The sequence below is a fragment of the Capricornis sumatraensis genome, chromosome 5 (genome assembly GCF_032405125.1).
Source record: "Capricornis sumatraensis isolate serow.1 chromosome 5, serow.2, whole genome shotgun sequence".
Lineage (NCBI taxonomy): Eukaryota > Metazoa > Chordata > Mammalia > Artiodactyla > Bovidae > Capricornis > Capricornis sumatraensis.
In genome coordinates, this window is record NC_091073.1 from 93,795,488 (window position 1) to 93,939,666 (window position 144,179).

Here is a 144,179-nt window from a genome sequence, read left to right on the forward strand (position 1 = left end):
CTGAGGAGAGCCCAAGGATTTGATGCTGCTAAAGCTCCCTCTTGGGTGATTATAATATGAAGTCAAGGGTAAAACCCACAGACTGGTTTAGATTCTAGTTTAAGGTGCTTCAACTCAAATGCTTTCAAGACCAGGCAGATAAAATAAATGAAGCAAAGGGATACAGACCCTGTACTCTAAATAATTTGTAAAGTAATAGTTCTGAATATTTTACCTGAAAGGGAGATTGCTAAAAATGCAAATTGCTGAGCCTCAGACCTACAGAAACTTTGTTCATTTTATATCAAAGTTACCCTAGGTTTTTTAGAGAAGGAAATGGCAATCCACTCCAGTGTTCTTGCCTGGAGAATCCCGGGGACGGGGGAGCCTGGTGGGCTGCCGTCTATGGGGTCGCACAGAGTTGGACACGACTGAAGCGATTTAGAAGCACCCTAGGTTTTTATTTTTTAAGGCAAATTTCTGGGTGCCAGAAATCAGTTTAAGTGGTAGTATCACCATAAGTGAAAGAGAGTGAAGTTGCTCAGGCATGTCCAACTCTTTGCAATTCCATGGACTAGACTACCAGGCTCCTCTGTCCATGGTATTTTCCAGGTAAGAATACTGGAGTGGATTGCTGTTTCCTTCCCCGAGTATCACCATAGGTGCTAGTGAATTCTAGTATTCTCAGATTTGAGTTTCAAATATTTTGTTGGTTCTAGGAATATTACTAGGCAACAATCACACGCCAGGAACTTCTAGGCACTAGGTAAACAGCAATGAACAAATCAAACGCCTTGCTTCTGAGTTCACGTTTTGTTGGGAAAGGGAAACAGAGTGTGAACTAGCAAAATAGATGTCGGGTGGATAGGTGCGATGGAGAAAAACAAGTCAGGAAAGGGGGATGAAGCCTGATGGGGCAGAGAGGTCTTTACACGATGAGGGAGGGCCTTCCTATAAAGTCTCTATGCCACAGAGCATGTGGTGGGATGAACCCTGGAAACTGGAAGAGTTCAACAATGTCCAGAATAAAGTAACCACATCAAGTTACAAAGTGCAAACCAGGGAACTAGTGTTTGGAGAAGGTTGAGAGGAAACATGAAATAGTAGAAGACATCAGAGAGGTAGTAAGGAAATGGATCACACTGGGTGGGGAAGGCCATGGTAAGCTCACTCTGTGTGACATTAGAAAACACTGGAAAATGATGGCATCCATCTTACATTTTAATCAATCAGTCCAGTTGCTGAACAGAGACTATTCCATGTGGGGAAACTGCAGAAGCAGGAAGACCAGTTGGGGAATACGGCTGCAGTCAAGGGCAGGAGAAGATGGCTGTATGGGCAGTGTGGCAGCAGAGGAAGCACTAAGAAGGGGTCAAATTCTGGATGAATTTTTAAGAGCAATCCACGATGATTTTTCAAATGGATTGGATGTGGGCTGTGAATGAAAGAGGCATCAAGATGACAAGATCTATTGTTTGGGGCAGCTGCCACCACTGCCGCTGATTCTTAATTGCTTCAGTCATGTCAGCCTCTGTGCGACCCTATGGCCAGCAGTCTACCAGGCTCCTCTGTTCATGGGATTCTCTAGGCAAGAGTACTAGAGTGGGTTGCCATGCCCTCCTCCAGGGGATCTTCCCAATCCAAGGATTGAACCTGGGTCTCCTGGATTGCAGGGAGATTCTTTACTGCTGAGCCACTAGGGAAGCCTGTTTGGGCAGCTGTGTGTGTTAGTCGCTCGGTCGTGTTCGACTCTTTGCGACCCCACAGAGTGTGGCCCGCCAGGCTTCTCTGTCTATGGGATTCTCCAGGCAAGAATACTGGAGTGGATTGCCACTCCCTTCTCCAGAGGAACTTCCCAACCCAGGGATCAAATGCTGGTCTCCTGCATTGCAGGCAGGTTCTTTACCGTTTGAGCTACAGGGAAGTCCTGTTTGGGCAGCTAGTGCTCAGTAAATCAGATAAAGATAAAATCCTTTTCCCAACAAATTCCCAGTTGGGCACCAGTGTGGAGCTTCTTTTACTTATGACTAAAGTAAGTTCCTTCCCTGGAACACTGAAGGTGAAATACGGGAGCACATTAACTTGCAAAGAACTGTGATTCATTAAAACCCACATTCTTCTTGACATGAAACACTGAACACGACATCTCTTTCATTTCATTACCTGCGACTAAAAAAGAAAAAGTTAAAAAGCTAATTTTCTCAGTGATATTTATATCAGAAGGGAATTGACTTTTTTCCCCATGTTAATTCATTAATGCATCTAGTAATTCTTGAATATGCATAGCTATTTGAAACACTTTAATCATTAATAGTAAACACAAGTGCCTCATATAAGAACCAAAAGGTAGACAGCCAGTGGAAAATTCCCTTACTCTCTTTCAGTTTCAAAGCTTACTTCCCACCATTCTTGATCAAGTTTTAAAATAAGTACTATTAATCCCCAAATCACTGTTGTTTCATGTGTTTAAAAATCTACCCTGTCTTCAAATTAAGGTTAATAAAAGGTTGTATCTAAAAAAAGATGTAATTCTTATTATTTAATAAGAACTATGTAACCTGTTATATGTTCATGTATTAGTATTGTTCAAAACCTGCAGTAGCCCATAGGTTTGGAATTTTGAATTGTTTTAACACTCTTCTCTTTATTTATTTAGTTCTTGTCTTCTTGCTCTATTTCCGAAGGCTGTGTCCCATGTTTCTGTTTTATTGTAAACCACATCCAACTCTTCTTTGAATAAACACAATATGAATTATAAATGAATGTAAATGTGTGAGCTGACTTTTAAATGCCTACTCTGTATTCTTGATCTAACCTCCATTTAAGCTTTGATCATTGTGCAGAAGTATTTGTTAATGATTCTAAAATTTAAGGGCAAGTTTAACATTCAAGAACCATGGGGAGTAAGCACATAGGACTTCCTAAGTGAAAGCATTAGTGGCTCAGTCGTGTCCAACTCTTTGCAGCCCTATGGACTGCAGCCCACCAGGACTCTCTGTCCATAGAATTTTCCAGGCAAGAATACTGAACTGGATAGCCATTCCCTTCTTCAGGGGATCTTCTCAACCCGGGGATTGAACCTGGGTTTCCCACATTGCAGGCTTTACTGTCTGAGCCACAGGAAAGCCCATAGTACTTCCCACACAACCCCATAAAACCACAACTATGCCTACCTATCACAAGCAGTGTTTTCACCTGACTTCAGCAATTGTGATTTTTAAATGTATTACCTTTCTTATTAACACTTAGAACAACTTGGGACAGAAAATCATTTAAGAGGTAGCTATACTTGGCAGGAGAAATTCTAAAAAGACTTTGCCCTCTAATGGAGACAAAAATCTGCTGAGGGATAGTTTTATGTAAAGACAAATTGGCTTTATCTGGGAATCCATATTGCACAGCAAGGAAAAATCATTCTGAAGGTACAGGAAAACAAAAAATGTATATACCAGGGTTTCAGGTTATATATGAAAAGGTACCTATTTAGAAACTGCAACAATATTTGATAGAATATTTTATTAATAGATAATAAGGCTTTCAGTAAACACATGCTCCACATCTTCAAAGTACTGTGGAATAGATGAAATAAAAGAAAATTTTCACACAAATTGAAAATGTCTTGCTTTGACCGTTATGGGTTAAGGTTGTCAAGTAAATTCCAACACAGTGCCCTGCAAAGTGAACTCAAAGCAGAGAATAAACGTAAGCATACACTGACATGCACACACGAATACCAATGTGACTTTGCGGCCTAGATTTCAAGGGGAACAAGACAGACATTCATCAGGATGTTGCTATGGTCTAAAAATAGTAGAGGAGTCTCTGAACTATCCATGTTTCACCAATCAGCACATCTGAGGGAATGTTCCCTTATACATTGATGCATTATCTTTATCATTGTAATTGATGCCTAATGCTTTTCTACCCATCAAAAGCAGTCTTGAATGGAAGAGACATTAATCTCCTTGTAAGGTGATCATCACTTTGAAATCCTAAGTGGGCTCACGTTTCCTAACAGCTTAAATCACAATACTGAAGGGAACAATAATACAGAGTGCTACTGATTCATTTCCTGACTACCAAAAGATATGATCTCACATACCTGAGCACCCTGGTGAGTTTTGATATTATTTCCAAGTACCAGAGGGTGGAGAAGAAAGATCACTCCGCCTTTCCTAGAGTAGGTGGGAGGCTTTGACATTATCCAGAGACCCCGAAGGGCCAAAAGAGGAAGAATTTTTTTTCATTTCACCTAAAATGATGCTCTAGAACTTGAGTGTGACTCATCATAGCCATCAAAGAGCCTGAATTTCCTAATGAAAAGCGCTACAGGAGGCATTTTCCTTTTTTTACATTAACATAACTTTTTCACAATGAATTCTTTAAAAAAGCATAGAAGAATATATCAAGGCAGCTATGTCTATGGCAGAGTCTTAACCTGTATTAGGAAGTATGGACAGGCTTTCCAAATTCTGATTACTTGAAAAACCCCAGGGGGTAAGAGTGAAATGAGGTCCCAGGGGCTCAGATTTATTTAAAGGGAAAACTCTTTAAAAAAAACTTTTAATGGAAGTTTTTAATAAAATTCCAGAATACTGGAGTGGGTAGCCTTTCCCTTCTCCAGGGGATCATCCCAACTCAGGTATCAAACCCAGGTGTCCCACATTGCAGGCAGATTCTTCACCAGCTGAGCCACAAGGGAAGCCCAAAGGGAAAAGAATACCAGATAAAACAGTCTAAACTGTAATAACTGCCCACTAAAACCTTACTGAATGATTACAGACAAGTTTCTCCTTATATGTGTGTGTGTGTTAGTCACTCAGTTGTGTCTGACTCTGCAACCCCATGGAATGTAGCCCACCAGGCTCTTCTCTCCATGGAATTCTCCAGGCAAGAATACTGGAGTAGGTAGCCATTCCCTTCTCCAGGGAATCTTCCTGACTCAGGGATCAAACCCAGGTCTCTTGCATTGCAGGCAGATTCTTTATCATCCTGAGCCACCAAGGAAGCCCCCTTAATGTGTACTGACAAAAAAAGTCTACAAAGTGACAGAAGCAAGTTGCAGAAATATATTCGTAACATGATGCTATTTTAAAGATGTATATATATACATAGTTGTTCTCAGGAAAAACAGTCTGGAAAATTATATACCAAATTATTGAAAGTGTTTTCCTCTGGGGTGCTAGTTAAACCAGCAATTAATGCAAACTTACATAGCTTATGCCGTTTCGAACTTGTACAAGTACATAGTACTTTTATTTTTTAAAAATGCTGGATAAAAGCAAAGCTCAATGAAACGCATGGTCGAAATTCAAGACACTGAAAATAATCAAATAATGTAGTGTTTTTCCCAGGTACCAGTGAGTTTCCAGAAGGTAAAGAAGAGAGTTGGCTGGATTGAGACTCACAATTAGTGACAAACGCATGCTTTGACTTTGGAAACAAAATGGCAGTAAGCTGGTAAGCAGGCGGGACGAAGATTTTGGTCCAGTCCTGTGAGTGCAAGTAGCTTGGGTGGTGGTTTAGTTGCTAAGTCCAGTCCGACTTGCTTGCGACCCCCTGGACTGTAGCTCTCAAGGGTCCTCTGTCCATGGGATTTCCCAGGCGAGAGCCATTTCCTTCTCCAGGGGATCTTCCTGACTCAGGGATGGAACCTGTGTCTCCTACACTGCTGGAAGATTCTTTATTCCTGAGACACCAGGGTAGCCCCAAACTTGGGGACAGGATTCAAAAATCCAGCAGCCAGTATTGTGTGGCAACTGCTTTCCCAGGTAGTCAGACATGTATTCAGCTCCTTCTAGACTATCAACACCAACATTTCTCTATTTATTTAGAAACAATGCCCAATGTGCAACAACGTGACCAGGGTAAAAAGAAGTGGGGAATGATGCACTCCTTGGCAGGTATAATTCCTTCAAATAAGGCTGTATGAGGGTGGCCACAGAAACAGCCTGTGAGCAGGTACTTTTCTTCGTCACATCTAGATAAGGAAGGATCAACTGCCTCAGATTTTCTAAGACATGCACTCTCTTCCTCATACACAACAGGGCAGGGGGAGTTGATCTAGTAGTGTCTGAAACAATGGAATTTGCGGAGACTAGAAACTGACGAAGAGGCTGAACACAAACTGCGTTCTTAGGTTTATGTAATTTAAAGTCTGGTGTGAAGTTTCTACCACAATTCACAGGGACCACAAAAGGGACAGGGTTTCAACCTGGGCACAATGAACTATTGTCTAGTTGTTGCTCCAGAAATGGAACTCCTCTATAACTTAGGGTTCCCGATTAGGGTAAGGTACATATATCACTGGATAAACACTAGTGGCTGACAAACTCTTTTTGTTCAAGAGTGACAATTTAGAAAACAAAACAAACGATGGCAGTTCTGGGGTTTATCAAAACGAACAAAGATAAAGCATGAAAACTCATAGGAAGAGTTACTTTATTAACAAGACAGCCCAGGCTGACACCTGTGGTACCCACTGCACCTCTGACCCCTACTCCCCTAGACTGAGTGCTTCCAAAAGGAAGAGAAAATGCCTCTCTCACTCTTGTCTCCCTAGCGTACCACCAACACTGAAACATACCTACTCAATTGTATGGTTCTTAACACTTTTTTCCTCTAATGTTTTGAATCAATGTTTTGAATCCAAAACAGCAGCATCAGTCTCCTTCACTGTCTTGAACATGCTGACAATTTGGTGATGGGGGGAGATGGGCATTTAGCCATGGAGATGTATTAATATACTCAGGAGCTCTAATTTAGAGTTATTGTGAACAGAGGAAATCAGATATCCAATCCCTTTTTGTCAATAGTGTGTGAAAAACCTTTTAGTTAGTATAAGAGAACACATCACTGACTCCTCTTTTAACCTATCTCCAATGTTACTTCAGATATTTAAGGGAGAACTCACTTGCAGAAAAATCCCATGCTAGCTTTTGCTCCAGAATCCTGGGGTGGTCATTAGCAGTGCAGCCTCTGAGCAGAGACAGTGTGAATTCAAGCGCTGACTGACAATAACTGTATGCATTTAGGCAAGTCAGCTTGTCAAGTCTCAGTTTTCTTATCAGGAAAATGGGTTGCCTGAAACTAAAATACATGTTAGTCACTCAGTCATGTCTGACTCTTTGTGACCCCATGACTGTAGCCCAACAGGCTCCTCTGTCCATGGCATTCTCCAGGCAAGAATACTGAAGTGAGCAGCCATTCCCTTCTCTGGGAGATCTTCCTGACCCAGGGATCAAACCTGGATCTTCTGCATTGCAGGCAGATTCTTTGCCATCTGAGCCACCAGAGAAGCCCAAAATACAAATTAAGTACTTACTTAGTATGGTACTTGGCGCATGGACAGTCCTAAATATCTGTTATATTGATACATTTGCTTTGACTCTTCACTTCCAATCATGCCTCAGTTCAACATAGGGCAAATAAATAAAAACAGTTGAAATTATATACTTATCTATTCTTTATTAATACTGAACTAGGCAGATCTGTATCTCTCAGTTGTCAGCAAATAACATACACAAATTTTTACATATATACAAGTATTTGTATAAAACTGAATACTCACGATTTTAAATTTAACAAATATCATCAGGTAAAAAGCAGACTATCATACTGAGTTAATTTTTCTCTTAATGTTCAACCTGAAATAGAAGTATATTTTACATAAGATCCTAACAAAAAGGTTAATACAAGTAAACCACGAACACTGCAAATTTGACCACTTGATTAGATTGAGAAGAAATGGAATAACTTCTAGTATCATCTAGAGAAACAAGCAATCAAAGCACATGAGTCTGAAAAAATAGAGTTATCCTCAACGGGTCAATGTCAGCACCTGAGGAAAGCAATTCCACTACTTTCACTTAAAGCGAATCACTCTTTCAAGCACACTGCACCTCACGCAGAAAAGCACTTCTTCAAGGAGTACTTGTTTAAGCAGATCCCTTTGCACAAAAATGAAACAAATCAAGTCCTTGCATTCAGTAAAAGTTGAAGGTTTAAGGTGAGGACATTTCCTAAGCCAACAGGCTTGCTAAAATCATCCACATGGCTGATGTAATGCTGATGTTTTTTCTTCAGAAAAACCAGTTCAACCAGGGATGGTACATGGCAGAGAAATCAGTGGGTGACACATGGAAAAACCAACAGGGGGAGGATTTTTAGGGTGCTCATACTCAGCAGCTCAGTTGGGTCCAACTCTTTGTGACCCCATGGAGTGCAGTCCCCCAAGCTCTTCTGTCCACAGAATTTTGCAGGCAAGAATACTGGAGTGGGTTGCCATTTCCTACTCCAACTGTTAGGGCAAGGTAGCAAAATAGCTTCTCTGAAAGGAGAAGAGTCAAGAGTAAGTGAAAACACAGTCCTTATTTATTTGATGTCTCTCTTTTATACGTCTCACAGATATCATATTGGAGATTCTGAGCAACAGGAACATTTTGAACTTACAAGAGGGCATTAAGATAACACAATGCCTACTGGTCAAAACAAACAAACAAACAAAAAATAACTGGCTAAAATGGAAAATAAACTATAGAATTAGATGTTTCATGTGTTTTATAGCAATCTCATAGAAAATGGTAACGTTTTCTAAAATTACAATATTTCATATGCTCTAAGCTGAATGTCAAAATTAGATAACATCATCTGCAATTGTAGTATCAAAAATCTGATAGCATATCTGCTGCTCCTTTCCACTTGTGACATTATATGACCTGATGAAGAATTCCAGCCATGGATATGCATCTACAAATCAAAAAATGAAGTGATAGTGAATCATTAAAACTAAACAAATAACTCTGAAATATGTATCTAAGCATAACACTTAACTAGTAAAATTAACATATTTAATTTAGCTTGAGAAGTAAATAAATACACTCACCAAATTTAACATCATCTGTTCTTTCAAATACACAGTGGCTTCATGTTACTGTTTTGCAGCAATTCTGACTAATTTGAATTTTTCCCGAATAACATGAAAAAGTCACAATGTAGGGTTTTCAAAATATTTGATATCATAGGTAGTAATCTAAGTCATTCCCAACTTTTTAAAATTTTATTTTTTGGCTGTGCTGGGTCTCTGCTGTACTTGGGCTTTCTTCTCTAGTTACAGAGAGCGGGAGCTACTCTTCTTTGCAGTGCATGGGCTTCTCATTGTGGTGGCTTCTCCTGTTGCAGAGCACAGGCTCTAGAGCACATGGGCTTCAGCAGTTGAGCCACAGGAGCCTCTGAAGTGCAGGCTCCGTAGTTATAAGCACACAGGCTTAGCTGCCTCGTGGCATGTGGAATCTTCCTGAGCCGGGGATTGAACGCTTGTCTCCTGCACTGGAAGGCAGATCCTCAACCACTGGACCACCAGGGAAGTCCCTGGTGGGGACTTTTCTTTCTTTTTTTCTGCTGAGTGCTTACTGATCTACCCCGTTTTGTTTTTCTTGGTTGACTGAGAAGAAAACCAGCTCACCTTTACATCTGTCTAGCTGAAAGCCCTGTCAGGTACTAGGTACTCTGTCCAGGCAATAGGGCAGCCATAGGTGCCATTTCCAAGCTTTGGTCATGACCACAGTGAATCTATATATAGCTTCTAGAACAGTCTGGTAATATTTCTTTAAGTTTGAATTTGAAAGACACTTAATATAATCCTAACTATTGGCAAGGGTCAAGCAAGACAGGCTTCTCCCATACTGTCGGTAGAACCATGAAGAGGGAAAATAGTCTTGAAAAGCCATCTGGTGGTATGTATCAAAAGCCTATCACATCTATGCTTTATGATATGACTGTTTTATTTTCAAATATTTATCCAAAAGAATCCAAACAGCCAATAAAAATGAAAACTGACATCAAATAAAAGTATGTAAGTTAGACTTAGTTATGGATGTACAAAAACTCTCTCTTTGGAATTGTTATAAAATGCAAAGACTGATTAGGGGAAAATAAAACCTGATTTGAGACAAACTATAAAAGTTAAACTGCCAACAGCTAAATTTGCTGCTGGTAAAATCTGTTACTGATGAAAAATTGTTAGAAGAAGTCAAATTGCCTTAAAATGATTTAGATCTGCACATTTAAGGCAAAGAGAAATAATGGCCACAAAAGAAGTAGGTGTAATCAAGGCAATCTGACTTGAAGACTGGCTGATGAATCAAATATTACACAGAAAACAACAAAAGCTAGCAAAATATTTAGCAAACTAAAAACTTATAAAATCTGAAATTAGTTAATATTGAATAAACAATTGATCAGTGAACTGGCTAAGTGAGTTTTTTATAGGAAATGTTTGTCAAAATTTCGTCCCTGTTGGCTTAATTTCAACTGTTTGTATGCACAAGCGGCTTATCAAATGTGTTTGCGATCAAAACTGCCTCCCCCTGATACATTTCAAAATATATAAAAAATCTTTTTTTCATTTCAGGAATTTTGATTCATACCTGTCTTATCCTTGCTACAGTCTTCATCAGTAGGTAGGTCATACAGTCTCATCAATCACTACTTTATAAATTTATTTGGATTCAGATTTTAAAACTTTTTTACCTCTAGAAGTCCAGAGATTAGCCATAAGCTAAGTATTATTTCAAGAGAGAATGAATGGCATTAATAAATATTACTGCCTACCAATTTTTGCTCCAGGAGGACAAAACATATTCATGATCATTTCCATACTGTGCTGAAGATTATCATTGTTTAAGACTTCTGATGCTGGAATCTGGAAGAAATTTTCCTTAAGAAAAACATGAAGAAACAAGGAAATGATCAGAAATTACAATCAATGTAAAAGTATTTGAATATTATCTAATTAAAATCATCTATACTATTTCACCCTATTTATATTGTAGAATTCATAAACTAGAGTGCTAAACTCTAAAATTTAATTCATTACTTTAAAGACAGCTTTGAGGTACATATAAAATCAAGTTAAATTGTCTTGACATATGATAAAAGTAATGAGCAGAGCACAGTTAAGTTTACTATTCTCTTGACAGCACATAGACTAAGCACCTACAATGTCTAAGTGCCAAGTTTAAAACAGCATAATATATACTATATATTTATTTGTTTAACTTTTTCTCCTCTACTATTTGTAAGATCCAGGAGGGAAAGGAGTTTGCTTGCTTCACTCATTGCCACATTCCTATCACAAAGAAAAGCACTTGGCATAGTGCAGGTGCTCATTAAATATTTAATAAATGGATAAACTGCTTAGGCAGAAGAAAAGCTGTCCTCTATCCCAGATTTTTTTCCCAATGTGTATAGTAAAAAATTTAACCTTACTGGCCTTTGCTCTCAGTTTCTGAGAGGTAATCTCTAAAACCTTGGGACATCATGCCTCACAGGCGTGTCTGCATTTGCCTGGGGAACTTGGGTCACTCTAACACTGTGATTCAGGGTGGAGAGTTTGGAGTATGTGGTTTTAACTTGACCATTGGAGGGGCTGAAGACTGAGATAAGTCACATGGGCAGCCAATAATGACTACCTGATGAAGCTCCAATAAAAACTGGATACTACAGCTCCTTTGGGCTTCCCTGGTTGGCAACACCTCATGTGTACTGCTACACATCATTACCAGGAAAGTAACACTGTCCACGACTCCACAGGAAGAGAACAAATGGAAGCTCCATGTTTGAAACTTTCCTGGATTCATTTATGCACCTCTTCCCTTGATGATTTTAACCTATACCCTTTAGCCATAATAAACTGTTAACAGTGAGCATAGCGGCACACAGTAAGTTCTGTGAGTCCTTCTAGTAAAACAGTGGTCGTGGAGACATCTGTACTTTCGATTGGTGTCAGAAGTAAGGGTCTTGGTCTCGGGAACCCCTCAACTTGAAATTGTTAGAAATGAAGGTGGTCTTGTGGATAGCTACCAAGCTTCACATAATACAAAGGATCTTCCCATAAAAGTAATTTCATTCTTTCTAATATGAAATGTTGGAGACTTAAAAAGCCCAGTAAAATGCTAATAGATATTGCCTGAGGGTATGTCCACGCCTCTGCCTTCTGTTCTCGGAGTATAACTTTGGCATGGTATGGAGGAGTCTTTCCTTAAATTCTTCTTTTTCAATTTCTCACTATTCACATATTAAGACTATAGTGTCAAATCAAAAGAGAGTAAATACATATAATTTAAGATTTATGTGCTTGTGTTTTATTTATTCTTCTGAGTTGCCTTAAATGTTCTCAGTAATAAGGTAGGTGTGAATAAATATATTAAAATTCAAAAAAGTACTATTTTAGAAATATCTTCACTACTTCTGTTACTTACAGAATCCATGAGGTAAGCTTCCAATACTCCCGTTCCATCATCAAGAGTAAATGTCATCACAAACACTTGTCGGAGGGGAACAATGCCCAGTGCTGATGGAGGAAAAAAGTTGAAACCATATGAATCTATGTCTTTTTTCTTTGACCACACTGTGCTCCCTCCAGTAAAAGCATGGAGTCTCACAACCACTGGACCACCAAGAAGTCCCACTATGCCTTATAATATAAGTGAAGAAAAAAGTTGTTTTGTGTTATTATATTCCTGTTAATCTTGTTTACTAAAATAATTCAAGAGACCAAAAAAAAAATTTAAAAGGCATTCCTTTTTGTTCCCTAATACTAATATGTTAAGCTCATTTCAGAAGGGTAAGTTTAGAATATCACACTACACCTATATAGAGACAATGACTCAAGAGCAATGGTATCTTTTTTGTTAATTTTATTTTCAAAAGTTTATGTTTTGGCTGCACTGGGTCTTCCTTGCTGCATGAGAGCTTTTCCAGTTGTGAGTGGCAAGCAGGGGGTACTCTCCATTGCACTGCAGGGGCTTCTCACGTGGTGGCTTCTCCTGTTGCGGAGCACAGGCTCTAGAGTGTGGGCTCAGTAACTGGGGCGCAAGGGCTTAGCTGCTCTGCGGCATGTGGGATCTTCCCAGACGAGGGATGGAACCCATGTCCTTGTATTGGCAGGTGGATTCTTAACCAATGGACCATCAGAGAAGTCCCAGTACCTTTTTAAAAAACTAAATGTTGATACAGCATTATCTTTAAAATGAGTCGCTCTTCACAGAAAATATAAAAGTGAATTCAAGAAAGGCAATTCAATGCATGTTAGCTTATGAAAGAGAAAATTTAAGTGCCAGAATGTTCTTACAACAAACAGCATACAGTTCAATGGTTAGGATTTTGTAACCTGTCTCTATCCTTTGGATTTTAAGCACAGAGATCACTTATTTTTTAAAAGATAGCATCTGGTTGAATGATGCCAGAATCTAGAGATTTCATAATTTGGTTAAGGTGAGGAAAAAGGAAGAAATTAAAGTGATACTAAATCATATGAAAATGTATAGGTTAAGATGAATATCTTATTTTGTGTCTATAAATGAAAGACATTCAAAATGCTTATATAATGGAATATTGTCTTCCGTCTGTGGAATTCATATTCAAATATGACTAATAAAGGGGGCAAGTAAAAAAATAAATTAGGGTATAGAGACATGAGGTAAATCGTTAATATAGAGGAACTGATTTTAAAGATTCAAAAGTCCTCAATAGACTGTGGGCTAAAACCAAGAAGCATGAACATAAAACCTACTCTAAGGGACCGATAAGCAAACAAAGAACTACGTTAAGTACAGGATGGCGAGACCAAGCTGGAAGTACACAGCAAGAAACTCATGCAAAAGTTAATCTGGACTTTAACTGGACCACAAACAAAATATGAATTAGTGGTATCATATAGCTAGATTAAAAGAGAAAGAAAACAAAACCAAGAATATAAACCAATATCTACACAGTAAAATCTTCAGGCAAGCAGGAGCACTGTCCAATTTTAGGGAATAAAGGTTTTCTCCATATTCCAAATTGGCCAACATCTGCAGCCCTGTTTCTAGCTTTGAGTACCAAACTTTGAGAAGATCGGTAAAATGGAATGCTTATTGAAGAGGAGAAATAAAGCAATAAGAAACATGGGAAAGTACCAAAGGAAGTGTGGGCACCTGCTTAGAGAAATAAGGACTTAATGAATACTTGACAGATTACCTTCAAATGCACAGTCTACTGATTTTATATGAGGGAACACATGGACTCTAATTCTGTTAATAGCAGACAGAATGTGGCCCATGTTGAAATTGCAGGTAAGCAGGTTTTGCCCCATTGTTAAGTACTGCATCTAAAAAGTAAGAGATTTGTTACCTTACAATGTAGATCCCGTGGACAGAGGAGCCGGGTGGGCTGCTGTCCGTGGGGTCGCTCAGAGTCATACATGACTGAAGTGACTTAGCAATGTAAATGGGTCCCCAGTCGCTGGGGAGTTTTAAGCCAAGGCTGGATGACCACAGTTAATGATATGATATAAAAAGACTCTTATTATTCCAGTAAAGACTTGTATTGGGTAAAAAGTTGTAATAGCTAGCTCTAAAATTCTTTTCAAACCCAAGATACCATAAACTGCAGAGATTTTTCACAAGTTGTATTTATGATTAATACTAAATTACTGAAAATTAAAATGTAGTAAATGAAAAATACTGGCAGATTCTTAAAAGTACATTTTCAGGTTTTTAAAATATTTAAATTTTTATTATGATCACTGTGAATGGTTCTGCTTAAGAAAAACTAAACTTTAGCATAACTTTTGCTCTGATTTTAAAATATCCACAAATACTGAAATATTATGAGTGAGACTATCCTATACAAAGACAGTTACAATTACAGGACACAGAAATTCATCTAACCTTCTGCCACAGAAGAAGGAATCCACGATGTTTTATTAACCAGGGAATTTAGATTTTTTATTGGTCTCAAATTAGAGCAGTGTTTACATCTGAAATCAATAAAAGAAAAAATAATTTATTATAATTATTATAACTCATTTAATTATTATAAATCTTTGCTGTGCAAGCACGCACAATTTAAAAAGTATATTATTAAACAAAACAGCACTGCAATTTCTGTATTTTAATGTGCATATTACAAACAATTATTAAAAAAATAAACTTCTTACAGTAGAAGCAATCCAAAAAGATAGTACAGTCAGAATATGCACTGCTAAGCTGACAATGAGAAAGGTTCCAGGTGCAGGCTGTTAATTAATTTGGCTAATTTCCTTACTTGGTAAAGTGAAAAACTCTAAAGACTCTTTTGATTTATGGCTCTGAGAACAATATGTAATACCCAAGACCTTAAATTTATAAATATAGCCAATAGGAGAAAGTTACTCTAACTAAAGAAGTTAGTACTAGGACATATTTAGAGAATCATAGTTTATGATGCTTAATGCTAGTTAGGGGTTTCCTAGGTGGCAGAGTGGTAAAGAATCTGCCTGTCAAAGAAGGAGATGTGGGTTCAATCCCTGGGCTAGGAAGATCTTCTGGAGGAAATGCTAACCCACTCCAGTATTCTTGCCAGGATAATTCAATGGACAGAGGAGCTTGATGGGCTACAGTCCATGGAGTCACAGAGTTGGACAAGACTGAGCAACTGAGCTTGCATGTACAATACTATATTTATTCTTCATAATATAAATCAATCTAAAATCACATAATACACTTCCATTGTACATTATCTAGTATAGATATTTTGCTTTACTTATATATAAACTTACAGATAAACCCTGATGCTGGGAGGGATTGGGGGCAGGAGAAGGGGACAACAGAGGCTGAGATGGCTGAATGGCATCACCGACTCAATGGACATGAGTTTGAGTGAACTCCAGGAGTTGGTGATGGACAGGGAGGCTTGGCATATTGCGATTCATGGGGTCACAAAGAGTTGGATACGACTGAGTGACTGAACTGAACTGAATTGACTTTTTATTATATATATTAATATTTAGGAGGTGTTGATAAGAAAATAAACTTGGATAAAAATATAAAATTAACATTTAAAAGGTTCATGCAGAATACTTTTCATTTGCATTCTAGGGAGGAACAGAGGGTAACTATATTAAATATTATCTCCTTCCACTCTTCAAATACACCAAAGCGTCTTCTTTAACAGAAAAAGCTAACTGGGTAAGTTACCTTCAAAAATGGCTGTAATACTAAACTTTAGAGATTGATAAAGTAACTATACAAATTAAAAATTAGAGTAACAAGCATAAATTAGAATTCATTACTTCCGAAGTAATGAAAGAGGAAAAAGAGAAAAATAAGAACATTTTTATAAATTAATCCAACAGATGACTGGAGAAAAAAAATAAAGTAATAACAAAAAAGGGTGAGAAGGGAAACAATATTATGGTAAGCGTGGAGAAGGAAACAGCAACCCACTCCAGTATTCTTGCCTGGAGAATCTCATGGACAGAGGAGCCTGGTGGGCTACAGTCTATGGAGTCGCAAGAGTTGGACACAACTTAGCAACTAAACCACCACCACCACCACCAAGTGTAAAACAACATGAAATATAATGCAGAAATAAAATCTAGATGTTTTAGTAATTAACTTATTTTAAAATCATCTACAAAAAAACCAACTAAAATCTATTGGTATTTATTTATGAGACCTACTAAAATATAACAACAAAGAAATATAAAAGCAATGGGATGAGAATAAGATAAACCATGCAATTACCAACCAAAAAAGCTGATACAGTTATAAGAATATGAAAAAAAATAAACATTACAGCAAAAAATCATGATAATAGATGAAGTTATTACATAAGGATATACAGTACACTGAATTCACCAAGAAGATGAAATGCTGAACCTGAATAAACAAACAAAACAGACTCAAAACATATAAAATACACACTGACAGAATAAAAAGTCACAAACCCACAATCACAGAGGACATTAACCATAGCCTCTAAGAAGGTACTATTTAGTTAAAATCACAAAGGAAAGAAGGTTTGGATACAATTAATAAGCTTGCCTAATGGACATAACTAAACACTATTAAACATTAAACACAACTATTAGAAAATACACATTCTTTTAAAAATCTATGTAGTATGTACAAATTATGAACAAACATATTCCTTGATAAAGCAAAAATGGATCATTATGAAATACATCAAGCTATTTGGTTAAAAAGTAATTAACTAAAATATAAATAAGAATGCAGCATATAAAATGAGTGTGTGAAAAATTTTAAATACAGAGTGAAATAATTCATGGGCCAAAGAAATAATAATGGAAATTGTGAAACATTTAGAAATGCCAAGAAAAACAGTATCTATCAAACCTTTGGCTAAAGCTATGGCTACTTTCTCAGGGGAAAATTACAGAATTCAATATAAATATTTAAACGTATACTAAAAATCAGTGAATTAAGTGAGGCAAACATTCAATTTAAAACATTACATGAATGGAGTACTAAGGAAACCTATAGAAAATAAAGTAAAGAAGTAAAGAACAATAATAAACAAAATACAGACCATCAACAAAAACAAAAGCTAGTCGCTTTGGCAAAAAAGGCCAAGGGTTAAAAAGTTGCAAATAATATGAAGTGAATTCAAGAAGAGATAAAAAGAAGACTTGGGCACTATGAATAATTTTTGTCAATAAATTTAAACCTGAAAAACAAATAAAATACTATTCTAGAAAACTTTCATTACTAAAATAGATTTAAGGACAAACAAATTCTTAAAAGATGTGCAACGGCTAAAAAACTGAAGCAGTAGTTTCAGTTTATTAAAAAAGTATCATAATCAGAAATCTAAGTAAAGTTTTATAAAAACTTTAAGGTCTTGTCAAACATTTTGGTAAATATGACTATATTAATATTGGAAAAATCTATAAAATAAAAAGAACCATAGAGTTAAAAAGGTATAGGGAGGACTAGAAGTTTGATGAGATGCATGTAACTGCATACAAAAGCTTACAAAAATTCTTTCTACATCTCTTTGTAGAATTACTACAATCGGCTAAACACACACAGGACTTCCCTGATGGCTCAGACAGTACAGAATCTGCCTGCAATGTGGGAGACATGGGTTCGATCCCTGGATTGGGAAGATCCCCTGGAGGAGGGCATGGCAACCTACTCTAGTATTCTTACCTGGAGAATCCCTATGGACAGAGGTGCCTGGCAGGCTACAGTCCATGGGGGTCACAGAGTCAAACAGATGGCACAAACACACACAAGAACCAAAACAGAGACCAATAATTCAATAGAAAAAACAAGTGAAAAATGTGTATATGGAATTCACAGAAGAGAAAACCTAAACAGCCAATAAACATGAGAAATATTTAAACTCACAAAAACAGCAGATACTACTTGATGCTCATCAGTCTAACAAAATCTTAAGTCGGACTAATACCAAGAGCTAAATGTCAAAGAGAATCCGAGGTAAACAAATTTTTACACATTGCTGATTCAACCATATGGCAATCCACTCCAGTACTCTTGCCTGGAGAATTCCATAGACAGAGGAATCTGGAAGGCTAGTCCACAGAGTCACAAATGGTCAGATACAACTGAAACAACTTAGCATGCACACTGCACGACTGGACCATAATCATTGGAAAAACAATCTGGTATTTTCCAATAAAGCAGAAAATATTCTATAACCCAAGGTTTCACAAAGCAGAACCCTTTGACTGTTTGATCAGGTGGAAACACAGATGTTATCTACACGGCCTCTTTCCAAACCTAGTAAGTAGCTCCTAATGCAATTTGATAACTTCTACTTTCTCACTGGCAACTCATTTATAACTTTGTGGCACAGAAATTCTGGAATTCAATTACTTAACTTTTACTAGGATGCAGCTCTGAACTTTCTCTGTAACAAGCATCTAAATTTTTAGAAAGCAAATGAATATTAGCCTTTAGGGCAGCCTTAAACCTAGCAGAGTACAGACACTCAATATACATGCTATTCAAAGAGACATACCAAAAAAATCTATCACCTATAAACTGGTACTCAATCACTATCCACTGAATACAGTAACAACTGGGATAAAATAATAAACAAATAAATAAAATTAAAAGTTCCCATTATTGAAAACATACCCATAGTGATGTATTTTTCCTTGTATAAGAAATGGAGCTGAAAGGTCAAGGACTTCCAGGTCTTCATGGCCAGATCTTACAGGAATTACACTATGAAACTTGTCTGAGAGTTTGCAGATTTCACTGAGTGTACCTCCTATTAAAAGGGAACAAATAAACCCTTCAAATAGTACAAACATAAAGTAGACAGACTGGGGTATTTACTGTGCAACGTCTTAAAGGCAGTAAAAGACTAACAGGATGGACAGAAAAAGACAACAAATGCCATGAATTTAACACGCTTATAGACTTATTGTTAAAAATAGCAATTTGTAAACTTAGGATCCTATTCATTGATTGAAGAAACCACTGAGAAAAAATGCTGAGATATGAGCAAAATAAAAGGTTTGTGAAATATGAACCATCATCTTTTAAAATTTATACAAATTGCTCTTTAAGCCTGGAACACTTTGGTTCGAATGACCTAAAAAGAATAAATTTGAGAATAAAAAAATGAGGGGATTCCCATTATTAAGTCTGCTATATACTACTAATGTCTAGGCAAATTTAGTCTTGAGTTTGAAATGAATCTTTTCAGTTTTCAGTTCAGTTCAGTCGCTCAGGTCGTGTCTCTTTGGGACGCCATAGACTGCAGTGCGCCAGGCCTCCCTGTCCATCACCAACTCCAGAGTTTACTCAAACTCATGTCCACTGAGTTGGTGATGCCATCCAACCATCTCATCCTCTGTCATCCCCTTCTCCTCCTGCCCTCAATCTGTCCCAGCAACAGGGTCTTTTCAAATGAGTCAGTTCTTCGCATCAGGTGGCCAAAGAATTGGAGTTTCAGCTTCAGCATCAGTCCTTCCAATGAACACTCAGGGATGATCTCCTTTAGGATGGACTGGTTGGATCTCCTTGCAGTCCAAGGGACTCTCAAGAGTCTTCTCCAACACCACAGTTCAAAAGCATCAATTCTTCGGCACTCAGCCTTCTTCACAGTCCAACTCTCACATCCATACATGACTACTGGAAAAGCCATAGCTTTGACTAGATGGATCTTTGCTGGCGAAGTGATGTCTTTGCTTTTTATTATGCTGTCTAGGTTGGTTATAACTTTCCTGCCAAGGAGCAAGCATCTTTTAATTTCATGGCTGTAATCACCATATGCAGTGATTTTGGAGCCCCCAATAGTAAAGTCTGCCACTGTTTCCCCATCTATTTGCCATGAAGTGATGGGACCAGATGCCATGATCTTAGTTTTCTGAATGTTGAGCTTTAAGTCAACTTTTTCACTCTCCTCTTTCACTTTCATCAAGAGGCTCTTTAGTTCTTCTTCACTTTCTGCCATGAGGGCGGTGTCATCTGCATATCTGAGGTTATTGATATTTCTCCCAGCAATCTTGATTCCAGTCTGTGCTTCATCCAGCCCAGCATTTCTCATGATGTACTCTGCATGTAAGTTAAATAAGCAGGGTGACAAGATATAGCCTGGACAGGCTCTTTTCCCTATTTAGAACCAGTCTGTTGTTCCATGTTCAGTTCTAACTGTTGCTTCTTGACCTGCATGGAGATTTCTCAAGAGGCCGGTCAGTTCAGTTCAGTTGCTCAGTCATGTCCAACTCTTTGTAACCCCATGAACCACAGCACACCAGGCCTCCCTATCCATCACCAACAGCTGGAGTCTACCCAAATCCATGTCCACTGAGTCCATCCAATCATCTCATCCTCTATCGTCCCCTTCTCTTCCTGCCCTCAATCTTTCCCAGCATCAGGGTCTTTTCAAATGAGTCAGCTCTTCACATCAGATGGCCAAAGTAATGGAGTTTCAGCTTCAACATCAGTCCTTCCAATGAACACCCAGGACTGATCTCCTTTAGGAGGCACGTCAGGTTGTCTTGTATCCCCATCTCTTTCAGAATTTTCCACAGTTTATTGTGATCCTCACAATCAATGGCTTTGGTATAGTCAATAAAGCTGAAATAGATGTTTTTCTGGAATTCGCTCACTTTTTTGATGATCCAGCGGATGTTGGCAATTTGATCTCTGGTCCCTCTGCCTTTTCTAAAACCAACTTGAACATCTGGAAGTTCACAGTTCTTTTCAGTTTAACATTTAATTTAAATATAAATGTGAACAGTTCAAGTAATTGAAATTCCTATATAGTGTTTCTTCATTTTTCCTATGTAAAATCATCACACTCAAATGTTATGACAGGAAGGGCACTAAAACCATCAGGTTGGCTGAGAAGAAATAGAATGTTCAATGGCATACCATTATTAGAAGGCAGCCTTATCTCTGATTACTCAAACCTACCAGTACCTTTTCTGGTACACTTTTACTTAGACTGATAATTCTTCCTCTCCAGGGAAAGAGAACATGATTTATAAAAATAGTTTTGTGTATTTCCTAAAAATTTGTGTATAATTTATAGTGTTGAAATTCAATTGTGAGGGGGAAGTATTTCTGGCATAGTGGAGTAAGAACATTCAAAAATACACATCTCTATAATAGCAAAAAGAACTTCGGCAAAAATTATCAAATTCAACTTTTTCAGAACTCTAGAATTAAAGTAAAGAAACTGCCTGCAATGTGGGAGACCTGGGTTCGATCCCTGGGTTGGGAAGATCTCCAGGAGTGCATGGCAATCCACTCCAGTATTCTTGCCTGGAGAATTCCAACCACAGAGGAGTCTGGCAGCTATAATCCATGCGGTCACAAAGAGTCAGACACGACTGAGTGACTAAGCACAGAAATCAACCAAAGGTTTGTAACAATTCAAGGAGTGTCATTCAAAAATAGTGGATAAATCTTGGTGAGAACAGCAAGCTTTGTGGTATTTTAACTTGCCCGGCTCCCATACCTCTTTTCTCAGATTTGTAATAGCAGGATCTAACTACAGTTAGATCCTAGCCTAGGCCTGGAGGTTATAATACCCAGAAATATGATAAAATAAAAATAGCCTGGCTGGCAACAGTCCATAGGGTTGCAAACAAAGTCAATTACACATTAGGTTTACTACTCTAGGTGTTGAAGTTACATAGATTAAAATTACATGTATTCTGACCTCAGGGAAGTTTTACATTCTAATAAAGACAACAAGTCTATAAACAGACAGATAAGGCACAAATATAAGAAGAAAATGCCCTACTAGAAGTTCATATGGTATGTAATAAGAATGACTCAAATCTGCCTGATAAATCAGAAAAATGCCTGATGCATGTAGGTGTTCATTAAATATTATATATGAACTGCTGAATAAGAAGAATTGCTGCATTTACTTCTGAAGAAGTATTAGAGCAGAATTTCCCAGGAAAACAGCAATGGAATGGCAAAGAGGTACAGAGAGATACACTAGGTTTAAGATGTATCACCAGTTCAGTACGCTACAGGGCGGGATGGGAATTGAGGTAGGAGATGAGATTGAAAATTTGAGGGATAACTGGTAATTAGAGATAGAAGCAGGAGCTACGGGGACTTCTCTGTTAAGCTTCCTTTGGACCCTCAAGGCCAACTTGGCTAAGAACAGAATTCTGTGGGAGGCAGCAAAGTACAGAAGGACCCGAAGGCATATTTGACATCCTCTTAGTTGGCTCTACAAGGACAGTTCTAATATAGTCTGATAGAATCATGGCTTTATTTTATTTTTAGGGCATATAAATAGTCTTACTCCATCTCTGTGTGTGTGTGTATGTCTTTGTTTTTATGTCTGTCTTCTGGTACAGGTAAAAATACTGTTAAGGAAGTAAGTTGTCACATTTCACTCATAAAAATGGCCAAGTTTTTTAAAGCTCTAGTATATCATAATGATGAGGGTAGGGGAACAGATAATTTCATATGGTACTAAAGCATATGCACACTATGCTAACTTTCCTAGAGAGAAACTGGGTAACATTTACTTAATTCTTTGTGCCCCCATAATTACACTTCATCCAGGGGGAGATACAGTTTATCACAGAGTTACTATGTCAAAAAACAGGAAGTAACTCAGTTTCACTAGTCACTATACTGGGAACCACTATACTGTGGCTGTTTGCTCATGTATAAAATAGCTTATAATAGTACCAACTTCACAGGATTATTAAATCAGTTAAGATATAGAAATTAATTAGAATAGTTTCCTATATGCATAATGTATTAAAACAAGAAATGTTCATGAAAACACCAATGTTTATACACATATGTATTCACATATATATATAATTATTTTTTAAAAGATTATGAATTACTTTTATAAACAGAAAAACATCAGTAATAAAAATGATCATAATCCATTGTAATAAAGATCAGTTCATTTACAAAATGAAACTAAAGTTTTCTCTATTGCAAATTAGAGGCAGTCTTCTTTTATTATGTATTGTTATATAAATATTAGATAAAAATAAGACAAAAGTATAAAAGAAATGCAAAAACAAATTTGACTTAAAGCTTCATTCTTTTAAAATACTGTATGTCAAGTTATCTTTACTTGAGTCAAGGATTCCTTCCTTGATTTAGCTGTCAATAGATGACTTTCATTTTTATGAAACAAGAGTGACATCCAGAGGCCAAGTCAACAGCAACTATATATAATAAACAGCTTCTTGATTATTATTCAGCTCAAAAATCATACTGGACCTTATTAAGATTGCATGTGGGACTCTAACAAGATGAACAAATGCAAACACTTAAGTTTAATGTATAATTTCAAAATGTCATTCAACTAAACTTAGATATGTATATGTGTATGTATATAGTTGAATCTAATTGTTACAGGTATTATGTTATATGAAATTTAAAGCAACAATAGTTTGATTTTATATGCTCAAGGTTTCCCCTAAAATAAATTTAGCAATAATTAATCAGAGAAAGGCAGAAGAAAAAGCTGTATGTTAATAAAATGGTAAAAACATCATACCTTCTATCAAAATTAGACAGTCATTTGAAAGTGGAAGAATACCATTATTTTTCACAAAATGAATAGCTACTTTTCGTCCTCCTTGATCTTTAGTGGTCCAGACCTTCGAATTATATAAGGATGTATTTTGTAGCTTGATATCTGGGGTTTTGCTTGTACCCTCTTGCAAAATCTTATCCAAATCCATCTCATGTGGCACTTCTTGCCTAAAATCATCAACAATGGAATAACACAAAAACAACTGGTATAAGCTTAGAAAGTCAAATTTAACAAATTATCCAATTAAAAGAATGTTTATATGCTTATGAACCATCTACTTATTTTAAAATATTGAGATAATTCACTCTGCAGATTAAAGGACTCATTCAATAGAAAGATATTTGATGACATTTCATGGTTAATTAGATCCATATCATAATTACATTAATAACCACCAATTTCCTTGCCTGGCTCTGTGATACCAAGATTATGTATAATTATTTCTTCACCAAATTGTTCTCTGTAAGGAATGCTAAACCTCCCAGTAGGAACCCTATCTTCACTCCAGCTAAATATTCACTTACCATTTAAGTAATTTCACTTTCATAGGGTACCTATTTTATAGACCAGTATTTATTTTGATTCCTTTTAATCTAGAATATAATTTTTTAAAATCATATGGCAAAATATGATATAGTAGAAATTGCATAATCTGGAATCAAAAGGTCTATCTCCTTTCCTGTTCTGTCACCAATTAAGTGTGTAACTTTAGGTGAAATCTCTTAACCTTACTAAATGTTCTACTTTTTTGTGTTGTCTTTAATATTTATCTAATTTTACAGCTATGATTGGTCTTTGTTGCTGCACATGGGCTTTCTCTAGTTGTGGCGAGTGGGGGCTACTCTTTGTTGGAGTGCGTGGGCTTCTTAGGAGATTCCCTCGTGGCTCACCTGGTAAAGAATCCAGCTGCAATGCGGGAGAATCCACCTGGGTTCGATCCCTGAGTTAGGAAGATCCCCGGGAGAAGGGAACGGATACCCACTCCAGTATTCTGGCCTGCAGAATTCCATGGACTGTTACAGTCCATGGGGTCACAAAGCATTGGACACAACTGAGCAACATTCACTTCACTATGGGCTTCTCACTGAGGTGGCTTCTCCTGCTGAGGAACACAGGCTCTAAGGTGCACAGGCTTCTGTAGTTGTACATGGGCTCAGCAGTTGGGGCTTGTGGGCTCCAGAGTATAGGCTCAGAAGTTGTGGTACACAGGCCTAGCTGCCCTGAGGCATGCGGCTACCTCCCGGGCCAGGGGTCGAACCCGTGTCCCTTGCATTACAAGGCAGATTCTTAACCACTGGACTACCAGGAAAGCCCCAAACCTCTTAACCTTTCCGAAATGTTTTCCTCATCTGAAGCCCATAGATAGAAAACAATCCCTTGTTTTACAGAAGGAGATCTGATGGTTAAAAATCTCCACAAACAGTACTATACTTACATTTCAGAGGGGAAACCATATGTACATTAGTGCAGAGCACACACACAAACAACATGTCCTGATGATGAAGTATATACACGTGTTTGTTACATACATAGAGGGAAGATAGTCAAATTGCATACACAGAGGAAGAGGGATTAAAAATAATTTTCAGAATATGTCTTGAGCCAATAATAAGTACATATATATTCTAATGTCCTATATATTTACTCATTTATATAAAAATTGATGCTTAGCATAAAGATTTTCAGAAACTGAGAAATCCTCAATTATTAACAAAAATTTAAATTATGTTCACTGTATTGTAGTTATTAAGCAGGACAGAAATATTTCCAACAAGGTAACAATTAGGAATTTCAACTAACCAGAAATCTTATCTATTTAAGATTAGTTAATAATGGTTTACTTTCAATATTTTTTTGTTACAAATGAGAAAGTCTGCTTAAATATTTTCATTGTCTGTTACTTGTCTGCAGGTATCAGAGCTACTAAATTGAATTTCAGATCTAAAAATAGCACCTACTTTTTTTACTACTATGAAGAAATATCAAAAGGATTTACCTTTAAGGAATTAGTGTTTTCTCTTAAAAAGATTACCATTCTTTCAAAACACAATAGATTTAAACCATAACTGATTCACTTCCATGACTTAAACTTATACATAAGAAAATATATATACACGAATTTTATGAAATGAAAACTTTGGTTTTATTACAGAAAATACTTACAGTAAATGACACTTAGGACAATAAAGTTTGACAGACTGAAAGAGTTTTCTGGGCTTATATGATCTCAGTTTTGCTCGGATACGATATTGTTGAGGAGTGTTTTGTTTCAAAATAGCACACAGTGGGGTTTTCTCCAAATATTGATGACCTGTAAGTACTATGAAGAATTTTTGGATTAAGTTAGATAAATCTATAAGGATATCAATTTATTCATGACAAGAATCTCCATGAAAAAAATATACAATAAAATCTAAGTTGTATTAACTGTCAACTTTGGTAACATTTTACCACATCATCTCTGTCATTTTCTCTGTCTCTCCATATATATATATGTATATATATAAAACTTACAGATACATGATTCACATATACATATATTCACATATTTATATATATATATGAATCATTTGATAGTAATTTCCAAACATTATACCCCTTTACCCCTAACTACTTCAGTGTGTATTTTACAAGAACATGAAATTTCATTAATATATTATAATGCCATTTTCAACATCAAAACACTTACCAATGATTATCACTGAATCAACAGACGTTCAAATTTCTCCAACTAGCCCCATAACGCTCCTATTTAGCATTTTAATTTCAGGTCCAGGATCTAATCCTGAACTATTTGGAGTCCTTCAGTGTAAAATAGTTCCTAAGCTTTTCTTCGTCTTTCAAGATGTTGATATACTGAGAATTTGAGGCTGTTTATTTGGGTGTGTCTGGTTTTTATCATGATCAGGTATCAATGATGCATTTTTGGTAGGAATACTACCATGTAAGTGATACTTTGCCCTCTCGGAGCATACGAAGAGGCACATGGTGTCAGTGTTTTCACTCCTGGGGATGTGAAACTTTGCTCAGCTCATTAAGGTGGTGTTCAGTAGGTTTCTCCACTATAACCTTATTATTTCCCCCTCCATAATTAATAAGAAAGCATTTGATAAAATATAAATATCCCAATTTCATCAAATGCTTAGAATCCTGCTAGCTTAGGATCCACCAATGATTGGCAACTTAATAAATTATCACTATCATGATTAAAAATGGTGACTTTTTTCCCTAACTTGATTATTTCTTTTATGTTTATCAGCTGCCATTCTATTTGAAATAACAATTTTCTATTAAACCTCATTTATTTGTTTTCGTCTTTCTTTACTCTCCATATGGACTAATAGATTCCTACTTTACTCAAGCAGTACTATCCCATCACTAGTAATTTCAATTTTGACACTTAAATTGTACCAGATTTGACACCTGCCACCATTAACCTGAGGACTTCTCTACTTTATGGCACAATAAGATATTCCAGAATCATCTTACAATTCTCCTTCCCAATTTTGGAATATGTTATTTCTCCAAGAAGCCTTGGTTGGGGATATTATTTATAAACTAAGATCTGAACACTGCTGCTCCTGCTGCCGCTAAGTCACTTCAGTCGTGTCTGACTCTGTGTGACCCCATAGACAGCAGCCCACCAGGCTCCTCCATCCCTGGGATTCTCCAGGCAAGAACACTGGAGTGAGTTGCCATTTCCTTCTCCAATGAATGAAAGTGAAAAGTGAAAGTGAAGTCGCTCAGTCGTGTCCGACTCTTCGCGACCCCATGGACTGCAGCCCACCAGGCTCCTATGTCCATGGGATTTTCCAGGCAAGAGTACTGGAGTGAGGTGCTATTACCTTCTCTGAAGATCTGAAAACTAGGTGTGCTCATTGCTACTGGATGTCATTGCTTCCATTCCCTTTTATCAACAGAGCTGGGGCACATATGCATATATGTTTACACCTATGCCAGTTAGGATGAGGTAGAGGAATAAAAGATAAATATGGGTATGTATGTTTTTGTTCTCATGGATATGCTCTCAATATTAGATAGTGCTAAGTGAAAGTTGCTCAGTTGTGTCTGACTCTCTGCGATCCCCTGGACTATATAGTCTATAGAATTCTCCAGGCCAGAATACTGGAGTGGGTAGCCGTTCCCTTCTCCAGGGGATCTTCCCAACCCAGGGATCGAACCCAGGTCTCCCGCATTGCAGGTGGATTCTTTACCATCTGAGCCACAAGGGAAGCCCAGTGATGAGTTCCTTGATAAATATAAAGACAGACTTCATTATGCTCATTATTGTGTCTCAATTTCAAAGATGAAAATGGTCTTACTTGTAGCTGATAGTTGTTGACATCTTTCAACTTCATATAGTGATACTGATCCAGAGCCTATTTGGAAAAAGGAGAGAATTATATTTTAAAATCCATTAAAAGCTCAATGTGGCAATGAAAACTATAAAACGTTACTGAGAGAAACTGAAGAAAAGCTAAGTCAATGGAGAAATCTGTTTATAGATTCATGTCACTTGTTCATGGAATTGAAAGTTCAATATAGTTAATAACTGATATTCTTCCCAGTTGACTTATAGATTCAATGCAATCTTAATCAAAATTGCATAGGCTTTATTATAGAAACAGACAAGTGGATTTTATCAATTAAGTGAAAATGGCAAGGAATTTAAAATCTAAACATTTTAAATTTCTTGTTTAAAATCTTAAACTAATACTGAACTGTAGATAATGATATTCATTCACTGAAGTATTTAGGAGGTGTACTTACATCTGCAAATTACTTTGAAATGTATCAAAAACTAAAATGAATTGATGGATTAAAAAAGATAAAAGACACAGCACAGAGAGTAAAAGGTTAACTGGAGAAACTGATGGTGGGAATATGAACGCTGACTGAACAACTGTTTCAACTTTTCTATATGTTTGAAAGTTTTTCTTATGTTGAAAAAGTACACTGTGATGGAAATAAGGGATAGGTGGATAAAATAATAAATTTACTAAATTTAATAGGATGACTTGATGAATGCCATAAAATATAATTTTACTTAAACAAAAGAGCAAAAATAGTGATTACAGCAATACATTTTAACAATGCTTTCTAAAATGAAGAATTCAAGACTTAAAAAAGAGTATTCACATTTTGCACTTACATGAGCTTACCACATTCTATTACATATAATAGTATGTTACATTTTTATAATTTATTATATGAAACATCATATACAAACATATGGATTACTTGTTCTTCTTCAACACCACTAATAAATGGCAAAGGCCCATGGTAAGAGAACCTGCATGGACACCTTAAGCTGGCAAACTATAATTTCAAAGAATCTGATTACTTAATATTTGCCATTCTGCATGAAGTGAAACAATGCAAAAGCCTGATTAGTAAACTAATAATAAGAAAATAAGAGAAAAGATGTGCAAAATTGTATTAAAACAGTCTCCTACAAACTGATAAGAAAAAAGATAAAAAGCCCAACCGAAAATCAGGTAAAGAGTAAGAGTAGACAATTCAAAGAAGTAAAATGGGTCGATAAATAGAAGATTTTTTAAGTTTCCAAGTACTCAGGGAAACTAAATATACCTAAAACCTGCCAAACTGAAAAAAGTACACATATTGTTAAAGCAATACCACTGACAGTATAAGGAAGGGGCATGCTATTTGCATTTGAATCCTATGACATTCTGGCGTATAATCTGGTGTCATCTATGAAAATAACATGTGTTTACTCTGTGATCCTTCAACCCCACCTTTATGAGTTTATTTTAGAGAAAAAATAAGCTTGAATGTACAATTGTTCAAGGATGTTTATTAAAACATTATTTGTAAGAGTAAGAAACTGAAAACCACCTATCAAATAGAAAATGGCTGAATTCATTATATTACATTGATGTAAAATATAATGTAGCTATTAAAAGAATGAGTTTGAGTTATATGAATTAGCCCAGAAAGAGGTCTATGATCTATCATTAAAGAAAGCAACCAGTATACTAAGGTCTCACTTTTGTGAAAACTTTAAACAGAGGAAAAAGATATATATGTTCATATAATATTTTTATAAACATGAATGGTTTGAAGAAATCATAGTCAACTGTTACCTTTCCCTCAGCAAGTGGGCATAAAGGCATGAAAAAGCTACCTAGTTTGATAACTGTCCTATGTACTACTTCTGTTATTTGAAAATAATCAGAAAAACATTTTAGGAGAAAAGAGATTTCAAAAAGTATAATTATAAATCATACTGGCTCTAAATGATTGTCAACTGAAGTAAATTGGCCTCATAATGGGTGGTTCAAGTTGTCACAGATTAGGCTAAAATGCTGTCATCAAGGTGCTAGGAAATATGAAGAATTTTAAAGCACATAAAATGAAGAAATAAACATGGACAAAATAACCAATCACCAGCATTTGAATGTCACTGACTTTTCCATCAGTTAATAGTAACAGAGGCTGGGAAAATTATATGATTCCCATTACTCAAAGCCTCAGTTTCCTTTCTGCAAAAGGGAACAATAATAGCAACCTCACAGGAGTATGGTTAGGATTAAATAATGACTGTTAGCACTTATTTGGAGAAGGCAATGGCAACCCACTCCAGTACTCTTGCCTGGAAAATCCCATGGACATAGGAGCCTGGTAGGCTGCAGTCCATGGGGTTGCTAAGAGTCGGGCACGACTGAGCGACTTCACTTTCACTTTTCACTTTCATGCATTGGAGAAGGCAATGGCAACCCACTCCAGTGCTCTTGCCTGGAGAATCCCAGGGACGGAGGAGCCTGGTGGGCTGCCGTCTATGGGGTCGCACAGAGTCGGACATGACTGAAGCGACTTAGCAGCAGCAGCAGCACTTACTTAGTGCCGATCAAGTCACAGATGTTAATTTTAATGATTATTACTGATATACATAGAAAGAGCATAAATATTCATTAAATAGATCACAGAAGGGAAGAAGTTAGGTTGTAGGAAAAAAAAATGTAGGGGATAGAAACATGACATAAATTTTAAAGCTCAGAGTGTACAAGCAAATACTGAGACAAAATGGTAAAAGAAAAATTACTACAGATTGAGTAAATTTTTAAAATTTATATTTGAATAGCCATCTATTCAGGTAGATAATAATATAAATATACTACCAATTATCTGCTAATATTTTATAATTAGGTACTTGAATAACTCAGTACAACTGGGAACTCTTAAGATATGTATGATCAAAAAATACTTGGGCTGTTGGAAGTAAAGCAGCTAGAAACTAACAAACAAATAGTTGACTGGCAATGAATACAGACTTTAACAAGTATATATATTTTTGTTGTTATTGTTGATGTTTAGTCACTAAAGTTGTGTGGGACTCTTCGCCACCTCATGGGCTACAGCCCGCCAGGCTCCTCAGCTCAGTTCAGTAGTTCAGTCATGTCAAACTCTTTGTGACCCCATGGACTGCAGCACACTAGGCTTCCCTGTCCATCATCAACTCCTGGAGCTTGCTCAAACTCATGTTCATTAAGTCAGTGATGCCATCCAACCACCTCATCCTCTGTCATCCCCTTCTTCTGCCTTCAATCTTTCCCAGCATCAGGGTCTTTTCCAGTGAGTCAGTTCTTTGCATCAGGTGGCCAAAGTATTGGAGCTTCAGCTTCAGCACCAGTCCTCCAATGAATATTCAGGACTGATTTCTTTTAGGATTTACTGGTTTGATCTCCTTGCTGTCCAAGGGACTCTCAGGAATTTTTCCAACACCACAGTTCAAAAGTATCAGTTCTTCAGCACTCAGAGTTCTTTATGGTCCAACTCTCACATCTATACCTGGCTACTGGTAAAACCATAGCCTTGACCAGATGAACAATTGTCAGCAAAGTAATCTCTATGCTTTTTAATATGCTGTCTAGGTTGGTCGTCTCTTCATGGCATCTGGTCCAATCACTTCATGGCAAATACATGGGGAAACAGTGGACACAGTGACAGACTTTATTTTTTGGGGCTCCAAAATCACTGCAGATGGTGACTGCAGCCATGAAATTAAAAGACGCTTGCTCCTTGGAAGGAAAGTTATGACCAACCTAGACAGCATATTAAAAAGCAGAGACATTACTTTGCTAATAAATGTTCATCTAGTCAAAGCTATGGTTTTTCCAGTAGTTACGTATGGATATGAGAGTTGGACTATAAAGAAAGCTGAGCGCAGAAGAACTGATGCTTTTGAACTGTGGTATTGGAGAAGACTCTTGAGAGTCCCTTGGATTGCAAGGAGATCAAACCAGTTCATCCTAAAGGAAATGAGTCCTGAATATTCATTGATGGGACTGATGCTGAAGCTGAAACTCCAATACTTTGGCCACCTGATGCGAAGAACTGACTCATTTGAAAAGACCCTGATGCTGGGAAAGATTGAGGGCAGGAGAAGAAGGGGACGACAGAGGATGAGATGGTTGGATGGCATCACCAACTCTATGGACATGAGTTTAAGCAAACTCCAGGAGTTGGTGATGGACAGGGAAGCCTGGTGTGCTGAAATCCATGGGGTCACAAAGAGTTGGACACGACTGAGCGACTGAACGGCACTATACTGAGGTTGGTCATAGCTTTTCTTCCAAGGAGCAAGCATCTTTTAATTTCATGACTGCAGTCACCATCTGCAGTGATTTTGGAGCCCAAGAAAATAAAGTCTGTCATTGTTTCTCCAGTTTCCTCATCTATTTGACATGAAGTGATGGGACTGGATACCATGATCTTCATTTACTGAATGTTGAGTTTTAAGACAGCTTTTTCATTTTCCTCTTTCACTTTCATCAAGAGGCTCTTAAGATTTTCTTCACTTTCTGCCATAAGGGTGGTGTCATCTGCATATCTGAGGTTACTGATATTTCTCCCGGCAATCTTGATTCCAGCTTGTGCTTCATTCAGCCTGGCATTTAGCATGATGTACTCTGCATATAAGTTAAATAAGCAGGGTGACAATATACAGCCTTGATGTACTTCTTTCCCAATTTGGAACCATTCTGTTGTTCCATGTCCAGTTCTAACTGTTGCTCCTTGACATGCGTATAGATTTCTCAGGAGGCAGGTCAGGTGGTCTCGAATTCCTATCTCTTTAAGAATTTGTTTATGTAGTATCACTACATAAAAACCAAGCAGACGTGATGGAGTTCCAGCTGAGCTATTTCAAATCCCAAAAGATGATGCTGTTAAAATGCTACACTCAATATGCCAGCATATCTGGAAAACTCAGCAGTGGCCACAGGACTAGAAAAGGTCAGTTTTCATTACAATCCCACTAGGCTCCTTTGTCCATTCTTTCAGGCAAGAATACTGGAGTGGGTTGCCATTTCCTTCTCCAGGGGGTCTTCCTGACCCGAGAATTAAACCCATGTCTCCTGCATTTCCTGTATTGGCAGGTGGATTCTTTACCACTAAGTCACCTGTGAAGCCCAATAGGTATATACACATACACATAAATGTATATACACAAATACTGCTGCTGCTGCTAACTCGCTTCAGTCGTGTCCGACTCTGTGTGACCCCATACACTGCAGCCCACCAGGCTCCCCCATCCCTGGGATTGTCTAGGCAAGAATACTGGAGTGGGTTGCCATTTCCTTCTCCAATGCATGAAAGTGAAAAGTCAAAGTGAAGTCGCTCAGTCGTGTCCGACTCTTAGCGACCTCATGGACTGCAGCCTACCAGGCTCCTCCATCCATGGGATTTTCCAGGCACTAATATAACCCAAATCAAGTATTCCTTACCATTCCAATTTGAAAATGTAACTACATAATTAATTAAGGGAGGAGTAATGTTTTTTTTTTGTATTAGGACACATAAAGGTTTAGCATGTTTCTTAATAATGAATATCAATTTAACAAAAAAAAGGAGATAGGGAGATATTAAAAAAGATAATTTATGTTGATGTAGTTATTTTACTTAACAGAAACTAAACTGGCAGCATCAAAAATCACCCTTAGTTATTAGGGATATGGAATTAACAGATATATACCACTATATATAAAAACTGGTAAATAACCAGAATTTACTGTATAGCACAGGGAACTATATTCAATATCTTGTTAATAACCTATAATGGAAAAGAATCTAAAGCTGTACCCCGAAGCTAACACAATATTATAAGTCAACTACAGTTAGATAATTTATTAAAAAACTGTCCTTACTTGAAATGTTTGAAAAGCTGTCCTCTTGCTCTGATTGACACACACCACCAAAACTCTGGTTGGGGGGCAAATCTGCAGATTCTAAAATCCTATAGTTGAAAGAATACAACTTTTAATTGCATAAAGCACAGTCAAACAACAGTCAGTTTACCCACAGAAACCAAGAGCTTAGTGAAATTGCATGAAAATTCTGTGTGCGTTTTTGTGTGTGTACACATTCTTCAGTAGGTCAATAGCTTTCATCAGATTATCAGGGTGTTCCAAGAGACTCTAAAATTTAAAAAACCCAAGTCTAGAAAGATACAAGTGAAAAATGGGATCATGAAATATTACAAATAAGCCGGGTATATAATGCATGTCATTCTAAGTCAGAACAATCTCACTCTAGACTCAAGCAATGAAATATTATATGGCTATATTCTGCAATCTAAGAAATAAAGTAGGAAAACTGATATAAGGTTATTAAAATAGCTAATTTCATTGATGTTAAAGTCATCTTGATTTCAATATGTTAAAACTTAGAAAATAGTTATGTCATTTCAATTTACTGAACAGGATGTTTCCTGTATCTCTTTGAAAATATGCAGAAGACTTTTTATTTCCCCAGAGTATAGGTCAAAGAGTTTCTACACACAATGACTAACAGGAATACTTCCTGGAAAATGGAAGTACAAGTATAGCAGGATTTAAGGTACTACTCACTTTCTGGGCACACCTGAAAGTTTTAAAAATATGACCCCATGAAATAATTCTGCTACCTATTTTCTTAGGTATACACACTTTAGGAAGGCAGTATTTTTTCCATGGAGGACCAAGTATGTTTGGCATTCTAGGTATATATATATCTCCAGTTTTCCAAACTTTAGCTAAGCTCCAGTTTCCACTGTTTGTTTCCAAACTTAGAGAAGGTGGAAAATGGTAGAACGTAAAGTGCGAAGAGCAAAGGTAAGAAAGAATATAAGTAAATGTTGGAAAACTAAAGACTATAAACTCAGCTCTGCTACTGTTTAGCTATTTGAACCGACAATCACTTGATTTGTTTCATTTGGTTTAGCTATTTTAAAAAAAATGGATAATGGCACAGAAGCCTCTGAGACTCATTAGATTCCCTCTCCTCACCTCAGAACTACATTATCTTAGAAATCAGCTTAATTAATACCTTATTTACAATTTCTAGATAGGTATATAATACGCTTACTTTTTCAGCTGATCCACATCGGAGTTATTTTCAGGCAAGACTCTGATTCCCCGACCATAACTTGTGCCTCCATGAAGGTGAAACTCTAGGGCTAAAGATGTTGCCAGGTTCTCTGAACTGACTGACTGAAGTTTGGTATGGAGGCTATAAATTCTAAGGAAGCTTCCAACCTAAAAGCAGATGGTTTATTATTTAGAAAATGTATAAAATTAAAAAAAAACTCTGATACAATATTTAATAACTAATATGGGGTACAGACCAATAACCAGGGGTATTGACCCATCAGAAAGGGAACTGGTATGCCACACTGATGTATATTCAATATTGGCCCCAAGGACACCATATTGAAACCAAAATATGTGTATGCACATATGGACACCTTATCTTTGACGAAGGAGGCAAGAATATACAATGGAGAAAAGACAATCTCTTTAACAAGTGGTGCTGGGAAAACTGGTCAACCACTTGTAAAAGAATGAAACTAGATCACTTTCTAACACCGCACACAAAAATAAACTCAAAATGGATTAAAGATCTAAATGTAAGACCAGAAACTATAAAACTCCTAGAGGAGAACATAGGCAAAACATTCTCCGACATAAATCACAGCAGGATCCTCTATGGCCCACCTCCCAGAATTCTGGAAATAAAAGCAAAAATAAACAAATGGGATCTAATTAAAATTAAAAGCTTCTGCACAACAAAGGAAACTATAAGCAAGGTGAAAAGACAGCCTTCTGAATGGGAGAAAATAATAGCAAATGAAGCAACTGACAAACAACTAATCTCAAAAATATACAAGCAACTTATCCAGCTCAATTCCAGAAAAATAAACTACCCAATCAAAAAATGGGCCAAAGAACTAAATAGACATTTCTCTAAAGAAGACATACGGATGGCTAACAAACACATGAAAAGATGCTCAACATCACTCATTATTAGAGAAATGCAAATCAAAACCACAATGAGGTACCACTTCACACCAGTCAGAATGGCTGCGATCCAAAAATCTGCAAGCAATAAATGCTGGAGAGGGTGTGGAGAAAAGGGAACCCTCCTACACTGTTGGTGGGAATGCAAACTAGTACAGCCACTATGGAGAACAGTGTGGAGATTCCTTAAAAAATTGCAAACAGAACTACCTTATGACCCAGCAATCCCACTGCTGGGCATACACACCGAGGAAACCAGAATTGAAAGAGACACATGTACCCCAATGTTCATCGCAGCACTGTTTATAACAGCCAGGACATGGAAACAACCTAGATGTCCATCAGCAGATGAATGGATAAGAAAGCTGTGGTACATATACACAATGGAGTATTACTCAGCCGTTAAAAAGAATACATTTGAATCAGTTCTGATGAGATGGATGAAACTGGAGCTGATTATACAGAGTGAAGTAAGCCAAAAAGAAAAACACCAATACAGTATACTAACACATATATATGGAATTTAGAAAGATGGCAATGACGACCCTGTATGCAAGACAGGAAAAAAGACACAGCTGTGTATAATGGACTTTTGGACTCAGAGGGAGAGGGAGAGGGTGGGATGATTTGGGAGAATGGCATTGAAACATGTATACTATCATGTAAGAATCGAATCGCCAGTCTATGTCCGATGCAGGATACAGAATGCTTGGGGCTGGTGCACGGGGATGACCCAGAGGGATGTTGTGGGGAGGGAGGTGGGAGGGGGGTTCATGTTTGAGATCACATGTATACCCATGGTGGATTCATGTCAATGTATGGCAAAACCAATACAGTATTGTAAGGTAAAATAAAGTAAAAATAAAAATTAAAAAAAAACAACAACGACAAAATGTGTGTATGTATACATACATATGCATGTATAGATACGTATGTATGCAGTTTTTCAAATCTAAAGGCACATTTTCATTTTGGGGATATTAAGACATGAAATACAATTAAGTCTTAGCTTTAGTAAAATATAGTAGCTTAGAAACCTATTATCTAAATCAAATCCAAGCCCCCTATTTGATTAGGGTTGTTGAAAATAATCTGCTTTAGCTATTTAAGGTATCACTGATAGCTGGCTCACTCAGTTGTGTCTGACTCTTTGCTACTCCATGGGCTGCAGCCCACCATGCTCATCTGTCCATGTGATTCTCTAGGCAAGAATTATGGAGTGAGCTGCCATTTCCTACTCCAGAGAATCTTCTTAACCAGGGATCAAATTCATGTCTCCTGCATTGCCAGGTGGATTCTTTATCATTATGCCCACTGGGAAGCCCAACTTCAGGTAACATTTAATTAAATATGACCACTAAAACACTCCCATTATGAGACTACTAGAATATTTTAAAATGCGTTATTATATCAAAATAATAAACTTCCTCTATTCCACAAGAATTCACCTGCCAGTTCAAGAGATGCAAGAGACATGGGTTCAGTTCCTGGGCTGGGAAGATCTCCTGGAGGAGGAAATGGGAACCCACTCCAGTGTTCTTGCCTGGGAAACCCCATGGACAGAGGAGCCTGGCGGGCTACAGTCCATGGGGTCTCAAAGAGTCTGATACAACTGAACAACTTTGAATGTAGCACACATTCCACAAGATTGATGGAAAGAAAACATCTGTAAAAACAATTTCTGTCAGGACACCATAATGTGAAACACATTCTGTGAGTTCAAATGTAGAATTAAACCAAATATATTTTTGAACTAAATGTCCTATTGTTAATTTTAGATGTTGTGCCAAACTTATTCTTAAAAATTTAACTCAGATGACCATTATAAGTCAGCAAAAACAAGACCGGAAGCTGACTGTGGCTCAGATCATGAACTCCTTATTGCCAAATTCAGACTTAAATTGAAGAAAGTGGGGAAAACCACTAGACCATTCAGGTATGACCTAAATCAAATCCCTTATGACTATGCAGTGGTAGTGAGAAACAGATTCAAAGGATTAGATCTGATAGAGTGCCTGAAGAACTATGGATGGAGGTTCGTGACACTGTACAAGAGGCAGTGATCAAGACCATCCCCAATAAAAAGAAAGGCAAAAAGGCAAAATGGTTGTCTGAGGAAGCCTTACAAATAGCTGAGAAAATAAGAGACGCAGAAGGCAAAGGAGAAAAGGAAAGATATAGCCATCTGAATGCAGAGTTCCAAAGAATAGCAAGGAGAGATAAGAATGCCCTCCTCGGTGATCAATGCAAAGAAATAGAGGAAAATAATAGAATGGGAAAGACTATAGATCTCTTCAAGAAAATTAGAGATACCAAGGGAACATTTCATGTAAAGATGGACTCAATAAAGGACAGAAATGGTAGAGACCTAACAGAAGCAGAAGATATTAAGAAGAGGTGGCAAGAATACACAGAAGAACTATACAAAAAGGATCTTCATGACACAGATAATCATGATGGTGTGATCACTGGACTAGATCCAGACAACCTGAAATGTGAAGTCAAGTGAGCCTTAGAAAGCATCACTACAAACAAAACTAGTGGAAGTGATGGAATTCCAGTTGAGCTATTTCAAATCCTGAAAGATGATGGTGTGAAAGTGCTGCATTCAATATGCCAGCAAATTTGGAAAACTCAGCAGTGGCCACAGGGCTGGAAAAGGTCAGTTTTCATTCTAATCCCAAAGGAAGGCAATGCCAAAGAATGCCCAAATTACTGAACAATTGCACTCATCTCACACACTAGCAAAGTAATGCTCAAAATTCTCCAAGCCATGCTTCAACAGTATGCAAACTGTGAACTTCCAGACGTTCAAGCTGGATTTATAAAAGGCAGAGGAATCAGAGATCAAATTGCCAACAACCGCTGGATCATGGAAAAAGCAAGAGAATTCCAGAAAAACATCTACTGCTTTATTAATTATGCCAAAGCCTTTGACTGTGTGGATCACAATAAACTGTGGAAAATTCTGAAAGAGACGGGAATATCAGACCACCCGACCTGCCTCCTGAGAAATCTGTATGTATGTCAAGAAGCAACAGTTAGAATTGGCCATAGAACAGACTGGTTCCAAATAGGGAAAGGAGTCCTTCAAGACTGCATCTTGTCACCCTGCTTATTTAACTTATATGTAGAGTACTACATGCAAAATGCTGGATTGGATGAAGCAGAAACTGAAATGAAGATTGCTGGGAGAAATATCAATAACCTCAGATATGCAGATGATACCCTTATGGCAGAAAGCGAAGAAGAAGTTAAGAGCCTCTTGATGAAAGTGAAAGAGGATGGTGAAAAAGCTGGCTTAAAACTCAACATTCAGAAAACAAAGATCACGGCACCCAGTCCCATCACTTCATGGGCAAATAGATGGGAAACAATGGAAACAGTGACAGACTTTATTATTTGGGGCTCCAAAATCACTGCAGATGGTGACTGCAGCCATGAAATTAAAAGACGCTTGCTCTTTGTAAGAAAAGCTAGACCAACCTAGACAGCATATTAAAAGGCAGAGACATTACTTTGCTAATAAAGGTCCATTTAGTCAAAGCTATGGTTTTTCCAGTAGTCATGTATGGATGTGAGAGCTGGACTAAAAGAAAACTGAATGCTGAAGAACGGATGCTTTTGAACTGTGGTGTGGAGAAGACTCTTGAGAGTCCCTTGGACTGCTAGGAGATCAAACCAGTCCATCCTAAAGGAAATGAGTCCTGAATATTCATTGGAAGGACTGATGCTCTAGCTGAAGCTACAGTACTTTGGCCATCTGATGCCAAGAACTGACTCTTAAGACCCTGATGCTGGGAAAGATTGAAGGCAGGAGGAAAAGGAGACGACAGAGGATGAGATGGTTGGATGGCATCACCGATTCTATGGACATGAGTTTGATCCAGCTCCGGGAGTTCCTTATGGACAAGGAACTCTGGCATGCTGCAGTTCACTAGATCACAAAGAGTCAGACATGACTGAGCAACTGAACTGAGTCCTAAAAATACCTTTCATATACAGTATTTGATAGTCTCTTAAGAAGACTTAAAAAGAGACATATACAGAATATTATTAAAGAAACTGACTTCTACTGAAGGAAGAATCTGTATAACCTAAATCACATTTATTATAAATCAATTTCCCACCTCTGCTTATAAGTGTCTCAGTTCATTGTATTTCTTGTCATTACTCTCTGGATTTGATAGAGGAGAGAAACGGTAGGGGAAAGAAAAGGAGGGGGAAATCCATTACTCCTTAAGCTACTTCTTCATTCTCAAGGATACTTTTCCCAAATAATCATGTGTTTTATAAAGAGGTAAAGCATTTATTCTTTTTTCCCCTGACTTCTAACACTGACAGAACAGAAGGGGAGCAGGGCAAATAAACTCAGAGAAGAAAAACACAGAAGGAAAAAGAACAAAAAGGATGACAAATTGATTTTCCTCATGGTCTCCAAAGTAAAATAAAAAGAAAATATAAAATATATTTCTGTTTATGCACTTCTATCTCATTCTTTTTGAACATTTATTACTCTATAATTATTTTTAATATACTCAATATATTAGAACAGTATTTGTTTGTAATCTACAAAGTAGTTAAGGCCAAATCCAGGTGAAAGATACCATATCCATAAGTGAAAAGTTTCAAAATATAATGATAATTTCCTAACTATTCTCTAAAATCAATGCAATTTCTGTCAAAATCCCCAGTGCCTTTCCTGCAACTGTAAAAATTGATCTGAAAGTGAATAGTTAAGTTAGTTTTGAAGATTGAACTGGGAGTGAGGGCTTAACCTATGAAGTTTCATTTAAAAATAAAGGTATAAAAATTAAGACAGGCTGGTATTAATGGAGACACACGTATGATCATGGATAAATCTTAGAAATATAATGTCAAAGGAAAAAAGCAATTTATAGAATGGTAAATAACTATATGCATTTTTCAGAAAAAATTCATAAAAGCATACTAAACATGGGTATACATACCTACATGTTAGGATAAATAAAAAATGGATATTGGGAAGCAAAAAATTAGGATAGGCAGAAGTACAAAGAAGGTTCCACATATAGAGTTTCATTTCTTAAAGTTAAAAATACCTAAAATAAGTGTGCAAAACATTTATAAATATTAAGTTTGGGTGACAGACACATGGATGTTCGTTTGTGTCTACTACTGCATTTCATAAACAAAATAATATTTTAAAGATCAAGAGAGAGTTTATATATACATAGGCTATAAAAATGACAAGTTGCTATTTCCAGAAATTCCTTCTGGAGGCAGCATTGTATTTTTTTAAGCTTGCTAAATATACTATAAAATATGCCAGATGCGCTGTTAAAATAGACAAATACATAATAAATAGTCTTGTTGTTAATGCGGTAAGATTCCAAAAACACAGGTGAGGGAATCATAACCCCAAAATTATAAAACATATGTCTAAACATTGTTATAAAAGTTCATTTTAATACATAAAAAAAAAGGCAAAACAAACTAGCTATTAAGAAATTATTATTCCTTTTTAAATAATTTAAATATTCCCTATAAACTTTCAAAATTTTCCCTTTAGGTTTAACATTTTTAATAAACTGTATATGTCTGAAAATAATCAAACTATAGTTCTTGGGTCACTGAATGCCAAACATACTAACTAGGTATATTTTATAATTATTTTTAAATTGTGTCAGAATAAGTCTGAGGATTGAAAATACCCTGCTTTTGTTTATAGATAAAATGTTTGAAATGTCATTATGTACGTGTGTGTATTAAATGTTTAGGGAATGCGAAATCTTACTTAAAAAGCAAATTTTCATAAAAATGTTAACATTACAGCTAAAAAACTTGTAAAATGTATTGTACAGAGAATTCAATTATATCGTACTTTATAACTGTCTTAATTGTTCTTTATTAAATAAAATAAAAACCACATTTTTCCTGTTCCTACTCAACAAAAATACATGCATTCCATGCATTTCATTATAGATATGCAACTTTAACCAGTTTTCTTCAAGCACTGATAAGAATTCATTGGCTATCAGTATCATTCGACTCTGGGGATTTCTTAAATTAGTATGAAATGGTTGGTATGGAGATTACCTCATAACAAATAAAATATGCTATCACTGTACATTAAATAAAAGCCTACGGTTATATAATTTTTATACAGATAAAATTATTTCCATTTTTCTATAACATTACAGATAAATATGTCATGATATCTTTAGAGAAAAATTAATTGCCTACATTTTCTTAATTATGTGTGCTCAGAGCACCCTCTAGTGGGTGAGATAAAGCAGCGAAAAGGGAGATGAAAAAAATTTTTTTTAATTTCAGGAGCCTCATTGATTCATTCATTCATCAGAACATAGTATTTACTTCACCCTTACAATATGGAAAGCATTGTGGTGCCTCCAGTTCAGGACTTGGACAAAAGAGAGGAACAGAATGACCTACAGAAGCAGCACAGAGACAGGGAAGGGAATTAAATGGTAAAAGTCCAATCTAAAATGTAAATTTTTTCATTTGTAAAAGAACTCTACCTGTATTTTAAAAAGATTTTAGAATTGGCTTTATCATATTTATTTTTGAAACTAATCAATGCAGATAAAATCAGGGAAAAGCATCAAAATATATCTTCAACAGTCAATTTTCTGACATAAAGTGTGAACACACTCACAAAGGAAAAAGAAGTGCACTTATCACCTTCCTTGATCTGGACCTGAACCTAATGTACTGGGTTGGGTGGGCTTATTTGTAACATAGTATGAAAGTAGAAATATTTCCTCTTCAAAAACATTTATTTGCAAAGAAGAAATTAGGCACTAAAATTCATATCTAAAAAAATTGCAATTCACTTTCACTGTTTTCTTCCTATTAAGTTGGCTGTATAACTCCCTCAAGGTAGGATGGAAGCTTTATTTGCAATAAAGAAAATCATTTCTTTATACTGTTTAAGAACATTAGCTCTGGAAGCAGACACTGTACATTCAAATACATGCTTCACCCAAGTGGCTGTGAAATCTTGGGTTTAACCTGAGTGCCTCAGTTTTCTCATTTGTAAAACAGAAATGATAGTACCTCCTTCATGAGACAGTGCTGAATACATATGAAGCACTTCATAAATGATACTATTATGATTGCTATTATTAATGGTACTCTTATTGGGAAGAAAGGATACTTGCAAATATAAAATATAGTAAAATGAAGAAAAATATCTTAAAATGTTATTAATAAACAAGAAGTGCCATAATTAAGCAGGATGCTTTTACCTAGAAAATTTTATCTCAAAAACTGAGCAAATTCTAATAAACTGCATGATACACACAAACAATTTACAATATATTTTAGAGGTAGATTAACAATTTCTTAGACCAATGAGTACAAAGTTAAAGACTGGATTTTATCAAAGCAATTAAAAAAGCTTAGCATTTTTTAAGTTTACAAATATTTCATACATCCTCCATCAGTTTCAGGAAATTTTATTGCAGGGTAAAATTTTTCTTTCTTATTTTCATAGCAAAATTGGGCACAGCTTAAAGATATTCAGAAATGCTCTTAAATTTTAAAAAGTTGTTCAAACCATTATAATTTAATGTATCATCTAATAATTTATTTTAAACATGCATTTTACAAATTAGAAATTAAAGAAAAAAATAAATTTGGAATTAATTTCTGGACCTCAAATATCACCTACCATGTGATTTACCCTAAAATTAATAAAAATACAAGACAAACAAGTTTGCAATGTAACATCACCTTTAGAGATTTAGCCACTTGAACATGGTTATCATAGACTAAAATGTCTACTGTCAGATTCTGCAGCTGACGGATGCGACTTAAATCACCTTCAAGAGCAAGGTCCTGCATTAGGACTCTCCAAGACGGGAATGGGGTCCTGGTGCCATCCCATACCTGCACAAGAGGCAGAACAAAACTTTAATCATCTTTTTATAAAACTGTGGAGGCTAAAAGAGGTTTATTTGCTGGTGATATAGCTTAAAAGTAATGAAATATATTCCCCCAAATATCTGCTAAGGTTTAAATATAATCTGTATTTTTTCCTGATTGTACAAGGACTACATATGTATAGGCAATGAATAAAATATAAGTGAAAAAAATTCAAACTGTGAGCTTAGAAAAATGATTAACACATTGCTGAATTTTTTCTTTTTTCTTTTGTGTATTTATAATATATATGCCTTTCCTTTTTACCAAACTGGCATTCTACTCTGCTTTTCATTTCTTACTTTACTGCTGGGCAGTTTTTCAAGCAACCTTATATTAGATGTAATGAACACAAATGAATGACAATCATGTGTCCTTGAAAAGGGAAAGGTATGTTGGATTGCTATTTAAGTTACCTTGAGATAGAGGTGGAAAAGGAGCACAGGACAAGTATGCACTATCCCATCCTTAAGACTTGAACTAGCTTGTGCTGTGCTAGGTTGGTAGAGATGACTGATGCTTTATTATGCTAAAAAGGCATCGAAAAAAGACTTTTAATCAGAGGTGGGAATGGCCCTGCATGTCCGAAGTTGGGCTGTACAACAAAAAACAAACTACTTAAGTAAAAAACACATTTCTTTCTTTAACTGTTATTGTTTTTTCTTTTTTTTTTTTTTTCAGTTGATGTAGAGCTGATTTGCAATGTGTTAGTTTCAGGTGTACAACAAAGTGATTCCGTCACACATGCGTGTGATCAGTTACACATGTGTGCAATCAGTTTCACACGTGTGAGCACGCACATACACATGTTATCTTTTTCATATTCTTTTCCATTATAGGTTAATACAAGATACTGAATACAGTTCTCTGTGCTATACACAGGTCCTTATTGTTTATTTTATATATACTAGTGTGTATCTATTAATTCCAAATGCCTAATTTATTCCTCCCTTTGTTCTTTCCCTTTTGGTAACCGTAAATTTGTTTTCTATGTTTTAAAGTTTATTTCTGTTTTGTAAATAAGTTCATTTGTTTTAGTTTTTAAGATTCCAATCATTAGTGATATCATGTGATGTTTGTCTTTCTCTTTACTTAGTACCATAATGTCTAGGTCCATTCATGTTGCTGCAAATGGCACTATTTCATTCTTTTTTTGGATAATATTATATTGTGTGTGTGTGTGTGCACTTAAAAATGGTATATCTTCTTTATTCATTCATCTGTTCATAGATATTTAGGCTGCTTCCATGTCTTGGGTATTGTAAATAGTGTTGCTATGAAAACTGGATGGATCTTTTCAAATTAGCTTTAGCCTTTTCCATATACATAAACATAGTCATTCAGTTCAGTTCAGTTCAGTTGCTCAGTCTTGTCCGACTCTTTGTGACCCGAATCACAGCACGCCAGACCTCCCTGTCCATCACCAATTCCTGGAGTTCACTCAGACTCACGTCCATCAAGTCAGTAATGCCATCCAGCCATCTCATCCTCTGTTGTCCCCTTCTCCTCCTGCCCCCAATCCCTCCCAGCATCAGAGTCTTTTCCAATGAGTCAACTCTTTGGATGAGGTGGCCAAAGTACTGGAGTTTCAGCTTTAGCATCATTCCTTCCAAAGAAATGCCAGGGCTGATCTCCTTCAGAATGGACTGGTTGGATCTCCTTGCAGTCCAAGGGACTCTCAAGAGTCTTCTCCAACACCACAGTTCAAAACCATCAATTCTTCAGCGCTCAGCCTTCTTCACAGCCCAACTCTCACATCCATACATGACTACTGGAAAAACCATAGCCTTGACTAGACGGACCTTAGTCGGCAAAGTAATGTCTCTGCTTTTCAATATGCTATCTAGGTTGGTCATAACTTTCCTTCCAAGAAGTAAGCGTCTTTTAATTTCATGGCTGCAGTCACCATCTGCAGTGATTTTGGAGCCCCCCAAAATAAAGTCTGACACTGTTTCCACTGTTTCCCCATCTATTTCCCATGAAGTGATGGGACCAGATGCCATGATCTTCATTTTCTGAATGCTGAGCTTTAAGCCAACTTTTCCACTCTCCTCTTTCACTTTCATCAAGAGGTTCTTTAGTTCTTCTTCACTTTCTGCCATAAGGGTGGTGTCATCTGCATATCTGAGGTTATTGATATTTCTCCCAGCAATCTTGATTCCAGCTTGTGTTTCTTCCAGCCCAGTGTTTCTCATGATGTACTCTGCATAGAAGTTAAATAAGCAGGGTGACAATATACAGCCTTGACATACTTTTTTTCCTATTTGGAACCAGTCTGTTGTTCCATGTCCAGTTCTAACTGTTGCTTCCTGGCAGAGTCATTAGAGTACAGTATTCCATAATACATAAATAATTCACAAAATTCTCTATTGCTAGGACCCAAGTTTTTTTCTGATTTTTGTCACTGTAAGAAATATATGGAGAAATATCCCCTTAAAGGCATTTTCTCACATTTTAAATTATTAGTAAAAAATAAATTTATGAAAAGAGTTGTTGAGACGTATAAAGAGACTCTGAGATTTCTTTCAAATTGTCCTCAAGGAAATCTTATTAAAATAATTTCTTATATTCATAGCTGAATGCTATGTTTTAAAATAATCTCTACATGAAAGTTGTTCCTACTTATCTGAAAAGGCTATCAGTAAAAATGGGATGCATGCATGATTTCTTGCTTTAGAGAGAAAATGCAGATTCAGCTATGTCAGCTAAAAGGTGGCAGGTTTTACCTCAGAATTACATACTAACAACATAACAGTCAAAAGATGGAGAATACTTCTGTGCACAGCAGATTCATTATCATTAGAAGTGTTTGATGATTAACAAATGATCATTTGTTAAGTAAGTCACTTTGGGCATAAAGTATGACTGCTGCTAAGTCACGTCAGTCGTGTCCGACTCTGTGTGACCCCCTAGATGGCAGCCCACCAGGCTCCCCCGTCCCTGGGATTCTCCAGGCAAGAACACTGGAGTGGGTTGCCATTTCCTTCTTCAGTGCATGAAAGTGAAAAGTGCAAGTGAAGTCGCTCAGTCATGTCCGACTCTTAGTGACCCCATGGACTGCACCCTACTAGGCTCCTCTGCCCATGGGATTTTCCAGGCAAGAGGACTGGAGTGGGGTGCCATTACTTTCTCTGTAAAGTATGACTAGTTGACTTAAAATACCTTCTCATTTTGTTTGGATGATTTTATGTTGCTTTAGCTTCAGTTTTGTCATATTTAACTCATTTACCCTTTTTTATAGCACACATTTACTTTCTCAGATTATTTCATGTATATATAAATATATGCTATTTTCAACTTCAGAAACTTCCTTCCTATTTTATTCAATCATTACTATCTTCTTGATTTTTTTTTTAATATGGGCAAGATACAACTGATAATAATGTTACACGCCAATACCTGCCCAATGCCACTGAACTCCATTTCCCATTACATTCCATCACTGCAAAGAGTAGGAAGCTAGGAAAGAACCACAGAAGCAGGGCTGAAGCAGTGCTTGTTTAACAGCATCCTGCCTTGGCAGGGTTTGGAGAAGATAATATCAGACAACTGACCTCTCCAGAAGCTATTCATAAATAAACTGGAATAGGTATAAACAAAGATTAGATGGGTCTTAGGCCACCTTTTTAATCCTGTGGATTTAAAAACAAAACAAAATACAAGAAAAATAAACACTTCAAAACCATCCATGATCTACCCGTGAAGCAGGTAGTGAAATAACCCAGAAGAGAACCCAATGTCAACAAACCAAGACAGCAAATAAGGGAGAAGAAAGGCTACATCCACATAGAGCAACAAAAGTACACATTTTTCGAAATGTAGTTTAAAAATAGAAAGAGGAAACAACTCTTTTTACTAGTACTAAAATAAGAAATACATAAATAGCATAAAGTATACTATATTTAAAATATAGAACTGATAATACTATTTTTCTCTAAAAGTTTAGGATGAAGAAGGAAAGTTCAAGAATAAAGACACATGGGAATACAGGATCATTAAAAAAGTTAGATTTAAGTTCTTAATACATAGCTGCTTATTTATTCCATCAGAATGCTGAAATATAAGGTCTTTTTAGGCTCTGAGGTCATGCTAACTTCCAATTTTAAGTACTGAAAAATACCTACCTTTAGAAGAAATGATGCTCCATCCACTTCAGCTTTGCCCAAGAGCTGGCAAGTCAGATCAAAATACTGCATTGGCTGGACATCACACAATTTGACTGATATTGAAGAAGGTGAAATATGAGTCGATGCCCAAATACGTAAAGCTTCTACCATTTTCTGGTCCTCAGCAGTGAAGTTAAAACACTTGCTTGCAGTACGAGGAATGATAGGAGCCCCCAAAGTTCCCTCAAATGTCAAAGATGCAAAGCCAGAGCTGGTGATACCTTGAGTCTCCTTTTTATATACTTGGATCTAAGAAAGTGGTAACGTAGAAAACAGAACAAACAAGTTACTGATATAGAACCTAGGAACTGGGAACAGGAGACTATAAAATTTTGCCAGTACAGTTATTAGAGGACATAATCTTTAAATAACTAGCATATGAAATGATAAAAATCTACTGGGCTATATCAAAGTCCTAAAGTACCATATAAACTGTAAAACATTATGCAAAATTTATTTTTATTTTTTAAAGAGCTAGGTGGTAGCTCCCCTAATACTATTGGTACACTTTTACTAACAAGACAATCATTAGCTTTTTTAAAGATATAATTTATAAAAAGAAAAAGGATAATGAGAAACAGTTACTTACGAATATTGCAGGGAAAACTAGAACACTCAAAATGTGAGTCTGAAGTGGATAAAACAGACCTAAGGCTAAGGTCTCATCAGTCTGACTGAGAGAACTCAGATAAGCCTTAAAAACATTGGCTTTCTGAATTCTGAGGCTCAGTTATTGGGTGCACATGTAACATGACTGTTGCATTGTCATAAAACAATCCTTTGGAACTTATGAATGCCTTTTAAGTCTCTTGTGATACTGTGTGATATTAATAAATATATTTATATATTTAAGGAAAATTGCAAAATGTGTTCAACTGATGGATGCTTAAACTGTGATGTGTTAAAACTTGTTTGATATAACTAAAGCAGTACATAGAGAAAAAATTTATAGAAATAAGTGAATATTTTACAAAGGAATAATGGTTAAAATCAGAAATTTAGGTTTCCATCTCAAGAAGCTGCACAAAGAATATTATCTCAAATCCAAGGAAAGTAGAAGGGAAACACAGTCAAAGGTAAGAGAAATAGAAACATATAATAGAGAAAATCAAAGCTAAAAACTAGTTCTCTGAAGAGATTAACAAAAATAATAACCCTAGAAAATGGTTGATTTGGAAAAAAAGAAATGAAACACAAATTATAATATTAAGACTGCAAAAAAGGATTTATCATTACAAATTCACCAAACATCTAAAAGATGAGTAACATATGACCAAATTTCTACCAATAAAGTCAACAATTTGAATGAAATAATTTTTTCTAAAAATTAAATACATCAAAGCTGATAGAAAGAATAAAAAAAACTCATTCATCTTAAAGAAATCTTAATTCATTAATATAATCTATCAATAAAGAAATCATCAAGCTCAGATAGCTTTACCAGTGCATTATTCAAAGCATTTAAGTAAGGAAAAAACCCAGTAACCTTGCATAAACTCTTCCAGAATTGATAAAGAAGGGCACATTTCCTGTTTCCATGAGGCAGAAAAACTTTAATTTCAAAATTTGTCAAAGACATTGTAGAAAAAGGAAATTACAGATCTAAATATGAAACAAGAAAATTGTAATGACTTCGAGGAAAACTTAGAAGCTATCTTCATAAAATGAGTAGACAAAGAGTTCTTAAACAAGAAATTACAAAAGTACTGACCATAAAATAAAAGTTAATAAAGTAGACTATATTCAAAGAAAGAACTTTTGTTCATCCAAAGACACCATTAAGAGGGTAAATAGGCACTAACACAGAGTGAAAAAAATATTCACAATCCATATACCTGACAAAAGATCTGTAGCCTAAATATATAAAGAACTTTCACAAATCATTAAGAAATGGAGTTTAAAATCCTATAAAAAATGAGCCAAAGACTCAAATGGACACTTCAGAAGACACACAAATTTTAAAAGGTTCTCAGTTTCTTAATTTTTCAGGGAAATTCAAGTTAAAATCACAATAAAACACTAATACAAATGCAACAGAATGGTTGAAATTCAAAAAAATGGAAAATATCAAGTGTTGGTGAAAATGTGGAACAACTAGAATTCTTCTGTATCACTAAAGAGTATAAGCGATAAAATTCACTCTGGAAAATTAAATACTTAGTCTAGCTATAAACTAAAGCAAATATATGCATAGCCTTGAACTTAGGAACTACAATCCTTGTATACAATCAACTGAAATCCATATTATGCAATATACAATTACATAATTATATGTAAATGTGTATATTATTATAAAATTATACATATTCAGTAAAATATATGTACTAGACTGTCTATAGCAGCATAATAGCCCAAACTGGAAACTACTTAAACAACTAACAGAATAAATATATAAATTCTAGTGTATTCTAACCATGGTGTACCATTTAGCAGTGAAAATGAAGAAAGTGTACTATATGCAATAGTAGAGTTGAATCAAATAAGCATAAACCAAATGTCCAAAAAAAATGACTAATAGTGTATTCTTTTTATATAAAGAACAAATATAGAGAAACTAATAAATGTGAGAAGTTATGAGATTATTTACTGCTGGGGTGGGGAGAGTGTGAATGGCAACCCTAGGTGAGGGTACAATGGAAGTTTCTAGAGTGTTAGATATATATGTATGCTAATACTGTGGAAAGAGAGATGTTTATTCCACTTCAATTAAACAACAGACAAGAATTGTAAATACAGTTGTCCATGAACACTGAGGTTAAGGGCACCAACCATCCATGTAACTGAAAATCCTCTTTTAACTTACAGTCAGCCCTCTATCCTCATTTCAGCATCCATAGATTCAACTAACCACGGGATCTTGTTTACTACTGAAAAGAATCTGTGCATAAGTGGACCTGTGAAGTTTAAAACTGTGTTGTTCAAAGGTCAACTGTACTATAGGAAACAGTGATCTGTGAGAATCAGCTATTTTTTTTTGAAATGTGGATAAGCCTATAAGATAGTGCTATCATAATGATCTTTCCGGTTCTCTTTAACCAAATGTTCTCCACTATTCTTCTGTCCTCAGGAGAAAGGCATTAATAGAGCAAGAGAGTTACTTCTCACCATATCTAAGACCACTGATAGAATACACCCAGAGTACCTCACTCATTTATGAGCATCAGTGATCACAAGAAGCACAGAAAAACCAAAGCATTAGAAGAAAAGACAACAACGATAGTGAAGGAGTTGCATGGAAACTCATGTAACAAGAGCAAAATAGCAAGGGACTAAAACGTGTAAAACTTAAGAGACTGAAAATATTAAAGTACCGAAAAGCTGATTATTAAAAAATCACATACTATCTAATAGTTTTGCCTTTTTACTAAAATTCTTTCACAGAATGCAGCTAGTCTGAATCGCAGCAGCTAACACTTCCAGAGACAGAGGTCAGGTAGTTTGTTCAAACGGGTGGTTCAAAGGTTTCCTAATATAAATCATTTGAAGTCTGATCTTATTTACATTTCTTATCTCTTGAAATGCCTGAAGTCATGTTCTAACAAAGCAGTCACATTAATTAGTGTTAAATAGTTTCAGTGAGCAACACTGAGTTCTCTTCAAACAAATGTAAGTTCTAAATAGTATGAGTTATACCTTCAGCCTGTGAAAGCGAACGATATCTCCATTTTTATAAATCATTGGAAGGGCTTCATAATTTCCACTAAAGAACAGGCAGGTTAGCTTTACATTTGTCTGGTCCACAATTGTTACAACTGAGCAATAATCTGGAAAACACAAAAACATTTTACCTGACTTTTCGTATTTCAAAGCATCTAATAAAACAAGACTAATACTGAGTTCAAAACATCAAACTTTATTCTTCCCTTTAGTCTTCTAAGAATAGGATCAAAACATAAAGAAATATTCTTTTCTCTTGAAACACAATGCCAAATTATTTTGCAAAAATATTTTATAAAAATTAATTTTAGAAAGTTTAATAAAACAAAAATAAAAACCCTACTTAATATAAATTGTCTGGAGGTAAAATAACATTTTTATTACCTCAAATTTATAAACTGTAAAACAAATAAAATATTTAAATAACATAATTTATAAACACAATTAAATTTAGAGTAAAAACAAACAAAAAATACCAGAAGATATTTGTAGTTAATATGATTAAGAGTGAACATACTGCAAAAAGACACTATAAAAACTGGTTATAAACCCCAGGGTTTTACAGTGAATATGAAACTCGAACAATTCATAGAAAACTATATAATACCAAATTAAACGGAAAAGTGATGATCTGCTATTAATACTTACAAAAGGTTACACATCAGAACAAGAGGGGTATTTTATACAATTTAAACTGGCAAAAGAGAAAAAAAAAAAAACTAACCAAATTTAATGATAGTTGGGCTGCCATGAAAAACAAGTAACTTCAAACTGGTGGTAGCAAAAGCTATAATAGATGTTATCATTTAAAGTACATGTTTCAGAAAAATGAACACTGAGAATATGTCTTGATTTCCTTCCTTCTCAATACTATACTCATGATAGTACAGAGGAAAAGATAAACCCAAAACAGTGAAGGGAGAGGAGAGGTGAGGAGAGGAGAGTGAAGGAGATGGAAAAAAGATATCAACATTATTTCAGGAAGTTGGGAAAGTAAACGGTTAAGGGATTAGATGGACAGAAAGGATACAAACAGAAAATACTCTGAAGCAGCTACAGCAAAGACAGGAGCCTTTGGGATTAAGACAGTGAAAAACAGCTAAAATTAGGGCTAATGAAAAGTTTACACATGGAACAACTGCTTCAATGATCACCCATCTTAACCTTCCCTTGAAGGTGATTTCAGGTAGGCAGGTAGGATATCTCAGTCTCTAACTGCACCTCTTCGTGGACCATAGACTGCTTTTCAAGGAAGTTTCACTGATAGACCAAGAAGTGGTAAGGCTTCTCATGAGGATGTTAGTGCCCAGAATAAGCCCTCTGCATTATCACATTAGGAGGTCTATAACCAGATAGAAAGCTGTCTTCCCACCCACCTTAGACTGACACTTTCAATGTGCCCCGTGTGAGTACTATTTGTCTTCTATTATAAGATTTGTCTCTTATTAGAAGTTTGAACATTATATGATTTCCCATTTAAAAAACAGATCATGTTGAAAAAACAAACTCTTCATATACAAAGCAAAGGAAACAAATGTCTAAAACAAATGATAAACAAATATAAAATAAATGATACCTAAGTTTGTAAATGTAAAAATAAGACACAGAACAAAAATAGAAGAAAAGGAAGAACACCAGGAGGGGGAAGGGAAAAGGAGATGGAAGAGAACAGAGGAGTATGGAGAAAGGGGAAAGAATGGGGAAGTGGGGAGACAGGACTGGAGGGAAAGAGGGAAAGCAGAAACCTGATTCTGTGACGAGGGGACAATAATTAACTCAGAGAACATAAAAAACTCTAAAGACAAAACCTTAATGAGCATCTTCAAAAACAGTGAATATATATCATATCCTCATCTCTTGATGTAGAGGGTCTACTGGACTCAGTTTTTAGTTTTGGAGTTTCCTTTGTCAGTAGTTTTAACTATTTGTAAGGAGTGTTATTTCATGACATTTTTTCTCTTAGCAGTCTTCCAAAGATTAAAGGTAAATTCACTTATTTTTTAATAGAATAAAACACATTTTTTAATAGAATAAAACATATTCTTGCTTGTGATGACCATATGGCTCTTTTTTTACCCTTTTATAAATCTGAGATCTATTATGGAATTTTTAATCATGTATTTTCCTTTATCTTGAAATATTTTTCAATTTCATTCTATTATTTCATCATTATTCCTACCTATGTTTAAAAAAGACTAAATTAATATCAAAATGGGAAAACGAGAGACTTGCTTAGGAGAAAGATCCAAGAGTGTAATGAGTCATCCCTGGTGCACTGCACTGCTCAATGTGCTATAATACCTTTCAAGATGATATAAAAAAACAAGTTTGAAAATGATCTTTGGAATTTCTTCTTCTGCTTTAAGAATTCAGAACTGAAATTTTCTGCCAATGGTCATAGAGAAGAAAATCGATAGAATTCCTTTAACCATTATTAGATGAAACAGAAGCTGAATGCAAAGACAGGCAACAGCACATTAGATTCTATGGATAATGAGTAATGTACTTTGAATAAAACACAACTGATCTGAAGGTTTTAAGTTTCATGTAATTTCATGACAGACAAAACATAAGGGCAAAGAGATCACTAGTCTAATGAAATCTAATTCAGGTACACAAAGATCAAACTTGGTATCTTTACATTTTTGTTTCCTGACAGCTTCTGCAAAATCATGTATCACAGATTTATTTGTACTAGAATACACAAACTCACATTTCATATTTATATCAGAGAACTAGTTACTACTTGTACTTATAGTGTTATTTTAAGTTGCAGTGATTCTAAATTACTCCTCTCATTTTAAATGCTTCACAATGAGCCACTTTTGTAAACTGAGAATACAATACATCAACAAAATTGCAAATTTAGCAGGCATAAATAACAGTAGTTGAATCTAAATGTTAGCCAGGATGAATTGCCAGAGCCCAGTCTTTGAGGCATATACATGATACTGAAGAGTGGAATAACTGAAAACAAAAAAAAACTGGGGTGTGGTTACAAAAAAATCAGGCTTAACCTAAATTTCAGAATATTGGAAATTGCCTCATGGTTTTGTTTTTCCTGGAAAATGCAGCCTTCCCATAGATAACTTGATAGGTTGCAAAGGACTCTATATGACACTCTGAGAAACAGTGTGGAGATCCATTGTCCAGAGGGTCTAATTTAGGGTCACTATTAGCTTTTGCAGTATCTTTGTGCAAATTAGAAAAAGACTCCTCTTTCTCAAATAGAAATACTCTACAATCTAACTAGCTTTAAGAGGAACTTTACTGAGCCCAAGAGAGTAGCAGTCTTGGCACCCATTTATATTCTGGCCTTTCTATCCAATGCTTTGGTCACTGGATGTAAAGAGCTGACTCACTGGAAAAGACTGTGATGCTGGGAAATATTGAGGGCAGGAGGGGAAGGGGTCAACAAAGGATGAGATGGTTGAATGGTTAAATGGACAGGAGTATGAGCAAGAGACAGGGAGATATCCAGGAGACAGTGAAGGACAGGGAAGCCTGGTGTGCTGCAGTCCATGGGGTCACAAACAGTTGGACACAACTTAGTGATTGAAAAACTCTCTATCCAAACCTTCAGAAACAGGGACACTTGTACATGTGACACCTGCGCTGCACACATTCCTTCTCGAGGTCCTTCCTCCTCCCCACTCCCCTTGAAGTGTCTGTGTCAGGTTTGGAGTTAGGTAGGAATGGACTGCCAAGATAGAAAGAAGTGACCTCGGGATTGCCCAAAGAACAACACAACGGTTGTGTGTGCCAGGGTGTGCAGATACATGCTCAGAATTCCAAGTGGGTAAAAGCAATGGCTCCATATGCTGCTATAGATTTATGTAGCAGAGGGCATTCCCAAGTGGCAGCAGAACTTGGCCTGAAATCTACACAGCTGTGTTTTCATCTAACTGACTCCATGTGGATGAAAAAGGCATCTCCTTAGACAGTGCACACCTGTGCACTGCACACGAGCTATCACATGCCAAGTCCCAGTTCTTTCCTTTCTTTCTCTTTCATTGGAAGTGCTACCAGTGGTTTTTCACAAGTGTAAGCCAAATAGATCTACCTAGTGCTCAAATCCTTTTATAAAAATAAGGTTTTATTAACAGAGAGAAAAGAGAATCTTTCCATAGAGCAAAGACTTCCTTGAAAGAAAAAAAAAAACAAAAAACCAAAAAACAAAACCCTATACTATATACATATACACAGCGATAAAATACTGACATTTGTAAGCATATAAGACTTAGTTCAGTAAGGATCTAAATATTATGGAACAGTAGAATCACCATAGATACTAACTATAGGTGAATGACAAAGCTCTCTAGAACATAAACCTCCTTAGGAATTCCCTCCACCACCACAGAATGGTGAATATTTCAGTGGTGGTTAGTAGTTTGTATTTCAGCAGCAAGGAACTCTACTTGGGTCTCTGCTATTTTCCAATCCATTTTTTTTTAATTAGTACATAAGCTAATCTGAATTTTATTGAGTGTCTACGTAATGCTAGGTATATATATATATGTACTAGTCAGGAAGACTACTAAATGAACAGAGCATGGCACCTTCTCTTATGAAGTTTACATTTTCCTTACATTGACTTACATCTTTAAACACTAATGCTGTGATCTCAGTTTGTGTGTTATTTTATATGCGAACATTTGCTAGTGTATAGAGTTTATACTCTCTGTATATGTAATGATTCATCACAAAACTCTGTATATGTAATGATTTATCACCACAAAACTAATGATCCAGATGACATTTTCTAGAATAACTGGAAACTGACATTTAAGCTTGACACTGGATAAACAGACAGGCTTAAGATGGCCCTGGATCCTTGGTGAGCAGTAAAATAAGCATTCATATTTCAGAAAAGTGAAAACAAAAATTTTTCATACATTTCATACCCAGCTTTGGAGTTTAAAACATAAGAGACCTTAAAATAAATTTCAAACCATGATTGAAGCTTAACCAGTCTGAAATTATGTTTAACATTAAAGGATATACACTTTGGTAAAAGATATTTATACTCCTAAATATAGTTTGAGTTATCAAATAATAATAATGTGCAAAATAAAATGTCAATATTCCAAATTAATTTATGAAATGGAATAATGTATTTGATGTTGAAGCTGAAACTCCAATACTCTGGCCACCTGATGAGAAGAGCTGACTCATTTGAAAAGACTCTGATGCTGGGAAAGATTGAGGGCAGGAGAAGGGGACAACAGAGGATGAGATGGCTGGATGGCATCACCGACTCGATGGACATGGGTTTGGGTAGACTCCGGGAGTTGGTGATAGACAGGGAGGGCTGGCGTGCTGTGGTTCATGGGGTCACAAAGAGTCGGACACGACTGAGCGAATGAACTGAACTGAACGTATTTGACTTCTTATACAGAAAACAAAACAAAACCGCAGTACCTATGTTATGCAAGGTATCTTATTCCCAGGTCTAAAAATGGGGGTGGGGGAGTGGGGAGGGAACTATGTTAATTAGCAGTCAGTAACTACTGAGGGCTTACTAAATACCAGGTTTCTGCTAAACAATTTAAATGCATTGTCTCCCTGAATTTTTAGATAGTTGTATACTGCAATTAACAAACAAGAGAACTTAAGTTTCTTAAAAGGTCTAGGTAAGATATCCAAGTATGAAAGTCACATGTAGCTTAGCATAACTGATTCCTGTGTTTCTATATTTAACCAGAAAACTGTACTGTCTCCATATTACATGTTTTTCAAACATAAACAGTAATTTCAAAGAAAGTAAAATATTATGCTTAAAACTGTGATGGAGGCTTGAGAATTTTTCTGAATAGGAAAAATTATACTGTATCTTAACTCTATATTATCTATCATTTCATGCATCTCCTATTAAAGAATTCATTACTGAAGAATTAAAATATCATTGATTATAATGTAACTTCCTTCACCTATAAATTATTCCAGAAACAGACCTTACAGACATCATAGAAAAAGTCTATAAAAATTCATTATGATGATGCTTGAATTTATTTTTACATTCTTTGCAACAATTATTTTTTGACTCATAAGTTAAAAGAAGAAAAGGAAACAAAAAAGAGCATCTTCTGAGGCAGTTGAACAAGAGTTAAATCCTAGTGAAAAGACAAAGGCAATAAAAGAAGATATATGGTTAAGTGTGAGGCTACTTAGAGAGGTATTTTGAGTAGTTAGAAGAAAAAGAAGAGAGCACAGTATTATAAATTAGGAGCTGGCAAACTATCGTCCACAGTCAAATCCAGCCCACTGTCTGTTGATTATCTTTCCAAAGCATTCAACTTTCAAAAAACCCACAAAAAACCCATCTTTTCACATTCATATTCATCTGTCTCCATAAGATTTAATGAAATTACTTAATCATAATAACAAGGAAAAAGAGCACAATGAGATCTGGGAACAAAACTGTAAGAACACAACTCTTGAGAGAATATAGTTCCACTAGTAGGAGCAGAAATGAGCAGGAGCATTAGGGCTGGTCAATTCCAGATCACCAATTCCCAGTCATGAGAGCTCAGGATGATAAAAGCATCAGTAACAGGGTTTAATGAGGGAGTGAAACACTTTGCTCATTGTCAAGTTAGAAAATAGGTTAAGAAAGTTTCTTATTTAAATAAGGACTTAGCTGTGGGAAGACACCCAATGTGTCTTGAAATAGATCACATATATTTATTGTGTAATGAATGACATATGTGAACACAGCAAATATTTTCCAGAATAGTGACTGTATATAGATTTCTAAAGCATCCCAGAAGCAGACATTCTTTAACCAGAGAACACAGACAACAGGCTTCCAGATTTAGTATTAAGTCTTCACAGTTCACAGATTCTATAAGACATAGTAGTTGACCAACCATCTTTACTAAATTAATGCACATCATTGTGTGTTCAGTCGTGTCTGACTCTTTGCAGGACCTGTCAAGTTCCTCTGCCCATGGAATTGTCCAGGCAAGCATAATGGAGTGGGGTGCCATGTCCTATTCCAAGGGATCTTCCTGACCCAGAGATTGAACCCAAGGCTCTGGCAATGTCTCTCCTGCATTGGCAGGCAATTGATTGCCACTAGCGCCACCTGGCAAGCACCACCTATAGTGAATATATGATACTTGTAAAAATTCTGCCTCTGAAGCCTTCTGCAGACACTGAAAATCATTTAGCCTCTTATGCCTCAATTTCCCTATTTGAAAAATGGGGGAAATTAGTATTCACCTCATATGATTGCTAAAATTAAATACGTAATCACATGTAAAGTGCTTAAAACTGCACCTAGAACATGGCTAAATGGTATATATAAGAGCTGGTCAGTGGTGGTGATGGTGGTGGTATCAGCAGCAGCAACAGCAGCATGTCTATTACTGTTAATAAATTGTAACATTCTTACCTAATGAACTTAGATATACTCTTAGCATCTGCCTTAACAAAGAAGCTAAAGACACTGCCAATATACAGTGTCAAACTGATTGCAGTTGGTACATGAAAAGAAAAGTACAGATGTAAGAGATTGCAAAAGAATTCTAATTTGAATTTCCACTGGAATTTCTAATAGTGGCTTTTAGATATTCATCAGTCAACCTTCCACAGAGAAATATCTTATAGTTAACAAGATAATCTGGTTCTCAAGTGAAATATCACTTGGGACACAAAGAGTTTCTGAGAAGCTGTAAAGTGGAAAATAACATTAACCACTTATTCAAAAACTAAAATGTTGAAGATAATACAGAACTGCTACAGAGATAAGAGAATCCTGCTACTTTTATTATGTGTTAAAGATAAAAATACTTTCAAAAAATGTGAAACAATACCACATTCCATGTTTTTGGAAAATATATTTTTCATTAAAAATTTTATTTATGTTTACATGTAATAGGCTATTTTTGGTTTAAATGAATTACTAAATGTTAGTCTTTCACTTTTAATTTCCAGTATGTTTAAATATATGTAACTACGACCCATAAAAAATATAAGCTCCTTGAGATCCTGATAATTTTTAGGATAATAGAAAACTTAAAAACCACTGATTTAGGGCATCAACAATATTATACTCTTTGAAAGTGAAAATTCACAAAGTACTACATTTTATATAGAAAACTACAGAGACAAGGCCCTTGCAATTCTACCATAATCAAATTGCAAAGATATAGATGTTTACTTATGGCTGATTCATGCTGATGTATGGCAGAAACCAATGAAACACTGTAAACCGATTATCCTCTAATTAACAATAAATAAATTTTTTTTAAATCGCAAAAAAATAAGAATTGGCCCTAACCCTTCCTAGTTGCTAATCTCTAAACTTGACTCCACAGAACAAGTTTCAGCAAACAAAAATCAGTACATTAAAAAGGGTTCCATGTTCAAGTAATTCCAAGTAAAATATGCTAAAAATAGAGTTAAACAGGTTCCTTTCTTACAACTTTTCAGAGGTGACAACGTGCTAATAATGCATCGTGATCCTCAAGAGCCAGATACAGCATGCAAAATTTACCACTTTTTCATAGAATGTTTCACAGAATTGGCTTTTCTTCCACTGAAAATGATTTGCTAAAAGTGTACGAAGATTAGATCTGCAAGTTATTTTAAGGGAAGTATTACTGAGAAAACGGAGAACTTACAGACTCACTTCATGAAGAGGCAGACAACTTTCAGGACTGCAGTTCACTGTTGTCTTGGGATATTCTCTTTAGCAGTTCCCACCCCTCCATTATCCACCTATCTCCTGGCTAGCCACTGTTTTACACTTTTGTCTCTTCTTTTTTGCCTTCTTATCTCCCTCTTTGTTGTTACTTACAAGAGAACAATTTAAAATAAAAATTAAAAAGGTAAAATTTCATTTTGATGCTTCTTGATGTCAAACCAATTTCTACACTGACTTCTCTTAATCCTCCAAAAGGGATGTCAAAAGGCTGTCCTTATGTGCCCATAAAATGAATATGGGGCAACTGCCACATTGAAGAATATTCCCAATTTACATAAACTATAAAACTAAGTAACCAAAATAACCTAGACAGTGTGTTGAAAAGCAGAGATACTACTCTGCTGACAAAGGTCCATATAGTCAAGGCTATGGTCTTCCCAGTGGTCATGTACGTGTGTGAGAGCTGGACTGTAAAGAAGGCAAAGTGCCAAAGAATCGATGCCTTGGAACTGTGGTGTTGAAGAAGACTCCTAAGAGTCCCTTAACAGCAAGGAGATCAAACCAATCATTCTTAAAGGAAATCAACAATGAATACTCGTTGGAAAGACTGATGCTCAAGCGCCAGTATTTTGGTCATCCGATATAAACAGCCAACTCATTGGAAAAGTCTCTGATGCTGGGAAAGATTGAGAGTAGAAGAAGAGGGTGTCAAGGATGAGATGGCTGGATAGCATCACTGATGCAACGGACATGAACTTGGGCAAACTCCATGAGATGGTGAGGGACAAGGAGGCCTGGCATGCTGCAGTCCATGGGTCACAAAGAGTCAGACATGACTGGGCGACTGAACAACAAAAACAACCAGAATAAACTTTGAAACAACTGGGTGAACTAAAACCCAGTGAAATATGTAGCCTTATAACTTGTCCCTAATAATACAAGTAACTAGCAACCTTCTTGGCAAAAGCTTAAAGACCATCAGAAAAGTCTAAGATTCAGGTTCCATCTTCTTTATCTTCTTTAAAGTTTATAGACCTTTTTTTAGTATTTTCTATACAAATGAGTACTTTCGAGGAATAAAGTGATAAAGCTTTTCATTTTTTGAATATCCAACAGTACTATAGTATCTGACTTTATATTATTATGGATAGACAAAAACATATTCATAAACTTGTACTACATATAATGGATTTAAGTGGATCAACATGAACAAAACCCTCATACATTTCATTGCATGTAACAGTTTCCCCCCACAAAAAAAGAACCGCATATAAACACTGAACTCTAGTCGATAGTTAGTGATGTACATCCTAAAATATTTAGGGATAATGTGTACTGATATCTTCAAGTTACTCTGAAAAGGATCAAAAAAGAAATTAACTAATGGACTCACCAACAATGGCCAGTATATATGGGTGTTCATTGCATAATCCCTTCAAATATTTTGTATATTTAAATATTTTTATTAAAATGCTGAGAAAAACAAGTAGTTTTTAAATATTTCCTTTATAACAGTATTTTCATTAGCTCTTTGACTAGAACACCTTTATAGAATCTTTTGACCTATTAAATTCTCAAAAAATCCTGAATTAGGTGTATCAGAAATTAAAAGGTATTAATAAACTTATCTCAAAAGTACCAAGAATGAAAGAAAATAGTTTGACAGTATTATGGAAGACAGAAACAAATCAATAAACCATAGTTTTGATCTTTCTTCTTTTTCAATTTGAAGTGCTTTCTTATCTATAATGCTATATGAATCTTATTTCAGTTATAGAAGGTGATTGTGGGTGATGATATCAGTTTCTCAAAAGTATTATATGTACGAGGAAACTGAGAGGAGTTAAGAGAAGCTTGAAGAGTCTGCTAAAAACTGATGGACAGCTGTTGAGCTTTTGGTAGGGAGTGGGGTATTCACACTTTGTTTATGATTAAATGATCAAAATTGTTTTTAGTGGTAACAGAAATTCGTGTGTACTTCTAAGTTCTTATTCTGTTGCTGGTACATGGTTCCATTAACGTTTTGCTTTAAATCTAATTTATAAAACGCATTCAACAACAAATCTTTCAAATATTTAGCATAAAATATGAGGTTTCTTATCATGAAATTTCTGCAGAGAATATGTATTTGGTTTATCACTCCACCCTAAAAATCAAATTCACTGGTTTTCAACTGGTAACAACATCCAGGTATACACACAAATTCTATGAAGTCCTGATACTGTTTTCTAAGTAAAGCAAAAATTTTCAAATTTCTAAAAGTAAAAAACTAAAAGTATAAAAAAATTGTAAGAAATAATCCAAGGCATAAGTTAATTTTCATTGGTTTTTCTATTCCAAACTTCTTTTTAAAAAAAATCCTTCTCATTTTTTAACCAAAAAATAATTTTTTTGAATCTGTTTTCACTCAAAGAGGAGATGGGAAGGTGAGGTTATCATACAACTCTCAGAAAGTTGGAAGTTTATAAAGAAACTTGAAAAACAATCTACTTTTAAGCCATTTGGGTAGAAGTTATACATTTCAGCAGAATGTGTCTTGTTTCAAAAACAACTTTGCACTCAAATTTATACTATACATTCAAAAGGTAGCATTAATATATCCATGTGTGGTAAGTCATTTTAGTTCTGTCTGACTTTTTGCAACCCTATGGACTGTGGCCTACCAGGCTCCTCTGTACATGAGATCCTCCAGACAAGAATAATGGAGTGGTTGCCAAGCCCTTCATCAGGGAATCTTCCCAAACCTGGGTCTCCTGCACCACGGGCAATGTTCTTCAAAACATCATCTACTGGCTACAAAACAAGCTCTCTAGAAGAGCATAACTAAACATGAGGAAGTTCTCAGACTCTCCTAAGATTATATACAAAAATAATGAGGAGTTTCAAACTACAATTTTATATATTTTGGTGTTTAGATATGTATACAGTTATAAAAGAAACAAAACTTCAGATTCAAGGCATTAAAAAAAATCTGTCCAATAATTTTCCCTGAAGAACAATAAAGTAGCAATACAAATGAAATATTAAACAGCTTTCAGGTTCTTTCAAAAATTACCATTAGATTCTTAACATAACTGGAAACCAACCTACTCATCTTGACAAATACTAACAGGGCAAACTGTCAAACAAGTGTTCCACCAGATAATCTTTCAATAATGACTACTTAAAATAATAAAAAGTTATTTTCCCCATGCCTCATTTTAGACTCCAAAATGAATGAAAAAAAAAAAAACTGTGAAGTCACAGTCAACCTAGAACTTTGTATTTTAATAACAGAGTTACAAAACAAAGGTTCAGTTCAGTTCAGTTGCTCAGTCGTGTCCGACTCTTTGTGACACCGTGAACCACAGCTCGCCAGGCCTCCCTGTCCATCACCAACTCCCGGTTTACTCAAACTCATGTCCATTGAGTTGGTAATGCCATCCAACTATCTCATTCTCTGTAGTCCCCTTCTCCTCCTGCCCTCAATCTTTCCCAGCATCAGGGTCTTTTCAAATGACTCAGCTCTTCGCATCAGGTGGCCAAAGTATTGGAGTTTCAGCTTCAACATCAGTCCTTCCAATGAACACCCAGGACAGATCTCCTTTAGGATGGACTGGTTAGATCACCTTGCAGTCCAACAGACTCTCAAGAGTCTTCTCCAACACCACAGTTCAAAAGCATCAATTCTTCAGCGCTCAGCTTTCTTTATAGTCCAACTCTTTGGAAAAAACATAGCCTTGACTGGACGGACCTTTGTTGGCAAAGTAATGTGTCTGCTTTTTAATATGCTGTCTAGGTTGGTCATAATTTTCCTTCCAAGGAGTAAGCGTCTTTTAATTTCATGGCTGTAGTCACCATCTACAGTGATTTTGGAGCCCAGAAAAATAAAGTCAGCCACTGTTTCCCATCTATTTGCCTTGAAGTGATGGGACTGGATGCCATGATCTTAGTTCTCTGAATGTTGAGCTTTAAGCCAACTTTTTCACTCTCCTCTTTCACTTTCATCAAGAGGTTCTTTAGTTCCTCTTCACTTTCTGCCATGAGGGTGGTGTCATCTGCATATCTGAGGTTATTGATATTTCTCCCAGCAATCTTGATTCCAGCTTGTTTCTTCCAGCCCAGTGTTTCTCATGATGTACTCTGCATGTAAGTTAAATAAGCAGGGTGACAATGTACAGCCTTGATGTACACCTTTTCCTATTTGGAACCAGTCCGTTGTTCCATGTCCAGTTCTAATTGTTGCTTTCTGACCGGCATATAGGTTTCTCAAGAGGCAGGTCAGGTAGTCTGGTATTCTCATCTCTTTCACAATTTTCCACAGTTTATTGTGATCCACACAGTCAAAGGCTTTGGCATAGTCAATAAAGCAGAAATAGATGTTTTTCTGGAACTCTCTTGCTTTTTCCATGATCCAGCAGATGTTGGCAATTTGGTCTCTGGTTCCTCTGCATTTTCTAAAACCAGCTTGAACATCTGGAAGTTCACGGTTCACGTACTGCTGAAGCCTGGCTTGGAGTATTTTAAGCATTACTTTACTACTGTGTGAGGTGAGTCCTATTGTGTGGTAGTTTGAGCATTCTTTGGCATTGCCTTTCTTTGTGATTGGAATGAAAACTGACCTTTTCCAGTCCTGTGGCCACTGCCGAGTTTTCCAAATTTGCTGGCATATTGAGTGCAGCACTTTCACAACATCACCTTTCAGGATTTGAAATAGCTCAACTGGAATTCCATCACCTCCACTAGCTTTGTTCGTAGTGATGCTTCCTAAGGCCCACTTGACTTCACATTCCAGGATGTCTGGTTCTAGGTGAGTGATCATACCATCGTGATTATCTGGGTTGTGAAGATCTTTTTTGTACAGTTCTTCTGTGTATTCTTGCCACCTCTTCTTAATATCTTCTGCTTCTGTTAGGTCCCTACCATTTCTGTTCTTTATTGTGCCCATCTTTACATGAAATGTGTCCTTGGTATCTCTAATTTTCTTGAAGAGATCTCTAGTCTTTCTGGTCTACTGCAGAAGGGAATGGCAAACCACTTCAGTATTCTTGCCTTGAGAACCCCATGAACAGTATGAAAAACAAAGGTAACTTAAGTTTCTTTTCTTGAAAGCTAATACCAGTAGAGAAACTATGGAGAGTAGAAAGACATCTAATAAATCACTATTCTTATCTAAATAACATATTAATATAATGTCTGTGTATGTGTACATGTGTGTGCTCATTTGTGTCTGCCTCTTTGTGACCCCACAGCCAGGCTCCTCTGTCCATGGGATTTCTATAGGCAAGAATACTGGAGTGGGTTGCCATTTCCTCCTCCAGGGGGTCCTCCTGACCCAGGAATCAAACCTGAATCTCTGGTGTCCCCTGCAGTGGCAGGCAGATTCTCTACCACTGAGCCACCTGGAATCCCCAAATAACCTCTAAAACACATATTTAAACTTTTTTTTTTTAATATTTAAACTTTTGATAAAGGATTTATTTTAACTACTTTAATGCTTCAGTAAGACTTCATGTTTAACCTGACAAAGTGTTCTAACTACTTTAACACTTAGGTAATACTTCATGTAACTTGATATAAATCTAGAAAAGGTAACAAATGATAAATTAAGCCCTACAGTCTGCAATCACCTAATTTCCTCAGTATGATTAAGTGTAAATTGCCTTGGAGTTATATTATAAGGAAAAGCTGGTAGTTCATCTAAGCAAGGTCTTTAATCAAAGAAGCATGCATGCATGCATAAATTATATAATCCACAAAAAATTCCTCCATGAAAGTTGCTTTACCATCTTTTATCTATTATCAATACTAGAGCTGCGTTGCTTTTAAACCAATCAGTATTTCCCCCCCAGTTTTCTATCTGTATGAAAGTTTATTATTGAAACACTAAAGTAAAAGCCGTGAATGCAAATCACTGAACTCAGGTGACACTATATGCTACAACCTTATCTGTTTACAAGGATACTTGCTATATAATACGTAACAGCACTCTTTAACTATGCCAGTATGAAGTTAACATAATTTCCACTCATGTTTTTATAATATTGGAAAAGACCATGGGAAGCAGGAAGAGAAGAAAGCATAAACAGGATGACAGACATATAGGTTCTAAACACATGTGTGCACCTACACACAGATTAGATAGGAAAGGAAGTAGGTAGGTAAACAGATACTCAACAAGTTTATAAATGTTATTCTAGAATTACGCCTGGAGGCATTTTCCTCTTATGTTTTACTCTATGTATTAAGCAACCACAGGTCATAGATGGTATACTAGGTTTAAGGATTTATATTAAAACTAGCAGTGGTCTTTATCTTTTCAGAGTTTGTGCTTATAATAAGGTAGATAAAATAAAAAGAATGACTTTTAAAATAACTATAAAAGTATATTGATATTCATCAATAAAAAGGAATAAACTACTAATACATGCTATAACATGGAACCTCAAAATCATTATCTAGATGAAAGAAGCCAGAAGCAAAGTGAGGCTCTCTAAATGAAATGTACATAAAGGGATAAAAATATTAGTTTGGTGCAAAAGTAACCACGGTTTTGCTTTATTGAATTTTGCTATTTGATTGGAGTACATTCTTAAATAAATATGGTTATATTATCCATCATTTTAACGCACATTTCTCCCTTTATGTTTTTTTGCTGTCTTACTATTGTTGTTGTTCAGTTGCTAAGTCACGTCCAGCTCTTTCCAACCCCATGGACTACAGCACGTCAGGCTTCCTTGTCCCTCACCATCCCCCAGAGTTTGCTCAAATTCATGTCCATCGAGTCAGTGATGCTTCTAACCCTCTTATCCTCTGTCGCCCCCTTCTCTTTCTGCCCTCAATCTTTCCCAGCATCAGGGTCTTTTCCAATGAGTCAGCTCTTCTCATCAGATAGTCAAAGTATTGGAGCTTCAGCTTCAGCATCAGTCCTTCCAATGAGTATTCAGGGTTGCTTTCATGTAGGACTGACTGGTTTGACTTATTACTTGCTGCTTATTGCGTATTTATTTTAGACTACGGAAATGATGCTAGACAAAAAGCAAATTTGAGTAATTTTCTTATTCAAGTTCAAATGGGCTGTAAAGCAGTGGAGACAACTTGCAACAACAACAACACACGTGGCCTAGGAACTGCTAACGAACATACAGTGCAGTGGTGGTTCAAGAAGTTTTGCAAAGGAGACAAAAGCCTCGAAGATGAGGAGCACAGTGGCATAAAAAACTCATGTAGAGACTGTAGTAAATACTCTGCCTAATGATTAAAAATTGGGCAACATCTGAATAGTCCCCTTTTTTGAGGAGACCTGTTGCAGATCATACACTGGGAGAAGAGAATTCACCCTAGGCTCTCTGTTAGCTGTTCTTCCACAGATCCTTATATGGAGGTACAGATAATATACATGACTTACATACATCATAATATTTAATAGATGATTTTGAAACAAGGCAGTTACCAACAAAAAGTGAGATCAATTCCAGGCAATACATCCAGTTTTAAAAAATATAAAATAATTTTAAAGAAAAAAATCTTTTTGCAGATCTTCTATGGGTAAGACTCTCCAAATAAACTAATTATGACTCCACAAGCACTATAAACATTTATATTTCAAAAACTATCAGCACAAAACTAAAATGCTGGGGAAATCATCTATAACATATATGATGAAAAAGAGTAAGAAGCTGCTAGAAATCACTGAAAAAGGACAACCAAACTGAAAAATATGGAAGAGAATATATTTTTATTTTCTTAATTGATGTATGTCAAGTAGGGAGGGAAAGTAATATACTGAAGTAGAAGAAAATCTTAAAAATGCAGATAGAAATCAAAGTTTTTTGTAACTTACAAGTAATTTTGTGAGCCCAATATTAATAGAATCTATTAGGCCTGTGAAATAATATAATGAAGTATTGCACTAATAGCCACTTAAAATATGAGTGTGTTAATCACTTAGTTGTGTCCGATTCTTTGTGACCCCATGGACTGTAGCCCACCAGACTCCTCTGTCCATGGGATTCTCCAGGCAAGAATATGGAGTGGGTTGCCATTTCCTTCTCCAGGGGATCTTTCTGACCCAAGGATCAAACCTGGGTCTGTTGCATTGCAGGCAGATTCTTCACCATCTGAGCTATAGGGAAGTCCACTTAAAATATATTTGTAATAATTCTGAATAACCTTGCAAAGACCAACTGTCAATGATTGATACATGACAGTTTTAGCATATAAAGATGTTGACTGTATATATAACCAATACAATCTGAACAAGCCAGTTTTACCACATATGAAAACCATAAATACAAATTGTTTTAAAATTTTATTCAAGAATATAAACAAGCAGTGTATCACACAGTGTATCATAGGTCCTTAATAATGATCCCTAAAAAAGCCTGCTACAAGAGCATAAAGTATGCATCAATATACTGCTGACATTCTATTGCTTCAAATTATATTTAAGTTGACTGCTTCAGCCCTAGTACACATTTTTATTATAAAGCTGACAACTGTTGTTGCTATTTTCAAAGTCTGGACTGTTACCTCTTCTTCCTCTTCTATCAAAATCCACTATCCTTTAAAGTTCAGCTCAATGGGCTACATCTCCTAGAAACTTTTCTCCATTAGCATTAATCTCTGCATTCCCACTCTAAAAGCACCTTGTTTATTCCTTTAGTCACAGCATAATACAACTGTGCCTCGTATTAACTAGCTGATTACCTTTGGATCTCTCTCACTTATAAACTCTCTGAGAGTTATTTTATCTAAGGACAACAATGTATTACTTTCCATCTTTAGAAAACAACTAACTATAGCTACACAGGCTAGCAAAGACATTTTCTAATTGAATGAATAAAAGAATGTACCACACGTTTCTTGAAAGAATGAGAAAACACTTATTCACTGAAATAATTAAAACTATAAACTCATGAAACATAGTAAGTGGGCTAATAATTTTTTAGAGGAAAAGGTTCTGAGAGACATATTCCTAGGATATGGACAGGAAAGAGGGGATGCCACAAACCTCAAAGAAGTCATCATCTTGAATATAACAAAGCAATCCATACAAAGGTTCAGTGACAGAATAAGAAAGATCTTTCTTCACCGTCACTCTCCAAGTGGAAACCTAAATATTTCCTACTGGCATGGACAGAATAGCCTGAAAACAGTAAAGAGAGGCTTAGCTCTCCTTCCTAAATCCTTAAAGAGATAAGTGATGAACAGCCATGCTCTGGCTGCCTTCCCGTCATGAAAGCAAGACAGCCAAGCAAGCAATTGAGAAGTCTCAACTCACTCAACTAGACATAATGCTTTAGCTCGAGAGAAATGGAAAACTCCATACCTGCCCACAACCTTCACCTCATATATAAGGTAAATCCACCATTCAGCTTTAAAATACACATTCAAAAAGTTTAGTATGCTTCACAATGATGATTCTGTTCATTTTTAACAATAAAATGGACAACTAGAATTTTACAAATTGGGGAAAGACTAAAACCAAAGTGAAATCATGAATAATTGTAATTATTGTATTGTAATGATTATCTGTCTAAACTGTAATTTTAATTTCTTGAGGGTGGAAAACAATTACATAAATCTTTGAATGTCTCATGTCTAATACAACACCTGGCACATAGAAAGTTGTCAATGTTTGTTGAATAAATGCAAAAGAGTGAACTGAAAAAAAAAACCCTATGTATTTATTTTGTTTTAAATGCCATACATTAAACCAATACATATGCTGTAGCTTTGATATTAACTGAATATTCAGATAAGTGAGTCTAAACGTATCACAGATCAGGAGTTTCCAATGTGAAGCTCAAAGGAAGCAGGGAATGAATCTTTGATATTGTATGTTAAAGTTTTTACACATGCATATGTATTTTTCTAGAACAAGTTCTACGTAGCTGTCATCATACTTTCATAAAGGTTGAAGACTACAAAACAGTCAAAACTTCTAAAGATGCATTATCAATTGTAAAAAATTAAAAATATAATTAAATATTACAAACAATTTATGTAACACCAGATGTTTTAATCTTTGATGAATCAGAAAAGCTCCTGGATTATATGGAGTACCAAGAGTCATTAATCATTCAGTATTTAATAAATGCTTTTTCAATCATTTAAATGTAGAAAATGTGGGAATTTATTATTATACTTTGTGAAATTAAAAGATCCTAGCTACATCATCATTAATAGGCAACCAATATTACTCATGCAAAACAAAAATATTCAAACAATTATGCCACATGAATTAATGCATAAATGGTTAAGACATTTTCATAAGTGAAAATAGCATTTTTACAAAACCAAAACTAGTAATCCAGAGTTAGCTAGAACAGTTAACAAAACAGGAAAAGATAAAAGTCCTGGGGCTCTATATCCTAGCACTCTAACCTAAAAACTAAATGTAAGTAAAATAGATAGGTGCTCTCAGAAATCCAATGTTGTAGACACAAGTTAGTAATTTGATTATACTGCTCAGGAAGGAGCTGCAACAGGTGTCCTTTTTCTAAGAAACTGAATAGAAGAAGTCCACATCTAGAATCACAGTAACATCCAAAACTGGTCAGTTTAACCAAGCTGTTTTTTTTCTGATATTGAGAATTTTTGATGGAAGGTGAGGTATGAAAATAATTTCACAGCATAAAGCATTCCTGAGGAAAGCTTGCAAGCCACAGGTGATGGGCCATACTACATGGCACAAAAAGCCTGAGACCTCTAGGGCCTCAGAGGTGGAGAGAGAATGGAAAAAGGAGAGGTGAACAATAAAAACAGATGATACGAATACTCTGACTATTCTCTCCCTTCCTCTGGACTCAGATATTAGGAAGAATAAGCACAAACAAGAGTTGCCCCTACTCATCCCATTTGCTCTGTGAGCAGGGATTATATTAACCAAGCAAGCATCACTATACACTGTTAACAGGTCTGGATGGAAATGATTAATGGCCTGCCTCTATGCACTTTACTTGGTAAGAACAGACAATAAGAACAGAGTAAAGGTGTCTCAAGTTTAAAGTAAGTATTAAGCTATTTCTTAAAATCTGAGACAAAGTTAAAAATAAATTCCTTTATATGTGTTATATAAGAAAATATGCCCAATGTTATCTGTATAAGATGAAACACTGCATACCTAGCTCTCTATATCCAGCTCTGTAAAGCGAAAGTAACTGTAAGGCTTTCACAGGAGGTAACTGCTATAAATCTCAAAATCCCAAGAAGGTGACAATAACCTTGTCTTCCTACATGAAAGAGGCCATATTAAGTACCCCAATGAGTGATTATCAAAATAAATTTTGATGATACAATGATCTTTCAATACATGGTGTTCTCATTATCCCTGAGATATTCTTGGTTTTCATGACATCTTATCACAAATGAGTAAGAGACTGAGTATCTGTAGTCCTTTTAACACAGGATTGATGAGACCTCTGGAAGAATAAAAGCTGCAACTGCCCTGAGACTCAATACAAAGCTTAGGAAATAAAGCATGTGCAATGGTTTATTTGCACAAGATGGCAATGTGCTACAGGTCAGGTGTAATCATTATCACAGAGGAGGAAAGTCTTCAAGAAAAGTTCCAGCCAAGTAGTAAGGATGCAAAATTGCACCAAATTGCCTCTACTGCACTGAACTGAACATTTACAAAATGAATTTTAATGAAAAATTCTAGCTGATGATATGTAAGAGAGTTTTTTTCCACCTACCTAAATTTGAGTTGCATAAAGGTAGCTGTCCTCCACATAACTATTCTGTACATTAAGATGTAATATTTAGGTTGTGGCCATGTATTTGTGAAATAAGGTTGCTTTATATCATACAAAAGAGGCACAGCTGTGGGTTATTCCTGTACATTTATTCTAGTACTTCTCAGTGGTAATACCAATGAAGTTGATCCTTTCCTAAACACAAAAATCAGAGCTTTCTGTCTGACTCTCCTGCAGCATGTTGAAGGATGAACTCTATCAAACAGAAATAAAAATGTAAGTATAACTAAAATGAAAAGAGAGATAGTTTGCAAATGCTACTATCTTGCTATTATCTTGCTTGTAAAGATATCTCCCTACATCTTCAGACATATTTTAGAGTTTCAATGAATATATTCAGAAAAAATTGATGACATTCATTTTAAATTAGTATCTCAGAAGAAACAGAGAAATGTAGGGACTGGATATCTGAGAAACATATAAGATGCATAGAATAAACATATTATTATATTATTATATAGTTTCCTAGTGCTTTCATTATATACACATGAATTAATAACACTGTCAGAAGAAAATGATTATGCTATATAAAATTAGTGTTGAGTCATCAGAGCTGTTTTAAAAACAGCTATCTTTTTATTTTCTAATTTCAAGTTATTTTTTAATATAATATACTTGCTGATTAATTTACTATAAACTTTTAATGAAAAGCATTTGCAACACACCAAGTGCAAAAAAGTTTTAAAATTATATCTTCTAAGTTAGAGGAACATTATTACCAATATGTCACTTATTCCTAAATTTGGCAGGCCAATGAAAGCCAGCGGGTAACACTCACCATTAGAAGAGGATCACAGTAACAGAATTCTCAGAATGAGCAATGTAAAATTCAGGGGGGAAAACTGAATGAGAAGAAACTATTAAAGTGAAAGTATGCATGTGTATTTTGAATGGTATGATGGGGTATGGAATGTAGACTTTGCAAAAAGGTAAAGTTGAATGAAAATATTTGAGAAATTCAAACAAAAATTTCTATGCTTCAACCTTAGGGTTTAATTTTTTCCCCTCCTCCTAAAACAACAGAAATCAGGGTTTTCAATAAAACATCCCTTGGGCTCTTCAAACTTAGCTACCTTCTATTTCAAACTTCTTATCTCTAGATTTAATAGGCTTCACATAATCGTTTTCACATAAACTAAGTTGTACCTATAAATTAACAAAATATTCGGACCACATGAAAATAAAATTTTCCCCTATCCAACAAAGCAAGGAGTAAACTTAGAGGTCATTTCATAATAAAATTTACATATGTAATCTAATTAGGGCTTACCAGGTGGCTCAGTAAAGAATCTGTCTACAATGTAGGAGACATGGGTTCGATACTTGGGTCAGGAAGGTCCCCTGAAGAAGGAAATGGAAACCCACTCCAGTATTCTCGCCTAGGAAATCCCATGAACAGGGGAGCCTGGCAGGCTACAGTCCATGGAGTCACAAAAGAGTCAGATACAACTTAGTGACTGAACAACAATTTAATAAATTAAATATTAAAGAATATTAACTCACTAGGAACACCTTAGTGTTCTCAGCTTGAGCCACAGCAGTTGGCAGACACATAGTAGATAAAGAAAATGTTTCATTACCACCACCCGTTTCATATTTTTACATCTTAAAATACGGCTACATCTTAAAACTAACAGTAAAGTATAGCTTTTATTAATAATACATAAAACAATGATGAGTTTTACAAACTGTTGTTTAAAATTAGACTCAACAGAGTAATAAATGTGAAATTTAATGCTGAACTGAATTAAACCAAGATGAAAGTGCAATGTCTGTTAAATACATTAACTCTCAGAAAACTGAAATTCAGGCTTTTTGAACACATAATTTTACGTTAGTCTGTTTAAAAGTTTGCACTTTTATATAGAATAGGTTCAGTTCAGTTCAGTTGTTCAGTCGTGTCTGATTCTTTGCAACCCCATGAACCGTAGCACGCCAGGCCTCCCTTTCCATCACCAACTTCTGGAGTCCACTCAAACCCATGTCCACTGAGTCGGTGATGCCATCCAACCATCTCATCCTCTGTCATCCCCTTCTGCTCCTGCCCTCAATCTTTCCCAGCATCACAGTCTTTTCAAATGAGTCAGCTCTTCACATCAGGTGGCCAAATTATTGGAGTTTCAGCTTCAAGATCAGTCCTTCCAATGAACACCCAGGACTGATCTCCTTTAGGATGGACTGGTTGGATCACCTTGCAGTCCAAGGGACTCTCAAGAGTCTTCTCCAACACCACAGTTCAAAAGCATCAATTCTTTGGCACTCAGTTTTCTGTATAGTCCAACTCTCACATCCATACATGACTACTGGAAAAACCATAGCCTTGACTAGATGGACCTTTGTGGACAAAGAAATGTCTCTGCTTTTGAATATGCTTTCTAGGTTGGTCATAACTTTCCTTCCAAGGAGTAAGCATCTTTTAATTCCATGGCTGCAATCACCATCTGCAGTGATTTTGGACTCCCCCAAAATATAAAATCAGCCACTGTTTACACTGTTTCCCCATCTATTTGCTATGAAGTGATGGGACCAGATGCCATGATCTTCATTTTCTGAATGTTGAGCTTTAAGCCATCTTTTTCACTCTCCTCTTTCACTTTCATCAAGAGGCTCTTTACTTCTTCTTCACTTTCTGCGATAAGGGTGGTGTCACCTACATATCTGAGGTTATTGATATTTCTCCAGGCAATCTTGATTCCAGCTTGTGCTTCTTCCAGCCCAGCGTTTCTCATGACGTACTCTGCATAGAAGTTAAATGAGCAGGGTGACAATATACAGCCTTGACGTACTCCTTTTCCTATTTGGAATCAGTCTGTTGTTCCATGTCCAGTTTTAACTGTTGCTTCCTGACCTGCATACAGGTTTCTCAAGAGGCAGGTCAGGTGGTCTGGTATTCCCATCTCTTTCAGAATTTTCCACAGTTTATTGTGATGCACACAGTCAAAGGGTTTGGCATAGTCAATGGAGCAGAAATAGATGTTTTTCTGGAACTCTCTTGCTTTTTCCATGATCCAGGGGATGTTGGCAATTTGATCTCTGGTTCCTCTGCCTTTTCTAAAACCAGCTTGAACATCTGGAAGTTCATGGTTCACATATTGCTGAAGCCTGGCTTGGAGAATTTTGAGCATTACTTTACTAGCGTGTGAGATGAATGCAATTGTGCCCTAGTTTGGGCACTCTTCGGCATTGCCTTTCTTTGAGACTGGAATGAAAACTGACCTTTTCCAGTCCTGCGGCCATTGCTGAGAATAGGTTATATCTTTTCAATTAGCTCTAAAAACAACCCAAGTCTTTTGAATAGGGTGTTTAACCCTTTTACATTTAAAGAACTTACTCTTGCCATTTTGCTAATTCTTTTCTGACCTGTAGCTCTTTTGACCCCTGTTTCCTCTTCTGATCTTCCTTTGTATTTCATTGATTTTTTTTTTTTTTTTTTGTCATTACATAAGGTCTGATTCCTTTCCCATTTTCTTTTGAGTATCATCCATAGATATTTTCTTTTTGGTTAACACAAAACTTATATAAGACATTTTACAGTTAAAACTGTCTCAAGCTAATAAAAAATAAACTATCACACACAAAAATGCTACACTTTTACTCTTCCCTACACATAACTCTATGTCACTGATGTTACAACATTACATTATTACCCTTTTATACTGTGTACCCACTAACATGTATTTACAGGTGGTTCTTTTATATATGTTATTTAACTTCTATACCAGAATTAAAATGATTTACAAATCATCATTACAGTATTACAGTATTCCGTAATTGGCCATATATTTACCTTTTCTATCGTATTCTATTCTTTCGTATATACTTTCATATGCTGTCACGTTACTGTTTAGCATCCTTTTAATTTCTTTATACTTTAGAACCTAAAGACAACATTTATTTTATAAATAAAACTGACCAAAAAAATCTGCATAAGTATTGTTTGACAATGACAAATCAGAATTGAGCCTGCAAGACTTAAGAGTACCGAAGGGGCTGTGTTGAAACCAACAAAGCAAATCCAGTCTATTAAAATCTTCACCCAATACCTACCAGTTCCTCTGCTTAAGTACGGAGGTTTAAAGAACTTCACAACACCATAGACATTCACAATCATGCCACCTTTAAGTTGATTCAGGGGTGTATATACATAATGTGTGGCTGGAGCCTAAAGAAAGACAGTGAACATATCAATATTATTAGGTATTTATTTAGATTTTAGAATCATGTTATGATCAATTTGTAAGTTAGTAAATTGATCTGCATCTATTTCTTTGTGTCTAAAAAGAGATGCACAGCTTATAAAGGTTACTGTATAAACTGTATAAACTAGCTTTTCCTATAAATAGCTTTAATTATTAATGTTGCAATCTATATACAACTTTTAAAAAAAAAAGCAGTTTAAGAGATTTTATTTCTAGTTTTTAACCTTAACTAGAATCACTTCAAAACTTATGGCATATATTTGTTTTTCTTATACTGTTACGAAGATTTTACTAAGGCCTAAATAAACGCAGATTTGAATACAAATGATATAAAGACATTAAAACGGTAATAAAAGAAGAAAATACATGAAATAACTGTACATAAGTTTGGAAATAAAAGGGGAAGTGATTTACAGGTGTTAGGTAAACCATTTCTTAAAATCAGCAATAAGACAATAACCCAGGAGACCTCCCTGGGATGGAAGAAGGCTTTGCCAATAGCTCTCCTCCACATCTGTACTGCCCCTAAGGAACAGGTTAGTCTTAGTCCTTATGAGAGGCTATATGGGAGACCTTTCGTTTATGTCAGTGACCTCTTCCAAGATTCAGAGGCTCAGACCTTCCAGTCTTATACCATGGCCATTGTGAACTTCCAACAAGATATACACCTGTGGGGTGTCAACTAGGGCCCAAAAGATTTTAAACAGCTACCATTGTATGCTCCAGGGACTTAAGTCCTGATTAAAGTCTGCAAAGATGGGTCCCAAAGGCTTAACTCCAGCCCACATGGAAGGGCCCCTACCCTGTAATACTTTCTACCCTCACAGGAGTCAAGGTACTCAGACACGACTCCTGGATTCACTCATGAGTCAAGCCATGGGAAAAAACAGAAGAGGACACTCAGTATACCTGTGAGCCCCTGGGAGATCTTAGATACCTATTCAGGACTACAGATGAGTGTCATTCCAATGAATACACCAAAATTAAGTTTCTGGGGATAAGATTTCTCAGGACAGTTCTAAAGAGCAAACACAGCTTGGCAGGGGCTGTACTCCAAAACAGACATGAGATAGATCTCCTGATCCCTGAACAAGGAGGGACTTCAGTCATCTTGAATGAGATGTGTTGTTTCTGGGTAAATACCTCCAGGTAAGTTAGTAAAGTAATGCTCAAAATTCTCCAAGCCAGGCTTCAGCAGTACATGAACCATGAACTTCCAGACGTTCAAGCTAGTTTTAGAAAAGGCAGAGGAACCAGAGATCAAATTGCCAACATCCGATGGATCATCGAAAAAGCAAGAGAGTGTCAGAAAAACATCTATTTCTGCTTTATTGACTATGCCAAACCCTTTGACTGTGTGGATCACAATAAACTGTGGAAAATTCTGAAAGAGATGGGAATACCAGACCACCTGACCTGCCTCTTGAGAAACCTGTACGCAGGTCAGAAAGCAACAGTTAGAACTGGACATGGAACAACAGACTGGTTCCAAATAGGAAAACGAGTATGTCAAGGCTGTATATTGTCACCCTGCTTATTTAACTTCTATGCAGAGTACATCAAGAGAAACGCTGGACTGGAAGAAGCACAAGCTGGAATCAAGATTGCTGGGAGAAATATCAATAACCTCAGATATGCAGATGACACCACCTTTATGGCAGAAAGTAAAGAGGAACTAAAAAGCCCCTTGATGAAAGTGAAAGAGGAGAGTGAAAAAGATGGCTTAAAGCTCAACATTCAGAAAACGAAGATCATGGCATCTGGTCCCATCACTTCATGGGAAATAGATAGAGGAAGAGTGGAAACAGTGTCAGACTTTATTTTTGGGGAGTCCAAAATCACTGCAGATGGTGATTGCAGCCATGAAATTAAAAGACGCTTACTCCTTGGAAGAAAAGTTATGACCAACCTAGATAGTATACTGAAAAGCAGAGTCTTTTTCCTAAGTTCAGAGGCTTTCATTTACTTCTGCCTTATTTACAGGTGCACGGATGAATCAAATATTTGAACTTGACCTATTTATAACAATTTTGAAAAATACTAATATCAGAGTTAATTGATATTTTTAAAAAAGTATATCAATCCTCTTATTGGTTATTGTTTCCCTAAATAACAAATTTAAATTATACCATTATGGTAGTATTCAGAATTTAAAGCCTATACCCTGAAGTTACTGTTAACTAGAAACAAAGTTGACAAACTCTGTCCAATAGAAAGTAAAGGTTTAAAAACAGGTAGAACATAAACTTTATATTAAACTTTATCAACATATTACCTTCGTTCTAGTTTCACTGAGCTACCAGTAGTTTACTTGAAAAAATGGGAACCTTTCCATTGCTATGAGATAACAGTATTTTTAAAAATATTGAAAAAATGATTGTAAAAGAAAAGCAAAATGTGTCACAAGTGTAAAAAACTTATTTACTGAAAATTACATAATTTATCAAATCACAGTTTAGTGTATAATAATCAGTTTTAAACATAAGCTGATGAAAAGCAAAAGAAATGACTAAGATTTAGAAGTAGCAAAAATCCTAGTGTCTTCACACAATACAACTTTTTTTTCCACTTTAATTTTCTTGTGCACATAACTTTTGCAAAATATAAGCAAATATTCCAGGTAACAGACAAACCAGATATTATTACGCAAATATATAACTCAAATGTAATATCATCGTGTATTGAAAAAGCAGAGATTTATGTTTTCCCACTGTACTGATACTATTTCAAACTTTATAGCTAGCTATAAAGTTGCCTGAATACATATTTGTATGTATATATAGGTGTGTGTGTGTGGGAGGGTGTGCCTTTCTAAATTAAAATGAACATCATCTTACCAAAGACATTGATTCTGTAGAACAATCTCTTATGGATTTCACATAAACCTGAAAACAACAAGAGGATTTATTTGTATACAAACATGTCCAATGTGATTACAGACATTTAACTGTATTAAACCTACAATCTTAATTTTATAATATTAAAGTTCACTAGAATGGCTTAATAGCTTACAAATGAACAGTGACAGTTACAAAATTGTCTAAGTTAAGCTTCAGTTTAATTCATTAATTTTAATATCCTAGGACCACACTGGTCTATATAATGCCCTGTTCAGACAAACTGAACACAACAAAACAGGTAGATGTTGGCCTGCAGGCACATGGCTTGACCCAATTTTGCTTCTCTACCTGACAGCCTTGACCAAACAGGTAGTCTTCAACTGTGTGTGTGTGTGTATGGTTGTGTGCATGGAGTGGGCGGTGGTGGGGGCGGTGCGGTGAAGAGAGAGGGAGAGGATGATCATAAAGAATGAAACAGGAGGAAATATCAACCAGGAGAAATATCAACAACCTCAGATATGCAGATGATACCACTCTAGTGGCAGAAAGCAAAGAGAAACTAAAGAGCTGCTAGGTAAGGATGAAAGAGGAGAGTGAAAAAGCTAGCTTGAAACTCAAAATTCAAAAAACTAAGATCATGGCATCCGGTCTCATCACTTTATGGCAAATATTAGATTGGTGCAAAAGTAATTGCAGTTTTGCATTGCTGAATTTTGCTGTTTGATACTGGAATATGTTATTAAATAAATGTGGTTATGTCATACATCATTTTAATGTGCATTTTTAGCTGTGGTTTTGCTAATGACTTATTATTTGGTGTTTATTTTATATTTATTTTAGAATATAGAATAATGTTAGACAAAAAGCAAAATTCAAGCCAACTTTTTTATTCAAGTTCAAAATGGGTCACAAAGCAGAGGAGACAACTTTCAACATCAACAACAAATTTGGCCTAGGAACTGCTAACTGCTAACATACAGTGCAATATGTTAGCAGTGGTTCAAGAAGTTTTGCAAAAGAGACAAGAGCCTTGAAGATGAGGAGCATAGAGGCTAGTGGTCAGAAGTTGACAACCGAGAGCAATCATAGAAGCTGATCCTCTTACAACTACACAAGAAGTTGTCAAAGAACTCAATGTTGTTCATGCTACAGTCATTTGGCATTTGAAGTAAATTGGAAAGGTGAAAAAGATCAATAAGGGGTGCCTCATGAGCTGAATGAAAATCAAAAAGATCATTGTTTTGAAGTGTCATTCTCTCTTATTCGACACAATAACAATGAACCATGTTTTAATTGGATTGTGACATGTAAGGAAAAGTAGATTTTATATGACAACTGGTGATGACCAGCTCCGTGATTGGACCAATAAACTCCAAAGCACTTACCAAAGCCAAACTTGCACCAAAAAAAGGTTGTGGTCACTGTTTGGTGGTCTGCTACTGGTCTGATCCTCTACAGCTTTCTGAATCCCAGCAAAACCATTACAACTGAGAAGTATGCTCAGCCAATCCATGGCTGCAAAGCCTGCAGCCAGCGCTGCTCAACAGAAAGGGTCCAATTCTTCTCCACAATACCTGACTGCACCAATACTTCAAAAGTTGAACAAACTGGGCTATGAAGCTTTGCCTCATCTGCCATATCCAACTGACTACCACTTCTTCAAGCATCTCGACAACTTTTTGCAGGAAAACACTTCCACAATGAGAAGGAGGCAGAAAATGCTTTCCAAGAGTTCATCGAATCCCGATGCACAGATTTTTATGCTACAGGAATAAAGAGACTTATTTCTTATTGGCCAAAGTGTGTTATTTATAATCATTCCTATTTTGATTAATAAAGATGTGTTTGAGTCTAGTTATAATGATTTAAAATTCATAGTCCAAAACTGCAATTACTTTTGAACCAATCTAACAGAAGGTGAAAAAGTGGAAGCAGTGACAGATCTTATTTTCTTGGGCTACAAAATCACATGGTGACTGTTGCCACAAAATTAAAAGATGCTTGCTCCTTGGAAGGAAAGCTATGACAAACCTAGATAGTGTATTAAAAAGCAGAGACATCACTTTGCCAACAGAAGTCTGTTTAGTCAAAGCTATGGTTTTACCAGCAGTCATATATGGATGTGAGAATTGGACCATAAAAAAGGTTGAGCACCAAAGAATTGATGCTTTTGAACTGTGGTGCTGGAGAAGACTGTCCAGAGTCCTTTGGATAGCAAGGATATCAAACCAGGTAATCCTAAAGGAAATCAACCCCGAATATTCATTGGAAGAATTGATACTGAAGCTGTGATCACCTGACGTGAAGAGCCAACTCACTGGAAAAGATCTTGATTCCAGGAAAGATTGAAGGCAAAAGAAGGGGGCAAACAGAGAATGAGATGGTTAGATAGCAGCAATGACTCAATGGACATGAATTTGAGCAAACTCTGGGAGACACTAGAGAAAGGAGACTGGTGGGTTCCAGTCCATAGGGTCGCAGAGTTGGACTAGATTTAGCGACTGAACAACAACAGGAGGAAATCAGTTTCATCTAAAAAGGGGAATCTGATTAATTCAAGGTAAAATCAAGCAGACCATCAAAAGAGGATGACAGTACAATTGCAGACAACAGGATCAGGTTTAAACTTATCTTTAAGGGATATTATGTTTAGAATGACATCATTCTAAACATAAAGCTAAGAAAAGGATTTCTATTTTCTAAACTTAAAATATTTAATTACAATAATTCAGTCAGACAAAATAGTTTATCTGCAGATATACAGAAATACTTCTATTCCATCATTTTAGCTCATTAAAATCATAAAATGATTAGACTAAAAAAGTTGCACACTTACATAAACAGTTGATTTGAAGTTCTCAGATGCTTTCAAAAATAAGCAATGTTTACCATCTCTGCTTGGAGATGAAGATGCTGACAAAACAACAAATCCAGCCACTGCAATGGTGTCCTATATAGAATAAAATAATTTAAAACCATCAGTATAACATAATTCTGAAAGCCACATAGATTTTGATTTTTATTGCTATGTAAAAAAGGAAATCATTTCTGTAAAATGGAAAACAGGTTTCCCTAAACTTGCTTAATGTTTTCTGACTCTAAGATTTAGAATACCATCTCCTACAAAAATGAGTATCAGTAATGTAGGCATAGACAAGTACAATGCCTCTCTGAATGGACCAGGAAAACACTAATTAAATCGCATAGAGATTTTTATTTATCAAATAGAGCAACAAAAATGAACGTTTATCTCACTTTATGTGCATAAATACACATGAATAAACACAATGAAGAGATAGTGATGAGCCAACAATATTAAGCATGGATATTAAATGAAACTAAATCTCAAGAGAGACTACATGGAGAAACATGTCATTAGTGCAAAAACTCCATATTGTTATAAAACTAACCTGTATAAAGATGCAAGGTAGAAGACATTAATAAGAAATTTCCATTTCTATACTAATAAGAACAAAGATATTTTCTTTCCACTCAGGTTTATAATAGTAATAAGTCAATCTGGATTTATTCCTGCCTCTCTCGCTTTTTAGTTAAATCTCCCTGTTTTATTTCCCAAATAGTGGAACATCCATATTCAATGAATTTTGTCTTGCTCTATTATAAAAATATATGTATATATTTTTTACCTTACTCTTCTAATTTTAACACCAAAACCTTAAGATATATAGAAATCATATATAGAAATCCTTGAGCGTTAGGCAGTTTCCTTCAATAATTTTAATCTCTATCAAAAAAAAAAGTCTTCCGCATTACTGATTTTTTATTTACAAGAGTATAGTGTCAATTCCCAGGATTCTCTATTTAGATCCATTAACTAGGCCATGAGCACCTTGAAGACAAAGTGGTGTCTTATTCTGCTTTGTATTTAGAGGGCTTGGCACAAAGCAGGCCCTCCGTAAACTATCCATGAATCAAAGGAAGGATCATAAATTGTCTTTCTAAAGTCTCTGGCTCTATCTAGATATTTTAGTTGTGCAAATTTCTCCATCTTATTTTCTTCAGGTGAGACTGCAAACGTAATTGTGTCTATGCTGCTAATGTTATAGTTAAATGGGAGAAAATCTTCCTTCCCACCAAAGATTTTCCATTATCCTTTTTTAGGGCGCTCTAAAGACTCCTTCAGGAATAAATTACTTTTATAACTAAAAAATATTAAATTTTTTCCAACATACCTTAGAACAGTATACTCTGATTTAAATGAAAACAATATTTTTGCCAAAGATGTGAAGTTATTTAATCAAACTAACACAAGAAAATAAACAGAAGTAGGGAAGTCACTGGTTTGTCAGTTCTATATTCCCTTCAAAATACAAATAATAACCCATCTCATATTATTTTCTATTTTACTTTAAAACGTCTTAAACATAAACCTATATACTAAATGAAAACGTTAGGGGTAGAGATGCATTTTTCTATTTTTCTGTGTAAACTAAACTTTTAAATAAAAAATATTTCTTTTATGATGGCAGAAAATTTTAAATAAAGAGACAAATTATTAAAAGCAGGACTTAAGTATTCATAATAAAACTTTTTCCAAGTGTATTCTACTTTAACATTAGCAACACAACTCAAAAAAGTTACAACTTTTCCTGTAACATATAATCAACAAAATGGAAATAACCAAAAATAATCTAAGAAAGGAAAAATAACATGTCTAATTTATTATATTTTTTTAAATTTTACTTTTAATTTTCATTGGAGTATAATTGATTTACAATGTGTTAGTTTCGGGTGTACAGCCCTCTTTTTGGACTATTTTGCCATGTATCACATTACAGAGTGCTGAGTGCTATGCAGAGTGCTGTGCTATACAGTAGGTCCTCACAGTTACCTATTTTACATACAGTAATGTGTATATTGGAGAAGGCGATGGCACTCCAGTACTCTTGCCTGGGAAATCCCAGGGACAGAGGAGCCTGGTAGGCTGCAGTCCATGGGGTCGCGAAGAGTCGAACATGACTGTGCGACTTCACTTTCACGCATTGGAGAAGGAAATAGCAACCCACTCCAGTGTTCTTGCCTGGAGAATCCCAGGGACAGGGGAGCCTGGTGGGCTGCTGTCTACGGGGTCACACAGAGTTGGACACGACTGATGTGACTTAGCAGCAATGTGTATATGTCCATCCCAATCTCCCAATTTATCCCTCCCCCATTTATATATATTTATACATATATATAATAAACGTGTGTGTTGTGTGTTCAGTCACTTCAGTCGTGACTCTTTACAACTCATGGACTGTAACACACCAATCTCCTCTGTCCGTGGGATTCTCCAGGCAAGAATACTGGAGCGGGTTGCCACTCCCTCTTTCAGGAGATCCTCCCGGGATCAAACCCACATCTCCTGAATTGCAGACAGATTCTTTACTGCTGAGCCACCCGGGAAGCCCTATAAACATGAATTTATGTTTAATTTACACATATACATTGCACTGAAGGGGCTTGGTGATCTCATCCTAACTGACTGTGCCTGTTTTATCTCCAGATACTGCCATTCAATACTACGTAAATCATATTCTCTTAAATATCTAGTGCTTTTCCACATACATTTTTGGAATATTCTGAGCCCCCACTAATAATAAATAGCATTTTTCTCTTCTGCACATATCTATCTATCTATCTTTGAAAATCTAGGCTGTAAATGTTTCTTCCCTGTGAGGTTTATCTTAGATTGTACCCCAAAGAAGGAAGAAGGAAAAATAATTCTTCCTTCTTCTAAACTCTCCTATACATCATTTAAATATTTTTTATATTCTGTGTTATTTATAAACTTTCTTAATATTTTTACTGCCCTTAAAACTCTGTCAGATCCTTGGGACGAAGAATGTCTTATCCATATGGCTATCTCATACAAGTGACTGGTGGAAGCTGCTGTTCATAATCAGTGATCAATAAATATGTGCTGAATAAATTAATCAGCACTAGTAAAAACAGAAATACTGAACCTCACAAAGAGTAAAATAAGTGGCCTCGGATTCATACTTAATGATTTATTAATCATAATGGCTCTCAAATTAATTCAAATACACAGAGGATAAGAAAGATTAATATACAATAGGCTGTTTTAGTATGTATAAACATTCATTAGACTAAGTTGGAAATGAGATTTAATATACATTGTTCTAAGTTTCTGAGAAGAGCATACTGAAAACATTCAAACAAGAATGGGAAATACACAGTTTAGTAGTGAGACTACAGTATTCTGATATATATTAGAGTGGGCACCTATCCCAGTCTACTGAAAACAGAAATAGGAAATCAGCCTGAGAAGCATAACCCTGCTACTAAAAATGATAAGGTTTTAATCTCTATCTTTGCATCAATGTTATAAAAGTGAAAACACATGAAATGAAATCTTTGAACTAACTCGGAATACTCAGGAATCACAAAGGGGTCATTTCCCTTTTGTTACAGTGCCTTGGACTGAGTCCTCGTCATGAAACAATTTTTAGTTTAGCCAAAAGGAATATTTCTACCACAAATCAGTCTCCGAGGTAATGAAATCAGGACACATCTTTTTAACATAAGTGTTCTTTAAAAGTGAACAATTAAAAAGAAAAAACAAAATCAGGCAACTTACTTGCACATAAACAAGTGTGGTTTTTACATGCTAATATTTCCTAATGATGAACACAATCAGTGGTGCAACAGGAAGCAAATCAATAGATATCAAAAATGTAAATCACAAAACTAGTGTATTAATTTGCTAATTTTAATGGATAATACATTAAAATTTCTCATGACTGAGCAGGAAAAGGGCAGAGAAAATATGAAGCAACTGATAATAGGAAAAGAAAAATTTATCTGACTTTACCAAGCAGTAAAGTAATTTTTACTATACAGAACTTGCAAATATTGTTAGGTTATTACACCTTAAAACACTGCTAAAGAGTGAAAGGGTACAGAGAAAAGTCATGCACCTGATGTCACTGATAGTACAGTGACTGACAGAAAATATTTCTCTAACATAAGAAACGTATTTCATGGGTATTACTAGCATCTATTGGATCGTGAAACACCAAGGACATAACTGGAAGTAATACATGCAATATTAGCATGAAAACCAAAATCTTTAAGTGGTCTCAAATCATTTTATGATCTGATATCCCCACTACAGTCCAACAGCCATATTTTGTGTGACTCACTATGGAATTCTGCCTTCGCATAATTCCTTAGCATTCCAGGATCCTCATGCAGGAATGATCTATTCTCCTAGTACCGCTGTGCTCATTCTTCCTGCTATTTTTATTCTGCCACTCAATCTTCTCAGTACACATCTACTGCTAAGTCGCTTCAGTCGTGTCCGACTCTGTGTGACTCCATACACGGCAGCCTACCAGGCTCCGCCGTCCCTGGGATTCTCCAGGCAAGAACACTGGAGTGGGTTGCCATTTCCTTCTCCAATGCATGAAAGTGAAAAGTGAAAGTGAAGTTGCTCAGTAAGTGTCCAACTCTTCATGACCCCATGGACTGCAGCCTACCAGGCTCCTGTCCATGGGATTTTTCCAGGCAAAAATACTTATTTATTTATAAACAAATAATATAAATATTTATAATTAAATAAAATTAATTATTTTATCACATCTGGATAAAATAATTAATTACACAATAGTTGTTGTAATTCCACTTTTCTCCACTGAAAATTACTACATGATGGCAAGGTTTATAACTATCTTAATCAGTAAGATTTTTCAGACATCAAGCATAGAAGACAAAAAATATTCAACAAATCTTCAGACAACTAGGTGAACACCGAAACATATGAATATACCCATGAAACATACACATATTACATTTAAAAAAAACTTCATTAAATCTTAACATAAACTATACAACTACCACAAAACTTACTTCATAGAAACCTGGCATTTTAGAATTGCAAAGGACCTGAGAAGCCATCTAATCAAGTATATCTTCACTTTTCAGATAAGAAAATAAGGGCCAGAGAGGATAAATTAGCAGTCTGTGGTCACATACAGCTAACTATTGTAGAACAAGACAAGAATCCAGATCTCTGACTTCCAGGTACTACTCTACCTGCCCTTTCAAAACTAAATCCTACAGGGGTGGGAAAAAAATATATTAACAAACGTCTATAATTTTGTCAGTTTTGTGGGAAGATCTTTGAAAAAAAATTTAAGTACTTTGAAAAAGTTGTATTTTATATCTACATATTAATGTTAAAACTTTCTTTGAAAGTGAAAAGTGAAAGTGAAGTAGCTCAGTCATGTCCGACTCTCTGCAACCCCTGTGGACTGTAGCCTACCAGGCTCCTCCGTCCATGGGATTCTCCAGGCAAGGATACTGGAGTGGGTTGCCATTTCCTTCTCAGGGATCTTCCCGACCCTGACTCAGGGATCAAACCCGGGTCTCCCGTATTGCAAGCAGACGCTTTACAGTCTGAGCCACCAGGGAAGCCCAAACTTTCTTTAAACAAAAGCTAAAACTGAAAAAAAATGCCTCAGATGAGTGGAGTTTCAGTCAGAGCATTCGTACGCTTGCAAAATGTACCATTAATCTAGCAAAGATGTTTTAGGACTGCTGTACTTAAAACACAGAGCTAAGCTTTAGAAAACAAGTGACCAAGAACGGTATAAGAACTGAAGTATAAAGTTCATCCTTTTATGCAAAAAGTTTTACCTTTGATTTGCAACAGTCTTTACCCTAGACACTAAAAACTCTAAAATAAATAGCCTAATTAGATCTCTCAGATGACCAGCATTCATGATTTTAAATGCTGAAAGAATTTAAACTAAATTGTGACCTCAGTCTTCTCACCATTATATTTTAAAAGGAGAAACTTTGACTTACCATTATCAATATCCTGTTACCAGACAAGTACTAATTAGTTGTACGCTGCTGCTGCTGAGTCACTTCAGTCGTGTCCAACTCTGTGTGACCCCATAGACGGCAGCCCACCAGGATGCCCCATCCCTGGGATTCTCCAGGCAAGAATGCTGGAGTGGGTTGCCATTTCCTTCTCCAATGCATGAAAGTGAAAAGTGAAAGTGAAGTCGCTCAGTCATGTCAACCCTCAGCGACCCCATAGACTGCAGCCTTCCAGGCTTCTCCATCCATGGGATTTTCCAGGTAAGAGTATTGGAGTGGGGTGCCATTGCCTTCTCTGAATTAGTTGTATAGTTCTATCCTATTTTAATGAATACCTACTTAAAATATATTTCAATAGCAGAAAACACCTTTCATATCAGTTAGGAAAAATACTAATATCTAATATATCACACATGTTTTATAGAATGCGTACATGCTAATTCATTTTATTATAAACTTTTTATATTGCTTTTCAAATAAGAATAAATACAAGAATTTTAAGGATAAAGATAAAATGTGTTTAAAATATAAGCAAATAGATCCCTAATATTCAATACCATGTATTTATTTTTTATTTAATTTAATTAATTTATTTATTTTTTAAAATCTTTAATTCTTACATGTGTTCCCAAACATGAACCCCCCTCCCACCTCCCTCCCCATAACATCTCTGTGGGTCATCCCCATGCACCAGCCCCAAGCATGCTGTATCCTGCGTCAGACATAGACTGGCGATTCAATTCTTACATGATAGTATACATGATAGAATGCCATTCTCCAAAATCATCCTACCCTCTCCCTCTCCCTGAGTCCAAAAGTCCGTTATACACAGCTGTGTCTTTTTTCCTGTCTTGCATACAGGGTCGTCATTGCCATCTTTCTAAATTCCATATATATGTGTTAGTATACTGTATTGGTGTTTTTCTTTCTGGCTTACTTCACTCTGTATAATCGGCTCCAGTTTCATCCATTTCATCAGAACTGATTCAAATGAATTCTTTTTAACGGCTGAGTAATACTCCATTGTGTATATGTACCACAGCTTTCTTATCCATTCATCTGCTGATCGACATCTAGGTTGTTTCCATGCCCTGGCTATTATAAACAGTGCTGCGATGAACATTGGGGTACATGTGTCTCTTTCAATTCTGGTTTCCTCGGTGTGTATGCCCAGCAGTGGGATTGCTGGATCATAAGGTAGTTCTATTTGCAATTTTTTAAGGAATCTCCACACTGTTCTCCATAGTGGCTGTACTAGTTTGCATTCCCACCAACAGTGTAGGAGGGTTCCCTTTTCTCCACACCCTCTCCAGCATTTATTGCTTGCAGATTTTTGGATCGCAGCCATTCTGACTGGTGTGAAGTGGTACCTCATTGTGGTTTTGATTTGCATTTCTCTGATAATGAGTGATGTTGAGCATCTTTTCATGTGTTTGTTAGCCATCCGTATGTCTTCTTTGGAGAAATGTCTATTTAGTTCTTTGGCCCATTTTTTGATTGGGTCATTTATTTTTCTGGAATTGAGCTGCATAAGTTGCTTGTATATTTTTGAGAACAAAACAGAAAGCCCAGAGATAAATCCACACACATATGGACACCTTATCTTTGACAAAGGAGGCAAGAATATACAATGGAGAAAAGACAATCTCTTTAACAAGTGGTGCTGGGAAAACTGGTCAACCACTTGTAAAAGAATGAAACTAAATCACTTTCTAACACCGCACACAAAAATAAACTCAAAATGGATTAAAGATCTAAATGTAAGACCAGAAACTATAAAACTCCTAGAGGAGAACATAGGCAAAACACTCTCATACATAAATCACAGCAGGATCCTCTATGATCCACCTCCCAGAATTCTGGAAATAAAAGCAAAAATAAACAAATGGGATCTAATTAAAATTAAAAGCTTCTGCACAACAAAGGAAACTATAAGCAAGGTGAAAAGACAGCCTTCTGAATGGGAGAAAATAATAGCAAATGAAGCAACTGACAAACAACTAATCTCAAAAACATGTATTTATTTTTAAAACACTTCTCTGAGATGTCCAAGATATGTTGTGAAATAAAGCAATTTACAAAACGTGGATAGTATGATGTCACTGGATAACGCACATATGAGTTTACATATACATATATATACACATACATATGTAAGTATACATATATACATACACATACATATGCAAGTATACATATATACATACACATACATATGTAAGTATACATATATACATACATATATAACCCTGGAAGGATACCAAAAAAATGGCACAGCAGTGATATTATCTAATAATGGGAGTAAGTGATGGGAGTGAAACTTTCCCTGTTAAACACCTACTAAGTATTCTCACTTTCATTCCCCTCTCTCCCTCCCTCTCATCATTTCTGAAGAATATCTTTCTTAAAAAAAGACATGATTTGGAGTCTTATGAAACACTGAATTCTTAGTAATTCAGAATTGTCATCATAAATATTAATTATTTAAACAAAGCTGAAATAAAGTCATGCCTTTAAGGGCAAGAATAATAATAAGGAATAACAGTAATAACAGGCCTCTACCGGAGCCATTCATAGCAGTGCCTCATTAAAATAGCTATACAGAGATACTGATTTTTACCCTACCTAAACAACCTCAAGCAGATTTGATTGTGTGTATGATACATTAGCTTTATAAACTTTTATTTCCTAGTCCACTTTCCTGATAAGGCTAATAGGTAGTACTTTTTTTTTTTAGTATATTTGCCTCCAGAACTTCACAGTGCCATACCAACTATGTTAAAATTATATCACAATCAAAAACATTTAAATTGCATCAAAAATTACTCTGGTTACTATTGTGAGAGAAACAGCCTAATGAACTATCCTAGGAGTTTTAGAACATGAACTGCATGGCAACTATTTGCTTTCCTCAAGTTTTAAAGTAAGATTTTAAGATACACCACTGACTTAATAACAGCTGTTCACTGAGGAAAAAATAAATGACTACATTCTTTTCTTTGTCCCAATTAAAAATTAAGGGAAAAATTTGATTTACCACCTTTTCACAGAAATTTAGCAAAATAATCCTAGAAGAGAACATAGGCAAAACATTCTCTGACATAAATAGTAGAAATGTTTTCTCACGTCAGTCTCCAAACTACAAACACAAAACACATATACAACTAATTCTATGTCAAGTCAACAAGAGCCTTATTATTTTTCATCTTTACAGTTTCTGAATTACTGTTAAGCTCTCACTGATTCCTCTACCTTAAATCTCTTCCTGGTAGAAGAAAATAAATTGAAAAATAATCTAGGAGATAATCAGGGAAACTGGAACAGACTTGACATTATATATATATATATAAATTATTGTAGGCATAATGATGAAATTGTGCTTATGCATGTATACAAATACATAGGAAAAGAGAAATATACATAGATGTGTGTGTGTGTGTGTGTGTGTGTGTGTATACATGACTGTGCCGATGATGTCATGATTTATAAAAGCTATGTTAACACTTCAGTAGTATAATTATATTGTGTATGTATTCATTTGTGTATATACATAAACACATACATACATATACATATATACATAATTTTAGGATCCTTTCTCTTTTATATGCTGAAATTTTTAGGGTTTAAATTATGTAACTCCTGCTTTTTGCCTCAAAATAATCTGTGGCAGTAAAATGAGTAGATGAAATGGATTAAATAAGAGCCTAAATATTGATTACCGCTGAAGTTAGATATTCAGAATATGGACAGTCATTATTCAATTCTTACCACTTATACATATGTGTGAAATTTTTCATAATAAAAATTTTAAAGACTAACAGATAAAATGTTCCACTAAAAACTCTGTGCCTGCTGCTTGATGTTTTTCCCCAAATCCTCCAGGCAGATTCATCCTCAGTTTATTGAGGTTGCTACTCCAGTTCTATTCTAGTCACCACCATTAAATGATTTCCAGTAGACTAGCGATAGTGGACACCATAAGGTCAAGCACTGTGTCTTATTCATTTTGGTTTCTTTAGAGCCTAGCACAAAGTCAAGCAAAATGTCAGCCCTTAATAAATGTTTGCTGAACCTAAATGAATGTAAATGAAAAAAGAGACAGAGTACCGACAATCTCATCTGACTTTGTCGTTTTATAGAAACCATTGTTTTTCCCCATATCATTTACTTGTTAGTAACAACCATAAATCAACCACATATCTAATATTTCTGTAGCACCATTTTAGAAGTACTTTCTAATACTAAACAATTTATCTGGAGACATCAATGACTCAATAATTTTTATAGCTATATGCTTCAATATTAGTTAATTGCCAAAACTGGTTCTGCAAATATCCAGGGGATCACTAATTAACATCAAAGATGTCATATGATTCTTATCAAAAAACAATTTTAAATCATTTTAATACATATGCAGAAAAAAAATCTGTATTATACACCAGAGTGGTTAATTTCTGTAGATGTGCTGTCCAATACAGTAAAAACTAACCATATGTGGCTATTTAATTAAAATGATACAAAGTTTAAAATTCAGTTCCTCAAGCCATATTTTAAGTGCTCACTGGCCAAATAAGACAAGTAGCTACCATATTGACAACACAGATCTAAAACATTTCCAGCACACAGTTCTACTGATGGTAGAACTGTTTTTGGTGTGTCTATCTTGTACCCTACAACATTTCTAAATTCATATATTAGCCCTCTCAGCATTTTTTTTTTTTTTGGAATTTAAGATTTTATATATATTGGATCAGGTCATCTGAGAAGACTTGTTCATTGTTCAGTTGCTTAGTCATTTCTGACTCTGTGACCCCACAGACTGCAGCATGCCAGGCTTCCCTATCCTTCATTTTCTCCCTGAGTTTGCTCAAACTCATGTTCATTGAGTTAAGGATGCCATCCAACCGTCTTATCCTCTATCACCCTCTTCTCTTGCCCTCAATCTTTCCCAGATCAGGGTCTTTTCCAATTACTTGGCTCTTCACATCAGGTAGCTGAAGTACTGAATCTTCAGCATCAACCCTTGCAATGAATATTCAGAGTTGATTTCCTATAGGATTGATTGGTGTGATCTCCTTGCTGTTCAAAGAACTCTCAAGAGTCTTCTCCAGCACCACAGTTTTAAAGCATCAATTCTTTGGTGCTCAGCCTTCTTTATGGTCCAACTCTCACATCCATACATGATTACTGAAAAACCATAGCTTTGATTATATGGACCTTTGTCAGCAAAGTGATGTTTGTTTTTTAGTATGCTGTCTAGGTTTGTCATAGCTTTTCTTCCAAGGAGCAAGCATCTTTTTAAATTTCATCACTGCAGTCAGTATCTGCAATAATTTTCAAGCCCAAGAAAATAAAGTCTGTCACTGTTTCTATTGCTTCCCATCTATCTGCCATGAAATGATGGGACCAGATGTCATGGTCTTCATTTTCGAATATTTAGTTTTAATCCAGCTTTTTCTCTCTCCTCTTTCACCTCCATTAAAATGTTCTTTAGTTCCTCTTCACTTTCTGTCGTTAGAGTGGTGTCATCTGCATACCTGAGGTTACTGATATTTCTCATGGTAATCTTGATTCCAGCTTGTGCTTTATCCAGCCTGGCATTTCACATGATGTAATAGAAGTTAAATAAGCAGGGTGACAATATACAGCCTTGACATACTCCTTTCCCAACTAGGAACCAGTTTGTTGTTCCACATCTGGTTCTAACTATTGATTCTTGACCTGCATAAAGATTTCTCAGGAGGCAGGTGAAGTGATCTGGTTATCTCCTCTCTTTAAGAATTTCCCAGTTTGTTCTGATCCACACAATCAAAGGCTTTAGCACAGTCAATGAAGCAGATGTTTTTCTGGAATACCCTTGCTTTTTCTATGATCCAATGGATGTTGGCAATTTGATCTCGAGTTCCTCAGCCTTTTCTAAATGCAGCTTGAACATCGGAAAGTTCTTCATTCATGTACTTACTGTTAAAGCGTAGCTTGAAGGATTTTGAGCGTTACTTTAACAGCATGTGAAATGAGTGCAATTGTGCAGTAGTTTGAACATTCATGGGCATTGCCCCTTTTTGGGATTGGAATGAAAACTGATCTAGTCTTCTGGTTTCTATTGTTTTCCTCTATTTCTTTGCATTGTTCACTTAAGAAGGCTTTCTTATTTCTCCTGGCTATTCTTCGGAACTCTGCATTCAGATAGGTTTATCTTTCCTTTTCTCCTTTTCCTTTTAATTCTCTTTTCTCAACTATTTGTAAGGCCTGTTCAGACAACCATTTTGCCTTTTTTGCATTTCTTTTTCTTGGGAATGGCTTTGGTCACCACCTCCTGTACAATGTTACGAACCTCTGTCCATATTTCTTCAGGCACTCTGTCAGGTCTAATTCCTTGAATATATTTGTCACTTTCACTGTTTAATCATAAGGGATTTGATTTAGGTCATACCTGAATGGCCTACTTTCTTCAATTTAGCTTCTCCATCTTTGGCTGCAAAGAATATAATCAATCTAATTTCGGTATTAACCATCTGGTGATGTCCACATGTAGAGTCGTCTCTCGTGTGTTGGAAGAGGGTGTTTGCTATGACCAGTGCATTCTCTTGGCCAAACTCTTGCTAGCCTTTGCCTCGCTTTATTTTGTACTCCAAAGCCAAACTTGCCTGTTATTTCAGGTATGTCTTTACTTCCTACTCTGAGAAGAGAGATAATTTTACTTCTCCTTTTATAAATTAAATCTTTTCTGCTTATTTGATTACTCTGGCTAGAAGCTCTAGTACAAGGCTGAAGAGCAGTGGTGAAAGCAAGCATCCTTTTCATGTTCCTGCCTTACGAGGAAAGCTTTCAGTCTTTCACTATTGAGTATGAAGTTAGTTAGAGGTTTTACATAATTGACTTTTATTACATTACGATGTTCCCTTTGATTTTTCTGAGTGTTCTGACTACAAAAGCATGTAGAATTTTTCAAATACCTTTTCTGTGTCAATTAAGACAATAATTTGTGTTTTTTATCCCTTTGTTCTATTATTAATGTGATGTATTTTGTTTTCGTTCAGTAGCTAAATTTGTCCAATTCTGAGACCCTATGTACTATAGCACTCGGGCTTCTCTATCCTCCACTATGTCCTGGAGTTTGCCCAAATTCATATCCATCTAGTCAGTGATGCTATTACAATGTAATACAATGTACTATAATGATTTTCTTGCATTGAACCAAACATAATTTCTGGGATAAATCCCTTTGGTCACGGTGTTTACTCTCCTTTTAATATACTGCTGGGTTTGGTTTGATATCATCTTGCTGGGGATTTTAGCAGGCATTTATTTTATAATAATTACAGAAAATATTATAGACATACTCATATAGACTTATAGCTCATGTTATTTTTTAGTTAGTAAGGATTATTTTTAAGTAAGAGAAAATGTACCTATCTTTAAGACAGTCTATTGAATATTGAAAATTAAACTTAAGTGAGAGGAAAAATTGTCCCTTTTTCTGTCAATGATAAGTTTCACTAATCTCTTTGGAGTGTTCAATTTTAAGGATGTTGCTTTTTAAAAAAGTATAATTTTTCATACATCTGCAAATCTATAATGAATTTCTAAAAAATGGCTTGCAGGATACATATAGCATGATCAATAATTCTATTTCTAAAGAGATAAAGTAAAATAAAAGTATTTTACCCCTTCATAGAAAACTTTAGCACAGTCCTTTGCTAAGTTTCCAAAAAATAATATATTGATCTTGCTGATCTCTGAATTCGAATTATCTTGTTCTATAGAGAAACACACACAGAAAAACACTTCAGATACAGAAGTTTAATAGACACAAAAAAATTGCTGACAATGAAATTCTAAAACCTATAGTTACTTCAAAATAAAATTATGAAGAGCAACTAAAATGTTTATAATTCACTTTTAGTTTATCACCTTAAGAATTGCAAAAATAATGTACAGAATGCTACTAGGCATTAAAACCAAAATTATAACAGTTTCAACTATAATATGTTTTACAAATTTCTGTAAATACCACATTAACATCACATAATGATCACTTTCAATTTATTTTCCTATGGTTACCATCAAAAGAACTGAATAAGATACTGAATAATAACTAAATAAAAATAATTCCATTTTTGTACTGTATAACATCATTCTCCAAATACTTTATTTTTACCGAACTTCTGGTAATATATAATTATTAGAACTTTAAGTTTTAATCTAGACAAATGAGCTCTCTGCAGCACTCATACACTGAAGAGAAAAAGAGCAGTGTGAGTGTAAAAACTGAGCTTTTTGTGATTTTGACAATAAGAATTATTTAGAAAAGAAGAAACAGATATGCTATGAGGAATCTCATTTGGAAATTCTAGGCTTTGGGGAAGACTCTCCATAATCTTTGTTCTCCAGAGGTCACCTCCTAGAACCACTGAAGCAAGGTCAAATGCTAAGATTCAATTACTGTAACATCTGAGAGAAGTCTCGTTAATATCAGCTTTCAAACATTCAATTACTCCAACAACTCTCATATCAGACTTTCATGTACCTATGAAGCACATGAACCATCTTTCCAAAACTTGCAGTGTAACTTATAACTCTTGAATCTGCTACTTTATCACCAGCAATGAAAAAACTATGACACATCTGCCTATTACCTCCTTTCACTTACTTCTGTCATCCAATTCCTCAAAATAAGTAGACATATAAATTGAAACACTAATGTTCTCAAAAGCAAAAATACAATGGTTTCTAATCAAAATATAACTTACTTCCTTAATATAGTAAATGCCCTGTCAGATGTCTATTTCTGGCCATGACAGAGTAATGGGAACTGGATTTGTTTTGTCCTTAAAGAGACTAGAAACTAACAAAAACAACAACTATATATATATATATATAACTATTATATATATATATACACACAACTATTGTATATACTATATTGTATATATATATATACATACAATATATATTGTATAGTATACAACTATTATATATATACAACTATATATATACAACTATTGTATATATATACAATTATTACATATATACAACTATATATATACAACAACTATTTATATATATATACACACAACTATATATATACAACTATTTATATAAATATACACAACTATTTATATATATATAAAACTATATATATAAAATTATATACAACTATTGTATATATATACAACTATATATATACATATACAACTACCGTATATATATATAAAACTATTATATATATGTACAACTATATATATATATATATACAACTATTTATATAAATAGTTGTTGTGTGTATATATATATATAGTTGTTGCATATATATAGTTGTTGTGTAGGGGACTGGAATGCAAAGGTAGGAAGTCAAGAAACACCTGGAGTAACAGGCAAATTTGGCCTAGGAATGCGGAATGAAGCAGGGCAAAGACTAATAGAGTTTTGCCAAGAAAATGTACTGGTCATAGCAAACACCCTCTTCCAACAACACAAGAGAAGACTCTACACATGGACATCACCAGATGGTCAACACCGAAATCAGATTGATTATATTCTTTGCAGCCAAAGATGGAGAAGCTCTATACAGTCAACAAAAACAAGACCAGGAGCTGACTGTGGCTCAGATCATAAACTCCTTATGGCCAAATTCAGATTTAAATTGAAGAAAGTAGGGAAAACTGCTAGACCACTCAGGTATGACCTAAATCAAATCCCTTATGATTATACAGTGGAAGTGAGAAATAGATTTAAGGGTCTAGATCTGATAGATAGAGTGCCTGATGAACTATGGAATGAGGCTCATGACATTGTACAGGAGACAGGGATCAAGACCATACCCATGGAAAAGAAATGCAAGAAAGCAAAATGGCTATCTGGGGAGGCCTTACAAATAGCTATGAAAAGAAGAGAGGCAAAGAAATAGAGGAAAAGAACAGAATGGGAAAGACTAGAGATCTCTTCAAGAAAATTAGAGATACCAAGGGAACATTTCATGCAAAGATGGGCTCGATAAAGGACAGAAATGGTCTGGACCTAACAGAAGCAGAAGATATTAAGAAGAGGTGGCAAGAATACATGGAAGAACTCTACAAAAAAGATCTTCATGACCCAGATAATCATGATGATGTGATCACTAATCTAGAGCCAGACATCTTGGAATGTGAGGTCAAGTGGGCCTTAGAAAGCATGGCTACAAACAAAGCTAGTGGAGGTGACAGAATTCCAGTTGAGCTGTTTCAAATCCTGAAAGATGATGCTGTGAAAGTGCTGCACTCAATATGCCAGCAAATTTGGAAAACTCAGCAGTGGCCACAGGACTGGAAAAGGTCAGTTTTCATTCCAATCCCGAAGAAAGGCAATGCCAAAGAATGTTCCAACTACCGCACAATTTCACTCATCTCACATGCTAGTAAAGTAATGCTCAAAATTCTCCAAGCCAGACTTCAGCAATAAGTGAACTGTGAATTCCCTGATGTTCAAGCTGGTTTTAGAAAAGGCAGAGGAACCAGAGATCAAATTGGCAACATCCGATGGATCATCGAAAAAGCAAGAGAATTCCAGAAATCCATCTATTTCTGCTTTATTGACTATGCCAAAGCCTTTGACTGTGTGGATCACAATAAACTGTGGACAATTCTGAAAGAGATGGGAATACCAGACCACGTAACCTGCCTCTTGAGAAATCAGTATGCAGGTCAGGAAGCAACAGTTAGAATTGGACATGGAACAACAGACTGGTTCCAAATAGGAAAAGGAGTACGTCAAAGCTGTATATTGTCACCCTGCTTATTTAACTTCTATGCAGAGTACATCATGAGAAACACTGGGCTGGAAGAAACACAAGCTGGAATCAAGATAGCCGGGAGAAATATCAATAACCTCAGATATGCAGATGACACCACCCTTATGGCAGAAAGTGAAGAGGAGCTAAAAAGCCTCTGGATGAAAGTGAAAGAGGAGAGTGAAAAAGTTGGCTTGAAGCTCAACATTCAGAAAACGAAGATCATGGCATCTGGTTCCATCACTTCATGGGAAATAGATGGGGAAACAGTAGAAACAGTGTTAGACTTTATTTTCTTGGGCTCTAGGATCACTGCAGATGGTGACTGCAGCCATGAAATTAAAAGACACTTACTCCTTGGAAGAAAAGTTATGACCAATCTAGATAGTATATTCAAAAGCAGAGACATTATTTTGCCGACTAAGGTCCGTCTAGTCAAGGCTATGGTTTTTCCTGTGGTCATGTATGGATGTGAGAGTTGGACTGTGAAGAAGGCTGAGAGCTGAAGAATTGATGCTTTTGAACTGTGGTGTTGGAGAAGACTCTTGAGAGTCCCTTGGACTGCAAGGAGATCCAAGCAGTCCATTCTGAAGGAGATCAACCCTGGAATTTCTTTGGAAGGAATGATGCTAAAGCTGAAGCTCCAATACTTTGGACACCTCATGAGAAGAGTTGACTCATTGGGAAAGACTTTGATGCTGGGAGAGATTGGGGGCAGGAGGAAAAGGGGACGACCCAGGATGAGATGGCTGGATGGCATCACAGACTCAATGGACGTGGGTCTGGGTGAACTCTGGGAGATGGTGATGGACAGGGAGGCCTGGCGTGCTGTGATTCATGGGGTCGCAAAGAGTCGGACATGACTGAGCGACTGAACTGAACTGAACTGATTATATATATATATACACATACAACTATTGTATATACTATATTGTATATACATACACATACTATATATATTGTATATATTGCATACAACTATTTTATATATATATACAACTATTATATATACTATATTGTGTATATATATATACTATATATATTGTATATATATATATACATACTATATATAGTGTGTATATATATATACAACTATTGTATATACTATATATATAACTATTTTATATATAAACTATTGTATATATAAATATATATACAACAACTATTTATATATATATAAACAACAGTTTGCAGACACTGGACAACAGGAAGTGCAGGGAACTAATTTCTTTGAGAAGGAAAGCAAAGCCAGAGCCCTAGTTTATTTCCTGGAGATTCTAGGCAACAGAAAATGAAGGTAAAATCTAAAGAAAGCCCAGCAACCTCACTGAAATCAGAAGAGTTCAGATTTGAGGACAGCAAAGTGGATAGAATTTGTGCAATTTGTTGTTGAAAGGAAGATAGCAGCATAGACAAGTGCTCTGGAGATAAGTGCCTTTGGGTCTTTGGCCGAGTACTGATCTCCAAAAGCACAGGAGGAAAGACTCCCAGAAAGGAATTAGAACCACTTGAAAGAAAGAGGCAGAATAATTCTGAGACTCACACAGTACTGTGAACTGTTCTGGCTCCAGAGTGGAATCCTCATACACAAAGCACGTGGTACACTTGTCAGAAAGGCACCTCCTTGGTTATCAGGACAAATTAGTCCCGACATAAACGCTGCTCTAGACCAACCCTAACAAAGTTAATCAAATGGATTCCAAGAGAATTTATAGTATTCCAAAATGAAGACAAATAATATTTAAAGAATTACAAATAAATCCAATGTTTGATAATATAAAACTCTGAATGTCCAGCATTCAGTTAAAAAAACTACTAACGATGACTACATAAGAACTGGGGTAGGGAGGATACATGGTCAGGGGGTGGGGGGTCAATAGAAAATAACTCAGAAATAACAGTGATAATAGCATTGACATAGAAGATTTTGAAACAGTTATTAAAATTGCATGTTCAAGAAAGTAGAAGACAATAGGTGAGGAGAACTGAGAGACATAAAAAAACTAAACAGGAACTTAAAGAGTTGAAAAATACAATATTAGAAGCTAACAATACAATGACTGAAGTTAACAGCAGGTTAAGAGAAAAGAAATGTTACCTGAAAATAGGAAAACAGAAAAATCAAAATCAATTAAAACAAAAGCTGATTTTCAAAATCAATCAAATAAATCTCCAGCCAGAATGATCAGGAAAAAAGTAAGAGAGAGAAGACAGAACTCATGAATTATCAAATCAATGAAATACAACATCATTACAGATTCTACCAACAATAAAAGCATATAAAAAGTATTTTATGAATGATTTTACACCAACATATTGACAACCAAGATGATCTGGATAAATTCCTTTAGAAACACAATCTACCAATGCTTACTCAAGAAAGAAAGAGATAATTTCAATAGCCCTATGTCAATTAAAGGGACTGAACTTAGAATTAAATCTTCCTAATGAAAAAATCTCCATATAAAAGTGGTTTCACCAGTGAATTCTATAAACATTAAAGGAAGAAATAAACAATTCCAGGTAAAGTCTTCCAGAAAATAGGAAAGGAGGGACCATAAACAACTCTTCACTAAGGACAGCATTACCCCAACATCAAAACCAATCAAAATCACTACAGGAAAAGACAGATTCCTACCATATTTTTCATAAATTTAAATGCAAAAATTCTTAACAAAACATTAGCAAATCAAACCTAAAAATATATAAAAGGATAATACATCAGGCACGCCACTACACTCTGCTCTATTTTTCTTCAAACCAAATTTCTGTCAATTATTACTTTGTACAATTATTTGCTGAATTTACTTATTCCCCTACAATGTAAACTCCATGAATGCAAGAACCTTGTTTTGGTCATTGTTATATTGCTAGCTACATTGCTGTACCTAGAACAGTGTCTGTTATATATATGGTTTCCAATAGTTTTGGAAATACACTTCAAAGTTTATTTCCCATTCCCTGCTGTAGACTATTCTTCATTCATTCAACTAATTTCAGACTTCAGATGAGATTTACTTTGGTCTCCAAGTATTCTAAACTCTTATCAAGATTATTTAAGGGTTACTAGGGAGAAGAATTACCTCACGTAACACCTAGGAAAGAAATAACATGCTGAAAATAGCATTATCTTACAATTTGCTGTTTGGGTCACACTAATGAAACTAGAAAATAGGGAGATGAGTTAGCCATTGTAATATCTGGGTAGGACATTAAAGGAATCTGAAGTAAAACAGAAGCCATGGGGGAGTGGGGAGTGGACAGACTTTGAAGAAAAAGATTTAGAGATGAATAACTTTTCATTCCATATATTTGATGCTAGAGTAAAAGAATAAATTTTCACTCCATAGATGTTCACACTAAAAATGATTTTTGTGGGTATATGTGTATGTATACATAAAGTTACCCATTTCTAGATTATAAGCCACAAGTTAAGCAGAAATGGTCTTGTCATTTACCTTGAAGTCCAATCTTTAAAACAGCTCTTCTGTTTTCACCACAAATTAAAGAAGAGATAAGTGAGAGTTTTCCCTGAAGTAAAAGAAAAATAGTTATAGATAAATCCAAGAGATTGTAATAACATAACTAAAATTAGAATAAATTTTTAAGGCTACTTTACTCATCATTACAAAATACTGGAAAGAATCCAAGTACTGCTACACTGGGGAATGTTATAAACAGACTGTAGTGGAATTCTAGCAATCAATAAAATGTAATACTATTGATAAACGTAACAACTTGCAGAATTGCAAGGAGTGAAAAGAAGCCACAATCAAAAGGCTACATACTGATACATGTAACATATAATATTGTACATCAACTATATTTTAAAAGGAAAAAGCTACATACAGTTCAGTTGCTCAATCATATGTGACTCTACTCAGTCGTGTGTGACTCTACATAAATGATTCAATTTACATGGCATTCTTGAAAGGCAAAAAGTACTGTATAACCTGAGAAAGCTGGTCAAAAGTGGTTGCCATGGATTGAAATTAAGGTAGCAGCTGACTATAAAATTTGGGGGGAGTGAAAGCTTGTTCTACAGCTTATGGTTGCAGTTACATGTTTTTATACATCTGCCAAAACTCACAGACCTATATATAGTAAAAACCAGTGAATTTCATAGTAAAATGCATTTAATAAAATTCAAGAAACGTTGAGATACCTGCAGACATGTGCAGTTTAGAAAAAGGAATGTAAGAATTCAAACTGACATTTCATTTATATCTAAACTTAATAACACCAATAAAAATGCTAGAATTTTAAAAATATTTCACTTAAATTCTTCTATATCAAACACACAAAATAGGAATGATGAAGTTAGGTACAGCACAGTAATAATTAACATTAATGATCCATCAGAAAGAAAATTAATTTAATCAAATCACTAATAAACACAAGTATGCAAGAAGATGGGGAAACAGTGGCAGACTTAATTTTGGGGGGCTCCAAAATCACTGCAGATGGTGACTGCAGCCATGAAATTAAAAGACACTTACTCCTTGGAAGAAAAATTATGACCAACCTAGACAGCATATTCAAAAGCAGAGACATTACTTTGCCAACAAAGGTCTGTCTAGTCAAGGCTATGGTTTTTCCAGTGGTCATGTATGGATGTGAGAGTTGGACTGTGAAGAAAGCTGAGCGCTGAAGAACTGATGTTTTTGAACTGTGGTGTTGGAGAAGACTCTTGAGAGTCCCTTGGACTGCAAGGGGATCCAACCAGTCCATTCTGAAGGAGATCAGCCCTGGGATTTCTTTGGAGGGAGTGATGCTAAAGCTGAAATTCAAATACTTTGGCCACCTCATGCGAAGAGTTGACTCATTGGGAAAGACTCTGATGCTGGGAGGGATTGGGGGCAGGAGGAGATGGGGACGAGAGAGGATGAGATGGCTGGATAGCATCACCAACTGGATGGACGTGAGTTTGGGTGAACTCCGGGAGTTGGTGATGGACAGGGAGGCCTGGCTTCATGGGGTTGCAAAGAGTCGGACATGACTGAGAGACTGAACAAACCGAACTGATGCAAGAAGCATCATCCTAATCAACCAAATGTGAAGTGAGTTTGCAAATACTAAAAAACGTTTGATTAGGAATTTAAATACAATGAAGTAGAAAAGACCAGCTGTAATACATAGAACTTTATTTCATATGACAGAAAATATCAGGAAAATGGAAAACAAAAAAAAATGAAAGATAAACAAATGTCTACATGGAGAATATTGATTTTTCATATGACAGGAAATATCAGGAAAATGGAAAACAAAAAAAAAGAAAGATAACAAATGTCTACGTGGAGAATATTGATTACCGGGTAAAACTGAAAAGTGACATCATTTCTCTTTTACTATATGACACATTTTGTCAGAAAGCTCTTTACCTGCTTCCTATCACTCTTAGCTTTGACCCAAAATTAAATATACAACTAAAATTTTAAAATTCACTGCTGCTGCTGCTGCTAAGTCGCTTCAATTGTGTCCGACTCTGTGCGACCCCACAGATGGAAGCCCACCAGGCTTCCCCGTTCCACTAAATATGCATAAAAAATATTGGATATAACCCCCCCCCCCCCAAATTTCAGGAACTTAAAAGACAAAATCAATAGAAATTCCACAATCTGAAATCCTCTGCGAAAACAAAACAGTACTGAAGAAAGACAAACAGTACCTGAAAGACCAGAAGGACAATATCAAAGAACCCAACATGCAACCATACATGTAAGTGACATCCAGAAAAAGAGTAATAATATGCAAGAAAAAAAAAATCCAAGAAACATTAGTCAATAATTTCCCTAATTTGATGAAAACTGTTGAACTATGCATCCAAGAAGTTCAGTTGCTCACATCTGGATAAGTTCAAATAAAAACCACACCAAGGCACTCGACAATCCAACTTCGGAAAACAAACGCTAACTATTCTGAGTTGTGTCAGTTCTTACCTGGATATATTTCTTGTCATAATCACAACCTGGCTGTAGGGATCTGATATCTACTTTGTGTAATTTATTTAGCAGATCAACTTCAGGCACTCCATTGACTTCTTTTATTAATTCAAGTGGCATATCAGACCTGCTTCATAGTGTGATAGAAAGCAAATTAGGTTAGGGAAGTTGATAACTTACTGCTGAAAACACAAAAACCAGTATTTTATTCAAAGTAGTAAATAATTTGCTTTAAGCGTCTTTGATTTGCTTTTCCTTTTTAGTCAGTCATCACTGTTGGGGGAGAAGAAGGACGGGTGAATTATTCTGTAATTTTATTACGATGATCAATACACACATTCTCCTAAGGCATTCAAACTTAACCATTTTCTATTAGTCTTGTATTTTAAGAACTACTTGTATAATTCAGCTTTAGAATCTGTGAAAAGGGCACTAACAACTGCCTTTACCACGGTGCTTTGAAAGGTACAAACTACTGAGGAAGGGAAAGGAGGTTGAAAAGTTTTGCGCTTGTTTTTAAATCCCTTTGGCAGTTGTAACATTGTGTAGGTAAACTGTGCCCCAAAAGTTTATGATTCCAAAATACATCTGTTGCCTCCTTCCTCCAGGCCCTATGCAGTCGAAAGAAACTACTGAACAGCTGTTAACCTGCGCATTTTCAGATTCTTTTTTTTCCCCCAAACTTATTGCCTGGGACACGCACTAGTATCGATATTTAGTTTTAGTGTGTGCGCGCCAAGCTTCTCCAAGCCAGGCGACAGTCTCGAGGGCGGAGACGTGGATTAACTGAAGTCAGGTGCTCACAAAACGCTAAAACGCTCACCACAAGTAAGCTCACGAGAAAGACAAGTATGAACAGTTTCCCTGCAATAACTCCTCCAAATGTTGATCTAAACTAAACCAGGCTCTTCATAATACCGGTTCAGGTCCCGACTCACCTCGTAACCACGTCAAGATCTCCAAATTTAGCTTGGAAATTGACTGACCCGCTCTTTTAAAAGAGAAACTAGGAAGAGTTCGGAAGGGCGCGCTGGTGACGTCACACGCACGGCAGCAACCCAGTCCCACGCATGCGTACGCGACCGCTAGGGCATACGAGCGGCTCGTTCTCGGGCCTTTGGAGGACGAGCTGCGGGATGGTGTCCAGGCCTAAAATGCGCTGAAAGTTTCTCGGAATACCTAGAGAGGATCCAGCGCGTGGCGGGGAGGGTGGCGGCTGTACTATTCCCGCGCGCCCAATTCCCGCGGATCCACTTAGGGCGGCTCCCGCCGATTTCGAGCAGTCTCTCCGGCGGGTGGCAGAGGGAGGAGAGGCGGTGCTACACATTTCCTAAATCCAATAGCCAATGAAAAGCCTTTCGCAGACCTAGGCGGGTTTGGTAGATTTGGAAGCTCCTGGGGACAGGGCCCTTATTTTAGTTCCCAATTGTCTTCCCCTAAAGGAAGGAGCTCTAACGCAGTTTTTACAGTGAAATAAATCTAGCAATGAGGAATGCTACTTTTCAGATTTGATTAACCGCTTCAATGATTTATAGGACTATGATTTTATGCTATAATTAATGAACTGTTTAGTTGCTAAGTCTTGTCAGACTCTTGCGACCCCATGTGTAGCTGGCCAGGCTCCTCTGTCTGTCGGATTTCCCAGAAAAGAATATTAGAGTGGGCTGCCGGTTTCCTTTGCCAGGGGAATCGTCCCCTCCCGGGAATCAAACCTGCCTCCCCTGCATTGGCATTTGAGTTCTTTACCACTGAACCACCGTAATTAGTGAGACGCTGCTAAATGTGAATCTTTTGCTTATTTTTGATTTCTCCCTCCAATCATTTGAGTGAAAACACCCAGTGCAAAACTAGAATGAAATAAAGATTCACATAAATATTTCCAATGCTATTTGGACTGAAACATCTGCTGTACATATATATTTGCAGGAAGAAATAGCTAACATATTTGAAGAAAAAAAATTTTTTTCAGCAGGAAACACGTGTGTTAGTCCATCTTCCCTTTCTCTCCCATCCTTGTATCCATATACCACCAGTTGTGATAACAGTTTGAGCTCTGCAGCTGGTTATTTGAGGAAAACTATCCAAGGGGTCAATTACACATCTTTTCTCAACCTATTTTCAACTTTTCCTGCTTACTCACTGTGTTGATCTGAAACAAGTAAGACTACCAGATAATTCTCCAACAAGGATGTGTTTATTTGGGATCAGTAGAACGTGGCAACTCAAGGTTTGCAAAAACGAGGAAACATGCAAGAAAAGGACTGGAAAGGGATGAAGAAAGCTGGTATAGAGGGGGAAAGAGAGGTGGGAGAATTTTAATAAGCAAAGAATTCATGGCTTTTCATTGAGTCTTCTTTTAACCTTATTTTATATTGGAGTATAGTCAATTAACAAACAATGTTGTGATTGTGGTTTCAGGTGAACAGTGAAGGGACTCAGCCATGCATATATACCTATCAGTTCACCCCCAAACTCCTTTCCTGTAACACTGAGCAGAGTTCCATGTGCTATACAATAGGTCCTTGTTGGTTATCTGTTTGAAATATAGCAGTGTGTACTTCATCCCCAACTCTCTACCTATCCCTTCCCTCCATCCTCCTCCCTGCAACCACAAGTTCATTCTTTAAATCTGTGACTCACTGTTTTGTAAGTTCATTTGTATCAAATATCTTTGCCAGGAGAGGGAAGTCTGTCTTCTTTCTGTTGAGGTCGGCAGGGTGTGAGATCTCACTTTTCTAGTCTCCCAACTCTAGAGACTAACTGAATTTTTTTCCAATATCTAACTGAATTAACAATCACCCAGATTATAGTGTTCTGGAAACATAAAGGTAATTACTATCTTTTTTAACTTTTTGGACTTTTTGAACTTATTGGAAAGAAAAAAAAAGTTTATAGAAGATATTTTCATAAGCTTCCTGTTTAACATAGGCCCAAAGCCTTGGTGGTCATCTTATAGGGTCCTTATAAATATATAGGACTGAGACAGGATTCACTATTTACTATTGGGTTCTACAGGGAAGTACACAGGAGCAATTCATTTCTTTGGGAGTGAAACTATCCACTGATCTTATGACTATCGGTTCTCCAAGTTTACTAAAGCCCCAAATTTTAACACCATGATCATTACAGGGGAATTTTTTTTTTTCAACTGTCATATAAACTTGGTAACACAGAATCTGTATACATGTTCTTAGTTTTAAAAATATACAGCATCTAAACTATCTTTTTAGTTAATCCTGCAAGTTATCCTTTGCCCTAAAATGAGAAAAAAATCTTACTTTCAATTAAAAAAAAGGGGGGGAAAGTGCCAAATTGATCTTTTTGAAAGTGGAGTAAAACACTGTGGGGTTCAAACAGTATAGTTATCAATTCCCTATATACAAAAAATGAGAGAGATGATTAGTCCTTATTGATATATAGATATGTCCACCTATCACTCCCAGCAAATCTTAATACAAACATAATAGTTCATCTCCATAAACCGCAAGACAATTTACTCAACAATAAAGTTATATAAATCAGGTATACGTTGGAAAAGTTTAGAACACAAGGACTGTTTTGAAAGGTCAGTTTGACTGTGGAGAATAATATGTCATTATATCTAATGGTAATTCCAATTGTATCCAATCCAACTCTATTTAATTGAGGTTTCTGCTTATTTTATTTTATTTTAATTTTTCTTACATTTGCAATTGGCATTTAAACACCTTCTTCCACAGCCTAAGCTTACTACAGGCAAGGAGAATTGTTTGCTATTGTGACCAATGTGACCAATTGTGACCAATGTCTGGCACATTGTAGGTGCTGAATATTTGTTGAATGAACAAATGTTAAGGAAAAAAAAATTCTCTTTCCTCACCTCTGGCTTCCATCATTCCATTTCACCCCTAATTTACTGTGTTACATTGAAATTGTCATTCCAAGATAACTGAAGATTTCTTTGTTGCTAAGCCAAAAGGATACTTTTCAGTCTTTCTTACTCATATTTTTAAAAAGTACTTTTATCTTGCTACTGTAACTGCACAAGGCCTTATGGGGCCTCTCCGGGACAGGCCATCCCCCCTCATGTCCTCCACTTGCCTCTTGTCTGTAAAAAAACTTTAGCCAAATAATAAATTTAATCAGAGAAATGAGAAAATGCAGAAACAAAACTGTCAAGCAAGACTAAATAATGATAGTTTAGCTATTAAACAAAGTCAAAGACAGTTTTTCTTAAGGGCTATATAAAACATTCTGCACCATATCTTTTGAACTGTTTTGCAGATACTAAAACCCCTGTCAGATGAGTTTGCCCACAAACGTGCTGACCACAAGCATGTAGACCCACAGACCATTTGGAACCAGAAGTTGATGATGTAGCCTCCTGCTTATCTCATCACCAGCCAAACGAAAGGATGTCCATGAACTGAGCATATACCCTGAAACCTTCTCACGAGCATGTAGCTCTTTTTTCTCTTTCTCCTGTATAACCTCCAAGCAAACCATGGGGAGTAGGAACTCAGTTCTTTGGTCCCTGAGTCAACCTTCTCTGTGGGATTGCCAACTTCCTCAATAATGCTCTTTCCTTTTACCCAATATTGGTCTCTCAGTATCAGATTCTTGAGCCATGAGCAGCCAAATTTAACTTTGGTAACACTACCACATGTTCTTAGTTTTTCTTTTGCCCTCTCTCAACAGAAACTTTTAAAGTTTTCTTTTTTTCTTTCCTGTTGAAGTCTATGAATGTCCATATTCTACTATGACAAAGATATCTAAGAAAGGTGTACAAACCTGCTTTTTTAGTTGTGATTGTTCTCAATTACTCTAGGACTCAAATGCTTACTACACATTCAAGCTTCTAATCTTGTTCTTCTTCATAACCTCCTAGTTACTGGCTGAGTTTGGGATGGGTCTGGCTCCAGATCCTACACTTTTCTTCCTCACATTAGTAATTAGTTTGTCCTACAAATACAAAAAAAATATGAAATACAGTATAATTTAAGATAATAAAAGGGGGAAAAAAAGAGATTGAATCAACTAGACAGGGTAATGAACTCATATGAAGCCAAAACAATCCATTATTGTTTTTCTACCTTTACTGAAGCAATATAAAAAGCTACACTGACTAAAAATCAATGTAACAGCTATTTCAAGTTATAATTTTTAAAGGTGCAAAAAAGGAAGTTTGGGTATAAAATCTACAATGTAAAAATGTTCAATTTTAAGAAAAGTTAAAATGAGATTCTCACTAATAAAAAATAAGTGCTAAAAGTAGAATTTTTTAACTAAGAAAAGCATGAATATAGGATTCAGTGCTCCCCTAGTGGCTCAGGTAAAGAATCCACCTACCATTGTAAGAGATGCAGGAGATGTGAGTTTAATCCCTGGGTCTGGAAGATTCCCTGGAGTAGAAAATGACAACACACTCCAGTGTTCTTGTTTGGAGAATCTCATGGACAGAGGAGCCTGCAAGGCTACAGTCCATGGTGTCGCAAAGAGTTGGACACAACTGAGCATAATGGATGAACACTGTTTTCCTAAGTAACTGACCAGAAGGAAAGAAATTAATCTACAAGATTTGGGTACTTCTTATCTCTCATAAGCATTTTTAAACTGCTCTTACCTATTTATTTTTTAATGTTGATATTTTGAGTTGAATTTTCTAGTCACTCAATACTCCAAATTTATTTCCTGTGCATTAATTGTGGGGTTGTTACCCATTCCTATTGCAATCAGCTATCTTCCTGCAAGCATTTGGTATCATGTTGCATCCCAAGCACTTGACAATATCATGTTCTACTTATTCTTTAATTTTCCTAACAGTAATAACAAACTAGATTACATTGTTTAGAGTTCATTTCTTTGCAGTATAATAGCATTTGTGTCCATTCCTGATAAACATATCAGTAACTATAAAATCTTATTTCTAAAGCATCAACTTTTTATATTGTTATATAGTTTAAAAGATGTTTCAAACATAAATTTATAGCAACTTTATATTTCAAGCATAAATTTAAATAAAGAATATAATCATAGGGTATATTATGAAAACAATAAAGATATTTTTAAAACATAATATTGAATATCACAAATTGAGAAAAAATTAGAGTCTATTGAAGAGATTCCACCACAATTCCTGTATTTTTAGTAGTATTTTTTTAAAAGTACATATAATTTCCAGTTATCATCACATTAAGTTCAGTGAAAAGCTCTGTCTGAGAGGAATACTAAGGGACAAATCACACACTAAGGAAAAAGTGAAGGACTGGAAAAAGAACATAACAGCCTGAACATTTAGTAAACATTACAGGGATACAGATACATGAAGGAAGGGTGAGCAAACCAAGAAGGACCATGATCTTATCAGAAAGAAGAGTGAGACACTCTCCTTTTTGAACTAAGCCATTAGGCACCTAGGTAATTCGTAGACTCTAACAGGTACAGGGTTGATTGAAACAGGCTGTCTCAACAGAGATAAATTTTAGTTAAGTTACACTAAAGATAAATACTGGGGAAAAAATCTGCATTTACAATATCAACATAAGTTAATTCAGAATAAGATTCTCTGAGAAAACAGTTTATCAAGAAAAAAAAATTAAAAAAAAAAAAAAAGAAACCTCAAGGCTCCAATGTATGAGAGGAAACATATGGCGCCAATGTGTGAGATGAAACATGTTGCCTAAGAAAATGGTTCTTTGTTTCTCTGTAGAGGTGGAGAAGAGAGAGGGATTGAGAGGAAACCAGCAAAAAGCCAGAGGGTATACATGAGTCCCTGAAGAGATGGCATTTTTTGATGCCTGTGTTGTCTTTCATTAACCCATATAATAAAATTCTAATTTGGTAAAGTTGTTGATCACATGAAATTAAAAGATGCTTATTCCTTGGGAGAAAAGTTGTAACCAAGCTAGACAACATATTAAAAAGCAGAGACATTACTGTGTCAACAAAGATCCATCTAGTCAAGGTTATAGTTTTTCCAGTAGTCATGCATGGATGTGAGAGTTGGGCTATAAAGAAAGCTGAGCACTGAAGAATTGATCCTTTTGAACTTTGGTGTTGGAGAAGACTCTTGAGAGTCCCTTGGACTGCAAGGAGATCCAACCAGTCCATCCTAAAGGAAATCAGTCCTGAATGTTCATTGGAAGGTCTGATGTTGAAGCTGAAACTCTAATACTTTGGCCACCTGATGTGAAGAGCTGACTCATTTGAAGAGGCCCTGATGCTGGGAAAGATTGAAGGTGGGAGGAGAAGGGGGCGACAGAGGATGAGATGGTTGGATGGCATCACTGACTCAGTGGACATGAGTTTGAGTAAACTCCAGGCATTGGTGATGGACAGGGAGGCCTGGTGTGCTGCAGTCCATGGTGTCGCAAAGAGTCAGACATGACTGAACTAAACTGAACAGCCATCAGATTGTAGCCGATCCCTACAGTGAGCCCTGAGGAAAGGAAGCTCAGGATGTGAAAACAGGATAGTGGCCCCAAATAGATTAGGTGCACATGAAAGAAATGATTTCAGTAAGCCTGGCTTGCACCTTCCCATACATAGAAAAGCATTAAATTCTTTGAGATACCTGATTTTCCTTAATTAACAATCAAGCACTAATCTGGGTACTGCTGTGAAGAGATTTTACAAATCAATTGATGTTAAGTATGGAGGTTATCTTCTACCATTAATAGACACAACTTAGTGACTAAACCAGAGAAGGCAATGGCACCCCACTCCAGTACTCTTGCTTGGAAAATCCCATGGACAGAAGAGCCTGGTAGACTGCAGTCCATGGGGTTGTGAAGAGTCAGACATGACTGAGCGACTTCACTTTCACTTTTCACTTTGATGCATTGGAGAAGGAAATGGCAACCCACTCCAGTGTTCTTGCCTGGAGAATCCCAGGGACGGGGGAGCCTGGTGAGCTGACGTCTATGGGGTCACACAGAGTTGGACACGACTGAAGTGACTTAGCAGCAGCAGCAGCAGCAGTGACTAAACAACACAAAATGGAGGTAATCTTGAGGCCTGACCCAATCAGGCAGAAAGCAAAGAAGAACTTATGGCAGAAAGCAAAGAAGAACTAAAGGGCCTTTTGATGAAAGTGAAAGAGGAGAGTGAAAAAGTTGGTTTAAAACTTAACATTCAGAAAACTAAGATCATGGCATCTGGTCCCATCACTTCATGCCAAATAGATGGGGAAACAATGGAAACAGTGACAGACTTTATCTTTGGGGGGCTCCAAAATCAATGCAGATGGTGACTGCAGCCATGAAATTAAAAGACACTTGCTCCTTGGAAGAAAAGTTATGACCAACTTAGACAGAGTATTAAAAAGCAGAGACATTACTTTGCCAACAAAGTTCCATCTAGTCAAAATTATGGTTTTTCCAGTAGTCATGTACGGATGTGAGAGTTGGACTATAAAGAAAGCTGAGCGCCAAAGAATTGATGCTTTTGAACTGTGGTGTTGAGACTCTTGAGAGTCTCTTGGACTGCAAGGAGATCCAACCAGTCCATTCTAAAGGAAATCAGTCCTGAATATTCATTGGAAGGACTGGTGCTGAAGCACAAACTCCAATACTTGGCCACCTGGTGTGAAGAACTGATTCATTGGAAAAGACCCTGATGCTGGGAAAGATTGAAGGTGGGAGGAGAAGGCGATGACAGAGGATGAGCTGGTTGGATGGCATCACTGACTCAATGGACATGAGTTCGAGTAACCTCTGGGCATTGGTGATGGAGAGGGAGGCCTGGTGTGCTGCAGTCCATAGGGTCACAAAGAGTGGGACACGACTGAGTGACTGAACTGAACTGAACTGAACTGATTGATCACAGTAAGGAAGTAAGGCACTTGGTCTATGTTCAGACTGATACAAGTATAATTGAGGCAGCACACACTGAAGAGAGAGAAAGAAAAATAAGAATGAAAGACCAGCTGAAAATTAGCAGACATGAAGGATAGATTAGTCAAAGAGGAACTTTCAGTTTCTTAACACTGTAGATGTATAGGTTTATGCCTTGAGTTTAGAGTCATTATTTTCTGAATGTTGTGTAGAGTATACTATGAGTATAGTTCTGAAAAATCCTGCATGCAATAATACTCACATATAGAACTTTTTATAATCTTAGGATAAAAAAAAATGTGTTAGACTTCAACATATGTGTTTTTAAAAGACTCTGATCCAGTTCTGAAAGTTGGAGAGCGTGGTATCAGGTAGTAAAGTGTGAACTGATTTTTTTCCTCTTTTTTACCCATCTTTTTTGAGTGATCACAAATAGGCAGACTTTTAAATCCTTCATAATGAATAGTTTAAATGATGGAGAATTGATTAGGAGGTTGTATTTTTTTTTAGTTCATCATGATTATTCGGCATAATTGAGAACCATTTGCTTTAGGTTTAAAACATGCTTTTAACACAAAAAGACATTTCTTACTTCTGTCAGATCTTTCTTCTATTAGTTTAAATAGAATCTGCATTTATTCATTACATTCATACATTTTTTGAGGAAATGGAAAATTCAACATCATAGAGTCCCTTTGATGAAAATTGAGGATATGCTATTCTTTTTTCACTTGTATACAATAACATTGAGAAGTTCTGCAGCTAAATGACAGTTTATCTTTTCTCCCTACAGCGCTAAGCTATAGCTACTGTATTAGAGGATGAAATATCATTTGTGTTGGTTCTAGTTTTATCTAGTCCTCAGTATAAAAAAATTAGTCCAAAGCATCTTTCCTGTGATTAAAGTAGAATAGAAATGATTGCCGTATAATCATATTTGAAAAACTTCTAGTTTAATTAGGGTATATTCTACCCAGAGTACAGTGTCAAAGTCTGGCATAGTCAAAGGAATAGAACAGATGGAGAAAAACAAATATTTTCCTTTTCCTACTTATTTTCATATTAAGATGGTGTAAATGAGTCCAAAGTCTAGATCCATGTTTGTTTACCAGTTTTGTAACTCCATCAAAAAGAAAGGAATTGGTAAAAAGAAAATTTATTCTTTCTGCTTTGTCATTTATACTGACCATGAAGAATTGTTTATGTACTCCAAGTAATCCACTAATCAATTTTATTCATATTAAATTTATAATACTAATAATATTAATCTGGATAAATCTCAATTTTCCCTCATAGTAAACATTCTTCTTTTCTTTCAATTTTTGCCCATTAGCCTTTATATCAAACCATTCATTCCTCCCTCAGAAAAATTCTATCCTCTTTGCCACAATTACACATTCAGGAGTGAGCATGTGGCCCAAGGACAGATGAAAAGGTATTTGCTGGGTACTTCTGGGGGAAAATTTTTTCCTCTCTCTGTTGTCACAGCAACAGTATGGCAAACCAGCCTCCCATCTTTCTGATACAATGTGAGGAAACATGTAGATCAATTAATCCTGTATGCCATCCCATGGCCAAAAAGGAAACAAATTTATGATGAAGCTAGTCTGTGGTAAAGGAGCAGAATGTCAGATTTTTTAAAAATCTGCATTTGGTAACTTTAAGCCCTTATATCAACTAACTCTGAAATTCACATGCCTCTGAATTTCAAGTTTTATGAACTTGTTTCAATTTTGCATGACTGGCAGTCAAAAGACTTCTTTCAGGCTAGCACCAGGGAATTCATAGGTGTAAGACGTCTAACATTGCTAATAATAATCTAATATTTTCATATGCATCCTAGATATCTCCACTCATATGTCTGGAAGATATCTCCAACTTTCAAACCAGAACAGGCTCAAAACAGAACTCCAGATGTTATGAACTCCAAATTGTTCCTTTTTAATATTCTCTAATTCAATGAATGGCACCACTTTCATGCAATTAATTACTCAGGCTAAGCCACCTTGAGGATGCTCTTACTTCTTCTAACTCTCCACAACCCATCTGAAAGTTCTCTCTGTTTTCAGATCATATCTACTATTCTGGATCCAGGCCTTTGCCATAACCTCCATCAAGTCAATTATCTTTCACTGTTTCAAAGTAACATCCTTCTAAAATGGATGACTAACCATCATTCTTATCATTTTACATCTAATTCCCCACATGGGACCCAAAGGGATTCTTTAAAAATATATTGAGAAAATGTCACTTCCGCTGACAATATCTTTCAGTGGTTTTTCACCATACTCCAAAAAAAGAAAAAAAAAATCTAGCCTCTCACCACTTCCACTTTTGCATTCAGATATTCCCCCCAGTCTCTCTGCTAAAAAGTACTGACATCTGCTGCTTTGGAAACAGACTAAACACACTGAAATTCTCTTCTTCAAATATTCAAGAAACTTGGCTCTCTTCCTTGAGGTCTCTACTGAAAAGTTACCTGCTGAAGGGTGGTTTCCTAACCATTTGTTCACTATTCTTTACTATCTTGTATTGGTTCTAAAGCAAATAGGTGACTATATATTATCAGTCCAAATGGCAATATTTGACCATCCAATCTATTGGTAACTGATCATCTGCTTATAGATTTTTCAGTGATAAGAGCTATAATCCATTTTTGCTTACAACATTTTGACATGAGGTTGTTTTTTGTTTTATTTTGTTTTCAGTTGCAACAAAATAGTTAGTACGAGTGTTTAACTCTCCATGAACCAAAATCTGAGGTTGGCTACACTATGTAAACTTCACTATTAGAACTACTGCCATCTCCTTTCCGTTATCAGTTGCATTACTCTTTCCTTTGTGAAACCTGAGACCGCTTATGTCAGCAGTAAGGAGAAGGAGCAGATGCTAGATCTTAGAAGGAGAAAGTCACATAGAGAAGACTGTGTTGAGCAGAGATGTGACTCTCAGTGTAGTGATGAAGCCAGCTTCAAAATAAACCACAGATCCCTAGGCTTAGGAAACCAGAAGGGATGTGGTACAAATGATTTGGTCTATACATGTAAGGCTCTTCTGGCAGAGAGCAGGTCAAAGAAGAGTGAGAAGGTCTAAAAAGGCAAAGAGAGGGCATATGGTATATGCTAGGTATCTCTATCTCACTTTTTGAAAACTGAATTACAGCTGTCTATTCCAGGACACAGAATTAGAAGGTAAAGCACTTACCCTTGGGGAATATTAAACAAAAAAGAAAAAGTCCAGACAGTAAAAACCTCAAGGTAAAACAAACCTCATCCAAACTATTTGTTTTTGAGGATGAATCAGCAATCCGTGAGAAAACAGTAATATGAACACTTTTCAGAACATTCTGGGACCTGTAATTGATAATCTAATCTGGTTTCCTAGAGGCCCTTTGGCAAATACATTTATCTATTACCCTAGTTTAGCATTGTTGTTAATCTTAGAGAACTGTAAAAAGAAAAAAAAAACTCATATAAGCTATTAATATAAGATGAAATATGAAAATGATAAGACTTTCCAGAATAGTATTTGGGGCAATTTCCACAGGCCTGTATATACTTCACAATTTTCCAGCTTTCCCCAGGTTCAAATAATAAAATACACACTACAGCTAGAGTCATATTTGTAGATTGATGGCCTAAGCACATTCTAATTTTAATTGCATACTTTGATTACTCTCTGATAGCTCCAAGTTTAACTGTTAGACTTTTGAAGCTATCTTTGACATATCCCCAATTTTTTAATGAAAGCAAATATTAAAACAACACTCATTTAAGTGAGAGAGTAAATATCCACAGTTTTGCATGGATTCATTGAGTCTTCCCTGGTGGCTCAGATGGTAAAGCATCTGCCTGCAATGCAGGAGACCCAGGTTTGATCCCTGGGTTGGGAAGATCTCCTGGAGAAGGAAACAGCAACCCACTCCAGTACTCTTACCTGGAGAATCCCACAGGTGGAGGAGGCTGGTAGGCTACGGTCCATGGGGTCGCAAAGAGTCGGACACGACTGAGCGACTTCTCTTTCATCTACACTATGTCTGTGACCTGATATTTGTATTCTGTGGCGATGACCACCACAGAGATGAAAAACAAAGTTGCTATTAAATATCAAAAATCCTCATGTAGTGTGCCTAGTCAGGTCTGAGTCTTTACACCTCCACGGACTATAGCCTGCCAGGCCCTTCCCTCTGTGGAATTCTCTAGGCAAAAATACTGGAATGGGTTGACATTTTCTCCTCCAGGGGAATCGTCCCGATCCAGGGATGGAACCAGTATTTCTTGTGTCTCCTGCATAGGCAGGTTGATTCTTTACCACTAGTGCCACCTGGGAAGTCCTAAAACCCCTAAAGTTAATTAAATTACAAGCTTTAAAGGGCCCCCTTCAATTAGGACCTCTAGATAATACAATATCTAATGATACTCTTCAGAACTTTACACCACACATTATTGTGTTTTAATGTGTAAGCCATAATAAGGCCATTCTGGGCTTTGCAATCTGCCCCATCTCTTAAATGCACATGGAAAAAACATTCTGCAAGTGACAAACTCCCTCACCAAAAATATTGCTAACACAATCTCCTAAATTTCTAGAATAAATAAATCCACAAAGACACTGTACAGTTTCTTAGGAAAGTTCAATCCAGACCAGAGGGAAAAATCAGGCTTCTAATCAGTAATCATAGGAAGTGCAGAACAAGGACATTGGATGAAGGTGCCTGACTAAATATAAGAACCCTCTCCTGGCCAAATCCCTTTTAAATGGCCATATATATATATTTTACAAAATAATAAATATAAAGTGGTGATGGAAAACTAGAATATCTTTTATCAATCAGCCATGCAATTTGAGGAATTAGTTACAAATATAAAACAGAGAAAAGAGGCTCGTGCAAACTACAGCCCAAAAGACATTGGGAGGAGGACAGAGGGATAGATGTGAAATCTTTACCAAAGGAGGATTCAGTAACAGAGCAACACATTTAAATGGTTGGGAAGATCCCAGAGAAGGGATTACTTGGGTGAGTGCACGTGGAATAGCTGGGCAGAATCTTCTTCTTTTCTGGGGATCAGCTGCTTTTGCCCTCAGAGCAAAGAGGTGACAGTCAGCGCCTGCGTCACTGAAACCAGACATAATCAGACAGAAATCTTAGGCAGTCAACCAGCATTTCAATCCCATGGTTTCCTGAGGCCAGCTCTGATGTCAGAGCATATATCCACAGCCAGCCAAACAGAAATTAACAAACAAAATTATAAGGAACTAGTGTGAGGAAAATATACTCTGTTAGGGCTTCCCAGGTAGCTCAGCATGTAAGGAATCTAGCTGCAATGCGGGAAACACAGGAAACGTGGGTTCTATCTGTAGGTCATGAAGATCCCCTGGAGGAGGGCTTGGCAACCCACTCCAGTACTCTTGCCTGGAGAATCCCACAGAGAGCCTGGTGAACTACAGTCCCTAGGGTTACAAAGAGTCAGACACAACTGAAACAACCGAGCAAGCACACGTGCTTTATTACATAAGTTGCCAAACCCAATTTTGGAAGAAATTCGTCTCAATATTTAAGAGACCAAACAGGAGACTTTGAAAGGCATTTAATTAACATCTTTAGACTGAGCCAAGATGTTATAAAAGTATCAGAAATAGTAACATGACCTATCATATATTGCCTGGTGACTCAGTGGTAAAGAATCTGCCTGCCAGTGAAAGAGGACCAGGTTTGATCCCGGGTAGAGAAGATCATCTGAAGAAGGAAATGGCAACCCACTATAGTATTCTTGCCTGGGAGATCCTATAGATATGGGAGCCTGGAGGGCTACAGTCCACAGGATCACAAAACAGTCAGATACAACGTAGTGAATAAACAACAACAGCATATCATAGATGTAGATTACTCAGTTCAGTTCGGATCAGTCATTCAGACATGTTTGACTCTTTGCAACCCCAGGGACTGCAGCACTCCAACCTCCCTATTCATCACCAACTCCCGAAATTTACTCAAACTCACATTCATTGAGTCGGTGATGCCATCCAACCATCTAATCCTCTGTCGTCCCTTTCACCTCTCGCCTTCAATCTTTCCCAGCCTCAGGGTCTTTTCAAATGAGTCAGCTCTCCGCATCAGGTGGCCAAAGTATTGGAGTTTCAGCTTTAGCATCACTCCTTCCAATGAACACCCAGGACTGATCTCCTTTAGAATGGACTGGTTGGATCTCCTTGCAGTCCAAGGGACTCTCAAGGTCTTCTCTAACACCACTGTTCAAAAGCATCAGTTCTTCGGAGCTCAGCTTTCTTTATGGTCCAACTCTCACATCCATCCATGGCCACTGGAAAAACCATAGCCTTGACTAGATGGACCTTTGATGACAAAGCAATGTCTCTGCTGTTTAATATTCTGTCGAGGTTGGTCATAACTTGCCTTCCAAGGAGTAAGTGTCTTTTTATTTCATGGCTGCAGTCACCATCTGCAGTGATTTTGGAGCCCCAAAAAATAAAGTCTGACACTGGTTCCCCATCTATTTGGCATGAAGTGATGGGACCAGATGCCATGATCTTCGTTTTCTGAATGTTGAGTTTTAAGTCAAATTTTCATCTCCTCCCTCACTTTCATCAAGAGGCTCTTTAGTTCCTCTTCACTTTCTGCCATAAAGATGGTGTCATCTGCATATCTGAGGTTATTGATATTTCTCCCGGCTATCTTGATTCCAGCTTGTGCTTCTTCCAGTCCAGCGTTTCTCATGATGTACTCTGCATATAAGTTAAATAAGCAGGGTGACGATACACAGCCTTGATGTACACCTTTTCCTATTTGGATCCAGTCTGTTGTTCCATGTCCAGTTCTAACTGTTGCTTCCTGACCTGCATATAGGTTTCTCAAGAGGCAGGTCAGGTGGTCTGGTATTCCCATCTCTTTCAGAATTTTCCACAGTTTATTGTGATCCACACAGTCAAAGGCTTTGACATAGTCAATAAAACAGAAATAGACGTTTTTCTGGCACTCCCTTGCTTTTCTGATGATCCAGCAGATGTTGGCAATTTGATCTCTGGTTCCTCTGCCTTTTCTAAAACCAGCTTGAACATCTGGAAGTTCACCGTTCATGTATTGTTGAAGCCTGGCTTGGAGAATTTTGAGCATTACTTTACTAGCGTGTGAGATGAGTGCAATTGTGCAGTAGTTTGAGCGTTCTTTGGCATTGCCTTTCTTTGGTATTGGAATGAAACTGACCTTTTTCAGTCCTGTGGCCCCTGCTGAATTTTCCAAATTTGCTGGCATATTGAGCGCAGCACTTTCACAGCATCGTCTTCCTTTTTAATGAAAACTATCTGCCTTGATATTACTCATTAGTAAGTAGATAAAAGCCAAACATCTTTACTGTATAGCTTAGGAAACCCAGCTCAGTGCTCTGTGGTGACCTAAATGGGAAAGAAATCCAAAAAAGAGATGATTTATATATATATGTGTGTGTGTGTGTGTGGTTGGTTCACTTTTTGCTGTACAGTAGAAACTAATACACAATTGTAAAACAACTATACATCAAAAATTAATTTAAAAATGCTTGTTTCTCTTTTTTGGTGATTTTGTTTAGTTGCTAAGGTATGTCCCACTCTTTGCAACCTCATGGACTGTAGTCCACCAGGCTCCTCTGTCCATGGGATTTCCCAAGCAAGAATCCTGGACAGGGTTCCTATTTCCTTCTCCATGATTTCTCTGTTTAGCTGCCTATTTTTCTGCATCTTAAGTCTGATGATAAATGGCAGAGATTTTTTCTTTGCTTTTCCCCTATTTCCAATTATACTATAAATGCATATATAAATTAAAAATAAGAGATAATTATCCATGTTGAAAATTAAGGAGAGACTTCCGTTACCCCTTTTCTTAGAATACTTACTTTATAAAGCCACAGTTGATAAGCTTTTCTTTATTCTCTGAAACATGTAAATCTTTTAGAAACAAAACAAAATCTTGAAGAGTTTTATGACCCAGCTACGTGTCTCTCTAAGAAACTGGAACACATCTCCTTGAAATGAAATCAACAAGGAAGAAAATGTCCCAATCCTCCTAGAATGAGAACAGAACTCTTTCATAGAGGGGAAAAGGAAGTTGAAAGGGTAATGGAAAACAAAGCATCCAAGCATTTTCATTGGTTGACTTGTGACCAGTCTCACTGGCTGACTTCTCACTACCAAGAGACAAGGAGTCTATCTTTTCCTGTTAAGCTTCATTAGATACTGGTCACAGGGTGTGAGAGCTCCCCTTTTGGTCTCCTGACTTTTTAAAATTCAGCTTTCTGTTTATTAACTTACAGTCCAGTAAAATCTCACTGGAGACCCAATGTTTTATAACCAAGTCCGGTTTCTATTCTAAGCCAATGTCTAACTATGCATAACATTGCAATTTTATTACAGGATAGACAAATCCAAGGTTATTATTGATAAAAAATCTTTGGCTGTATAGTAAAATGTTTTTTGTGCTTTGCTCAGAAATGTATTTTAACAATTATTGTCATCAGTTCCAGAGAATTCTTTTTTATAGTAGTAGTTACACGGCAGAACCTAAGAAAGACTGAAGAATGAAAAGTGACTTAATTAAGTTGCCATAACTGCATCTGAGCATTTTTTTATTTTGGAATAAAACTGAAAGCACGTAAATATTTTGAAGTTAACACTTTATTAGGATAAAAAGGAAATTCCCACATTTCTTGGTATTAAATTGTTCCAGGCTGTTTGGCTTCAAAGCTATTTACAAGTAGCTAGTGTGTAGATTTATAGCATAAAGCCTCTCTCTGCAACCAGAGAGGCTAGTTATTTTATTACTTGGTAACTAGAATTTTAGGTTGTGAAAATGCAACAAAGTCTACATTGAGAAGAGTATGCCCTCACAATCTGTAGTTCATATACAGAGTTTGTGTAAAATATAAAGTAAATCAACTGAAAAATGAAGATATTTTGAAATAAAAACAGTCATATTACTTTGAATTCTTATGTTCAACCATTACCTCACAGTGATTTCAAATTTTTCTGTGAACACTTATATAACAGAAAAAGTGGTAGGTAAACTATAACACCAATGCAAATCTTTATAGAATATTTAAATTTATCAAGTGACAAAAATATATACATTGTATTTTGTACTTGACATTATTCTTTCATTTCTGATAATTTATACAAAAATACTTAAGATTTCTAAGACTAATTTTTAATTGTTGGTGTCTAGGAAACTGTTATTATTTTCACAGTCTCTATTGTGATGGTTCAGATACTAAATTTTCACTGTAATGGAAAAACTGCAGGCAGTGATACTTTTTCTTTTTGACTTAACAGAAAAGTTCTGAGATAAATACAAGGCTTTTTTTCCCCTTGTTCTTTTGGGGAGAATGTCATTTTCCATTTATCAATAAGTAATTGAAAGGCTATTGAAGCTTATGCATCTTTAATGAAAAGCCCTTATATTCACTTTGTGGTGCTACTGTTATTTGACATCCCGACAACTCAATGGAAACTTTTAAATAATGGATATAGAAAAGTGAATGAGCTGCAAAACCAGATATGCTTAAAACAAAAATATTACACTTTCACTTAAATGTGAAAAAATGAGTCGATTATTTCTACAAGGTTAAAAAAAAAGGTCCTTTAGAAGGTAATTCACTCAGTTCAGTTCAGTCGCTCAGTCGTGTCCGACTCTGTGTGACCCCATGAATCGCAGCATGCCAGGCCTCCCTGTCCATCACCAACTCCCGGTTTTCACTCAGACTCATGTCCATCGAATCAGTGATGCCATCCAGCCATCTTATCCTCTGTCATTCCCTTCTCCTCCTGCACCTAATCCCTCCCAGCATCAGAGTCTTTTCCAATGAGTCAACTCTTGGCATGAGTTAGCCAAAGTATTGGAGTTTAAGCTTCAGCATCACTCCTTCCAGTGAACAGCCAGACCTGATCTCCTTTAGAATGGATTGGTTGGGTCTCTTTGCAGTCCAAGGGACTCTCAAGAGTCTTCTCCAACACCACAGTTCAAAAGCATCAACTCTTCGGTGCTCAGCTTTTTTCACAGTCCAACTCTCACATTCATATATGACCACTGGAAAAACTGTAGCCTTGACCAGATGCACCTTTGTTGGCAAAGTAATGTCTCTGCTTTTGAATATGCTATGTAGGTTGGTCATAACTTTCCTTCCAAGGAGTAAGCGTCTTTTAATTTCATGGCTGCAATCACCATCTGCAGTGATTTTGGAGCCCAGAAAAATAAAGTCTGACACTGTTTCCACTGTTTCCCTATCTATTTCCCATGAAATGATGGGACCAGATGCCATGATCTTCATTTTCTGAATGTTGAACTTTACACCAACTTTTTCACTCTCCTTTTTCACTTTCATCAAGAGGCCTTTTAGTTCCTCTTCACTTTCTGCCATAAAGGTGGTGTCATTTGCATATCTGAGGTTATTGATATTCCTCCCAGCAATCTTGATTCTAGCTTGTGCTTCTTCCAGCACAGCATTTCTCATGATGTACTCTGCATAGAAGTTAAATAAGCAGGATGACAATATACAGCCTTGACGTACTCCTTTTCCTATTTGGAACCAGTCTGTTGTTCCATGTCCAGTTCTAACTGTTGCTTCCTGACCTGCATGCAGGTTTCTCAAGAGGCAGGTCAGGTGGTCTGGAATTCCCATCTCTTTCAGGATTTTCCACAGTTTATTGTGATCCACACAGTCAAAGGCTTTGGCATAGTCAATAAAGCAGAAATAGATGTTTTTCTGGAAATCTCCTGGTTTTTCTATGATCCAGCAGATGTTGGCAATTTGATCTCTGGTTCCTCTGCCTTTTCTAAAACCAGCTTGAACATCAGGAAGTTCACGGTTCACGTATTGCTGAAGCCTGGCTTGGAGAATTTTGAGCATTACTTTACTAGCCTGTGAGGTATTAACATAATAATAATAACATCACTTGTAAAGATTTTAAAAGATTTAATTATGAGAAAATGAGATTAAAATCTACTGGGATATGCAACAGAGCAAAACAATTCTTTATGAAATAAGCTCACAGCTAAGGCAGGCAATATCAGCTCTTAATTTTGTTGCAATGGCATGCTTAAATCTTCATCCTACAACACTGAACCTGTAGAATTACACAAAATCAAATATATATTTTAATAAATTTGAAGTGTGCTTCCCAGGTGACTCAGTGGTAAAGAACCAGCCAGCCAAAGCAGGGGACTCTAGAGACTCCAGTTTGATCCTTTGGTCAGGAAGATCCCTTGAAGAAGGAAATGGTTAACCCACTCCAGTATTCCCACCTGGAAAATCCCATGGGAAGAGGAGCCTAGAGGATTACAGTCCATGTGTTAGGTGAAGAACACTGATTGAAATCACCCACCCTAGCCAGGCACCATAGTAACCATTTGCATGAGTTGCTTTATGACAGGAGGTCCCTAAGGAACATAGAACTAAAAAGCCACCATCAACCACAAGAGTTCAGGAAAGGTTAAAAGGTGATACCATGCATCCAACCACCTCCCAGAATCCTTCTCACTGGCATCTATCTTGGCTGAGCAATGCGTGCACCACCAGGAAGGACTCTTCATCAGAATGATTGGCCAAAGACAACCAAGAAACTAATCCCATCACCATAAAACCCAAGACTGCTAGCCAGAGCTGGCAGAGCAGTTCTCCTCAGTTTCCTTACCCTACTGTTCTCCTGCTGGGAGCCCCTTCCCAATAAAATATCTTGCTTTGTCAGCGCATGTGTCTCCTCAGGTTTATTTCCAAGTGTTAGACAAGAGTGCACTTTCAGCCCTGGAAGGGGTCTCCCTTCCTGCAACTCATTGGGGGTCGCAAGACTCAGATAAGAGTGAGTACATTCACATGCCCAAGTTTAAATTAGATCAACTTTCAACCAAAACACAAGTTCAAAAATATATAAAAAAAAATGTCAGCACATAATGTAAAACAAAGTTTTATGTTCTGTAAAACCTCTGAGAATTGGAGTGTCTCCTGCCATACTAGTAAAAAGGATTTCACAGTTATCAACAATTGCAGCCTTTCCGTGTGAGCTGGTGAGCCCTGAGGGAACTCAGGAAGGAGAAGAATATCTGCCATTTAGCAGCCATCAAACTAGAGCCACTCCCTAAGGTGAAAGCTGAGGGAGTCAAACCAAACTGATCACAAGGACCACAGCCTTGTTTAACTCAGTGAAACTATGAGCCAAGCCATGTAGGACCACCCAAGACAGATGGCTCAAGGTGGAAAGTTCTGACAAAATGTGTTCCACTGCAGAAAGGGATGGCAAACTGCTTCAGTATTCTTGTCTTGAGAACCCCATGAACAGTATGAAAACGCAAAAAGATAGAACATTGAAAGATGAACTCCCCAGGTCAGTAGGTGCCCAATATGCTACAGGAGATCAGTGGAGAAATAACTCCAGAAAGAATGAAGAGATGGAGCCAAAGCAAAAAGAAGGCCCAGTTGTGGATGTGACTCGTGATGGAAGTAAAGTCCCATGCTGTAAAGAAAAATATTGCATAGGAACCTGGAATGTTAGGTTCATGAATAAAGGCAAATTAGAAGTGGTCAACGGAGAAGGCAATGGCACCCCAACTCCAGTACTCTTGCCTGGAAAATCCCATAGACAGAGGAGCTTGGCAGGGGGTTGCTGAGAGTTGGACATGACTCAGTGACTTCACTTTCACTTTTCACTTTCATGCATTGGAGAAGGAAATGGCAACCCATTGCAATGTTCTTGCCTGGAGAATCCCAGGGACGGCAGAGCCTGGTGGGCTGCCGTCTATGGGATTGCACAGAGTCGGACACAACTGAAGTGACCTAGCAGCAGCAGCAGCAGCAGAAGTGGTCAAACAGGAGATGGCAAGAGTGAACATCGACACTTCAGGAATCAGTGAATTTGTTGTAGCCACGCATTCTGGGAAACAAACTCACTCAGAAGGACAATGCAGATAGTGCAGAGCAGTTTATTATACTGGCGGGCCCAAGGCAGAGTCTCCTCTTGGCCAAGGACCCCGACCAGCATTTGTGAAAATCTTTTATACCCCTCATGTATGTGTCCGAACTCACCACCCCAAATTCCTTGAGACTTGCATAAAGAAAGGAAGGGTAAATACAATCACAATAACCCTATCATTCATGTGTTATGTGTTCTAACAGTTAATAATCAATAAACCTGTCATTACATTCCAAAGAGTTAATAATCTATAAGCCTGTGGTTACATTACAAACAGTTAATAATCAATAAGCCTGTGGTTACATTCCAAAAGATAGAGAAAGAATTTATGACCTGTCTGGAGGCAGGGGTGATTAGATTTTGTTTTCTCTTAGGCGATGAGTAACCTGGATATGATCTTCAAGATTCCCCTGTCTAGAAGGGGTCTTATCTTTCTGTTGTAGTTTCCATAGGCACTAAGCACAGAGTTCAGAGTCCACTGGAGAGGTGGCCGAGCATAATCAGCATGAACAGATGGAACCCAGCTCTGTCTGTTTCCTCCTTCAAACTAAAATGGACTGGAATGGGTGACTTTAACTCAGATGATCATTATATATACTACCGTAGCCAAGAATCCCTTAGAAGAAATGGAGTAGCCGTCATAGTCAACAAAAGAGTCCTAAATGCAGTTCTCGGGTGCAATTTCAAAAACAACAGAATGATCTCTGCTTGTTTCCAAGGCAAACCATTCAATATCAGAGTAATCCAAGTCTATGCCCTGACCAGTAAGGCTGAAGAAGCTGAAGTTGAACAGTTCTATGAAGACCTACAAGACCGTCTAGAACTAGCACCCAAAAAAGATGTCCCTTTCATCATAAGGGATTGGAGTGCAAAAGTAGGAAGTCAAGAAATATGAAGTAACAGGCAAATTTGGCTTTGGAGTACAAAATGAAGCAGGGGAAAGGCTAAAGAGTTTTGCCAAGGAAATGCACTGGTCATAGCAAACACCCTCTTCCAACAACACAAGAGAAGACTCTACACACGAACATCACCAGATGGTCAACACTGAAATCAGATTGATTATATTCTTTGCAGCAAAAGATAGAGAAGCTCTATACGGTCAGCAAAAACAAAACCAGGAGCTGACTGTGGCTCAGATATTGCAAAATTCAGACTTAAATTGAAGAAAGTACTCAAAACAAATAGACTATTCAGGTATGACATAAATCATATCCCTTATGATTATACAGTGGAAGTGACAGATAGATTCAAGGGATTAGATCTGATAGAGTGTCTGAAGAATTGTGGATGGAGGTTTTTGACCTTGTACAGGAGGCAGTGGTCAAGAACATCCCCAAGAAAAAGAAATACAAAAAGGCAAAATGGTTGTCTGAGGAGGCCTTGCAAACAGCTGAGAAAAGAAGAGAAGCTAAAGACAAAGGAGAAAAGGAAAGATATAGCTATCAGAATGCAGTGTTCTACAGAAAAACAAGGAGAGATAAGAAAGCTTGCTTCAAGATCAAGGCAAAGAAACAGAGGGAAACAATAGAATGGGAAAGACCAGATATCTCTTCAAGAAAATTAGAGATACCAAGGGAACATTTCATGCAATGATGGGCACAATAAAGGACAGAAATGGTATGGACTTAACAGAAGCAGAAGCTATTAAGAAGAGATGGCAAGAATACACGGAGAACTGTACAGAAAAGATCTTCACGACCCAGATAATCATGATAATCACTCTCCTAGAGCCAGACATCCTGGAATGTGAAGTCAAGTGGACCTTAGGAGCCATCACTATGAACAAAGCTAGTGGAAGTGATGGAATTCCAGTTGAGCTATTTCAAATCCTAAAAGATGATGCTGTGAAAGTGCTACACTCAATATGCCAGCAAATTTGGAAAACTCAGCAGTGTCTACAAGACTGAAAAAGATCAGTTTTCATTTAAATCCCAAAGAAAGGCGATGCCCAAAATATTCAAACTACCGCACAATTGCACTCATCTCACATGCTACTAAAGTAATGGTCAACGTTCTCCAAGCTAGACTTCAACTGTATGTGAACTGTAAACTTCCAGATGTTCAAGCTGGATTTAGAAAAGGCAGAGAAACCAGAATTCAAATTTCCAACATCAACTGAATCATCAAAAAAGCAAGAGAATACTTGACACTCTTCTACTTCTGCTTTATTGATTACCCAAAAGCCTTTGACTGTGTAGATCACAACAAACTGTGGAAAATTCTGAAAGAGATGGGAATACCAGACCACGTGACCTACCTCCTAAGAAATCTGTATGCAGGTCAGGAAGCAACAGTTAGAACTGGACTTGGAACAACAGACTGGTTCCAGACCGGGAAAGGAATATATCAAGGCTGTATATTGTCACCCAGCTTATTTAACTTTTATGCACAGTACATCATGCTAAATGCCTGGCTGGATGAAGAACAAGCTGGAATCAAGATTTCCAGGAAAATATAAATAACCTCAGATATGCAGATGACACCACCTTTATGGCAGAAAGTAAAGAAGAGCTAAAGAGCCTCTTGATGAAAGTGAAAGAGCAGAGTGAAAAAGCTGGCTTAAAACTCAACCTTCAGGAAACGAAGATCATGGCATCTGGTCCCATCACTTGATACCAAATAGCTGGGGAAAGAGAGGAAACAGTGAGAGACTTTATTTTGGGGGCTCCAAAATCACTGCAGATGGTGACTGCAGCCATGACATTAAACGATGTTTTCTCCTTGGAAGAATAGCTTTGACCAACCTAGACAGCATATTAAAAAGCAGAGATGTTACTTTCTGGCAAAGGTTTATCTAGTCAAAGCTATGATTTTTCCAGTAGTCATGTGTGGATGTGAGAGTTGAACTATAAAGAAAGTTGGGTGCCAAATAATTGATGCTTTTGAACTGTGATGTTGGAAAAAACTCTTGAGAGCCTTTTGGACTTCAAGGAGATCAAATTAGTCAATCCTAACAGAAATTAGTCCTGACTATTCATTTGAAGGACTGATGCTGAAGCTGAAACTCCAATACTTTGGCCATCTGATTCAACGAACTCACTCATTGGAAAAGACCCTGATGCTGGGAAAGATTAAAGGCAGGAGGAGAAGGGGACAACAGAGGATAAGATGGTTGGATGACAGATCGACTGGAAGGTCATGAGTTTTAGCAAGCTCCAGGAATTGGTGATGGACTGGGAAGCCTGGAGTGCTGCAGTCCATGGAGTCACAAAGAATCGTAAATGAGCCATGGAGGGAACTGATACTGCAGCCACTCCCTAAGGTGAGCCCTGAGGGAGTATCTAAGGAGCTCAGGACGTGAAAACAGGATCCTGGCTTCAGATAGCTGAGGTCCATATCAAAGGAATGATTTTAGTGTTCTCAGACTCTTTCATTTCTACTACAAAGAAGAACTAAATTCCTTAACTTGTTATATCTGTTTGTCTTTAATTTACAAAAAACTTTTGATGTTTACACTACCTGCCTTTTGTTGCAAAACTTCTATTTACTTGGCTAGTCCCCTTGCCTCCTTGAGTAGTTCTTTCACCTAGGTCATTTGAGATGCTGTCTCCTGGGCTTGAAATTCTAAAATTCCCACTGAATATAACAAAACTCTCAACTTTTAGGTTGTCAATATTTTTTAAGTCAATATCTTTGTGTTGAAGCTAAGAAAAATTATAGTTATACCATATGGTATCTACATTTATTAGATGTATGACTTCACAAACATTCTAATTGATGAAGTAAGTCACATATATAAATTCATACAAACTATGCCAAAGCCTTTGACTGTGTGGATCACGATAAACTGTGGAAAATTCTGAAAGAGATGGGAATACCAGACCACCTGACCTGCCTCTTGAGAAACCTATATGCAGGTCAGGAAGCACCAGTTAGAACTGGACATGAGACAACAGACTGGTTCCAAATAGGAAAAGGAGTATGTCAAGGCTGTATATTGTCACCCTGCTTACTTAACTTATATGCAAAGTACATCATAAGAAATGCTGGGCTGGAAGAAACACAAGCTGGAATCAAGATTGCTGGGAGAAATATCAATAACCTCAGATATGCAGATGATACCACCCTTATGGCAGAAAGTGAAGAACTAAAGAACCTCTTGATGAAAGTGAAAGAGAGGAGTGAGAAAGTTGACTTAAGCTCAACATTCAGAAAACTAAGTGATTGGATCTCACATCTGGTCCCATCACTTCATGGCAAATAGATGGGGAAACAGTGGAAATAGTGGCTGACTTTATTTTTGGGGGGCTCCAAAATCACTACAGATTGTGACTGCAGCCTTGAAATTAAAAGATACTTGCTCCTTGGCAGAAAAGTTATGACCCACCTAGACAGCATATTAAAAAGTAAAGACGTTACTTTGCCAACAAATGTCCATCTAGTCAAGGCTATGGTTTTTCCAATAGTCATGTAGGGATGTCAGAATTGGACTATAAAGAAAGCTGAGCACTGAAGAATTGATGCTTTTGAACTGTGGTGTTGGAGAAGACTCTTGAGAGTTTCTTGGCCTGCAAGAAGATCCAACCAGTCCATCCTAAAGGAAATCAGACTGAATGTTCATTGGAAGGAGTGATATTGAAGCTGATACTCCCATAGTTTGGCCACCTGATGCAAAGAACTGATTCATCTGAAAAGACACTGTTGCTGGGAAAGTTTGAGGGCAGGAGGAGAAGGGGCCAACAGAGGATGAGATGGTTGGCTGGCATCACCGACTCAATGGACATGAGCTTGAGTAAACTCCAGAATTTGGTGATTGACAGGGAGGCCTGGAGTGCTGTAGTCCATGGGGTTGCAATGAGTTGGACATGACTGAGCAACTGAACTTAACTGAACTGAAACATATTGTATACCTTGATTTCTGCTTGTCTTCTTTTGTGAAAATCCATATATATTTAATGCAGATATCCAGCTTCTTAACTTTCTCACCAGTTAAAATGAAGGTAGTCAAGGCTATATGGCTAGAAGATATTTTGGAACTATGTGAAATCACTCATGTTTTGTAACAAGACCTGGATTTGTAATAAATATTTTGTTGTGATATTTATCTGGAAGAATAATTTTGGTTTTAAAATGCAATTTATTGCTTCTTAACATGTATTTGGCAGCAAAAAAAATAAGCCTTCTAGAAAGAAAACTATTTTGACAAGAGAAAATTTAAATATTTAATATTTTAGTTTAAAAGTGTGTTTCATCGAAAATCATATAAAATAACATTGTCATCAATGTGAATGAAATCAGAACTTTAAAATAAAAATATTTAAAGTAAGTATTTACCTTAACTACTCTTCAGTATATTTGAAAATAAGGGGAAGAAAAATGTTGTATTTGATACATATTAACCACAGAAGATTCTGTGACTATGTAACTCTCAGGGAAAACAGTTTAAGGAAGGAAATATTAATCAGGTTAAAAAGGTCATTGTAAAATGATTAAAAAAAAAAACCTCACTAGGAAGATATAACAAGAAAAATGGTTTAAAATCCATTTTACTCTTACTTATGGATGTATAATTCTCAAAAGGCTTGATACTAGATTAGTCCTACTTGAACAAACTTCTTTTTATTCCTTGACATCTCTCTTTGAAAGTTTAGAACACATTTCTCCCACTAAGCCTGCCAGTATTGATTTTTTTCTAGCCCATTTCTGCTTACCCCATGCTCTTATATAGTGTACCCTATATTGAGTTAGATAGAAAATCTCACAGGAGCTTTGTATTTTATGTGTTTATAAGTGCCATGTACCCTTACAACTATTATAAATAAATAATAATGACCATCTTGGGGAACAATAAAACATAAAAGTGTCAACCTTTCAAACAAAAACGAGTTACCTTCCTTTCTTTAACTGTGCCTTAGAGATACATTCTTGTAAAATTCCAGAAAGTCTTTCAAGCATATTATTTAAGTTAGAAAAGAAAAAATAATGCTATGTCAGTGTAGGGTGAACAACCATTTGGTCTGCCTCATTCTAGCACTGGAAGTCAAGTTTCTCAGGTTGTAACTCAATCTCAAGGAAACTGGGATATTTTGTTGCCCAACAATCTCACTATTCTTTTAAGAAATCTATAGCACATACAACTCATATATGTTTGGGCAACCACCGAATTAATATCCATAATAGAGAAAAATATAACAATTTTTAAAAATCAAAGTCTTCTATTTCTATAGCTACCAAAGGAAAATGTGTATGCTTTTGTAGCCTACATATCTTCTTCTAATTTGGTTAAATATAGAGAGTTTTTACTGAATGGAAATTTGCAAAATGGTGGAATATGACTTCCTTTAGATTAATATGTATTGTCAAGTCTCTAGTACTCCTTCAGTTTTTACGAAACATTGTAGAGAAACTCACAGTTATTTTCAGGCATCTTACCATCTGATAAATTCAAGAAAGTGAAAAAGCTATTAAGCTATTTATCAATTTTTAGAAAGAATACTTCAGAGTTTGATAGCATTGCATTTGCCTATATTGACAGCTATTTTTTTTAGCTAAGGAAGTGATTAAAATAGAGTATAGGGTTTACAAGTAAAGAAATATATGTAATTAAAATGTGACATATTTTCGTAAGTAAATAATATAAACCTCTCTGCTATCTGAATTATAAAGTATATTTTTCATATTTGATAACTTAGAAAATTTGAATTTTCTCTTGCAGTCAGGATGGTTCTGGGCCCTCAATAATATAGTCTCAAAAATGTTCATCTAATCACAAAATCATACCCTAAGTGGGAGTTCCAAAGAGAAACTATACATGACCCGGCCTTTAAGGGACAACTATTCTGTTAGAAGTCAAAAGTGAAAAAATGAATTTCTTAAGGTAGAACACAATACAACTGAATATAGAAGGTACCATCACTGTAAGAAGTTACTAAGGTATATAGTAAAAGCTCTACAAAGGATATGATGCTGAATTAGACTCTAAACTCATTCATTAATTCCTTCATTTATGCAAGCATGCATGTATGTCTCAAAATTATTATGCATCAATATTGTGCCAGGCCCCATGCTTAGTGCTGGCTATATGTTGTAAACAAGAGAGCCTTCTGACATCACACAACATATACTCTATTAGGAAAAAGAGCTGATAAACATGTTCACAAATAAATACAACACATTAGATACAGATGCTATCAAATGTTATCAAAAAATAAGGTGATATGAGACAGACAGGTGGAAGGAGTTGAGGAACAAATGAATTATTCAGGCAGATTGGAATGGGGTGGACAAAGGTATTCAAAGAGAAAGATAGGCCCTATTAAGTTTTCTGACTTACTTCTACAACACAGTTGGCACTCTACATAAGTGGTCACCAACCTCCTTCCTTTTTTCTTGGTAACTCTCTTAAAAAGTAAATCTCAATATTACAGCCATCACATTCTAATTTGTCTCTGATTGTTCAGCCTTTTAATTTCACATCATTTCCCCCCATTTATTGCCTTGCTGGACTTTTAATTTAATAACATTTTCCTACCTACAAACTTTCCTTAATGCTGTTTCCTATTCTTTCTCTGGTCTGACCAAACATAAAGGAAGTTGGAGAGTAATGGGATGAATATCAAACCAGAAAGCCAAATCTTCTATATAACTTCCAGAGAAATACACATAGGGGCAGCAAGAGCTATATAAAATTAATAAAAGACCTGGATAGAGGTGAAAATGATGTAGAAGAGAGAAAAAGAAAAAGATCAGAGCAAGAAAAGCAGGTCCAAAATTTTCCCATTAACAGGGATGAAACAAAGTTCTACCAAGTAAGGCAGAGGGTCAGCTTCAGACAAAAGTTTAGGATTGTTAAAACTCACCAACACTTTGACCTTGGGTACTAGTTCCTGGCTTTATATGAATTCTAGAAATTATTATCCTAAGCAACATTTACTTCTAGAATGCTCTATCAGTGTAGATCTATGCTTTCTCCTGCTAAGTAGACCTCTGTGAGGTCTGCCCAACACATTCACTACCTGCCCAAACAACTGAAAATGAAGAATTGGAGTGCACAGTACTTGAGGGCTTATATTCCTGCTGCCATAATCCTCTGCTTTAGAACCAAGACCGGAAGAGAATGGTTATCTTCCTCATACATGCTGCTTGGGGTCTACCTTGCGCCTGTGTGTGCAAGCCAACTCACTTCAGTTTGTGTCCCACTCTGCGAACAACATCTTTTAGGATGTGAAATAGCTCAACTGGAATTCTATCACCTCCATTAGCTTTGTTCATAGTGATGCTTCCTGAGGCCCACTTGACTTCACATTCCAGGATCTGGCTCTAGGTTGGTGATCGCACCATCGTGATTATCTGGGTAGTGAAATCTTTTTTGTATAGTTCTTCTGTGTATTCTTACCACCTCTTCTTAATATCTTCTTCTTCTATTAGGTCCATACCATTTCTGTTCTTTATCGAGCCCATCTTTGCATGAAATATTCCCTTGGTATCTCTAATTTTCTTGAAGAGATCTCTAGTCTTTCCCATTCTGTTGATTTCCTCTATTTCTTTTCACTGATCACTGAGGAAGGCTTTCTTATCTCTCCTTGCTATTCTTTGGAACTCTGCATTCAAATGGGTATCTTTCCTTTTCTCCTTTGCCTTTCACTTCTCTTCTATTCACCGGTATTTGTAAGGCCTACTCAGACAACCATTTTGCTTTTTTGCGTTTCTTTTTCTTGGGGATGGTCTTCATCCCTGCCTCCTGTACAATGTCATGAACCTCCGTCCACAGTTCATCAGGCACTCTGTCTATCAGATCTAGTCCCTTAAATCTATTTCTCACTTCCACTGTATAATCATAAGGGATTTGATTTAGGTCATACTTGAATGGTCTAGTGGTTTTCCCTACTTTCTTCAATTTAAGTCTGAATTTGGCAATAAGGAGTTCATGGTCTGTGCCACAGTCAGCTCCCAGTCTTGTTTTTGCTGACTATATAGAGCTGCTCCATGTTTGGCTGCAAATAATATAATCAATCTGATTTTGGTGTTGACCATCTGGTGATGTCCATGTGTAGAGTCTTCTCTTATGTTGTTGGAAAACTCTGTTAGCCTTTGCCCTGCTTCATTCTGTTTTCCAAGGCCAAATTTGCCTATTACTACAGGTATTTCTAGACTTCCTACTTTTGCATTCCAGTCCCCTATGATGCCCAACATATGTCCTATAATGAAAAGGACATCTTTTTTGGGTGTTAGTTCTATAAAGTCCTGTAGGTCTTCATAGAACCACTCAACTTTAGCTTCTTCAGCACTACTGGTGGGGGCATAGACTTGGCTTACTCTGATATTGAATGGTTTGCCTTGGAAGTGAACAGAGATCATTCTGTCATTTTTGAGATTGCACCCAAGTACTGAGTTTAGGACTCTTTTATTGACTATGATGGCGACTCCATTTCTTCTAAGGGATTCTTGCCCACAGCAGTATATATAATGATCATCTGAGTTAAATCCACCCATTCCAGTCCATTTTAGTCCATTGATTCCTAAAATGTCAGTGTTCACTCTTGTCATCTTCTGTTTGACCGCTTCCAATTTGCCTTGATTCATGGACCTACTATTCCAGGTTCCTATGCAATATCACTCTTTACAGCATGATACTGTACTTCCATCACCAGTCACATCCTCAACTGGGTGTTGCTTTTGCTTTGGATCCATCTCTTCATTCTTTCTGGAGTTATTTCTCCACTGATCTCCAGTAACATATTGGGCACCTACTGACCTGGGGAGTTCATCTTTCAGTGTCCTGTATTTTTCCCTTTTCATACAGTTCATGGGGTTCTCAAGGCAAGAATACTGAAGTGGTTTGCCATTCCCTTCTCCAGTGGACAATGTTCAAGTAGGCCTTAGAAAGCATCACTATGAACAAAGCTAGTGGAGGTGATGGAATCCCGGTTGAGCTATTTCAAATCCTAAAAGATCATGCTGTGAGGGTGCTGCACTCAATATATCAGCAAATTTGGAAAACTCAGCAGTGGCCACAGGACTGGAAAATGTGTTTTCATTCCAATTCCAAAGAAAAGCAATGCCAAAGAATGTTCAAACTACCACACAATCTCACACGCTAGTAAAGTAATGCTCAAAATACTCCAAGCCAGGCTTCAACAGCATGTGAACTGTGAACTTTCAAGTGTTCAAGCTGAATTTAGAAAAGGAAGAGGAACCAGAGACCAAATTGCCAACATCCGTTGGATCATAAAAAAACCAAGAGAGTTCCAGAAAAACATCTATTTCTGCTTTATTGAGTATGCCAAAGCCTTTGACTGTGTGGACCACAACAAATTCTGGAAAATTCTGAAAGAGATGGGAATACCAGACCACCTGACCTGCCTCCTGAGAAATCAGTATGCAGGTCAGGAATTAACAGTTAGAACTGGACATGGCACAACAGGCTGGTTCCAAATAGGGAAAGGAGTACGTCAAAGCTGTATGTTGTCACCCTGCTTATTTAACTTGTATGCAGAGTACATTATGAGAAATGCTGGACTGGGTGAAGCCCAAGCTGGAATTAAGTTTGCTGGGAGAAAGATCAATAACCTCAGATATGCAGATGATACCACCCTTACGGTAGAAAGCAGAGAACTAAAGAGCCTCTTGATGAAAGTGAAAGAAGAGAGTGAAAAAGTTGTCTTAAAACTCAACATTCAGGAAACTAAGATCATGGCATCTGGTCCCATCACTTCATGGCAAATAGATGGGGAAACAATGAAAACAGTGACACACTTTATTTTCTTGGGCTCCAAAATCACTGCAGATGGTGACTTCAGCCACGAAATTAAAAAAATACTTGCTCCTTGGAAGAAACGTTATGACCAATCAAGACAGCATACTAAAAAGAAGAGACATTACTTTGCCAACAAAGGTCCATCTAGTCAAGGCTATGGTTTTCCCAGTAGTCATGTATGGATGTGAGAGTTGGACTATAAAGAAAACTGATCATTGAAGAATTGCTGCTTTGGAACTGTGGTGTTGGAGAACACTCTTGAGAGTCCCTTGGACAGCAAGGAGATTCAACCAGTCCTTCCTAAAGAAATCAGTCCTGAATATTCATGGGAAGGACTGATGCTGAAGCTGAAACTCCAATACTTTGGCCACCTGATGCGATGAATTGACTCATTTGGAAAGAGACTGATGCTGGGAAAGTTTGAAGGCAGAAGGAGAAGGGGACAACAGAGGATGAGATGGCGGGATGACATTACCGACTCAATGGAAATGAGTTTGAGTAAATTCCGGGAGCTGGCCATGGACAGGAAGGCTGTCATGCTGCAGTCCATAGGGTTGCAAAGACACGACTGAGCGAATGAACTGATCTCCATTTAACTGCGACCATAAGAACTGTAACCCAGCAGGCTCCTCTGTCCATGTGATTCTCCAGGCAAGAATGCTAGAGTGGGTTGCCATTTCCTCCTCCAAGGGATCCTCCCTTTCGAGGGATCAAACTCATGTCCCTCATGTCTCCTGCATTGGCGGTCTGGGTCTTTATCACATGTGCCACGTGGGAAGCCCCTGATGCTGCCTTGAGCAAATTCCATTGATATCAGTTGCTTGGATGAAAGACTTTAGTAGGTTATAACAATAATTTTAAAAATTATATTTCAAGGTACTACTGTCTTAACTGTTTTTTTAAAAATGACCATACAGTGAGGGGAGAAAGTGGTTACTTAAATAGAACTGTTAAATGATTCACAATCTCACTGATGCTTGTGATACTTTTATACCCTCTTCACTGTTAGTGTTTTATTCATGGGGTAAGTGAAGCATTCATTTAGAGATTGTCAGTTCCTTCACATTCTTTAAAAGGGAGCAGAAGAGCCTGTTTAAAAGGAGATATCTTGGCTTGGTGCCCAATTCTCCGTTCCCTTTAGTTAGTGTTGTACTAATTAGTTCAGCATGATCATCCAACTGTCAGATAGTACTTAATTCAATTAATTTCATTTCCACTCAACACCTTTCCATAAAAGTGAACAACGACTTATTGTTTGTTTTCATCAATAATTTGTCACAGTGAATGCTCAACATTCAGGGATAGCATTTATTACTCCGGCAGATAAAAAATTCTGTACACATACAGAGACAAGTAAATACCAGTTTGCTGATAAATTCTAGCATGAAAAATGCACTCACTTTACTAATGAACGATTTAATAAACAATGAATTTTTATTATATCACTTTTTAAGTGTCTTTAGGAACATTTCATTTTGACTTTCTAAATAAAGGTGTACAGTGTAGGGCATATGCTTTTTCAATACAAACTTAAAAGTATTTTTATTATACTTTCACTGAGCACTTAACATTATAAATATTTGCCCTCAGTGTCTCTTTGTATGATATTTAAAAGTTACTTGTGACTTTATTATCTATGACATGGCAGTTTAGTAGCCAATTAAATTCTAAAAGTCAGCGTTCTTCTAAAAGTGAAAAAAAGTAGGCATGGGAGAAAGATTCTGTACTGAGCAATTATGAGTAAGATGTTTTTAAGAATGTATAAAGTTATTTTTGTGAATGCAATTTTACTTCCAAATTCTGGCAGAATTTTAATGTCTGTCTATGTATCAAGAGATTCATATTTTATAATATTGTCAAATTTTTATCTATTTGGTATAAATTTGCTCCCAAATGTGTTCTAATTCTCTCAGTGCATCTGGATAAAGACATTTGCCAAGAAGATAAGCAGGCAAGACTCCTAAAATGGCTAATTTTTTGGTCCAGAGAGGAATGAGGCTTGTTAATGAATAGAAATGTAAACATTTGTTGAATAAGATGTAAGCCTGTCTATAGTACAAATGTGAAACTATTTGTAGCTATAGCCAACAAAATAAACAGAACTACTGAATCCCACTAATATTCACAAGACATTAAGACTGAGAAGATTACTCTGTTCGGAGAATTCTTGGCTTCCTTGATTTTAGATAAATGTTCACCTAGGACTGGTTTAATGCAAGGGAGGTATAGGAGTCTAGTCTGAATGGTTTAGAGATATTATTTCTGGTCTACGCTTAAAATCCTTCGAGTCTCCTTGGGAATAAAGGCAAAACACATGATAATGGGTTTGCCAAGATGGCATCAGTGGGAGGTGAGGAGCACCCAGGGCACCTAAGATAGGGAGGCAAGTAGACCATGAATAGAGAATTTCATATTTGCTGTAGATTTTTATTCTTAGAATTAATGTTTAACTTCCATAAATGTTGACAAGATTTCCTATATCTTAGTATTCATTGGGAAAACTAGATCTTAATGCCAGTAAAAGGATCATATTCTGTTCTAAAATATAACATTTAGAGATCTGTTCTCATAAAATTTTTAAAAAATTCAACCCTTTTAATAAGTTGAGTGACAACTGGTATTTGAGAAAAGTTGAGAGGGTAAAAACTGTTATTTATGATTACTTCTTCAGGCAGTGGGTAGAGAAGCCCCTAAAGAACTGTACAGAAGGAAGCCAAAGACAGACAAATAGTAGGTCCAGGTAAGAGAAGTACCCAATGCCGTGTAAAAGCAAATAGAAGAAACCAAGCAGAGCAGGACTTCTAAGGCTCATGTAAGTGATCAGGAACAAAGAGATTTGGAGAAATTGAAGCAGCAGTAGGAGACGGGTTGGTCAAAATATTGCTGAATCAGAAATTTTGATCAGTTGAAGGAGCTAGGGCAATGTAACTGGAGAACAGAGACACAGAGCCAGAGTAATGGAGAAAGAAATGATTCTGAAACTGGGGCTATTTGCTCCTGCACAACCCAACTTTCTTTCTTCTTATCTCACGCCAATGAGTTTCAGTACTGAGTAACTCTTGCCTGGATGCCCATAGGTATTAGCATCCAAAAACAAAGACCTGACTTCTGTGGGATTGCTAGAGCAGGAAGTCACAATTTTCTGGGAGAGGTAGTTCTTATATTGACCATTTAAGCCTGTGTCTTCATAAAATATTAATATGACAAGGTTTAGTTAGTAGATGTTAACTGCTGAGAGTGTCTGGTGAGATCCAAGCACATGTCAGAGAATAACTGCAGCATAATGCTTTTCTTTTAAATCAGTGAACACAAAGATCCTTCTCCTTTTTGCTGCATAGGAAAATTCAGAATGTGATTGTGAAATACCCTGCAGTTATTGCACATCAAAGAAATGTTTTTCATTTTAGTCTGGCATCTGAAACTCCACATACGCCTAAAAGTATATAATAGTTATTGTCAACATCTCATGTCTCCAACTTTAATCTTCAGCATTTAGAGTGCAGTTGGTGTGATGTTCTGCCCAGAGACTGTTCTTAAAATCCCAAATGAAAAGAAATTGTGTGGTGCTTTTGGGCATGAACACACGATGCTGTGGTGAAGCACCAGGAGATAAATATACAAGGAAGTCTCAGAAGAATTTTTCAGAGCTTTATGATCCTAGGATCATACTTGGGTGCTCAAATGGCAAAGTAGACATGAGGCAGAAGATCCCAGAGGATGTTTTTCCCCGTTTACATAAGATGGAAGTTCAAGCCTCCAAAGACAGTCTGAGGTTTTGTTCATTTTTTTAAAAAATAAAGGATATTTAAATGTAACATTGATTTCCTAGTCTGCTTATTCATTCATTTAGTTAAATTCAACAAACCTTTCAAATAGAAATGAGATACAAAGTGACAAAAATATAACTCCTTACTTTTAGAACTATATATAGGGAAGAGACAGATAAATACAATTAACTATGATTTATGGCAAAAAGTGTTGAGTCAGCTATGGAGTCAACTCAAGATCTATATGTGCAAAAAGAATATAATGCTTGCTAGGAAATCAGGGGTATTTCCTTGGAAGATATGGAATTTGAGTATTTATACTAAGTGTTAAAAATTACGTAAGATTTCAGCAGTCAGAAGTGGAGAGAGAGAAAGGACTTCATGGAAAGAGACTAGCAGTGAAGGCTAGTAGGCAATGTGTAGCCATCAAAAACTGGACTAGTGTAACTGGAATGTAGGGAACAAGGAATAAGACTGGAAAGGCAAATGGGGTTGAGATCACAGAGGGCCAAGTAGATGGATGGTATTCCTTAAGAAATATCAAGTCATTGCACAGTTGAATATTTGCAATTATATTCTATGTATAAACTACGATTATGGCACCTGGTTCCATCACTTCATGGCAAATAGATGGGGAAACAGTGGATACAGTGACAGAGTTTATTTTTTAGGGCTCCAAAATCACTGCAGATGGTGACTGCAGCCATGAAATTAAAAGACACTTGCTCCTTGGAAGAAAACCTATGACCAACCCAGACAGCTTATTAAAAAGCAGACACGTTACTTTGCCAACAAAGGTCCATCCAGTCAAAGCTATGGTTTTTCCAGTAGTCATGTATGGATGTGAGAATTGGACTATAAAAAAAGCTGAGCATCAAAGAATTTATGTTTTTGAACTGTGATATTGGAGAAAACTCTTGAGAGTCCTTTGGATTGCAGGGAGATCCAAACAGTCCATTCTTAAGGAAATCAGTCCTGAATATTCATTGGAAGGACTGATGCTGAAGCTGAAACTCTAATACTTTGACCACCTGATGCGAAGAACTGACTCATTTGAAAGACCCTGATGCTGGGAAAGATTGAAGGTGGGAGGAGAAGAGGATGACAGAGGATTAGATGGTTGGCTGGCATCACTGACTCAATGGGCACTGACTCAATGGGCATCACTACTCAATGAGTCTGAGTAAGCTCTGGGAGTTGGTGATGGACAGGGAGGCCTGGGGTGCTGCAGTTCCATGGAGTCGCAAAGAGTCTGACACGACTGAGCAACTGAACTGAACTGAACTGAACTGATTTTCTATGTTGAGTATCCTGCTGTGACAGAATAAAATCCAAATCTGGACACAGAGGGGAAAAAATGAAATGTTAAGTCATAAAAATATTTTAGTGCATGACAGAATTGAGTTTTGAAAAAAAATCATGTTCCACTCAACATGTCAACTGTACACTTGTTTCTTGATCTCATTGCCCAGATGGCAGATTGCAGGCTTTAGTATGCTGTCAGAGAATTACTGCTTTTTCCCTATTTTCAGATAGATTTTCCCTTCAGATTCTAACTTTTGAAGATCTATTACAAGTCTCTGAACTATAGTATTGAATTATTTGACTAAGCCATAGCCTTATACCTGTTTATTATAAATTTTTGTCTTAAACCTTGGTTAAAAATAAGCTTAGTTTATGGTATAATTTTGGCATGAATGTCATCTTGCTCTGATGACATTAACTAAATTTATGTTTCAAAATCAATCTGACTCGTGTTACTTTAACCTGATCCTTAGCATGAGACCCATGGAGATTACTCATCTTGCATCAAAATGTGATGTAGGAATAAGATAACTGAATTGACAAGTATTCCTTAGAGCAACCCTATCCACTACATCTCTCTCCAAAAGAGTTTTGACAGCTTGTCAAACATCTTCTTATAAAGAAATCATATGACTACCTTCATCAGACTACCTGTTGGTTCACACCCATTCAAGCTTGAAACAGAATCAGGGTTTCCCCACTGGTTTCTAGTGCCGTAAGAATTACCCAACCCCACATATCCTGAGAGGCAACATGGTCTATTCAGTCAGGCAACAAAGATCAAGTTTAAAGTCTGGGCATCTATTTTATTTTCCCCCACAAATTTGTCATATGACTTTAGAATAAATTTCTTCATTCTATTTTCTCTTGCCTAGTTTCTAAACTTCCCTTATGGAATTGACATTTGCCATCTGTCATTAAGAAGATGAGGCTGATGTATAAGGTATACCCTATAGAGGAGAGTATTATTTCTAAAAGCTCTTGAGAAGATATTTATTGAGAAAATACTTACCCTCTTTGCTCCTCCAATTGTAAGTTCTTCCATGGTGATTCACTGCATATCTCCATATAAAAATACTTGTTACACTTTGCCTTTCTTTTTAAGATGCTAGATCTGTCCAAGGGAAATGATCCATATAATTCTTCTGTTTTGGGGATAAAAATGAAACCTCAGTTAATTTTAAAGAAATAAAAATGGATTCCTCTGCTCTCTCTCTTTCTCTCTCTTTTATTCTTGAGAATGGTTACAAGTGTTTACATTCATGCAATACCCCTACCTAATTTTGAGATGTATATATTTATTGTTTTTTAAATCTTCATTTTCTTGCTGATGAGCTTATTTAGTAGTTCAATTTTACCCTGAATATGCATGAGAGACAGAAGATTCAGGGTCAGATTTGAACAACTCAATCCTCACTATCACAGAAATAGCATCAAGTTCTATATGCATAGCAATCTATCTTTAAGAAACAAAATGGTTTGCAGTATATCAATAAAGACTTTAAAGGGATATCTGAAAATTAAATTATCAATGTAAAATTGTTTTTCAGTTACATGGTGTTCTGCAAATTTTTATTACTGTTATCACTTTAAATAATTCTGTTGCAAGTTTTCTGCATTAGAGAAAGAAGTACGTTTTAGAACTGCTACCTGTTAGGATTTCTTTAAAAAATCAGGAAGAAAATAAATAAAAGAGAAAACATGAAATGCCAGCTAGAGTAAAAGGTGGTCAGATGTGGCCTTTTAGTCCTCTTAACTTGGGGGTGGGAGACCACTGGAATGTGGTTTGTAA

At 36.4% G+C, this 144,179-nt stretch overlaps 1 protein-coding gene across 3 annotated transcripts; it reads right to left on the minus strand.

The window, feature by feature from the left end:
* Positions 1–7,561: 7,561 nt before the first annotated feature.
* On the minus strand, positions 7,562–102,447 carry POT1 (protection of telomeres 1). Of its 3 annotated transcripts, XM_068972911.1 has the most exons (17): positions 102,378–102,447; positions 95,820–95,911; positions 82,135–82,248; positions 76,307–76,421; positions 51,845–51,975; positions 48,170–48,460; positions 43,857–44,012; positions 35,188–35,357; positions 33,990–34,078; positions 28,143–28,199; positions 25,984–26,140; positions 23,782–23,987; positions 18,909–19,044; positions 14,691–14,779; positions 12,240–12,331; positions 10,591–10,696; positions 7,562–8,727 (listed from the first exon to the last, which is right to left on the minus strand). In XM_068972911.1, the coding sequence occupies exons 4-17, from the start codon at positions 76,368–76,370 to the stop codon at positions 8,615–8,617; spliced, it is 1,857 nt and encodes a 618-aa protein (XP_068829012.1). In that variant the 5' UTR covers positions 76,371–76,421; positions 82,135–82,248; positions 95,820–95,911; positions 102,378–102,447; the 3' UTR covers positions 7,562–8,614. The 3 variants fall into 3 exon arrangements, with proteins under 3 accessions (XP_068829012.1, XP_068829010.1, XP_068829011.1); XM_068972909.1 differs by lacking the exons at positions 82,135–82,248; positions 95,820–95,911; positions 102,378–102,447 and adding an exon at positions 79,296–79,328; XM_068972910.1 differs by lacking the exons at positions 7,562–8,727; positions 10,591–10,696; positions 12,240–12,331; ... (1 more) ...; positions 95,820–95,911; positions 102,378–102,447 and adding exons at positions 12,860–12,980; positions 79,296–79,328.
* Between the last annotated feature and the right edge of the window lie 41,732 nt (positions 102,448–144,179).

Bases quoted from the DNA above. Each gene is read 5' to 3' on its own strand.
- POT1 (XM_068972909.1), bottom strand. The intron at 12,332-14,690 runs GTTAGATGAATT...TTCCTCCATCAG, and splicing joins TCCTTCTTCTGTGGCAGAAG to CACTGGGCATTGTTCCCCTC. The intron at 10,697-12,239 runs GTAAGTAACAGA...GTTTTTCTTAAG, and splicing joins AAGCTTACCTCATGGATTCT to GAAAATTTCTTCCAGATTCC.